This window comes from Gobio gobio (assembly GCF_949357685.1).
Source record: "Gobio gobio genome assembly, chromosome: 13".
NCBI lineage: Eukaryota > Metazoa > Chordata > Actinopteri > Cypriniformes > Gobionidae > Gobio > Gobio gobio.
The window spans coordinates 23513800-23657978 of NC_137106.1; the positions used below are offsets into that span (position 1 = coordinate 23513800).

Here is a 144179-nt window from a genome sequence, read left to right on the forward strand (position 1 = left end):
CGTTTAGAGGCTCAAGTTCAACGTATTGGTTGCATTTATGGTACCGTTTTATAAACCGAGAAGTGAAACCGATAGAAGCAAACGTTATTATAAATATAAGACTTTACCATGTGATATAATAAAGACATTATAATGTGATAATATACAAATATGTGGCTGCGTTGAAAACAAAACATGTTTAAGCGGCTGAAATCATTCGTTTCGGGTTGTGTGAGTAGCCTACATGACGACCGTACAATCCAATATTACGCAACATTCAAAACTCCCAAACATTAAAGGAAATTGCAGTGTTGTAGTCGATTGTAAAAGGCACAGCACTTGTGATTCATTCATGACATGGTTTGGTTCACATTGAAGCTGATTTAGGGGGCGGTTTGTTGTGAGTTTTCTTCTTCAGACCTGCTCTTTGTCAACAAGTTCCTCCTCCCTCTCTTCGGAGGGAACTTGACTGAACCTTGAGCAAACTTCACTCCAGCACAGTCCGGGCGAGAAAATGGCTGGACGTGTGGGCACAAGTTTACTAAATTATTTGACATGGGGAAATATTGTCTTTAGGAACAAGAAATGTGCGCGCAAAAGTGTATTGTTCTCTTCACGGTGTCACGCGAGGTCTCAGTCCAGCGGCATCGGCGCGGCTCTACCGGACCTCAGCTCGCATCTCGCGGGAAAGACTTACGCAGATCTATATGAGCTGTCAGTTAAAGATCCAGAAACTTTCTGGGGATCCATCGCCAAGGAAAGACTGACATGGACCAAACCTTTCTATCAAGTAACGGACTGTGATCTATCTAGAGGGAAAATCAACTGGTTTCTTGGAGGGCAATTGAATGTCTCTGGTGAGTGTTGCAACGTTTCTTTACTCTTTAGTCCACTTCCCAATAAACAACAATTTCTTTCTATCAGATCAAAAAGGTATGAGTTTGGTTTATCTTAACTGAGATGGCAATACTTGTATTTTCTCAGGCTTTATAATTGCACCAAGAATAACTTTCTTGTCAACAGTAAGCACAGTAGTAACATAATTTCCTCTTACTATGATTGACAGTGAATTGTTTGGATGTACACGTGGCAAAGGATCCAGATAGAGTGGCCTTGATTTGGGAGAAAGATGAGCCTGGCACAGAGGAAAGGATCACCTACAGGTACATGAAGCTCCTGGGAAATGCACATGTGGCCATATCTCCACCCACCCCCATCCACAGTTTTACATTCACTCATTTCTACCCACAGGGGTTATAGCAAGCAGTTTTAACATGTGTTTTTAAACTATCTTGTTAGTTTTCAAGTAGTCTAGTCACTAATACTTGATATATTCAAGACAAGTAGTGACTAGTAGTCTGTTAGTCACTAGTGCACATGCTGTATGCTTTCTTCTGGCTACTTTATCCCAGTATTATATACTATTATGGTTGTATTCATATTTTTAATTAGCTTTTATTTTTATATTTTCAGTTTTAATTTAAATTTTAAAGTTTACACTGGAATTGAGAACAAATTACACATTGTGTTTTCATACTGTTCTTTATAATGTTGTGACAGAATAGAAATCCTAGCTGTACTGAGATAGACATGGTTAACGTGGTATTAGAGCACATTAGAGTTTGGGGGGAATTCTTTCATATTCACTGTCTGATGGAGAACAAAGGCAGATTTTGAGAGTCCTGTGATGGAATGTGAGTTCCCCCGCTCTCTAGTGCCTGAAATAAAGATTGAATGTCCCTGGCTGTGTTTCAGATCACTGCTGTTAACAGTAGGCTAAATATTTACAGGATCTACTGTCCTCGCTGTTACCAAAACACGATGGTCAGCAGGCCAGTTTTCTCTATTCCAGTCTGCTCACTGAACCTTAAAAATGAGCCATTTCTCATCTTTTATTACGGAGATGTGAAGATTACTTTCAAAGTTTCTCTTTTTCTAGGTCAGATAGGAAACATTTCAGGGTGTTTTGTGAAGCAGCAGTTAGTTTGCAAAATCTGTCGTGTGTAAATGATGACACCGTTAGGACAGCGCATGTATGCGTCACTTTCCTGCTTCCGTGGGTAAACAAGAAGTTAGAAGACATTGATACGCTTTAGTATGAAAGTGAAAGTGTTTTGCTTCTGACCTCACAACCATATGGAGGAGATCATGCTTGAGGGCTGACGTATGTACAGTACAGGCTGTACTGCAGAGTTCTGTGCTTAGACACACACTTAGTGTCTCATTTATGATTCGTCGAATCAAGATTATCCGTTTCCTCAGAGGCAGTCTGTCGTAATAATATGTTCATCAGGCCAACAAAAGCTTGCCAGTACTTTATTATAGTATGAATAAAGGCATAATTAAACTACACCCTTTAAATGCCAGTTTGATATCAAAAGTGCATAATCACAATGATGTGACTACTATGTTCAGTCCACTTCAGTTCAGCACTTGAACCACTTGAAATTGAACCATTACAGATTTACTTAAAAAACGTTCCCACCCGCATGATTTCCTGTTACTCAGCTGTATGTTTATAACTGTAAAACATTCGAATCTCAGGGAGCTTCTGGAGATGACCTGTCGCCTTGCCAATACATTGAAAAGTCATGGAGTCCAGATGGGAGAGCGGGTGGCCATCTACATGCCTGTGTCTCCAATGGCAGTAGCAGCAATGCTGGCCTGTGCCCGCATCGGTGCCGTGCACACTGTGGTGTTTGCAGGGTTCAGCTCAGAGGCTTTGGCTGGCAGAATTCAGGATGGTAAGTAAAATAATGTGGTGGTGATGGGGGGGTTGTCATAAAAGAGTGCATCGCAGCAGTTCTAAAATCATTTTTGCTACAAAACAGAGCAAAAAATAATTAGTTTTTAAACTATCGTCAGAGACCTAAAGAGCGGGAAGACCTGAAAACAGACTTTGTTTCTGCTCCATAGTCCTAGAGCTGCACGATTAATCGAAACCGAACCGCATTCGCGATTTGGCTTATGTGCGATTATAAAAATATAACGGCTGCAATTTTTATTAAATAAATATATATGCCCAGTGTGTTAGTGGAGAGCCACTCTGTGATCAGTAAATCCATGAATGCTAATCTTTCATATTAAAGTCTAAAGACATAGACCTGTTCTTGATTTTGCATACCTCTGTTCAAAAATTAAGAAATTGATATCACAGATAAAAAGCACAGATTTTTATAATAACAATATATTTTATAATAAAGCCTTAGACTTTTCTAATGATTTTTTTTGTCATAGGCTGCCTACATGTTAAGCGGTAACCCTGCAGTTTTTTTGTAAGATAAGTTTTCTGCGAAATATAAATAGTATTATTATTATAATATTGTTATATATGATCTTAAATACTCGATTTTTTTATTTTTAATAATGAAAATGAAAATGTTATTGTAATGGTAATATTTCTTTTTTTGTTAAATATTTTTATTTAGCAATAATCATAATAATTATTATTAGTCATATTATATAAGCACAAAATGTTATTTACGCACAAACATATAACTGGAATAATCGCAATAGGATATTTAATGACAAAATGTATGATATATCAAACGTTAAATTATTAGTGAAAAAGTGGTTTACACAAAAATATATTGGTTTCTTTAGAAATAGTTTCTGAAGGATCATGTGAAACTGGACTAATGGCTACTGAATATTCAGCTTTTCCATCACAAGAATAAATACATTTTTAAATATATTAAAATATGATTTTAAATTGTAAACATTTTTGTAAACAAAATGTATTTTTGACTGACCAAATGAATGCAGCCTTGGTGAGCATTAGGGATCAAAAACAATATTTACAATAAAAATAAAATAAAATAAAATATAAAAAAAATGTCCGACCCCAAACTTTTAAATGGCAGCATAGGTTAATTATAATATAAATAGAAAATGGGCTTGGTGACGTCAGTCAAGTTACTTCAGAGGCAGAGCAAGTTATTAAATAAAAACTTTTTTTCCTTACATGCACTGATGAATTGTGCACAATAAGACCAATAACATGTTTAAAAAAAGTAAGCATAGTCCATTTTAGTTGAACATAACATGGTTTAATCTTTAAAGTCCTCTCCTAGGTATTCAATTCTAGCAAAAGCCCTGCATGGCTTCTACTAGAATTGAATAAAGATGAAAAAAGACTTTAAAGATCAGGGAATACTGAGCGTGTCTGAAAAGTCAGGTGTGTTTCCATGTTTAGAATGTTTTATACATGCAACATTAGAGCATTATAAACCCTATGTAGAGCATCCAGTGATACTTATGTGTACGTGATGGTCTGGGGACAGAGATAAGTTTCAGAGGGCGTTTGTTGTCAGACCAGCCTGTCTTTATCTTATTTATTAAAACAGACACTGAGCAGATGTTTTTTTCTGATCTTATTGGATGTAATATGAGCAAATAAAATCCAACTACAGTGCTGCAGTTGAGACAGGTTTCTTAAAATGTCGCAAACTTATCAATTGCTTTCTTAAAATTGACCTAAAATTAGGTATTTTTACACATGCAGTGCCATCTTATCTGAATTTAGCTAACAAGCACATCTGCTCAGTGGCTTTATCAGCAATTGTACACTGTCATAACTGCATGTTCCTTTGTCTGTTTCATTTGATCTTTCTCTCCAATACACACAGCCCAGTGCAAGTTTGTCATCACATGCAACCAAGGCGTTAGGGGCGGCCGTCTCTTCGATCTGAAGTCCACGGTGGACAAAGCAGTGAAGAGCTGTCCGTCTGTCCAGCATGTGTTTGTGGCCAGGAGAACTAACAGTAGCATGCCAATGGGCAAACTAGACATTCCATTAGATGAGGTAAATCGCACAACAATGGCCTCCTGCAGTGTACAGACATTAGAAAGCCAAACTAGAAACATTTTGTCATTATCTCTAGTTGCATTTTTATACATCTCTGCCAGAGCTCAACAATAAGGATGGTCAGCCATTGACTGAATCACTATACCTTACAATTTCCAACTATTATTGAAATATAATACAATAAAGAAAACTTAACTAAAAAATGACATTTATATGTGTGGAAAATATATTATACTAAATGCTACTTTTTAAACGATAAATACAACACATGAAAATAAATATATATTTATAAATATGAATTGTTAAATGACACTTAAAAACAGAAATTTAAAAAGATAAATATAAAAGCATCAATTAAAATAAAACAATAAATATAAATAAAAAGTATTGGAAATTTTTTTGGCAAACCAAGTAAAATCTTAACTTCTGGCTCGATCAGGAAAGAAAAATTAAGCTTTACTTGTTTTGAGCCCTGTCTGCTTTTTTTACCAATGTGCCAGACAAAGGGCCCTATTTTAACGGTCTGAAGTGCATGGCGTGTCCGAATCCACTTTTGCTAGTTTAACGACAGAAATAATGGTCAGCGCATGGTTCAAAAGGATTGTACCTAATCTCTTAATTAGTCATGGGTGTGTTTTGGGCGTAACGTGCAATAAACCAATCTCATCTCCCATTCCCTTTAAAAGCCAGTTGCACTTGCACCATGGCGGATTTGCTTTTTACATGGTACGTGGGGCTGGATGTGAAAAATAATAACTGTGTCGGGCCGAAACTAGTAAAAAACACCTGCGTTACACCTGGCGTCGTATTGCTCAGGGTGTATGATAGAGCCCAAAACAGGCCGTTGAAAGATAATTTGTTCAGCCATGAAAAATAAAAGTAACAGGACTGCAACAAGGGAGAATTTGTTTAGCTTAAGCAGGATATTAAACATTTTTACATTTGGCAAAACATCAAATCATGCATAAATGTTTCCAATTATTTTATATCTCTGCAGTGTGTAAGTCACTTTCGGCTAGGTTTACAGTTATTAAGGTTTCATCTAGAAGGTACAGAGCTTTTCAAAGCTTTCTAATGGTTTGTGAAGCGGGGAAGGAATGTGTCCATAATTTGTACCTAATTAGGACAGAAGACTAGGACTATAGTTCTTTTTTCACTTCATTTAAGTAGTTGTGTCTTTCTGTCAAGCTAGAATTGTGTCTCTATAGTGATGTTCACCCACTTTGTACAAGGGCACACATTTCTACTTGTCTAGAATTGGTCACATAGTGGACACATGCTCTGCCAGTTTGGCAGTATCTTTTTATATTTTAGGACAGTTCACGGAAATACTGAATTACACATGACAGGCTGATCTGGTTCTCTGTAAACTCTCCACATGCAGTTAAAATGGGCTTTAGAGTTATGCTTTAAGATTAATGTTTTAGATGCAGGGTAAATATCTCATTTAATCTTGTTATTTGCAGGAAAAGCATTAGCCTCCGACATTAACGGTGGCAACACAAGCGGAAAATCCATTTAGACTATACAAAGATTATTATTTAATTACACAACAGATAAAAGGCAACAACAAAGCACATAAAGTTAACACTTTTATGCCTGCATGAAACATGCATATTAGATATCCAGGTGATTGTTAAAATTTAACTTGCATTTGAGTGATTATTAATCACCAGAGACCATTCCTGAAGCTCTACAGTAGCCTACAGTCACAGCGGCATGTGGAGGTTCTTCCTGCTGTGTGGACTTCCATATCAAAGATGTCCTATTGTTTCAGCACCCCTCGATGATGAAGAACCTCACACCGCGTCCTCCCCCTTTTGAGCTTCTATTTACCGGATTAACATGTTATGTTAACATGTAAATTAAATATTAAAACAGCATAAAAAGTAGTTTAATCATAAAGCATTCAATTACTAATTAATACGTGATAATTAATGCCATGCATCTACATGGAATCAAAGTTATATGTCTCACCAAATAGTGTACTAAATTTGATGTTTCTATAATAAAACAATAAAAATCTCAGACCTTTTCAGCGATACATGTTTTGTATTTGATTGTAAAATATTTTTTTTAAATAATAATAATTCTCTCTGTGTCAGGTGATGGCGAGACAGTCTTCAGTGTGTGCCCCAGAGCCCATGGACAGTGAGGAGATGCTGTTCATGCTGTATACGTCAGGCAGTACGGGTAAACCCAAGGGCATCGTGCACACACAGGCTGGTTACCTGCTCTACGCTTCCCTCACACATCAGGTATGTCTCTGTGCTTCTCTGATCGCACTGATTCTGTCACACGGGCTGAAGATCACAACACTGGGCAAAGTTTGAAATGGAGGGCTTTTTTAAAGTACAAAAATATATATGAATATATGTATGTACGTATATACAGTGGCAAGAAAAAGGATGTGAACCATTTGCAGAATCTGTGAAAATGTGAATAATTGTAACTAAATAAAAGAGGTCAAACAAAATGCATGTTATTTTTTATTTAGTACTGTCCTGAATAAGATATTTTACATAAAATTTTTTTACATATAGTCCACAAGACAAAAAAAATTGCTGAATTTATTAAAATAACCCCGTTCAAAAGTTTATGAACCATTCATTCTCAATACTGTGTGTCGTTCCCTGGATGATCCACGGCTGTTTTTTTTGTTTTGTGATGGTTGTTCTTGAGTCCCTTGTTTGTCCTGAGCAGTTAAACTGCCCAATGTTCTGCAGAAAAATCCTCCAGGTCCTGCACATTCTTCAGTTTTCCAGCATCTTTTGCATATTTTAACCCTCTCCAGCAGGGACTGTATGATTTTGAGATCCATCTTTTCACACGGAGGATGATTGAGGGACTCAAACACAACTACTAAAAAAAGGTTTAAACATTCACTGATGCTCTGGAAGGAAACACGATGTATTAAGAGCTGGGGGTGAAAACTTTTGAGCAGGATGAAGGTGTCCAAATGTTTCTTATTTTGTTTAAATATCTTTTGTTTTTTTTTCATTTAGTAGTGCCCTTCAGAAGCATGTTTCCCAGAAGACAAATTGAGTAAACCCCCCAGCTCTTAATGCATCGTGTTTCCTTCTGGATCATCAGTGAATGTTTAAACCTTTTTTAGTAGTTGTGTTTGAGTGATGATATATATATAATAATGCTATAAAAGCTGTTTTTTTATTACATTTTTTTATTAAACCTATCTTTAACCTTGTCTTTAACCAAATTTAATATGTTGTAATAAAATATAATCTAACAATTATTTCCTTGCCCTACATTGTAGTATATGTGTATATAACCAACACCAAATGTTTTATATTACATCATTTACCTACCACATTTACAATAACATTCACAATGAATATACATTCAGCAATTAATTTTCTGAATTATTTTAGATGGTGTAATTTTTGTTCATTTGTGTAACTGTATACCTGTCTGTGTCTGTGTTTGCAGTATGTGTTTGACTACACACCAGGAGATGTGTTTGGCTGTGTTGCTGACATCGGTTGGATTACGGGTCACAGTTATGTGGTGTATGGACCCCTGTGTAATGGAGCCACTTCTGTTCTGTTTGAGAGTACACCCGTGTACCCCAATCCAGGTGAAATATCAGTATATATAAAAATAAGTCATGGCATGCAGTATATTAATGCACATAAACTCTATTTCTTTTTTAATTTCAGTTTTAGTTAATGTGGTTTATAGGCATGATAATTAATTTGCATTTGTTTTGCCAAAGCATTTGCAGACAATAAGTAAAGCACAATTGTTGCAACAAATGCATCACTACAAAGAGAATTAAAACAGATGTGAAGTGTTTGGGAGACACAACTCAGTCCTAAAGTTTAATAATCGTGTGAGTCGTGTTCCTGTTCTCATCCATTCTGAATGAGGTTGTGACCCCTCTAGATCATGTCAGATAGTGTTACTGTCCCTCCCAGCCCTTCAGAATGAAGGCACTTCTTTTGTTCAGTTCTCAGATAAAATCCTGTGACACATTAACCTGTATAATGTGTCTTATCTGCCTTTATGAGTGTATTTTAATGGAAATGAGTCTTCATGAGTGGCCAAAGAGTAGTGTGCTCTTTACAATGTGACCTCTACAGGAAACATTTCCATTGATGTTCTTCTAAAAAAAACTACTTAACCCTGCTTTTCAAAGGCCTCTGTTTCGGTGCTGGTATCAATTAGGCAATGTGCTTGTGTAATATCGGGTTTTAATTAGTCATTACTGTTGATGTTCATATACATGTGACATATACATATGTTTTCTTGAAGTGCTGTGTGGTTTTAAATCAGACACTCCATTATCTTTGTCTTGGCTGTTAGAATGTGTTTTGTGATTGTTTTAGGTCGTTACTGGGAGACGGTTCAGAGGTTAAGAATAAATCAGTTTTATGGAGCTCCTACTGCCATCAGATTACTGCTGAAATATGAGGAAAACTGGGTGAAGAAATATGACAGGTCATCACTGAAGACAGTTGCATCTGGTGAGACTTCAAAAGTTGAATGGCAAAAAAAAAAAAAAAAATATATATATATATATATATATATATATATATATATATATATATATATATATATATATATATATATATATATATATATATATATATATATATTTGGAGTTATAATATATTATATTTGTGTATTTCGGTGCACTACCATTCTGACCATTTTAATGCATTATATTGATCAAAAGTGATAGTAAAAATCTATTTAAAATAGATCCTGTTTTGAGCTTTCTATTCATCAAAGAATCCTGAAAAATAAGAAGAAATGTATCTTGATCAGCAAATCATCATATTAGGATGATTTCTGAAAGATCATGTGACTCTGAAGACTGAAGAAATGATGCTGAAAATTCAGCTTTTTCATCACAGGAATAAATTACATTAAAAAAAATATTAAAAAGAAAAGAGTTTATTTTAAATCGAAATATTTAACAATATAACTGTTTTTGATCAAATAAATGCAGCCTTGGTTAACGTAAGAGACTTACCAAATGTTTGAAGTTAAAATGGGTATTAATCACATCTATTTTCTCTAGAATTGCTTAATATATTTGTCGGTCCTTAGTTTTTTCCACACAAATAAAATCAAAATTGACCTGTATTGTAAAAAAAAATTTTTTTTAATTAAATAATTAGAAAGATATATATTTTTAAAATCGTATTACATTGAAAATGTGTGCTCTGTGTAAATACATCTCGAGACTCAACATTTAGTTTTAGCCGTGTAAAAGTAAGTGTGTTATTTATCATTTAACACACTTTTTAGCAACATATTACCACTTAACCCTGGGTTACTTCAGGTGGATTGCTTCTCTAGGAAGAGGGATAAGTGCATTGCAAGGGCTCAGTGGGGATGGGGAACTCATCAGCTCTCCAGTTCAAGCACAGATTTGATGTTTCGAGCACAGATATACTTCCACCAGGGAGAGCATTCAGCCACAGTTAAAGTTTAGCCTGCTTACTCTAGATTATTTTAATGAGTCTTGTCACACAGCCTTTGAGTTCAACAATGGAAAATCTGACCATGCGCCAAACATCAAGGACACTAGATTGTGTGCTCAGCCGGCCTGGCCCCTTTAGTACCTGTCAGTTCCACTAAGATAGAGCTAAGATTTTCTTGAATTGCAAAGTCATTCCATCATATTCAACTTAGAAAGCATGTTTTTGGTCGATTCATTTGTCTACATAATGATCATGTGAATGTGTGATCTGTTGGCAGTTGGAGAGCCTATTAATCACGAGGCGTGGGAATGGTTCCATAATGTGGTCGGGGATGGACGATGCCCTCTGGTGGACACATGGTGGCAGACAGGTAAAATGAAATCACTGCATCTGTTCTCGTCCGTGTATACCCTTGATCTTTGATCTGACAGCTCTGATCAAATTTACCATGCATGGCTTTATTCCGAAAAAATTGATTGTTCACAGGCTCTCTCTCTCTCTCTTCAGAAACTGGCGGTGTGTGTATCGCCCCACTACCAGCTGAACCGGGAGCAGAGATCCGGCCTGCCATGGCTATGAGACCTTTTTTTGGCATCCAGCCGGCACTGCTTGGGGAGAAGGTGATCTATACTTGTTTATTTGCGTCCTGACTCACTGCTGCTTAGTCACTTGTTTTTTAGGAACACAGGTTGCATTTATAGCAGGTTCAATTCCTCAACGACGCAATAGCATGTCCACCTCAAAGTTAATTTTTTTTTAAATTGTAATTCACAACAAAAAAAGTATTATGATATGAAGTGCCATTGAAATATAAAGTGGAAATAGCAAGAAATAAAGTTCCGATTGTGAGATAATAGAGAAATAAAAAAAACACAATTGTGAGATATTGTCAGGTCCGGCCTAAGCCTTCATGGGGCCCTAAGCAGAATTTTATTTGGGGGCCCCTTCAGTGCCACTGATACTATTGACTATTGTCGATGCTTAATTATTCGCACACAATAAATTTAACCCATTATCAATTTTATTAGTTTTGCTTACATCGTACCAATGTCTGCCTGGCATGATTTTACCCTTAAAAAGTAGCTAAATAAACCAGCTGACTATGCATTTACTGTAAACAAGTATATGTCTACTTTAATTGCTTTTGGTTAAAAAATTTGCAACATGCAAAACTGCAGAACAATTAATTAAAAAATAAAAAATACATGTAAATGTACAAAATAAAAATATATTCAATTAAATATTTAAACAATGACATAAAATGAAGAGATCAGATTGACCTGTAACAAAATAATAATAAATGTATTAACATTAAAGGGATAGTTCACCCAAAAATAAATATTCTGTCATCGTTTACTCACTTTCAAGTTGTTTTAAACTTGAATGAGTTTCTTTTGTCTGTCGAACATAAAAGTTATTTTGAAGAATGTGGGAGAATTGCTGGTCTCTAGTGACTTCGATAATATAGTCAATAGGGACCATTGTTATAGTCAATGTGCTCGCTTCCGGTGTATTTGCTAAGAAAAGCAGAACAGCACGCATAATCGGAAAAAAAAACATTACAATTGTGAAATAAGAAGTCATAATTGTGAGATATAAAGCCCTAATAGTAAGATATATTCATAATCTGAAGGGGGAAAAAATGTGATTGTCAAATAAAAAGTCATTATGTTGAGATATAAAACCCCAATGTAAGATATACTCTTATTTTTAGCTCTTTAGATCCTGGCAAGCTGAATTCTATAGTAGTTTGTTCTAGATAATTGTTAGCAGACTGTCCTTTTCAGACCTTAACAAGGGTTTTATTTATCCATTGCTCTGCCTGGTTCTGCCTGGATCCAATGCACTCAGCTTCTCATTTCTTCAAGGAAAGCTTTGTATTCCAGATCCTGATGGATGTCAAATTCTCTTCTGCAGTTGGAAAAAAAGAGTAATGCGTGCTGGAGCATGTCCAATTCCCTCTGAGGCACTCTTTTGTTACACTCTGGGGCTATTCACAGAGATTTTTACCCCCTGCCATGAAGATCAACTGAGAGACAGGCCCTCTCAATGCACGTGTTTTAGTCATGTGGAATAATCACCAACCTTTTGGTTTTTCAACAGGGACAGATAATAACAGGAAATGATGTCAGTGGAGCTCTGTGCATCAGCCAGCCGTGGCCTGGAATGGCCAGAACCATATTTGGAGACCACCAGAGATTCGTGGATGCATATTTTAAACCCTACCCAGGTGAGCAAGACCCCTGGGGCTCTTGAAGCTCCTTCTTTTTATAAAAGTTATGAAGAAAATGTAGAATTTAGAAAAGTTTGGATACTTGTTGAATTATGTTATTTCTGACTTTGACTTAAGGAATGTGATCACATCCTGGCTGGGAAAATGTCCAAATAATTTTCAGTTATTTCCTCATTTGCAAATAATGTTTAGTGGATTTTCAAATGTGCTTTTTACTTCATAAAAAGTTTAAAATCAAAGTTGACAGTTGATCAAAGGAATAAGTTGATCTTAAGTTGTTAATTGATACCATGCCATAGGTCATTATTTTACGGGTGATGGGGGGTACCGCACCAAAGACGGTTACTACCAGATCACAGGACGAATGGATGACGTCATCAATGTCAGTGGGCATCGGCTGGGAACCGCTGAGATAGAAGATGCACTGGTGAGACCCCAAGTTCCTTTATCATAATCATAAATCAGTATATAAACCACTACAATAATTGGTTAAATTGATCATGCCAAATACAAAAAAATTATAAATAAAAAAAACATTTAAAAAAAATAATATATATATATACAGTGAGTATATATGTGTGTTGGTTTTGTTCTATAGAGAGTCTGTTTTTACAGAGCTTCAGCAAATGTATACTATTGTTCTACTGTTCATAAGTTTGGGGTCAGAAAGATTTTTTTTTAAATAAATTAATACTTGTATTCAGCAATGATGCACTGTATTGGTCTAAAGTGACAGTAAAGATGTTTATAATGCTGCAAAAGATTTATATTTCAAATTGTTTTTTTAACTTTCTATTCATCAAAGGATCCTGAACAAAAAATGTATCACTGTGTCCATAAAAAATATTAAGCAGTACAGGTGTTTTCAATATTGAGAATAATAATAGTAAGAATTGTTTCTTGAACACCAAATCAGCATATTAAAAATTATTTCTGAAGAATCATGTGACACTGAAGACTGGAGTAATGATGCTGAAAATTCAGTTTTGCCAACACAGGAATAAATTATATTTTAAATTTAAATATATATATTCAAATTGAAAACTGTTCTTTTCATATAAAATTTCACAATATTACTGTTTTGGTTAATTAAATGACACAAAGACTTGTTTACTGATGGTAACTTAATGTCATTTCAACAAATTGGATAAATAAAAATGTCTAAAGTCAGAATTTTTGACAAGATTTTTGCAAATTAGGCATTTTATTCAAAGAAGCACAACATTTAAAATGAAAGAAATTATTGGAAAGAATTAGGAAATTATAGTAAGGGGAGTTGTTGGTTTTAATTGATGAGAATATTTGGGACAAAATTTGTGAAAATGCTAAAACAATATTGGTCTGTAATCAGCAATTCAACTGAAGATTTTACATAGATTACATATATCTCCTAATAGTAGACATGCTTTTAATAGTTCCTTTTCCCCTTTTTGTCTCAAATGCAAGACCGAAATTGGCCCACTGTTTATGGCCATGTTGTCTGATAAAGAAATATTGGAATAACATACTTCATGACAGTGTTTCCCAACCTTTTTTCGGTCATGACACCCTTTGAAAATGTTCTCCATTTTGTGGCACCCCCTTGCATACGTTACGCTAGGGGTGTAACGGTACATATTGCTCATGGTTCGGTTTGTATCACGGTTTTAGGTTCACGGTTTCGGTACGGTTCAGTATTTGCTATGTTCAGGGAAAAAAGGACTACTGTCAAATAAAAATAAAGAAAATAATAAGAACAAATAATTTAAATACAAGCACCAGCACAAATAAATACTATTGAGCAAAGATAGGCCTACTAATAAAATAAACTATGCTTTTCAGGTTTTTCAGGTAGGTCTAACATTAGTTTTCAAGTACAGAAATGTATCAAATGTAAAATAACATTGCATATTTGAGTGTATAAATTAAAGATTAATCATATTAAACTTACAAAAGCTATTCAATCAAGAGCAGTGAGTGATGTCCTTGTCTTTTGTTGTTTGACATTAAACAGACAGCAGTAAAGGCTACTGCCCCTTTAAGACCTAATGCACGGATATGCGTCGTCTTTCTCGACTATATTAAGTTTACTTAAGGCATATACAGACTATGTCTGCTAGAATACTCATCAAGATGGACATGTTGACATACTTTTTGTGTGAGTTTGTCCGTTCAAGAGCAAGACTTGAAAGAGAACTCAATATTTGCGCGCTGTGAGACTTTTGGATGAGTGCACAGAGACACATTTTCTCACAGCGCGTGCGACTTCTCATTCGCGTCTTCTGGCACTACTACACCCGAGTGATGACGGCGAAAATGACTGGTCATATTCTAACATACGGCAGCACTCGTATGCATTGAACAAAGTTTACAAAGAGAGAATTATTATTTTTTTTAAATAAATAAATATATATATATTTGAAGGACTTTTACACGGCACCCCTGCTCTCGTCACATGGCACCCCGGTTGGGAAACACTGCTTCATGATATGCAAATGATCCTAAGTATACATTTGGAACTGGACCCCTTGTCACTGTCACTGGGCTTGCCTACTGATGATTGAACTTCTGTGGCTAATAGAAGACTTGTAGCATGAATAAAACATTCTTTTGCAATGGATTATAGACAAACATCCCTCTGTAAAAGGATGGGGAAAAGTGTTAATGGTAATGATACCATTAGAATACCTCATATGTCTAATCCACACTAAGACAGACTTTTTTCATAAAATATGGGAACCATTTTTAAATAATCTGGACCCTAGAGTCGCAAACATTTTGTTGTTTGGATTTTACCAATGAGCGTTTTGTACAACCATAATGTGTGAGCTAAAATGTTGTAACGGAAGTTTGTATTCTCTGAGCTGTTTTTTATTTATTTTTATTAATGTATTATATATATATATATATATATATATATATATATATATATATATATATATATATATATATATATATATATATATAATATATATATATACTGTAAATATAGCTAATCTGTTCTCTCAATGAATGGATGTTGTTTTTGAGTTTTAATCTGTGAAAAAAGGCCATTAAAATATATTTTTAAAATAACTAAATAAATGCAGCATTGGTGAGCAAGTTCAAAACATTTTAAAACTCTTATTCCAAACTTTTGAGTGGAAGAACAGAATAAAATTTTTGGATGACTGTGTTTCTCTGGCATCAGGATGAACATCCGGACGTTCCTGAGACTGCAGTGATCGGAATTCCTCATGAGATCAAAGGAGAAGGTAAGGCCCCCAGCAATCTCATCTTTTCTCATACATGAGCCATCTGGAAGAAAAGCAGAGCCCTTTTGACCCAATTCAATGTGTGCTTTACAACAGCCTTGGTCATTTGTGAAAAGAACAGAAATAACAGAGATAATGAGCTGTCACAAAATATTCAGTGTTTAAAGTAAATATAATCAGATGCCTGTTTACATTTCTCTCACTTTCTCTTCCTCTCTTTCTCTTTCACCAGTTCCATTTGCATTTGTCGTTTTAAAAGAATCTGCTACTGAGAACCAGCAGGCTGTTGTGGAAGAACTGAGACGCTTAGTGGCTACTAAAATAGCTAAATATGCCATCCCTGATCATTTCCTGGTAAAATCAGTGACATTTTTTATTGAAACGTATTGTACAGTGTTAATTGTTAATTTATATTTATATATTCAAGAACATTTATATCAGTAGCATGATTATGACCAAAATATGTTGTCTATCCGTCTGCACAGATGGTTTGAAGATGTATTTGTTTTGTCAGCTGTGAAAGCATCTCTGCTCTCTTTTTTAAGGTTGTGAAGCGTCTTCCTAAAACACGCTCTGGAAAAATCATGAGGAGAATCTTGCGAAAGGTCGCCATGCAAGACACTAGCAACCTGGGGGACGTCTCCACGCTGGACGACCCCTCTGTCGTTTCAGAGATCGTTGAAGCCCAAAAACACTACAAAAATCATGCAACTAAGAAGTAGAAAAAGACTGTTGAGATGTTGCCACGTTTCATTTGAGGACCTATGAATATGATACTGTGATGATGACAAGGAAGTGCAAGTAATTCATGTGTAAATGTGAGAGTAGCAACACAGAATGCATAATTTGCAGGTTAAATGCTTGCACCTGAATCCTGAAGGTTTGTACAACTTGGTCAAACATCTTTTTAAACATGAAGCGTTTTGTACAGTGTGCTTCCTGCAGGCTGAGCCTGGATGAGATTTGCTGTGGAACATCAGTATTTTGTTCTTGAGAGAGGATTTTATTTTTAAGGTGCTCATCAGTTTGTCTTTAGACAAATCTCTCCTCTCTCATATTCTCCTTTTTTCTTTGAAGCCTCTTTGGAGTTTTATGCCTTCATTTCCTAATGTTTATGACAAAATAAACATGATATGACTAATATGATTAATATTCAATCAATACTAAAATGACATGATATGATACATGCTTCACATATTATAAGTGGAAGTATTTTTAGTATTTTCTTAGAATAAGAAATCTTTATTTTGAAGATTAAAAAAAAATGTTTGAATGTATTGTATGGCTGTGTGTTATTCCTTCATTTCTAATATAAAGCACTAATATATACAGTCACAATCAATTATTAGTCCCCCAGAGACTAATAATTTTCACACCAAAAAAAGCATCTTTAACAGTAAAGTGGCAAAGCGATAATGTCGATATATACTGATTTTGAGTTTTTGTAATACAGCTATGTCAAAAATTGTGTTAACACAATTACGCCTTTGAAAACTCTATAACATACATACACATACATACATTTAGCCTATGTGTGAACAAAATGTATTACATTAGAAGGTCTACAAGAAGATTTCCAAAACACTAAAAGTTCCTATTCTTAGCTGGCAGCCTTATTCATAAGTTTAACATTTGTTGTACCAAAAAACTTGATCAGAGCAACTTAGAAAAGATTACCTAATGAAAGGAGGGGGGGGGGGGGGAATTCAAAGCGGAGTATAAGAAGAACACTAGACAAGCATGGCCTTCATGTTGAGACATCTTGCCGCATGCCACTCTTGATCGAGAAGAACATAAAAGGCCGACTTGAACATGCTAAAATTCATTTGGATTGACCTGTGTAGTTCTGGAAGAATATTTAATGGAGTGATCAAACTGGAACTTTTTGGACTCATGGATCAGCGGCTATGTCTGGTGCAAAAAAAGGCAAAGCTTATGAGCAGAAGAACACCATCTCCATGGTCCAACATGAGGTGGTCCAGTCTAGTTATGGGGGTGCTTTGCTGTTGCAGGAAGTGGAAATCTTGACTGAAGGACATCATGAATTCTTTGAAGTATCAAGTCATTCAAGCAAAGATGGTGATGCCTTCAGTTCAGAGACTGAAGCTTGATGATCAATGGACTTCCCTGCAGGACAGCCATCCCCAAGTATACATCCAAATCTACTTAAGATTGGTTTAGGGATCAGTCGTAGAACGTTCTTGAGTGGCCTGTACAGTCTTAAGATTTAAATCTCATTGAAAATATATTTGGTGGAATTTGAAGAAAGCAGTGGTAAAGTGAAGACCAAAGATTATCAGTGATCTCCTTGTTGGGAAAAAAAACAGCATATGCTGGTTAGGTATATGTTTTGAAGCATGGCATCTGGTTTGAGCTGGTTTAAGCTGATCAAGTGCTGCTTAAACCAGCTCGTGACCAACTAAGGAGCATCATAAAGCAGTTCAAACCAGCTACAATGCTTCAAAACATACCTAACCAACAAGCTGTTTTTTTTTTTCAACAGGGCTGGAAGCTTTTTCAAGCGAGGAATTGGCCAAGACTTCAGTAGAGAGGTGACAGAAGCTTCTAAGCACTTACAGGCAGCGTTTACTGGAGATTATAAGGTAACACTTTACAATACGGGAGCACTAATTAACTAATTCACAGATATTTATAAGTTAGTATGACTCATGAAGAACTAAACCATTTATTAATGATTATCAGCAACAAATTAAGATTCTATATGATTAATAGATAATGAAATAAAATATTAATTGTTATTAGTTAAATGTGTCATAATGTGTTAATTCCCTAATAACATATTATAATAACTAATAGTGTAAATTAATATGTTAATTACCACAATGGGTCGAAGCCATGCATTTCAACTTCCAGTTGTCTGCTTTAATTAATCATAGCTAATGATTTGCAAAGGTATTATTATGTTATGACTTTACATGTTGAGGCACATGACAAAATTAATTCAAAACCCATAACCACATTGACATATTACTTAACAATAATTTAATAGTCATGTGCCTCAACAAGTAAAGTCATACCATAATGATACCTTTGCAAATCATTAGCTAATGATTAATTAAAGCGGACAACTGGAAGTTGAAGTACATAGCTTTGACCATTTTGGTAATTAATATATGAATTTATAATATCAGTTAATATAATATGTTATTAGGGAATTAAAACACGCTGACACATTTAATTAATAGCAATTCATATATTATTAAATCCATTAATCCTATAGAATGTTCATTAGTTGCTGATGCAATAATCATTAATAAATGGTTTAGCTCTTCATGAGTCATACATTAAATCTGTGCATTAGTTAAGCATGAATTAATGCATATTAGTGTACCCATATTGTAAAGTGTTGCAGATTATAAAGAATAAAAGTTTCTGCACAAAATGTTACTTTTTGGGGTTGAATAATTTTGTACATAAGTGTTTCGAGCCAATTGTTTTTTTTATTTTTTATTTCTCATCAAGTTTACGTTCAATCACTCAAATGTGTATTTATAACTTTCTAATATAAATTTTACTGTATTCTATTATAATAGTTTACTGATGCCTTTGTTGAATTGTTTTCACAAAATGTTGTTCTAGGCAGCAAAATGTCTTGCAGGTCATTTTGAATAATTTTGACCTTCCACTCAATCTATACAATCTTGGTACAATCTATACAAACATTCACACACAGGTCAAGAACGGTGGCTTCACAATAGCGCCATCTCCAGGTGAGATAGGGAATGTTGTACCATGAGTGTCTCGTGGCAAATAAATGCAGTTAAATGTAAAGTGAGCGAAATTAAAATATATTACAAACATCAATAAATCATTTGTACATTAGTTTTGCAGAAAATATCAGAAATGAAAGATTTCCTGTTTATACAGAGAAAGAAGTTGGTTACAAGACATAATGCCATGGTTCTTGGTTCACAGGTGACAGGTAGGCCTAATGCAGGTATGTTTGTTGTACGTTGTGTAAAATATGAGTGCAAATAATGAAATATACAAGTTACAAACCTCAGGTGTCAAAACCTGATGTTTGTGAAAGAGGGAAGAACAGGTGGCAGAATGTGAAACATTTGTGAACAAAATGTACTAGTTAAAAAGTTTTTTAAGAAGTGAAATTATTTGTTTTCCCCTCTGAAAGATGATTTATGTCTAAAACTCTATAAAAAAGGAAGCATAGAATAACATATATATTCTCGTTTGTTCAAGTGCTGTGGAAGTTTGTGAGGCAAACAGGCCTTGACATTGTCTGTTACCTACATGACAAGCTCTTAAGCACAGGCAGAAATTATAAGACAAGGTGAATACAATATAAATAGAATACAAAGAATATGATGGTCCTTTAGGTTAGGCATTTATTTTTTGAATGTCCCTGTTCATCTTTGGTATGAGATGTCATAATTTCTAAGAGTTTAAATAAATGACATCCTTAAATATGTAATTTGTTTAAATTAATTCAAACGAATATGACTTTTTCAAAAGAAAAATACATATCATGGATTTGTTTTTTTTATTAGGAAAATTGTTGGCTATATATCATCAAACTAATGGAGTAGTCTAACTCAAAAAACAAACAAAAAAAGCTTATTTTCAAGCCTAAAGAACTGTCTCTGTTAAATTAATTTAACATGTTTGTGATGCCCTTTAATTTTAATTTAAAACGTTTTATTTTTTTATGTGTCTACTTGCAAAATTACATTTATGCCCGATCTCACAACGAAGCCCCGCCTACCAGTCACAGTTGTCCACGAACTAGAACGGTCCGCCACGCTTTGTTTACATCTAACGTTAACTAACCACACAGTTCCTTGCGCTCAGGCAGTTTGGCGTGACTTTGCCTGGAACACTACAAAGTCGTGAGTCGTTGTTTGAAGTTGTAATTTACGGGCTCAAAAACCTGCCTGGAACGCAGCATTATTTTTCATTGAATCCAATCGGAACTACGTTTGCTGCACGGACGCTCGGTACCCGAACATCTGATTGGTCGAGCGGCGTTCTGGTTTGACGCTAGGCTTTACGCCGACGTTGGGGGCGGTGAGGGAGGGGCGACTCTAATGGTGCATCGCACTCCGACCGATCCAGCTCTCCACAAATAAACAACAGCAGTACTTCACTATCTGGCCTAATTTCTACTTTTTACAGTTCCACCGCGCTGCAGCCGCGCTTTGCGCCTTTCCTCATTGAGCAGATCGGCTGGGCTTCTTTTTAGCGGCTGCTCGGAGCACAAGAGGCCCAGAGGAAAGACGGAGGATCGGTGAGTGTGCAAACATGGTAAAGTTAACTTAAATGAACTATGTTTCTGCTCGTAACCTTACTCATTAACCCTGTATGACCCATATACAGAAAAAAAAAAACATTTCCACCTTATACATGTTGTTGTAGGAGGCCTCTAATGCAGAAATAAATGTTTTTTTTTTACATTTTTGACATTTTAGTAAGTTTTTAGGGGAATGTTGTAATATTGCAACGTTGGGTCTGTTGGGTAGCAGAATTTCACTCACTGTCTGGATAAATGTAGAGCACATCTAAGGGTTCATTTGCAGGGTGTAATGATTATATTAGTAGCATATGTATACACTAATAATCACACAATATTAATAAATGGACATGTCATATTTTTATGGAAAATAATTTATTATAAAAAAAAATATGTTTAGATAGTATTTACAAAACATGATGAACTGAATGAAAACTTTGGCATTTATGTAATTTAGCTATGTTCATAGCCATATTCAGTTACGATAATCCCAACGGCAGTTCTTGTCCTCTGAGAAGCAGAGGTGGACATTGCACTTGCTGCAAAGTGTGTTGGTGTAGCCTTTACCACAGTGTCTGCGGCATCCTCTATTTTCTTCATATCGTCCGACACAAACTTTCAGAAATACTCCAGTGGTGCATTAAGCTCGGCATCATTAGTGATATGACCTGAAAAATCAGTGTTTGGACTGATACAATCCTTTATCAGCCAGCGATACCTGTCACAGGGCATGGTTTGTGTTCTTGAGGGACTTGATTTTGTTGGCATGATGTCCACATAATCATCAGACGGGTGGTTACTGGGTTGTTTATTTTACTTTTCCAGTTCACAGGCATCTCCAAATTCATCTTCTTAACTTGTATCAGAATCCATTTCAAAACCACTGTTCCCATTTTGGATGCCATCAATGACATCATACGCTTTGTAGATAATACAGTCTTTCCTGGCTGGTGGCATTCTGAAATGGAAAAAAACACTGGTTATTTTCATAGACAGTAAAAGAAATGGACACAGCGACCCCATAGACTAGAAGCACTCACTTCCTGATGGCTGAGCGTACTGCGCAGCCTCAGACTGAGCTTGACGACGTAGATGTGACGTGATCAGCCTGTCCGACAGTGGCAAGTCTTCTAGTAGTTGTGCAACGTAAAATCTGAATCACTGAATCTTGCAGAGACCGAGAGGGTGAGCAGGAGCAACTTTTGATGAATGAAGGAGGATCTGCAACATCTCTATCTGCGTTTATGCCTCCATGTCCCCCCGATTGCCTCATAGACAGTAAAAGATTGCCTACGAGCGTCTCCTCAGGTCTATACGGTAATTTGCTCAACAGCGCGTCACAGTTGCGTGGTTATGACGCAATCGTTAGCCTATATTTTACAAAAACAGCTTCAACGGGGCGATAGTGTAAGATACAAGGTAATGGAGCCTTTATACATTGTCGTGTTTGTTTAGAAATAAACAATGGACGAATAGAGTCTTTAAACGCCTTGGTCAAAGTGAGGCCAAAATGAATGGGAGTCAATGGGATGCTAACAGCAGGTGATGGCTTGGTTAGCAATGGCCGCGCCTATGGGTGGTACGCTTTCCGGGGGCTGGGCTACCCCCTTGGTTATTTTCCATATCCCAATGATACTTACACATAAAGAATTCACACGTTCCACAGAATTCACACAATACCGTCTGGCTAGCTTATTGTGCCCTCTACTATCATGCTAATAGCACTATTACCCCCCACATTCCTGAACATTATCACCTGTCCCTCATGCATGAAGCAGATATTTGGGCAAACAAAGCCCATAAAAAAAAAAACTGTTAAGTGTGTTTTATAAATGATAAGAGACAGATAGTTTAAAATACTGCTAAACAAATACTTTCAAATTCTCAAAGAAATAATTAAACTTGAACTTATTTAATAGTAATTAAATGTGATTAAATTTAAATCGAAATTGTAACAAAGATGACATTTTAAAACTTGTAAATTAAAAACATTGTTTCTTTTAGTATTTACTTAACACAGAACAGGTGAGAAGTACATTTCATCCATGTAATATGAAAGGTGCACGGGTACATTTTGCTACCCCTTTCACCCAATGTTGTAAAATTACAAAATTGACATTACAAGCTCAAAATCTAATATGATTAAAGTATTCAACAGTACATTAATATCTGTTTGATCTAGACATATTACTAATCACATAAAACATTTTTGGGGGGATTTTTACTGACTTGAATGTTGATTTATCCAGTCCAGTAAAACTTCATGATCTGCTTCAAGTCAAATCCGCAGGTTGTGTGAGTTCATGGGCAGGCAAACAGGCCTACTCACAAAAATTTTCCATCCAATAGCATTGCAAGACTGAACAATAGGACCTATTAGTTGTGTAAATGTGGTCTTAGAGAGAAAAAAAATATCTACAGGTTTATTTTAGTAGAGCTAAACTTGATGTTGTAATATTACAACAGTGGGTCTTACAGGGTTAAAGGGATAGTTCACCCTAAAATAACAATTCTGTCATCATTTACTCACACTCGGGTTGCTTCAAACCTGCATTACTCAATTTCTTTGACAGAACACAAAAAAAGATGTTTGGCAGAATGTTAGGGATTGAAAGTGAATGGGGACTGCGACTGACATTTGTTTTCCTCTCAAAAAGTCACACGGTTTTGAAATAGCATGAGGGTGAGTAAATTATCTTAACATTTAGGTGAACTATCCATTTAATTCACAGAAGGTGCCTCATAAAACCTTGAAATTAAGAAGTTGTGTGCTAGAAATATTCTCCCTCAATTCGGTTTGTTTTCTTTTATCGTTTGAACCAGTCTTTTTACTACGTTAGCCATGTAAAGCCTGACCTATGCAATAATAATCAGAAGAAAACTCATTTGTAAATCCCTTTTTATAACTGTATAACAAAACTATTAGATAAAATGCAAATATCAGCTGTAACTCTACATCTACGTATCTCAATAATATGTTTTAGTAATATGACATTCAAATGCTTAGTTTTATGATCAAAGCTTTGTTTTCATTTTGCGGTGCAAAATGTAGGATGTAATGCAATACAATGATATTAGAGATCTAGCCTAATTAAACGTTCTTCAAAAGCCTGTTATATCATATTTGGTTCTTACATTTTAAACAGATTTTTCTTTAAAAAAATTATGTATGGATAATCAAGTAGGCTAAGCATTGCTTCGGTGCAGTAAATTGTTATCTTGAAAATAATGTTACTAAAATCATTAAAGACTTCACAGCACAAAGACGCGTGCACCACAACCTAGTTGCATTGTAGCATTTAAAACAAGGTGTAATACACACACATTTCTACATGCTGATGTTTTCTCCATGTCTTCTGTTTCCCTATAGAGAATATGCAACAAACGTCAACATGACGTCCAGATTTAGTAAAACATATACACAGAAGGGTGGAGAGGCCAGCTCAAAGTTTGACGAGGTGTCAACGCTCAGCACCAAATGGGGAGAGACCACCTATAAGGCACAGTTGGGGGTCAAACGGCCCTCGTTCAAGCCAGAGGTTCCTGAGCTGACTAAACGACCCCGCTTTGACGATGACGATAGCTCAGAGGACCCATTTGGCTTTGACAGATATGACGAGTCCAAAACGGTCTCGTCCAGAGATCCTCCTCAATCTGAGATGGGCTCAGATGCAGCAGGATCTGGGAATGAACTGTTAAAGACTCTAAAGACAGAAAATCCCAGTGGGGGCACAGCAGTGACCGGTATGGGAGCTTCCTCCTTGGGGAGCAGCTCAAATATCAGCAGTGGGGTGGTTGGTATGAATAGCCCAGGTAAGATATTAAACCCCCTAAGTTTTTGTGGAGCACATCATTCATGCAGAAATGCGTATGAGTGCATTATCTGAGACAGATCTTCAGAGAGTTCAGTTCAAAAATTACAAAAATTTAAATTCTGTCATTTACTTACCCTCATGTTGGTCAACCCATATGATTTTTTTTCTTCTATTGAACACAGTGAGAAACGATTCATTCACTGGTTTTATAAACTGGATCAACTAATTCATTGAAAAGATTGCTCATGTTCTCAAATCAGGAATGGCTACTCTAGTTAATCCGATTTTTATTGAATAATAACCACGTTTACATGCGCACTTTTTTGTCGTTCTGATTGAATGATTAACTGGACTGTTTACATGAAACTTTATCTAAACCGGTGTGCTGATGCTTTCAATCGGATTCATTTTGTGACATGCGCACAGTTTGTCTGCCGCATCAGATTCGTAACGTTGCCAGTTATAGTAACTGCGATGTTCGTGGATCAATTGTTCTGTGTTGGTAATTTTTATATTTATTGATTTTTCTACTGGCAGACATGCAGTAGTTTAAAGGGGTGGTAAAACACATTCTTTCGAAGGCTTGATTGTGTTTGTGGGGTGCACTGTAACATGTGTTCATGCTTCGTTTTTAAAAAATTTCATTATTTTTCATATATTTTACCTTTATTCTACACTGCTCTGTCCCTCCTTGTAAAAACTGGGATGGTTTCTGGGTTGTATGAAGCCAGTCCCTCAAAAATACGCAATGGGCTCAGATTGGTTAGCTGGCCCAGTGTGTTGTGATTCACTAACCACCTAGTGCACGTTTGTCAGAAACGTCACGCCCCTTACCTTTACCGGTAGACTGTGCTTTGGGTAGTATTAGAAACAATGGCGTCAATAAAACCATACCAATCTGAGCCCGAATCAGACCCAGACAATTTTAGTGAAGATGATCGAGCAGAACCTGTTCAGTCCTCAAGAGTAAAGACTGCGGATCTATAGTGATCGCTACTGAATGGCACTGTTACTTTTGTATTTTTAGAACGATTATAGCCAAATATCTGTTTCGCAAGAACTATTAACCCAAAACTAACACTAAACATTGGCTTTACTAGTAGCCAAATCAAACACAGAACCATGTTTAGCATGCCTGTAGATAAACAATACATAAAAGCTCTAATCAAAGAATAATTTCCACTAATGCCAAGTTCGCTGTCGAGATTTAAAAAAAAGTTTGTAACATTAGGTGTTTGTCGGATAACGTTAAGTATGAATGAGCATTTAACAAACTGGTTTGCAGAGCCAAACAGCGTTGTCATCTGTGTACTTCCTTGCTACAACATACAATTAACAATACAAACTATTACAGGAAAACACATCGACGAAAAATAAATCATACTTACAGGTTGTGGCCCTGTTTCTTAGCTTCTGTTTTTAAAGGGTAACTAAACCCTAAACCAACTTTTTTTAGTTAATGATCTGTAATACTGGGGCTTTATTAATGCTGTTCATTGATTCGAGTAAATGTTTTGACATTTGATAAAGTGTTTTAATTCTATAAAATATGGTGTAAAACCGCCAAAGTGCTGCCCTCTTAAGGTTGAACGCTGGCTACTGCAGTTGAATTTTCCTATTGGACGTTGTGGTACATCGTGACGTAGGATGGTACCTCCAACGGCTCACTATCCGCGCCCCTGGCACGAGCTCACCACGCCCTCAGAAATGTTTCCCCCAATCACACGATGAGAACGGCTTCACTCCAGTATGAACTGTCATGTTACATGAAGTAAATATTATGAATGAAACTCACTTGACACTTGCTTTAACATTGTATTGAAGAAAATACGGTTAAATAATGCAGTTGTCAGTACACGTCAGGCTTTTCTTGCGATATTATTGCCGCCCGTCATGTGTACAGATAATTTTCATACATGAGACGCGCTTTCAAACCCTGACACGCAAGTGGTTGCCGCGGACGCAGATAGATTAGGTCAGTTCTCTTGCGCGGCTGCTTCATCGTCTACATCGGGAGTTAACGCAGTTTGAGCAGCGGCTCGCATTGATAAGGCTCCGGGTTTGTGTCTGTTACAGACAATCCACCCTCCTCCACTTCAGGTGAAAGTAGGAGAATGACCGCTCTGTTGCAAAGCTGGCGTCACTCCAGTCATTCTCCATCTTTGCGACTCGCGAGTCTGACAGCTGTCAATCAATCCGTCACTGCGGGTCTCAGGTGCACACCCTCCGCTCAGCCCCGCCCTCGGTTTGTCCCCTCTGTGTCCGCCGGGCTCTGCCCACTTTTCCAGCATTTTTTGAAAATTGCCAGTGGGTGGAGTTAAGCTCTGAGCAGGGGTTTAGTTACCCTTTAAATCCATCTTTCAGGACAAGCCGTTGTGCGAATCCTTAATTGAACTCGCAAAGATTGTAGAAGCTTTCCTCCGTGAAATGTGCAGCGGGAGCCGCGCGCGCCCGTTGTGCATTCACACTGGCAGTGTTTGTCTCGCGCAGCTGAACCGCGGCTCGTGTATTGCAAATACAGACGAATATTGTCCATTATGTCACATTTTCCGGTCTTCTCCTCCGACCCCTGTCTGTCTTGTGCTTTGATTTATGATGGGCAGCATATATCTGCTGCAAATGCGACCTGTTCCCCTCTGTCTCATACACACAGCAGTGTTTCCCACACATAGACTAATTTGTGGCGGTGCGCCACAGAATCAACACCGTCTGCCACATATTGCGTGTCGTTCTTCTTTTTTTTTTTTTTTTTTTTTACCCTATTTAAAACACGCAGCTGCACTTTCTTTCCCTGCTCTCCCTCCGTCTCTCTGTCACTCACGCGCGTCTCTCGCTCTCAAACCTCAAATGCCAAACCTGCTTTTGTTATGAAGCAAAGTCTAAGCTTTTACATTTTTAAAAGTTTTAATACGGAATTTAAACGATAAATAGCGTTTTGGCGCTAATGTGGCATAACAGTTAAAGCCAGAGGCGACATGCTCTCATCTCCCCGCGGCGCGTGTGGTTCACGGAGCTCTCAATACTTCTAGCGCTGGGTCAATACATTTGAATGGATAGACGACAGTTTCACTTTACAGGTGTTTGCAGCAAGTTTTGGTAAACAGTACAGGATAGTGTGCATTGATTATTACGTCAACCACATTTACAGTATCATTTTATTATAGAGAGTGATGGAGATGCAACATCTTAACATTAATGTTAATGTTTTTCTTGTATTTAGCCCTCAGGTAGGCCTACTCCTCACTTATTGGTTACACTTGTACTCATTGGTGGTAATACGATAAACAGAGTTGCGTTACCTCAAACTCATGACTGGAAAAGAGGAAGTGGCGCCAGCAACCGTGTCATAATAAAAGTCCCGCCAGCGACTATGCCATAATAACAGTCCCGCTCTTCAATCGCTCCTGCGGCCTTGCTCCGCTCCACAACACTCGGTCCTGCTCTGCTTCATACTACAGTAATGTTAATAATCGCATCCATGAACATGATTTCTGCCCGAGTCCTATCCTGACTGTTTCCCACCGGCTGTGAGGTGAAGACCACATGTCCCGAGATTCTGCGCTCAAACGTGCCGTCATCAAACTACGCCTTTGTTTTGAACAGGCGACCTCTAGTGGACGGAAAAGTTACATAGTGTAGCTTTAAAGGGGTGGTAAAACACATTCTTTTGAAGGCTTGACTGTGTTTGTGGGGTGCACTGTAACATGTGTTCATGCTTCGTTTTAAAAAAAAATGCCTTATTTTTCATATATTTGACCTTTATTCTACACTGCTCTGTCCCTCCTTGTAAAACGGTCTGATGCTTTCCGGGTTGTATGAAGCCAGTCCCTCAAAAATACGCGATGGGCTCAGATTGGTTAGCTGGCCCAGTGTGTTGTGATTCGCTAAACGCCTAGTGCACGTATGTCGGAAACGTCACGCCCCTTACCGGAGGCTGTGCTTTGGTCAGTATTAGAAACAACGGCGTCAATAAAACCATACCAATCTGAGCCCGAATCAGACCCAGAACATTTGAGTGAAGATGATCGAGCAGAACCTGTTCAGTCCTCAAGAGTAAAGACTGCGGATCTATAATGATCGCTACTGAATGGCACTTTAACTTTTGTATTTTTAGAACGATTATAGCCAAATATCTGTCACAAGAACTAACCCAAAACAAACACTAAGCACTGGCTTAAACTAGTAAGTTAGCCAAATCACACACAGAACCATGTTTAGCATGCCTGTAGATAAACAATACATAAAAGCTCTAATCAAAGAATCATTTACACTAATGCCAGGTTCGCTGTTGAGATTTTAACGTTAGTGTTTGTAACGATAGGTGTTCGTCGGATAACGTTAAGTATGAATGAGCATTTAACAGACTGGTTTGCAGAACAGCGTTGTCATCTGTTTACTTCCTTGCTACAACCTATTACAGGAAAACTATATCAGAAAAATAAATCAGACTTACAGGTTGTGGCCCGTGAACAGCTTCTGTTTGTAAATCCAGCTTTCAGGACAAGCCGTTGTGCATATCCTGTATTGAACTCGCGAAGTTTGTGGAAGTTTGTGTTGTCCTCCGTGAAATGTGCAGCGCGCGCGTCATGCATCCACGCACCGGCAGTGTTTTTTTCACGCAGCTGACGTTGTGCAAATCTGGCATTGAAATCGCGAAGACGGTGGATGTTCTCCTCCGTGGATGTGCTGCAGGGAGCCCTGCGCGTGCCTGATTCCCCGCTGACTCAAACACACGTGCATATAACATGTTTTATTTTAAACGCTCTGCAACGCACCCCCGTCCCTATGAAGGCTGAACAGAGCAAGTACCCCAGACCTGCAATCAGGATGAAAATAACAGCGTTTCCTTGGCATCGCGGCAACAACACTCCAGCCTACTATACCACAACAGCGCCGCGATACAAAATGGCCTCACCCCCCCTTATTTCATATTCCCCGGAGGAGAGGTTTATGTAAATATTGGGCCTGGTGATGTCAGCAAAACCTGGGTGAATGTGTAGTAGTCCCTAGCGGCCGTTTGCTGTAGTCCTTAGAAACTGATTTCTTTAAAAGCAAATATCTCCCTTTGCTTTAAACTTTGAACGTTGTAACTTTGCAGATGTTGTTTATGCTCAAGCAGCAACATTACACGTTAGCTAAAGTTAGAATAGTGAAATCGTGGTTTACCACCCCTTTAAATAAATGTTCTATATTTTAGTTTAATAATATTTATTGAATATTTTGAGGAGATCTTTTGGTACTAAATAGGCCTATTATTTGTGCAATAATTATGGTTCATTAATGACCATTTAATGAATTAAATAAAAATAAATACTTCTAATATATTTTTTCTTATTTATATTACAATTAGTGTAGTAATTAATGTTAAAATGGAGAAATCCAATGCAAATTAGAGTCATTATGTGTCTGGAAAATTAATTAATTTCATTTGTAAAGCCATGGTTTACCCACTATAGGTGCCTATATGGCTCTTTAATCAATATACATGTATCTAGTCTAGTTGCTCAAAGAAAGTATTGCAGATCATAACTGCTTACTTATTTTTAGGTTTTGCATTTGAATACATTTAGACATGATCAAACACTAGATTTCTTTAAATGTGAAATTTTAAAACATTAATAACTTGCATCCTAATATTTTAATGATACTTATACAAGCACACACAAGTGAATATTAATGAATGTGAGCAAATATAATTTAAAATTGTTTGAAATTGTGCTAAAAAGGCAAACTTATTTTTCCTTATATGTACAGTAGGCTATATACATATGAATTGATACTGAATCAAGATCGAAATAAATCGATATTTGTGCCAATCACCAACCCCAAATACCCCGCCCGCCGCCGCCTGCCCACCTACACAAATTGGTTTCTAATCTGTGGGAAACACTGCACATGCATATAACATGTTGTATGTTAAACGCACTGCAACGCACCCCCGTCCCTAGGAAGGCTGAACAAAGTGGACCTGCAATCCGGATGAAAATAACAGCATTATTAACAAATTAACAATAAAATGCACCCAAATTATTAATAAAAACAGAATAGATGGTGATATAAATATAAACAAAAGTAATTCAAGTAGACTGTGGGTAATGTTACTTAACCAATTTGAAGTTGTTGAACTTTTTTTTTTTATAACATACGAAAAACGGAGAGAAATGTCAACACATGTCCTCTCCAGCAGTTTGAATGTTCCCCGTTGCCATGGCAAATCTCAACGGCCACCAGGACTTATACTGTTTTATAAAAGCTATTTATTATTTGTTGTAAATTGTAAGAATCACCTTAGAAAAATACATTCTTCTGTCAGTTGAAGCCTAGGACAAACGCTATCAAGATGAGATGGTGTAGCCAGGCAATGTCTGTGTCATTATTCAAACACTGTTATAGTAACTTGTATACGAAATAAAAAGTTTAACACCTCAGAAAAATTAACTTTCCTCTCTTGTCAACATTATAGCCTGGTGTGAGGGCGGCGCGCACTCTTCAGTGGTGGAGGCGCGCACTGTATATCACGTCACACAGAAAGACGTACACTCAAAGTAATCGGATCAGGTCGTTTACATGGTGGAATTTTTTTTTGATCGGTTCATGAAAAGGTTTATCCCACCCCTCTTAAACCGATTACAATTTCATTCGGTTTGGACATTTTTATTCCGATTGAGGTGTTTATATGGAGCATTTTCATTCGGATTGGACTTTTAAACCTATTACAATGCTCCATGTAAACGCATCTAAGTACTTTGTCTTAAACCAGTCAAGGCACAGACCAGGCTTAAGCCTAGTTAACTGTCAGTGCCATTGTTTTGTCTCAAGATGCACACCAGTAATGTTTTGTTCTAAGGCATGTTTGTAAAAGCTACTTAAATGTCTTATTTGAACTAAAGCCTAATCCTGGCTTAATCTAGTTCCTCTTTGAAACACATATTTAGGTTTTCGCCCATTCATGAGCACAAAAATTAGAGCAAATTAAATAGGGCTGCACGTTAAATTGCAATGAACCCGAAATCGCTCTTAAAGCGATTTGGCTTAGTGCGATTGTGATATCGCTATGGTTGTGATTTGTTAATAGTTTTTTTAATGAGCAGCTTGTCAGTGAAGCACGGCTCTGTGATCAGTAGTAAATGCTCCTACATCTGAAAGCACTGCGAGTTTGAGTCGCTTATAATGCGCATTTGAAAAAGCAACGCGAGCATTTATGAACCTCTTGTCCAACAAAAGACAACATTTAATAACATGTTTTTACTCCAAACTCACTTAAATTCATTTGAGTGTTTGAAAACATCATCCTGTGAGATGATGTGGCTTCTTACACAGAATAAGGCACACAACATATTATTTCATAGCCTTTATCACTGTATAGAATACTATGTCGATTAGCATTGAGGTATAAATATTCCTTATCATGAAAATACGCGAGGATTGAAGAACTCAGATAAACTATATTGTCGTAGTCGTGTGTTTATTAGTCATGTTTAATCAATTAAAGCGTTTCAATCTGTTTATTCAGCTACAGTGATAGTATGAAGCCCATAGGGATTTCCTGGAATGCGTTATTGTACTTCTGTAGGGCGTATTTGGAGTTTCTGCGTGAGAGCGCCCTCTGGCTTTCAGATTGAGCAGCATTTACAGATCACAGAGCCGTGCTTCTCTGACAAGCTGCGCAAAAAAAAAATCGCAGCCTTTGCCAAATTGAGTGCGGTTTCATTTAGATTAATCATTCATCCCTAATATGAAATATCTTAGTTTGTGTTCTGAAGATCTGAAAAAAGTCTTATGGGTTTGGAACGACATGAGGAGGAATAAACAATGGCAGAAATGACATTTTTGAGTAAACTATTCTTTTAAAACCTGGCGTAAAAAGGTGCCGTTGAGTGTGTCTATAATAATTCCATGGGAACTATTGGGTGACCACATTATGGTTTCAGTTTCTTTTAGCTCACGAGAATTGTCATGACATAATTATTATTGTGCTTCTGCTGTTGTAATGAGCCCAAGCACTTGGCTTTAGAGTAATTTAGGATGCTTAGTTGGTCTTATTACAGGTTACTTATAATGACCTTCTATATCATGTGAGTCACACCCTTATTATGATGTCTGAGTCTTTAAGATGACCTCACACCATTGTGTTATGTGGGGTGATGAAGTCACTGTGTCTTTCTGAAGAAGGTTATACTAGTTTTATTCAGTGTTGAGAATAACAGTAGCTCTGCTGAAGTCTTCGGTCTGTAGTTGAGGTGCTCGTGTAAGCACACCACACGCTGGCATGGACTCTGGGGCTCAGCAGGATATTTTCAGCCCTATGCAGTTCCACACTTTCCCATGGCTCTTTAGCAAGGCTAATTACGGCCATTAGAGGAGAAGTGAAACAAGGACTCAGGTTGTGATGACCCTCTAAGGATCATAACACTTCTAAAAGTAATAATAATTAGCTGACTGTGGAAACCTTTATTATGGGGTTTGAAAGAAATGTGCCCTTATTGATCCAAACCTGTATGACTTTATTTCTTATCTGAAACACAAAGGAAGATTTGCTGCTGGTTGCTCTGTTGCAACGGCTGGTTGAGTGTCATCAGCATAGCAGTGAAAAGAAATCCCATGCCGGCTGATGACACGGCCAAGGGGGAGCATGTAGAGGATGAACAGGATGGGGCCGAGCACTGAGCCTTGAGGGACACCGCAGGTGACGCTGTGTGACAGGGATGTAGCTTCTCCCAACACAACATATTCAGTTCTCCCAGTGAGATACGATAAGAACCAGTTGTGGACAGAGTCAGAGAGCCCGATGGTGGAATGTAAGCGGTGAAGGAGGATGTTATGATCAACCGTATCGAACGCTGCAGATAAGTCCAGGAGGATGAGAAGGGATGGGGAACCAGCATCTGCCACCATCAATAGGTTGTTTGTGACTCTGACCAAAGCTGTTTCTGTGCTGTGTCCTATGCGGAAACCAGACTGAAATTTCTCAAAGATTGTTTTGTTTTAAATGGACCTGAAGCTGTGCAGCAACAACTTTTTCCCGCACCTTAGAGAGGAATGGAAGGTTGGAGATGGGTCTGTAGTTGTCAGTAATATCTGGGTCTAAAGTGGGTTTTTTAAGAAGTGGTCTGATGATAGCAGTTTTGAGTGATGAAGGAACATGGCCAGCCTGGAGGGAATGATTAATGGTCTTGGTTATAAGGGGACTTAAGACACAGAGGTTAGATTTTACCAAGGCTGTGGGAAAAGGATCCAGTGCACAGGTGGATGGTTTCATCTTTCTGATGATGTCCTCAACCTCGCGCTGTGTGATGATGAAGCAGCAGAGATGTTGGAAAGTCCCAGGCTGTGGAATCGACAGTCGGGACAGGCAGAGCAGAGGTGCTAGAAAGGTGAAAGTGGATGTTGTCTACTTTGTTCCTAAAAAAAGGTCATGAACTTAATGCACCTCTCTTCTGTGGCTTCTGAAAAAGAGTGAGTTTGAGGATGTGGTTTATAGTGGAGAAAAGTTTCTTGGAGTTTCCAGGGTTATTGTTAATGATGCAAGAGTAGAACTGCGACTGAGCATCTCTCAAGGACCTTGCGTATGCCTTCTGATGTTCTCTATAAGCTAGCCTATGAACAGTGAGTCCTGAAAGCTTGAGACGCCTCTCAAGTACACGCCCCACCGTCTTCATCTTCCGGAGTTCGTCTGTGTACCAGGGGGCTGAGCACAAGAAGGTGACCATTCTAGTTCTGACAGGGGCGTGAACATCCAGAATGCTGCTCAGAGATTGGTTGTAGAAGTCAACCAAGTCCGTGACTGAGGAGAGATCAGCAGAGGAGAGTTGCTGGAGGTCTATAGCTAGAGTGTCTTGGTTAATCTTTTTCAGGTTCCTGAAGCAAATTTTACGAGCATCATTGGTATGGGAAGAGGGGCGTGGCAGCTCCATTGAGATGGCCTGGTGGTCAGATACACCAAGAGGTTTCTAATATGAGGAGAGTTGGAAATGACCACGTCCAGAGTGTGCCCCCTAGAATGAGTGGGGACATCCACATGCTGTTGGAGATTGAGGCAGTCCAATAATTGCAGAAACGTATCTGTCAGGTGGCAGGAGGGGGTATCAACATGAATATTAAAATCTCCTGATATTAAAATGTTGGCAGAAGTAGAGCAGAGAGTTGTAAGAAAGTCATGCATCTCAGTGATAAAAACAGAATTTGTTTTGGGAGGCCGATAAATAAGGAGTATTGTCAAAAAAAAGGGGGTTTACATATATATATATATATATATATTATATATATATTGCTATAGTTTATATTTAAACATCGCTTTATATAATATTGCACATTTTGTATAATGCTATAGTATGTTTATAAACAATACTGTTATGTATATTATTGGCTGTTGTGTTTTGATGTTTTTTTTTCATTATCCAACTCTTTTCTTCAACTTAATTGCAGCTCAAACGTATCCAGCCTCATCACATGTCACTGGCACTGTAGGAGCCTGGAGTAGATCCAGTGTCACAGTAAGCAAACCAGTCTCCCAGATCTCCAGCTTGAAAACCCACAGTAGAAACGTTTTCGGAGACTGGGACTCTTTCGGGGAGGACTCTCCTCCTGGGGCTGGCGAGGGGAGTTCTACCCAAGCTGGGAACTCTTCTGATGGACTCAAGAGCTCAGAGCAGTGCACCGCTGAACCTGAACCTCTAGTGGTACCGGTTGACTTTGAGCAGCTTCCGCTTCTTAAACCATCCAACGACAAAGTCTACCGACGACCACGGAATAAAGGGATGGATAGTTCTGGAGCCAGTGATGCGCCGGTTCCTGCTGTGAGTTCAGCACCAGCCTCTGCGCTGGTGAAGAGCACAAGTACCGGAGTTGCTGGGAGTTCTGAGGTCAAGCCTGCAGGTCAGGGTCGGGTGAGGGACTACACGGTTCTTCACCCATCCTGTGTGTCTGTATGTCATGTGACCATACAGGACTCTATTGAAAGGAGCGTGGATGATTTTGTCACCCCAGTGCAAGCTGACATGGGAGAGGCGGGAACCTTCAGGAGGAAAACGGACACACAACCTGCCAAGCCTGCCAGGTACAGTACAAACATACTCACCAAATAAAGCTGTTTTATTTGCATTTTTTTATTTGTTTGATTAGGCTGGTATTGGAAGCAGGTGATATTATAATTAGGGCTGTCAAATGATAAATCGCAATTAATCTCATCGAAAATAAAAATTTGTGTTTGCAAAATATATGTGTGTGTACTGTGTATAATCATTACGTTTATTTGAATACACACACATACATGTATATGTTCAAGAAATATTTGCATATCAATATTGTTTTATATAATATGTATTTTTAAATAATACTATTTATAATATATTATAATTTACTCCATTTAAACTTCAGTTATTGAAATTTGCATATATGTATCTTTATCTTTACTCTTTGTCTTTAAATAAAATGCAATTAAAAATCTCAAGGCTATCTTTTTTTTTTTTTATTGTAATATTACTTTTCGTTGAACTCCATTTACTTGTATCGCAATTCTGCTCATAACTATGAGCTCAATTACAAATTAGAAAAACTGCAGAACACAAAATTGGTTTGTTCGGACATCTGTATTTCTCCTTTTCCTCCTCTGTATCTTTTTTTTAGGTTCAGACCCACTCAGAGTAAAAGTAAAAAGGAGACGAAACTGAAGTTTGAGGCTCAGGCTCAGGGCGCAGATGGAGACGCCACTGCATCTGGCAGCACCAGCTACAAGAACAAATACTTTGGTTTTGACGAGCTGAGTGAGAGCGACAGTGAGGATGAGGACGACTCAGCAGCTAAAGAGAGAAGGAAGAATAAGAAGGCAGCAGCGGAAGCTTTGGAAACCACGGCGGGCAGTCCCCAGATCAACGACTCACAGGAGAGTCAACAGAGTCAAAGCAGCCTAAGTACAGGTACTCACAAACACGCGTCATAAATGCACAATTTCATCATTTCATTTGAGCGAGTTGGGAAATTTAAAGAGCAATTTTGGATAACTTTTATGTGTAGAGCAATCTCTGGATTCATGCTGGGGGTTTTTTTCTCTACCTATTGTCAGATTCTCAGGAGTCGCTGGATGAGACGGAGGCTTCAGGCTCACAGAAGGAACGGCATGGAAAGCAAACCGACAAGTCAAAGGAGATCGGACGCAAGATCTTGAGCGGGCCAAAAAATGTATGGCTAAAAAAGCTTTAACAGAAACCGATTAAATTTAGCAAAAAGCTACTGCTTTAATTTGATTGTTAATTGTTTTTTATGTGTGTGTGTTTAATGCAGTCTCCTGCTAAAGCCGTTTATAACGCTCGTCACTGGAATCAACCTGAGCCGGAGGAAGTGCCTCATCCTGCTTCCTCGCATACTGTGCCTGCACCTGTACGTAAAGTACACAATTCAGACCTCTGAACTTTATACCCTGAAATTTCCTCTGTATTTGTGCACCATAATTTGGTTGGTTTTATTTATTTATTTTTACAGAAGGCCAGTGTGTCCAGCAGCAGCAGCAGCAGCAGCAAAGACACAAATTCCCATAAAGATGATGGAGTGTTTAAAGCTCCGCCCCCTCCTCCTAAAGTCATTAAGTCTGTCACTATTCCCACTGAGCCATACCAAGACATCGTCACTGCACTAAAATGCAGGAAGGAGCACAAAAAGGTGAGCACTGCACTCTGCGAAATAATGTAAATAATGGGGCAGTCTTGGCCTAATGGTTATAGTAAGACTTGTAAGCCAAATGTTGCGGGTTTAATTCTCAATACAGACAGGAAATGACTGAGGTGTCCTTGAGCAAGGCACCTAACCCCTAACTGCCACAGTAAAAATGGCTTCCCACTGCTCCGGGTGTGTGTGTTCATGGTTTGCAGCGTGTATGTGTTACCCCTTTTCCACCAGAATGAACCAGGTGCTAGTTCAGAGCCTGTGCTAGTGCCAGTTCGGAGTTGGTTCGACTGACAAGCCTTCTAAGAACCGGTTTGCCTTTCCACAGGCTAGAGAGCCACCACATAGCCAGGTCTTGCATCACTGTATACGTCTCATCTCTCTCAGCAACGCTAGCGAGGCAGCGGGAAAAACAAACACACCTGGCTTGTTTGAGATGCATCGGCGCTGCGCAGACCGATCCGCACATGTTATCAAAGTACCACATGAGCGATTCAAAAGCATAAGGAGTCGTATGCTCTCGTTGTACTTTGATGTCATACAGCGATCGATCTGCACAGCGCCGATGCATCTCGAACAAGCCTTCCATCAACAATGGCGAACATTGCGTTACTATTAATGCACATGGCTTTACGATCCTGCATCGGTATCAAAACACCGCGAATCTAACACATTCGTGCAGCTCGCCGTAAGTTGTATAGACAGAGATTACAATCGAGCAGCTATTAGCTCGATTAGCTGCTATTTCAGAAATGGCGGTCACAAGTTTGTTTGTGTTCGTCTTGTTGGTCACAGTAACCCTGCCCCCAGCCCCTGACGCAACCGGTTCTTACTTCTAGACCAGCAATGTTTTGGTGCTACTTAAGAACCACTTTTCCTGGTTCAGAGCTGGTGCTTTGGGTGTGGAAAGACAAAGAACCGATTTGAAACTAGGCTCTGGCTCCGAACCAGCACCAGCACTGCCTTGGTGGAAAAGCCACCTGTGTGCACTAACTTGGATGGGTTAAATGCAGAGGAGAAATTCTGAGTGTTATGTTGTGTCACTTTCACTAAATGATTATTTCTGAAATGTGTCTACTTTAACCCTTGTTTTAGTATTATTTACACTCACCTAAAGGATTATTAGGAACACCTGTGCAATTTCTCATTAATGCAATTATCTAATCAACCAATCACATGGCAGTTGCTTCAATGCATTTAGGGGTGTGGTCCTGGTCAAGACAATCTCCTGAACTCCAAACTGAATGTCAGAATGGGAAAGAAAGGTGATTTAAGCAATTTTGAGCGTGGCATGGTTGTTGGTGCCAGACGGGCCGGTCTGAGTATTTCACAATCTGCTCAGTTACTGGGATTTTCACGCACAACCATTTCTAGGGTTTACAAAGAATGGTGTGAAAAGGGAGAAACATCCAGTATGCGGCAGTCCTGTGGGCGAAAATGCCTTGTTGATGCTAGAGGTCAGAGGAGAATGGGCAACTTAGACTGAAATAACCACTCGTTACAACCGAGGTATGCAGCAAAGCATTTGTGAAGCCACAACACGCACAACCTTGAGGCGGATGGGCTACAACAGCAGAAGACGCCACCGGGTACCACTCATCTCCACTACAAATAGGAAAAAGAGGCTACAATTTGCACAAGCTCACCAAAATTGGACAGTTGAAGACTGGAAAAATGTTGCCTGGTCTGATGAGTCTCGATTTCTGTTGAGACATTCAGATGGTAGAGTCAGAATTTGGCGTAAACAGAATGAGAACATGGATCGATCATGCCTTGTTACCACTGTACAGGCTGGTGGTGATGGTGTAATGGTGTGGGGGATGTTTTCTTGGCACACTTTAGGCCCCTTAGTGCCAATTGGGCATTGTTTAAATGCCACGGCCTACCTGAGCATTGTTTCTGACCATGTCCATCCCTTTATGACCACCATGTACCCATCCTCTGATGGCTACTTCCAGCAGGATAATGCACCATGTCACAAAGCTCGAATCATTTCAAATTGGTTTCTTGAACATGACAATGAGTTCACTGTACTAAAATGGCCCCCACAGTCACCAGATCTCAACCCAATAGAGCATCTTTGGGATGTGGTGGAACGGGAGCTTCGTGCCCTGGATGTGCATCCCACAAATCTCCATCAACTGCAAGATGCTATCCTATCAGTATGGGCCAACATTTCTAAAGAATGCTTTCAGCACCTTGTTGAATCAATGCCACGTAGAATTAAGGCAGTTCTGAAGGCGAGGGGGGGTCAAACACAGTATTAGTATGGTGTTCCTAATAATCCTTTAGGTGAGTGTATATGCTATAGAGCTGCACGATTTTGGATAAATTTAGAAACACTATTTTTTTGTTTAGAATAGAGATCACAATTCTCTCACTGTTCTGAATAGACAACTAAACCAGTCTATTTTAAAAAAGGATTTTATTAGTTTGAAATTATTTTTTAAAAAATCTGTTTGTTTCATTACTGGATGAATCCACATTTTTGAACGAATGTCTTGAATAAATGATTTAATGGCAGTCACCTACTGGTGTAACAATGTAATTGATACAAGTTTCAAATTTAAAAGGTTATATACTCTATTTTGAACGCTACCGAACTATACACTTTTATCCCAGCAATTCTGATATGAATTATTATAAGATAGTGTGTGTGGTAGAAAAGACTGTTTGTGAAGTTTTCATATCTATGACAACTGCTCTTTCTGGCTCAGCCACAGCAGATTTAAATGTTCCTGTGATCGTACTTTTCAAAGTTTTAATAGACATTTAGGATTGCATGGGTGTTTGAATCAAGACAATATTTTAACAATATATCATGTAGCTCTAATATACTATTATAGAATTTATTCATATTTTTAATGTTTTTTTGTTTTCAAAAGCAGCATTTCTAATTTTCATTCAAGATTTCCCATCTAATTGTATTTTATTTCAGCTTTATTTCTATTAACATTATTTAAAGGTGCCCTAGAATGAAAAATTGAATTAACCTTGCCATAGTTAAATAACAGGAGTTCAGTACATGTAACTGCGCAGCCATATCATCTCTGCAGGTAAACAAGCGTCATGCGAGGATAGCGAACATGGCAGATCATGGAAACAAATGCTGTGTTCCAGGCTGTGCAGGGGATGTGAAGACGTTTCATACTCTTCCCTCAGATAAAACATGTCAACAGGCATGGTTGATATTTATTTATAATTGGATACCGCAACAATTTAATTCAAAGTTGTTAGTTTGCTCGGCCCATTTCACCACGGACAGTTTTTCAAAACTGGGACAAAATCAAGGAGGCTTTGCTCAGCGTCCGACACTGAAGAAAGGGGCAATTCCAACCATATACCTGCATACAGTAAGTGATTTTATCCACTTCTTGACTGTCTAAACAATTTCCGATTAAATTGAAAGTTTCTTTGAGAGACAACATTAACAATAATATCCCCGTTGTTGTCTAGATCCAACGCAAGATGCTATACAGTAAAAATAGGATAATCCAAGTAGCTTACATAACTAAATAGTATGTCTAATGACAAAGGTTAATATTATTCATGCCAGTGTTGTCATAAATTACAAAATACAACCATAGATACGTGACGTACTACGTTAGTTTAGTTGCTTACACATAGCTCACTCTATCCTTCTAGCTAACGTCACCTTCTCCACCATTTAAATTGAAACAATAGTAATTTGATATTTATTTATTTATATTTTTGACAACTGAAGTATGATTTATTTTGCATCCTTGTATTTCAGAGTACATCACAGTCCCGGCATACAAATGATGTAGGCTGCCAAACAGATGGTCCCACCTTCTTGTGTAAGGGAACACAACCGTCTTTGAACACAATGAGGTCCCACTTTCGAAGCAAAGGTAATGTTACTTATCATAAAGTGTGTATATGCTGCATTATAAGGACATATTAATTGTGTACTGTTATTAAATGCAATCTTGTTTAGGTCAGTAAGTCAGCTGCTATTTGCAGTTCTATTCATAATCATCAAAATCCATCTGTGCTGATGGACATAAAATATGGCTAGTGTCCAGTTACTGAAATCTTGTAAGGGTTACCATTATTCCCCTTACTAATTATATATATTTTTTTACTGGTAGGTGGACAGGTGACAGTGTCGGCTCAAAGTGTGGCGGTGGGCACCACAACTACTGAAATGTCACGGGCCACAATACATCCATTAACATCAAGGCCAGCCAAAAGGCCCCGTGTTGAATTGGAGGAGGATAAGGAAATGGGGAATATTTCCTCTGCAGGGACTGATCCACAAGATTCCACATATGATCCTGTACCGTCTGTTACAGCTGAGACGGAATCATCACAAGATTTGTAAGTAAAGTTATATTTCTCTAACAATTCTGCAATTATGACACACAAACTGTTATTTTGTATTCAGTTTTTCACTAACAGACACAATGTTCTTTCTTTGTTTTTTTTCTTTCAGTGCCACGTCAATGCCATTCCATAAGGATGCAAAGTTCATAGTTTTTGAAAAATGTCTCCTTAGCCTGTTCGAGAGTTGTCCTGTTTGCACCAGGGCTTGTAATGTCCGCCCACACAGAAGAGGGACCTTCATAGCCATTGACCAACTGTGCCCTCACTGTAAGTTCTTCAGACAGTGGAGGAGTCAGCCTGTCATTGGCAGCACCCCTGTGGGCAACCTTCAGTTGTCTGCTGCCATCTATTTCAGTGGAGCTTCCTTTCTGAAGATGCAAAAGGTATTGTATCATTTGTACACACCAGATAAGTCAAAGCTAGACAGGACAACTATTATTATTATTTTTTTAATTTTTTTTAAAGGTGTTCAGGGCAATGTACCTGAAAACGCATACATATGATGCTTTTAGAAGACATGCCAGGACATACCTTGAACCTGCTATCATCCACAAGTGGAATGAGGAGCAAAATTTGCAACTGCACTGCCTGAGCCAGAACAAGAACAACATTCTCGTTGGTGACATGCGAGCTGACTCTTTAATTGCAGGACATTCTGCAAATTATGGGAGCTACACCATGATGAACTTGCAGACCAACAACATCGTAGACATACAGCTGGTGCAGGTACTTCAACAGCAGACTATGGATAACACACTCTTGTTATGTACAACTATGTAAAAATTGCTATATTATATTACGTTTTTAAATATCATGTTGGCATTTGACACCTTGGTCTGTATTATGAGTCTGTAACAAATCAATGCAAATTTCAGAGATAAAATACACCATACATACATGGATCAGAATAGACTTCTATTTTACATACATACTTTATACTAAATATGTAATTTATGGAGATATTACATATACATTTTTTTATGTTTGTGTGTTTCCTACACAGAGCAATGAGGTAGGGGGAAGCTACCATATGGAGAAGGAGGGCCTTAGAAGAAGCTTGGACCTCCTTGAGGAAAGCAAAATAAAATTGGACTGCCTTGTTACTGACCGTCATCCCCAGATACAAAAGTTTCTAAAGCATCGTAAAATCAACCACTATTATGATGTGTGGCACATGGCGAAAAGTATTGCCTTTCAAATATTCATTTCAAATATTCATGGTTTAAGTAGCTATCCATATTTTTTTTTTGCGTCTAATTTAAATTAATTCATCAGGATTGTCAAAGAAGGTGGATAAAATTTCCAGAGAGAAGGACTGTAGTTTGGTGAAGAAGTGGCGTAAGAGCATCACCAACCACCTGTACTGGTCTGCCACCAGCTCTGATTCAGCACCAGAGAAGGTTGCCAAATGGACCTCTATCATGAACCACATTCAAGACATTCACACACATTCTGACCCAGCGTTCCCTAGGTGTCAACATGAACAAAGAGTGTCAAAGGATCGTAGCAAGTGGTTTCATCCAGGTGTGTAACCTCAATGTGTTATTTGCCCAAAAAAAAAAAACGTCAAAAGCATTAATGTGGCATTTTATGTAAATCCTACAATATTCATGTTTTTTATCAATAACATAACACTGATCCCCCCTAGGTTCGACAGCACTGAATAGGCTTCACAAGGTCCTGATAAATAAGAGAGTCCTTACAGATGTGAAGAAGCTGAGCCCACATTACCAGACGTCAACTGTGGAGTCATTTCACAAAGTCACCTTGCACTTTGCACCCAAAAATGTCGTCTTCCCCTTCATTGGAATGCTATGCAGGTATGCCTTCTCCCTCACAATTTGAACATAGATCAAATTAATAGGGCTGTTCTAAATAAAAGGCCTGAAAAGAAGTGCATTTCAGTTAGTTTACATAATGGTATAGCTGTACTGGTTTAAAATAGTATTTTTAATATTTTCATAATTTTAATGTTAAATAAAGATGTTGACTTATTCACAATAGCAATATGTGTTTTTTTTCCTTGTCCTTTAGATTGTACCTTGCAGCAATGCACTTCAATGAGAATGCTGTCCGGCAACAAATGACAACATCTAAAGGGAAACTTGTGTACAAGCTTCTCTTTCCAAAGGCCAAAAAGGGAGGACATACCGTCAAACCAGTAAAAACAGATCCAACATTTTGTAAGAAAAATATTTATTTTAAACAATACTTACAAATGTGCAAATAAACATAGTACATTTTCCAATAAATAAAAATAACTTCTTATAATTCACAGGCTATGCCATCAATTTGATGAATACTGTATTTGAAGAGATTGTCCACGATCCCCTTCCATATCTTAATGCCATACAGCAGATTCCTGTGCCTCCAGACTTGTCTGCTCAGCACGACAGACCTTCCTTGAAAGTAGCCATTGCTCAGCATGTGTCGTGTTTCAGTCAAGGGGGGGTCTGAATCAAGCATATTGCCCTGCAGCATCAGGAAACTCCCTTCTTATGCGCAGCACTACACATGAAGGGATGACGACAGGTACACTTCGTCCAAGGAAACCCCAGCACCAGCTGACAAACCACCTGTAGGCAAAGTGTCTGCACTGCCTGCAGGGAGAGAGAAACACATATTGTTTGTGTTAGTATTCATTTTGTTTGTATGTTTATTTTGTTGACCAGTCATGGGTCGTCTTTGTATGATGAGACACAATAAAAGTCTCATATCAATAAGTGTCCGTCATTATCGCAAGTTTCTTCATTTCTAACATTTCTAGATAATCTAGTATGGCTGTGCAATGCACTAAACTCATAATGTAATATGGATCTAACAGAGCCAAATTCTATTAACACAAACTGTAACAAATGTGTGAAATTGGCATTACCTTTCCATCCCTCTGATTCTAACAGGCCCATGGTCAGCTCTATAAACATTCATTGCATTTTGTAAAGAATATATATTTAAGCACACAGGTTCAATGTCGGGATGGTCTATCATGCATGATATGTCATTAGGAGCATGGTTCATTCTTGTGACCTGCAAAAGAAAAAACATAATGGCACTGTTATTTACAGTAACATTTAATCATTTTTAATTAGCAGAAATGACACAAATAGAAAATTCTATACAGTGTAGTTTTGAAAAATAATTCTATCCAGTGTAGTTGTGAAATACCTGTGGTATTTCCATGCAACATATATTTTCTCTCGGGGGACATGCGTGCACAATTTCCACAAGTACACCTGTAAAAAGATATTTATAGAGATTGATGTAAGATTATGTTACTAATAGGCTAAGTTATAGTAATAACATTTGTTGCATAATAGCGCTTTTCTGAGTATTCAAAGTGCTTTTTTTTTTTTTTTTACATATGAAAGGGTGGCTTGTATACCATTACTTTGTTTGGCTAAATAAATCGACTTTTAAATCAGTACTCTACTGTCAAACTCAAACGTTACTGTACAAACAACATATTTATATATGGAGTTATAATATATTATATTTGTGTATTTCAGTACACTATTTAATGCATTATATTGATCAAAAGTGATAGAGTAAAAAAATCTATTTAAATTAAATGCTGTTTTGAACTTTCTATTCATCAAAGAATCCTGAAAAATAAGAAGAAATGTAGCCTGGGAAAACCCAGACAACTTCCGGCAAATTTAGAATGGTCTGGTTTTAACCAGGCTAGAAGAAATGTATCTTGAGCAGCAAATCATCATATTAGGATGATTTCTGAAAGATCATGTGACTCTGAAGACTGAAGAAATTATGCTGAAAATTCACAGGAATAAATTAAATTAAAAAAATATATTAAGTTTCTTTTAAATCGAAATATTTCACAATATAACTGTTTTTGATCAAATAAATGCAGCCTTGGTTAGCGTAAGAGACTTACCAAACGTTTGAAGTTAAAATGGGTATTAATCACATCTATTTTCTCTAGAATTGCTTAATATATTTGTCAGTCCTTAGTTTTTTTCACACAAACAAAATCAAAATTGACTTGTATTGTAAATAAAAATTCAATTAAAACTGTTCTAATAAATGTTTAATTAAATTATTTGAAAAATATATATTTTTAAAATCGTATTACATTGATCATTTGTGCTCTGTGTAAATACATCTCGAGACTCAACATTTAGTTTTAGCCGTGTAAAAGTAAGTGTGTTATTTATCATTTAACACACTTTTTAGCAACATATTACCACTTAACCCTGGGTTACTTCAGGTGGATTGCTTCTCTAGGAAGAGGGATAAGTGCATTGCAAGGGCTCAGTGGGGATGGGGAACTCATCAGCTCTCCAGTTCAAGCACAGATTTGATGTTTCGAGCACAGATATACTTCCACCAGGGAGAGCATTCAGCCACAGTTAAAGTTTAGCCTGCTTACTCTAGACTATTTTAATGAGTCTTTTCACACAGCCTTTGAGTTCAACAATGGAAAATCTGACCATGCGCCAAACATCAAGGACACTAGATTGTGTGCTCAGCCGGCCTGGCCCCTTTAGTACCTGTCAGTTCTAAGATTTTCTTGAATTGCAAAGTCATTCCATCATATTCAACTTAGAAAGCATGTTTTTGGTCGATTCATTTGTCAACATAATGATCATGTGAATGTGTGATCTGTTGGCAGTTGGAGAGCCTATTAATCGCGAGGCGTGGGAATGGTTCCATAATGTGGTCGGGGATGGACGATGCCCTCTGGTGGACACATGGTGGCAGACAGGTAAAATGAAATCACTGCATCTGTTCTCGTCCGTGTATACCCCTGATCTTTAATCTGGCAGCTCTGATCAAATTTACTATGCATGGCTTTATTCAGAAAAAATTGATTGTTCACAGGCTCGCTCTCTCTCTCTCTCTCTCTCTCTCTCTCTCTCTCTCTCAATTCAATTCAATTCAATTCAATTCGCTTTATTGGCATGACATACATGGGTACATATTGCCAAAGCATTTCATAAAGCAAAACAAATACATACATAAAACACATTCACATTTATATTTATATATACATATATTAATAATATTATTAATCTGGACGTGTTCACTCAGTACATCTTAATTTGTGGCATTTATAGATATGCTGTGCTATATAAGGGGAAGCAGGTCCTTCACCGAGTAAGATCTTTAGTTTTTCAGGATCATGGAGTGACTGGAACTCAGGGATAATGTGTTGGATTTGACTATAGAGTGAGTCTCTGAGGGGTGTGTATTTATCACAGTGGAGGAGGAAGTGTGTCTCCGTCTCCACTGCTCCTGATCTACACCAGAGAATGTCTAATATGGCGAGAAGTTTCACTCTCACTGAACTTCCGGCTTCTGAACTGGTTGCAGTTCCTCTCTGATTCCATATGAGGGCGCTCACAGGACGAGTGCAGAATGAATGGAGGTCTATGGCGCTATACCAATAAAAATCCACTTTTCTCAGGATATAATTTTTTATCTAGTAATTTGAATGTTGTATTCGAAAGGAAATGCAAATAAATTACACATTGCTGGGTGTTAGATTTTTTAGAGTCACTTATTTGCTTTAAAAAGTCTTTTAAAGTGTCAATGACGTCATACACATGTACGACCAGAGATACTGCTTAACGGCAATCCTTCAGTCGCTCTGGTGCTTTCGCGCTCTGCACTTTCTTTTCTCTCGAGGCATCGACAACACAACTGACACAGGTAAATACACGTGCTAGAAGAGTTTTTGTTTTGTTTGTTTCTGGTCCCGCTTCAGATGACACGATGCCATCAAGCGGGATCTCTGGTCGTAATCAGTCCTTCACTGACCAATCAGCGTTCATTAGCAGAATGCTAGCGTGTTATGGACAACAACAACTCAACCTGTAAGAAATCAAAAGGACATAAGTACTCGTTCATTCAACTTTCGACCTAAAACCCATGTTGAACTTGCAAAATCTACAATCATTTCTGAGATTTCTCAACGGCAATCGGGTGAAAGAGACAAATTTAGCCGTCAAGCCCCATTGACTTCCATTCATTTTGCACTCATGGCGATCGCCCCCAGTGGAACTCTGGTGGTACTACAACCAAAATTCTGTACAACAGGGCTTAATAGGGAGTGGGCAGGCTCTCTCTCTCTCTCTCTCTCTCTCTCTCTCTCTCTCTCTCTCTCTCTCTCTCTCTCTCTCTCTCTCTCTCTCTCTCTCTCTCTCTCTCTCTCTCTCTCTCTCTCTCTCTCTCTCTCTCTCTCTCTCTCTCTCTCTCTCTCTCTCTCTCTCTCTCTCTCTCTCTCTCTCTCTCTCTCTCTCTCTCTCTCTCTCTCTCTCTCTCTCTCTCTCTCTCTCTCTCTCTCTCTCTCTCTCTCTCTCTCAATTCAATTCAATTCAATTGTGCTTTATTGGCATGACAATTGTTGCAATGTATTGCCAAAGCATTTCTAATTCTTACAGAGAATCAACATATGTACATACATTAGATAAATATATAAATATAATAATACATATAAATAATATATATATATATATATATATATTTTTTTTAAAGTAAAAACAATCAACAATCAAACATTTAGAATTCTAGGAACAGTTTAGAATTCGGTGTGTGTGTTGGTGCGAGTGTGTGTGTGTGTGTGAGAGTGTGAGTGTGTGTGTGAGCGCATCACTGATTGGTCGACTCCTCCCTCTTTTTGTGGCAGGCATTAATATATCTTGCTGCTAGTGGGATACAATCTCTTTTTTCACCTAATAGATATTGAAGTTTTATTTTATAGTTTAATTTTACGAAGTCGGGGCAAAGTATTTGGAATTTGGGATAGAAAGTGTTTCTGATTTGTTGATAGTTTGGGCAGCTGGTGAGGAAGTGTGTCTCTGTCTCCACTTCTCCAGTGGTGCAGTACGGGCAGATGCGGCTCTCTCTGGGCAGCCAGTTCTGTCTGTATCTGCCCGTCTCTACGGTCAGTGTGTGGTTGCTCAGTCTGTACCTCGTCATTCTTCTTCTGAACTCACAGTTTTTCACTGCGCTCAGGTATTCGGCTGTTGTGTAGCTTCTGTTTAGGGCCAAATAACATTCCAGTTTACTTTGTTTTTGTGTTGTTTCAGTCCAATAGGTCAAGTAATTTTCTCTTTGTGCTTTAATAATTTGATTGGGCCAAATTGTGTGGATGAGTGTGTGTGTGTCCTGAGGCTGGCTGTTGTTAGTGGTGTTAGTGTGTGTTTGCAGCCTCAGGATCAGCTGGATCAGGGGACTCTTATCAGAGTTCACTTCATGGTTTTTAAGGGCTTTAAAATGATAAGAGTTGGGGTCACTCATTTTTAGATGTTTCCAAAATTTGATGGCTCGTTTCTCAATGTGTATTAGTAGAGGGTATTGGCCTAATTCTGCCCTGCATGCGTTGTTGGGCGTGTTCCTCTGGACTCTCAGGATACTCTTACAGAACTCAGCATGCAGGGTTTCAATCGGATTTTTGTCCCATTTGTCGAATTCATGATTTAAGAGAGGACCCCAAACTTCACTGCCATATAGTGCAATAGGTTCAATCACTGATTGGAATATTTTGAGCCAGATTCTGATTGGTATTTCAAATTTAATTGATTTTTTGATGGCATAGAAAGCCCTTCTTGCTTTCTCTTTCAGTTCATTCACGGCCAAGCTGAAGTTTCCGTTTGCACTGAATTTCAACCCGAGGTATGTGTAGTCGGTGGCATGATCTACTCTGGTCATACCAAGGGTGAAATTGTGCCTCTTTCCCTGACATCTGGGTCTTTTCTGGAACGTTATTATTTTAGTTTTAGTTGTGTTAATGGTCAGGGCCCAGGTCTGACAGAACTGATGCAGGACGTCCAGGTTCTGCTGTAGACCCTCTTCTGTTGGAGACAGCAGCACCAGATCGTCCGCATACAGGAGGAACTTTATAGAGGAGTCATGTAGTGTGAGGCCAGGAGCTGCTGATTGGTCTAGAAGATTTGCTAATTCATTTATATATATATTGAAGAGGGTCGGTGATAGTGGGCAGCCCTGTCTCACACCACGCCCTTGAGTGAAGAACGCCGTTTGTTTTTTTCCAATTTTAATTGAGCATTGATTGTTTGAGTACATTGTTTTAATTATGTTGTATGTTTTGCCCCCAATACCTGATTCTAGAAGTTTAGACAGAAGACCTTCATGCCAAATTGAATCAAAGGCCTTCTGGAAATCTACAAAGCAAGCAAAAATTTTAGTTTTGTTTTGATTAATTTGTTGGTCGATCAGGGTATGCAGGGTGAAGATGTGGTCTGATGTTCTGTAATTTGGTAAGAATCCAATCTGACTTTTGTTCAGGACATTGTGCTCTGTGAGGAAGTGAACGAGTCTTGTGTTGATGATGCTGCAGAACATCTTCCCCAGGTTACTGCTCACACAGATGCCTCTGTAATTGCTCGGATCTGATTTGTCTCCACTCTTGAATATGGGCGTTATGACTCCTCTATTCCAGGTGTCAGGGAAATGACCAACACTCAGAACCAAGTTAAACAGTTTTAGCAAAGCCAATCTGAAATTGTGTTCTGTGTTCTTCAGCATTTCATTGAGGATGCCGTCTGGTCCACTTGATTTTTTAATTTTTAGTGCCTGGATTTTATCAATCAGTTCATTTTCTGTGATGGGGTAGTCTAATGGGTTTTGGTATTTACCAATTGTATGTTCCATATTGATCATTTTTTCATAAATTTGGGTTTGTTCTGGGTTAATTTTTAGCTTGCTATAAAGTTGTTCAAAGTGATTTTTCCAGGTGTCTCCATTTTGTATGGCTGTTTGTTCATGCTGTTTTTTATTCAGAGAATTCCAGTGGTCCCAGAATTTGTTTGAATGTATAGATTCTTCAATGGTTTTGAGTTGGTTTTGCATGAACTGTTCTCTCTTCTTTCTGAGTGTATTTTTATACTGTTTAAGTTCCTCACAATATTGATGACGCAAATCTACATCGTTTGGTTGTCTGTGTTTTTGATTTGATAATTGTCTTAAATTTTTCCTCATTGTTTTACAATCTAAATCAAACCATTTTTCATTCTCTTCTATAGTTTTGTAGATTTTCCTAGAGGATTTGAGATTAGATAAAGTTGCCAAATAATCAAATATATAATTTATGTTCTCCACGGCCAGATTTACACCATCTCCATCGCGAGGATAAACTCTGCAGAGGAAGTTGTCAATGAGTGAGCACACTTTTGGATGGTCCATTGCTGCCACATATTTTTCTGTGCTGTTTTGTGCCCATCTGTATTTCTCTCTAATGTTGTACAGCTTACTGGGTTGTAGATGTATGTTTGTATTTTCTGTCCTTTTTAGATACACAGTAATTTGGCTGTGATCTGACAGGGGTGTTAGTGGTTTGACCGTGAATGCTCTGAAAGAGAATAGATCTAAATCTGTGATCATGTAGTCAACTGTTGAGCAACCATGAAATGAACTGTAGGTGTATCTCCCCAGAGAATCCCCTCTCACCCTGCCATTGACGAGGTACAGACCGAGGCTTCGACAGAGTTCAAGTAGAACTTTCCCGTTCTTATTTACTTGGGCATCAGAATTATATCTTGGGAAATTTACAATGTTTTGTGGGAAGTTCTGTCCAAAAATATAGTTATTCCCATTATCTGTAGTGTAGTCAGGGAGGGATCCCGTTCTGGCATTTAGATCCCCACAGATTAACACACTTCCCTGGGCCTGGAAGTGGTTAATTTGACTGTGGAGGGTTTCAAAGATGTCTTCATTATAGTATGGAGATTCAGAGGGAGGGATATAGAGAGCACATAAGAATACATCTTTTGTTGTTTGGATAAGGTGCTTGTTGATTTTGAGCCAGATGTGTGATTCTTCTTTTTTAACTGTTTGGACGTATTCATCAATTTCTTGTTTGTGCCAGATTATAATGCCCCCTGAATCTCTCCCCCGTGTGATGCTTTGGTGCTTTCTAGAGGATAGAGATGTTTCACAGTATCCTGAGGGACAAAGAGTGATGTTATCAGTTCTGCGCCAAGTTTCCTGTAGTATAATTATGTCCATGTTTGATATGCTTTTTTTGAAATCTAAAGTATGGGGTTTGTAACCAAAACTGGATGAATTAATACCCTGTATGTTCCACATTGTAATAATTAATGATCTCATTTTGTCAACAAGTTTAACAATTCTACAATCTTAATAGTGCTCTAGAGTAAAACAAACCTAAGTCTAACATAGTGTCAAAATATACATGTGTGAAGGTGTTTTTTTTTTTTTTTTTTTTTTTTTTTTTTTTTTTTTACTCACGACTACTGTTCCAGCCGTGTGCATATGAGTTTGAGAAGGTCCTTAATCTCTGCTAGGCTGGAGTGGCTCGGCCCTTTCAGGGCTGCAGCATAACTCCGCTGCTCTTGTTGCTCGGGCCGGTGGGGGTGTGGATGAGGACCAGGCCGCTGTCCCGCTGAGATGCTGTTGTTCCTCACTGGAGCTGCTCTGGATCTTCTGGGGTTGTGGGGCCTGGAGATAGGGTCCTGTGGCGCAGGGTGATGCTGCAGTGGTGTAAGCTGATGGTGGTAGAGAGCAGGGTGTGGAGGTCCAGGCCATGGGTGGTGGGGTCTAGGATGCAGGTGCGGAGGGGCAGGATGTGGGTGGTGAGGTCCAAGGCGGGGGTGTGGAGGTGCAGTGAGTTGGCGATAGGGTACAGGCCTCTGGGTAGGGGCTGTATTGTAGGGCTCAGCTGAGTGTGGAGAGATGATGTTTTGTGGTGCTGCGTGAAGAAAGCGTCTCGCTGGCTGAGGGGTAGATGCTGCTCTGGTGTTCTTTAGGAGGCTGCCAGGGGTTCGGCCCAGGGCCACGTCTTTAAGTGTTTTAGCAAACACATGAACACAGTCTTTATGGAGGTGGACGTGGTCATGTAGGTGGTGGACGTCCAGTGTGGGATGATGTGCCAGGTGAACATTTGGCATTCCAGCACATCTACGTGAGATGTCCATGTTTGCTTTTTGTATGGTAAAAGGATGGAAGTCTGATCTTGGTAGGATGGTGGAGATGATTACTTTTGAGGTTGGGAAGGTTTGTGTAGCTTTAATGGCCACCCGTGTCACTGATTCTGCCACTCGCTCTTGTTGTGCCCTTATGTCATTCGTGCCTACATGGATGATGATGTGGCTAGGTTCACCCAAATTTTCCCTGTTCAGTTGTTGTAGGGCATTATCTGTTTTTGGGCACCAGAGTTTTAATGTTTTGTGGCTTGGAAAGAGCTGTTTTTCGTTGATGAACTTGCCATTTGAGTCAATTAAGATGATGACTTCTGCATTCTGTTGGTCATTTTCTTGCTCTTGGGGGCCGTGTGGCATCAGTGATGCTGCTGGAGCGCTGGACTGTGGTGTCAGAGTGTGGGATTCTGCTGCTGCTGCTGGTGTCTGGGTGGAGGGAGATCTGGGCTGCTGCTGCGTGCAGGTGTGTGTGAGGCGTTCTGCCTGTTCTCTCAGGTTTTGTATCTCTTCTTCTCTGAGCAGCAGCTCCTCTTTGACTGTTTTTATTTCTTTACTCAGGGTCTCTCTGTCCTGCTGCAGTTTTCTTATCTCTCCTCTCATCTCCTTAACATTTGCTTCGAAATACATTTGCTTTGAAACATTTGCTCTCTCTCTCTCTCTCTCTCTCTCTCTCTCTCTCTCTCTCTCTCTCTCTCTCTCTCTCTCTCATTAAAACCACACATTGGTGGTGTTCGCCGAAGCGTCGGGATGGCGTCCCTTGTGACGGGGGGAGAGCCACCTGTTTCACGGCGTCATGGAGTCCGTTGTGTACCTGCTCAGGGTGTGTCGGTGGAGGACGTGCTGCTGGCTAGTTAGCAATGGGATTGTGGTAAGTGGCTTCACCGCTGGTGAAGTTTTTATATCGAATGTACCCCCGTTTATTGGCAATGAGAACTTTTCAGTCTGAAGAGGAGAGTATTGCTCAGAGTGATGAATCATGTGAAAGTGTTGAACTAAGACTTCATAAGGAAGATAAAGTGAATGTGGTAGAGGAACGTGAGGTCTTGGAACACAGTGCAGCAGAAATAGTGGTAGAGAAAGTAAGTGAAAGTGGTGTTTGTGAAGGGATCAGTAGGCCTATTGAAAATACTGAAAGCTCAAATGATATTGAAAAACGTGAGGACTATGGAATGAAGGATGATGATACATTTTCTGAGTTATCTGACATTTCTGAGTTTGGGTCACAGAATATAGATGAAACCTACTCTGTGCAAGAGATTAATGATTTTTTGGATTTGACGTTTGGAAAAACTGTTGAGGTGAGGGATTTTTTTCCGGATATAGACAAATTCATATGGTCAGTGGTGTCAATGCAGAAAGTTGTTAGTTATGAAGCCCTGTGTAAAAAGAAGAGATTCAGGTTGAAGAAAATAATAGCTAAATTAAGGAAAGAAAAAAGAGCTTTACAAAAATAGAATGCTCAAATGCACAGGGTGAATTTCATACTTTATTTCATGTATCTGTTTACATCATTTTTTCTCTTTTTCTATCTTTCTATGGAACTTCTAAAACTAGGTTCCTTAAATATAAATGGGGGCAGAGATAGGAATAAATTAGCTATGATTTCAGAGTTTGTTAAGCAATTTGATATAGTTTTTTTGCAAGAAACGCATACAAGTAATGATAATGAGACTCAGTGGGGTATGTGGTGGGAAGGGAAATATGCTCTTAGCCATGGAACAAATACAAGTGCTGGAGTAGCTATTCTTTTTTCCAAAAAATTGAATGTAAATATTCTATCAGTAGATGAACTTGTGAAAGGAAGAGCACTTTTAAGTAAAGTAGAGATTGAAGGAATAACATTTGTCTTAATTAATGTATATGCTCCTAATAATGGACATGAACGAGTGGTCTTTTTTATGGAATTGAGATCAGTTATTCAGAAGTTTGATGATACTGTGTGCATGATAATTGGGGGTGATTGGAACTGCACAACAAATTTCATAGTTGATCGGAATGGAGAGGAACCACACAATCAGTCAAGTATGCAATTGTTAAGAATTATAAATGAATTTGACTTAATAGATTTGTGGAGAAGTAGGAATGTAGGAGTTAGACAATATACTTGGTTGAAGGTATCAAGTAATCAAGTTAGTGGTGCTCGGTTAGATAGATTTTATTTGGGGAAGATTTGGAATAATAAGGTAATGAATGTTTCTATTTTGCCAAATGGTTTTTCAGATCACCATATGATTGCTTTTGATTTTAATTTAAAAAAAAGTGGTAAAACCTGGTTATTTTTGGCATTTTAATGTCAAATTGTTACAAGACATCAGTTTTTGTGAAAAGTTTAAGTTTTTTTGGGATGATTGGAAACTTAAGAAAGACACTTTTGAAAATCTTGGTCTATGGTGGGATGTAGGTAAAGCTAATATTAGAATTTTCTGTCAAAACTATACTTCACATACCACTGCATTAATGAAAACAACAGTTAAAAGTTTACAAAGAGACATTGCGTCCTTGGAGAAAGATGTTTTAATTAATAATGGATCTGTGAATAATGAAAGATTAAATAAGAAAAAAGAAGAACTGGGATCTTTTTTGCAAGAAAAAGTAAAAGGAGCACTTATAAGATCAAGAATTTGTTCAATCAAAGATATGGATGCTCCTAGTGCATATTTTTTTAATTTGGAAAAGAAAAGTTTTTTACAAAAACAGTTGTGCCATATAAGATGTCCTAATGGGAGTATAACCTCTGACCCTCTGGAAATGAGAAAAATTATAATAGATTTTTATTCTAAATTATATTGTGCTCAGAGTTGTGATTCTGAAAGTATTGTGGACTTGCTTTGTGACCTGCCTCAGTTGAGAGATGAACAAAGAGTATCACTGGATGAACAAATAACTTTGCAAGAGCTTACAGATGCAATGGGACAATTATCTACTGGAAAATCCCCAGGAGTGGATGGTTTACCTGTGGAGTTCTATCAGGCTTTTTGGGAATTATTTGGACAAGATTTTAATGAACTGATGACAGATTGCATCAAAAGAAAGACATTACCCATGAGCTGTTGCAGAGCAGTTCTATCATTAATTCCAAAAAAAGGAGACTTGGGACTATTAAAAAACTGGAGACCAGTGTCGTTGCTTTGCTCGGATTACAAAATATTTTCAAAGGTGCTAGCAAACAGACTTAAGAAATATCTACATGTGTTAGTTCATAGAGACCAGTCCTATTGTATACCTGATAGATCAATTATGGATAATTTATTTTTATTGCGTGATGTGATTGATTTTAATCAAAGTAATAGTTTTAATTTAGGAGTACTTTCGCTTGATCAAGAGAAAGCTTTCGATCAAGTTGATCATGAGTATCTTTTCACTGTTTTAAAAGAATTCGGTTTTGGTGAAAATTTTATATCTTATATAAAGTTGTTGTATTCTAATGCTTTTGTAATGGTCAAAGCTGGAGGTGGATTGAGTGCACCTATAAGGATGTCCAGGGGTATCAGACAAGGCTGTCCACTTTCTGGACAGTTATATAGTCTGGTAATTGAACCATTTTTGTGCCAGTTAAGAAAAGAACTAACTGGAATTTTAATTCCAGATTTAAAGAGTACATTTAAAGTATCCTTATCAGCGTATGCTGATGATGTCACTGTGTTTATAAAAGGTCAAGATGATGTGAAAGTTTTAACAAAAATTATCGGAAAATATGAAAGAGCATCCTCAGCCAGAGTTAATTGGGGAAAAAGTGAGGGGTATATTATTGGTAAATGGGAAGAAGTAGGACCTCCAAAACTACCAGGTGGTTTACATTGGGGTAGAGAGGGGATAAAAGCATTGGGTGTGTTTTTGGGAAATGAGCAATTTCAGACGAAAAACTGGGAGGGATTGCTGGAGAGGGTGTCAGCCCGATTGTCTAAATGGAAATGGCTATTACCACAATTGTCGTACAGAGGGCGAGTCTTGGTCATTAACAACTTGGTGGCTTCGACATTGTGGCATAAAATGACAGTTATGGAGCCTCCATTTGAGTTGGTTTGTAAAATACAAAGGACAATCGTGAATTTTTTTTGGAGTGGGGCACACTGGATCCATGCTGCAGCGCTTTATTTACCTGTCTACGAAGGAGGTCAAGGGCTGGTGGATGTGAGAAGTCGGTTGATGGCTTACAGGATACAAGCAGCACAAAGACTTTTATATCAAAAAGACTTAGCTTGGGCCCATACTGCTAGACTTATTTTGAAGAACGCAGGTGGGCTCGGGTTGGATAAGCATTTGTTCATAATGGACTTGGGCAAGGTGAGTCTGTCAGAGATCACTCCCTTCTATAAGTCAATGCTTCAGGCCTGGAAAAAAGTTTTTAAAGTGGATCGAAGTAGTGAAGATACAGGACACTGGACTATGGAAGAACCATTATTTTTTAATCCGACGATCCAAACAAGGCTTTTGTCTTCAGTAAGCGTATCTTCAGTTTTGAAGAGTCATGGGGTTGTGAAAATGAGACACCTCTTGGATGATGATGGATGGAAGTCGGTTGAAATCCTAAAGGAAATGACAGGACTGAAATCTGAACGTCTTGTCTCAAAACTGATAGAGGAGATCTGGAATGTTTTACCAAGTGTGAACAGAGCGTACATTGAAAGGAGTCGACCGATGGACTTAAGAGATACAGAAGAGGATTTTCCAAAAATCAGAGTGTCTCCAGTTATACTTGAAGAGAGAGTGGAAGAAAATATGGACTCAATTCTGTCTTTTGATACTCCTCAGCTGAATTGTTTTGAATCAACATCAAAGAAAGCCATTTACTATTCTTCAGTAAAAGTCACACATCAAGTTTCTCTTAAGAGAATAAAGGTTTCGAAGTGGCCAGGTTTGTTGGGACCAGACTTCCTTGTAGGGCTGTGCAATTAATCGAATTTCGATTTCGATTTCGATTTTGCCTCCCAACGATCACCAAAATAGTACAATCGAGAAAAATCGATTATTTTGCCTTGCGTTCTGAATGAAACGCGCACGCGCACATCCGCCCCTCCCGAACCCACAAATCTCTATGAGGTCGTGAGTCTCGTGTGCATATCATCCGCTGGAATTTAAAAACTCGGCGCGAGTAAAGATGGCAGAAGGAGGGCAGTTACAGCAGCGTTTGGTGAGCAAAAAAGGCAAAACCAACTCCGTTGTCTGGGAACATTTTGGCTTCGAGGAATCAGAGGATAGCAGAAATATGTTTCGTGCAAGATTTGCTACATGGTAGTGTCTGCAACGCAAGGCAACACCACGAATTTGTTTAACCACTTGAAAATTAAACAGAGTGACCTATGACAATCTAATAAAGAAACAAAAACTGACGAGAGCAGGGGAGCCGTGTAAACGTCCTTTTTTTCCTTCATATTTTTCAAATAATTCTCTCTTTGTAAACTTTGTTCAATGCATGCGAGATTGCGAGTGCTGCCATATTTTCGAATATGACCAGTCGTTTTCACCGTCATCACGCGGGTTTAGTGCTTTAGGGTTTAGGTTTAGAATGAGAAGCCGCGCGCGCTGTGAGAAAATGTGTCTCTGTGCGTTCTTCCGAGAGCGCGCACACGTCTCTCAGCGCGCAAATATTGAGTTCTCTTTCAAGTCTTGCTCTTAAACGGACAAACTCACACAAAACGTATGTCAACATGTCCATCTTGATGAGTATCTTTGCAGACATAGTCTGTATATGCCTTAAGTGAACTTTATACAGTCGATAAAGAAGACGCGAGGTCTTAAAGGGGCAGTATCCTTTACTGCTGTCTGTTTAATGTCAAACAACAAAAGACAAGGACATCACTCACTGCTCTTGATTGAATAGCTTTTGTAAATTTAATAGGATTAATCTTTAATTTATGCACTCAAATATGCAATGTTATTTTACATTTGATACATTTCTGTACCTGAAAACTAATGTTAGACGTACATGAAAGCATAGCCGAACCATATTGTTGATCTTATTTATTTGTGGTTATCATTTTTACGTGAATACTTTTATACTTTGATTCGAATATATGTTATATTATTTATTTTAATAGTTCAAAAAGTACAACAAATGTTACAATTTCAATTGAATTGTTGAAAGGTGTATTTTTAATAAATACAACACATTCCCAAAGTCATGTGAAATAATCGTGTTACATAATCGTGATTTCAATATTGACCAAAATAATCGTGATTATGATTTTTTCCATAATCGAGCAGCCCTACTTCCTTGTGAGGGACAGGTGGAGAGCCCTGTATAAGCCTCCCATAGAGAAGAGGACGGCAGATCTGCAGTGGAGGCTTATTCACGGGGCGATAGCTACAGACAGACATGTGGCGCACCTGAATCCAGCAGTGGGTGGTGAATGTAGATTCTGTGGGGAACAGGAAGACTTAGAGCATTTATTTTTAAAATGTGGAAGATTACAAGGGTTTTTTAATTTTCTTAAAGATTTATTTAAGGAATTTGATGAAGAATTTTCTGATAGATTATTTATTGGGGGTGTTAAGTATCGGTATTCAATGAGGAGGATGACATGTTTGTTAAATTATCTGTTGGGAACAGCAAAATTGTCAATCTGGAAAACAAGAAAGAATAAAGGGGCACAACTTGGGACTACTGAAGTGGAAATGATGTTTAGAAAATTAGTGGGTGGAAGAATCAGAATCGAATTTGCTTACTATAAACTTGTGAATAATGAAAATGATTTTTGTGATATTTGGGGTTTTAAAGATATATTATGTGTGGTGTTTGAGGGTCAGTTGGTTTTGAATATTTAATTGTTTAATTTGGGTTTGTTTTTTTGCTTTTTTTTATTTTTTTTATTTTTTTATTTTTTTATTATATGATTATTGTGAATATGTATGAGGCATAAGTTGTTATAAAATAAAAGTGTTTTTAATCCTCTCTCTCTCTCTCTCTCTCTCTCTCTCTCTCTCTCTCTCTCTCTCTCTCTCTCTCTCTTTTTTGCATTTATAGCAGGTTCAATTCCTCAACGACGCAATAGCATGTCCACCTCAAAAGTTAAATTTTTTTAAAATTGTAATTCACAACAAAAAAAGTAATATGATATGAAGCGCCATTGAGATATAAAGTGGAAATAGCTAGAAATAAAGTTGCGATTGTGAGATAATAGAGAAATTAAAAAAAACAATTGTGAGATATTGTCAGGTCCGGCCCAAGCCTTCATGGGGACCTAAGCAGAATTTTATTTGGGGGCCCCTTCAGTGCTACTATTACTTTATCAATTTTATTAGTTTTGCTTACATCATACCAATGTCTGCCTGCCTGGCATGATTTTACCCTTAAAAAGTAGCTAAATAAACCAGCTGACTATGCATTTACTGTAAATTCAAAATTTACTTTGACTTGTATTTCATTGCAGACAATATGAACACAAAATATTTCATGTTTTGTCTGGTCAACTTCATGTCATTTGTAAATATGCATCCTTTCCTGTCATTCAGACCTGCAACACATTTCAAAAAAAGTTGGGACGGTAAAGCATTTACCACTTTGTAATGTTGCCATTCCTTTTCACAACACTTAAAAGACGTTTAGGGACTGAAGACACCAAGTGATGAAGTGTTTCAGGTGTAATTTTGTCCCATTCTTCCTGCAAACAAGTCTTAAAGGTGAACTATGTAGGATTTTTGCAGTAAAATATCCAGAAACCACTAGGCCAGTGTTATATATTTTGTTCAGTTGAGTACTTAGAATATCCCAAATGTTTTAAACTATTTGTAAATCGTGAGAAATTTGCTATTTTAACCAAGGAACCGGGACGTGTGAGCTATGCGTGTGAGGGAGTCGCCTGTCGATTGCGTCATACCTGCGTCACCCTCGGTCTCCGGTTTTATTCAGTGAAACACTTTACTCTCACTGCAGTGTGAACAAGTGTCATAGCAGCCGCCGAGCGAACGTCATAACTTCCTTTTCAACACACTCAGATATATCTAATACGATAAACAGAGCTGCGTTACCTCAGACTCATGACTGGAAAAGAGGAAGTAGCGCCGGCAACCGTGTCATGATAAAAGTCCCGCCAGCGACTATGCCATAATAACAGTCCCGCTCTTCAATCGCTCCTGCGGCCTTGCTCAGCTCCACAACACTCGCTCCTGCTCTACTTCAGACTACAGTAATGTTAATAATCGCATCCATGAACATGATTTCTGCTCGAGTCCTATCCTGATTATTTTCCACCGGCTGTGAGGTGAAGACCACATGTCCCGAGATTCTGCGCTCAAACGTGCCGTCATCAAACTACGCCTTTGTTTTGAACAGGCGACCTCTAGTGGACGGAAAAGTTACATAGTGTAGCTTTAAGGTGGGCAACAGTACAGGGTCTTCGTTGTCGCATTTTGCGCTTCAAAATGTGCCACACATTCTCTATTGGAGACAGGTCGGGGCTGCAGGCAGGCCAGTCAAGTACTGTTCCTCCGCAGCCAGGACTTTGTAATGTGTGCAGAATGTGGTTTTGCATTGTCTTGTTGAAATATGCATGGACGTCCTTGGAAAAGATGTCTTCTTGAAGGCAGCATATTATGCTCCAAAATCTCTATGTAATTTTCAGCATTAATGGTGCCTTCACAGAAGTGCAAGTTACCTTTGCCAAGGGCACTGACACAACCCCATACCATGACAGACCCTGGCTTTTGGACTTGTTGCTGGTAACAGTCTGGATGATCCTTTTCTTCTTTTGTCCGGAGCACACGGCGTCCATTCCTCCCAAAAAATACCTGAAATACTGATTCATCTGACCACAGTACACGTTTCCACTGTGTGATGGTCCATCCCAGATGCCTCCGAGCCCAGAGAAGTCGACAGCGCTTCTGGACACTAGTAATATAGGGCTTCCTTTTGGCACAGTACAGTTTTAACTGGCATTTGTGGATGTAACTACGTATTGTGGTACTTGACAAAGGTTTGCCAAAGTAGTCCTGAGCCCATGTGGTGATATCGCTTATAGATGAATGACGATTCTTGATGCAGTGCCGCCTGAGGGATCAGAGATCACGGTTGTTCAGCTTAGGCTTGCGCCCTTGTCCTTTACGCACTGAAATTCCTCCAGATTCCTTGAATCTTTTAATTATGTTATGCACTGTTGAATGTGAAATATCCAAATCTCTTCCTATCTTTCTTTGAGGAACATTGTTTTTAAACATTTCAATAATTTTCTCACGTATTTGTTGGCAAACTGGCGATCCTCGGCCCATCTTTGCTCCTAAAGGATTAGACCTTTCTTGGATGCTGCTTTTGTACCAAATCATAATTACAATCACCTGTTGACATCACCTGTTTCAAATCACATCATTATTTAACCATTTTACCTCATTACTAGCCCTAAATTGCTCCTGTCCCAACTTTTTTTGAAATGTGTTGCAGGTCTGAATGACAGGAAAGGATGCATATTTACAAATGACATGAAGTTGACCAGATAAAACATGAAATATTTTGTGTTCATATTGTCTGCAATGAAATACAAGTCAAAGTAAATTTAGAAATCACTTTTTTTCTTTTTTTTTGCGTTTTCCATACTGTCCCAACTTTTTCTGATTTGGGGTTGTAATAATAAATGTATTAACATTAAAGGGATAGTTCACCCAAAAATAACTCACTTTCAAGTTGTTTTAAACTTGAATGAGTTTCTTTTGTCTGTCGAACATAAAAGTTATTTTGAAGAAAGTGGGAGAATTGCTGGTCTCCAGTGACTTCTATAATATAGTCAATAGGGACCATTGTTATAGTCAATGTGCCCACTTCCGGTGTATTCGCTAAGAAAAGCAGAACAGCACGCAAATGAGTCATAATCGGAAAAAAACATTACAATTGTGAAATAAGAAGTCATAATTGTGAGATATAAAGCCCTAATAGTAAGATATATTCATAATCTGAAGGGGAAAAAAATGTGATTGTCAAATAAAAAGTCCTTATTGTGAGATACAAAACCCCAATGTAAGATATACTCTTATTTTTAGCTCTTTACTTCCTGGCAAGCTGAATTCTATAGTAGTATGTTCTAGATAATTGTTAGCAGACTGTCCTTTTCAGACCTAAACAAGGGTTATATTTATCCTTTGCTCTGCCTGGTTCTGCCTGGATCCAATGCACTCAGCTTCTCATTTCTTCAAGGAAAGCTTTGTATTACGGACCTTGATGGATGTCAAATTCTCTTCTGCAGCTGGAAAAAAAAGAGTAATCCGTGCTGGAGCATGTCCAATTTCCTCTGAGGCACTCTTTTGTAGAGATTTTTACCCCCTGCCATGAAGATCAACTGAGAGACAGGCCCTCTAAATGCACGTGTTTTAGTCATGTGGAATAATCACCAACCTTTTGGTTTTTCAACAGGGACAGATAATAACAGGAAATGATGTCAGTGGAGCTCTGTGCATCAGCCAGTCGTGGCCTGGAATGGCCAGAACCATATTTGGAGACCACCAGAGATTCGTGGATGCATATTTTAAACCCTACCAAGGTGAGCAAGACCCCTGGGGCTCTTGAAGCTCCTTCTTTTTTATAAAAGTTATGAAAAAGAAAAGTTTGGATACTTGTTGAATAATGTTATTCCTGACTTTGACTTAAGGAATGTGAGCATGTCCTGGCTGGGAAAATGTCCAAATAATTTTCAGTTATTTCATTATTTGCAAATAATGTTTAGTGGATTTTCAAATGTGCTTTTTACTTCATAAAAAGTTTAAAATCAAAGTTGACAGTTGATCAAAGGAATAAGTTGATCTTAAGTTGTTAATTGATGCCATGCCATAGGTCAGTATTTTACGGGTGATGGGGGGTACCGCACCAAAGACGGTTACTACCAGATCACAGGACGAATGGATGACGGATGGATGCATCAATGGGCATCGACTGGGAACCGCTGAGATAGAAGATGCACTGGTGAGACCCCAAGTTCCTTTATCATAATCATAAATCAGTATATAAACATACAATAATTTTGGTTAAATTGATCAGGCCATATACAAAAACATAAAAAAAAAATATATATATATATATATATATATATATAATATATATATATATATATATATAAATTTAATTTTTATTTTTTTTAATATACAGTGAGTATATATATATATATATATATATGTATATGTGTTTGTGTGTGTGTGTTGTTCTAGAGAGTCTGTTTTTACAGAGCTGCAGCAAATGTATACTACTGTTCATAAGTTTGGGGTCAGAAACATAAAAAAAAAAAAAAAAATTAATACTTGTATTCAGCAATGATGCACTGTATTGGTCTAAAGTGACAGTAAAGATGTTTATAATGCTGCAAAAGATTTATATTTCAAATAAATACTGTTTTGTTTTTACTTTCTATTCATCAAAGGATCCTGAACAAAAATGTATCACTGTTTCCATAAAAATATTAAGCAGTACAGGTGTTTTCAATATTGATAATAAGAATTGTAAGAATTGTTTCTTGAGCACCAAATCAGCATATTAACATTATTTCTGAAGTATCATGTGACATGGAAGACTGGAGTAATGATGCTGAAAATAAATTTTTCCAACACAGGAATAAGTTATATTTTAAATTAAAATATATTCAAATGGAAAACTGTTATTTTATTATAAAATTTCACAATATTACTGTTTTGATTAAATAAATTACACAAAGACTTGTTTACTGATGGTAACTTAATGTCATTAAATGTAGAATTTTTCAGATTTTTGCAAATTAGGCATTTTATTCAATGAAGCACAACATTAAAAGAAATTATGGGAAGGAATTAGGAAATTATAGGAAGGGGAGTTGTTGGTTTCAATTGATGAGGATATTTGGGACAAAATTTGTGAAAATGCTCAAACAATATCGGTCTGTAATCATACAAAAGCATTTCAACTGAAGATTTTACATAGATTACATATATCTCCTAACAGTAGACATGCTTTTAATAGTCCCTTTTCCCCGTTTTGTCTCAAATGCAAGACCGAAATTGGCCCTCTGACCCACTGTTTATGGTCATGTTGTCTGATAAAGAAATATTGGAATAACATACTTTATGATATGCAAATGATCCTAAGTATAAATTTGGAACTGGACCCCTTGTCACTGTCACTGGGCTTGCCTACTGATGATTGAACTTCTGTGGCTAATAGAAGACTTTTGTAGCATGAAAAAAACATTATTTTGCAATGGATTATTGACAAACCTCCCTCTGTAAAAGGATGGGGAAAGTGTTAATGGAAATGATACCATTGGAATACCTCATATGTAAAATCCACACTAAGACTTTTTTCACAAAACATGGGAGCCATTTTTAAATGATCTGGACCCGGGAGTCGCAAAAAGAATTGGGGGGATTTTACCAATGAGCATTTTGTGAGCATCTGTGAAAAAAGGCAATACAATTTTAAAAATAAATATATAAATAAATGCAGCCTTGGTGAGCAAGTTCAAAAACTTTTCTGTTTCTCTGGCATCAGGATGAGCATCCAGACGTTCCTGAGACTGCAGTGATCGGAATTCCTCATGAGATCAAAGGAGAAGGTAAGGCCCCCAGCAATCTCATCTTTTCTCATACATGAGCCATCTGGAAGAAAAGCAGAGCCCTTTTGACCCAATTCAATGTGTGCTTTACAACAGCCTTGGTCATTTGTGAAAAGAACAGAAATAACCGAGATAATGAGCTGTCACAAAATATTCATTGTTTAAAGTAAATATAATCAGATGCCTGTTTACATTTCTCTCACTTTCTCTTCCTCTCTTTCTCTTTCACCAGTTCCATTTGCATTTGTAGTTTTAAAAGAATCTGCTACTGAGAACCAGCAGGCTGTTGTGGAAGAGCTGAGACGCTTAGTGGCTACTAAAATAGCTAAATATGCCATCCCTGATCATTTCCTGGTAAAATCAGTGACATCTTTTATTGAAACGTATTGTACAGTGTTAATTGTTAATCTATATTTATATATTCAAGAACATTTATATCAGTAGCATGATTATGACCAAAATATGTTGTCTATCCGTCTGCACAGATGGTTTGAAGATGTATTTGTTTTGTCAGCTGTGAAAGCATCTCTGCTCTCTTTTTTAAGGTTGTGAAGCGTCTTCCTAAAACACGCTCTGGAAAAATCATGAGGAGAATCTTGCGAAAGGTCGCCATGCAAGACACTAGCAACCTGGGGGACGTCTCCACGCTGGACGACCCCTCTGTCGTTTCAGAGATCGTTGAAGCCCAAAAACACTACAAAAATCATGCAACTAAGAAGTAGAAAAAGACTGTTGAGATGTTGCCACGTTTCATTTGAGGACCTATGAATATGATACTGTGATGATGACAAGGAAGTGCAAGTAATTCATGTGTAAATGTGAGAGTAGCAACACAGAATGCATAATTTGCAGGTTAAATGCTTGCACCTGAATCCTGAAGGTTTGTACAACTTGGTCAAACATCTTTTTAAACATGAAGCGTTTTGTACAGTGTGCTTCCTGCAGGCTGAGCCTGGATGAGATTTGCTGTGGAACATCAGTATTTTGTTCTTGAGAGAGGATTTTATTTTTAAGGTCCTCAATCAGTTTGTCTTTAGACAAATCTCTCCTCTCTCATATTCTCCTTTTTTCTTTGAAGCCTCTTTGGAGTTTTATGCCTTCATTTCCTAATGTTTATGACAAAATAAACATGATATGACTAATATGATTAATATTCAATCAATACTAAAATGACATGACATGATATGATACATGCTTCACATATTATAAGTGGAAGTATTTTTAATATTTTCTTAGGATAAGAAATCTTTATTTTGAAGATGGCTACAAGAAGATTTCGCAAAAACCATAAAAGTTCCTATACTCAGCTCTGGCAGCCTTATTCATAAGTTTAACATTTGTTGTACCAGAAAACCTTTGAGGGTGTTGACGAAAAAGCACAATATCATTAAGGGGAATATTATAGTTGATCAGAGCAACTTAGAAAAACCCTCAATTTACTGCCAAAGACTTGCAAGATGACCTAATGAAAGGAGGGGGGGGGGATTCAGAGCGGAGTATAAGAAGAACATTAGACAAGCATGGCCTTCATGTTGAGACATCTTGCCGCATGCCACTCGTGACCGAGAAGAACATAAAAGGCTGACTTGAAAATGCTAAAATTAATTACCTGTGTAGTTCTAGAAGAATATTTAATGGAGTGATCAAACTGGAACTTTTTGGACTCATGGATCAGCTGCTATGTCTGGTGCAAAAAAGGCAAAGCTTATGAGCAGAAGAACACCATCTCTATGGTCAAACATGAGGCGGTCCAGTCTAGTTATGGGGGAGCTTTGCTGTTGCAGGAAGTGGAAATCTTGACTGAAGGACTGTCACATGGTGTCTTGGTGTTGGTTCATGTTCATTGTTCTTGGTTCATGTTTTAGTTTATCATGTTCTTGCTTTGTTTTAGTGTCTTGTTCACAGTCTTGTCATGCACTTCCTGGTTTTGTCATGTTTCAGTGTCATGTGAATCCCATGCCCTCATGTGATCTTGTGTCTTGTCCTGTCATTGGTTCATTGTCTCATCACTGTTCACAGGTGTCACTTGTCTTGTCATTAGTCTGTGTGTGTATTTTAGCCCTCATGTTTGCCATGTGTCTTTGTCTGTTATTAACGTTGTACCCGTTGGTGGTGAGTGTTCTCAAGTCTGTTATGTTTAATCAAGCCAAGTTTATTGTCAAGCCAAGTTTTGTTTGTTGTTTTGCCAAGTTTTGAGTTAGTGTTTGTTTTATGTTTGGATAAATAAATGCTGCACATGGGTTCTGAACATTTGCCTCCAGTGGAATTATGTTACAGAATAACAGACCTACAAAATGGACCCAGCAGTTGTATCCTTGCTTCGTCTACGCCAGGGAAACCAAGCCATAGAGAACTATGTGGAGGAGTTTTGTGGACTTTGCTACCAGGTGAACTTTAATGATGTTGCCCTCAAGGGTATTTTCTTAAATGGACTTAATGACCTTTTAAGGTATTTGATGCCAGAGAGCAATTCTCCAGGAACTCTAGCTGGATATATTGACTATGCACTTCAGTTGAGTGGCTCATCTTTTACTGTGGGAACGGTGGATGAGGAGCTCCACGTTCCCACAGTACTCTCCACCCCAGTGAGCCCAGCCCACGTCCATGCTCCAGCCCACGTCCATGCTCCAGCCCACGTCCATGCTCCAGCCCACGTCCATGCTCCAGCCCACGTCCATGCTCCAGCCCACGTCCATGCTCCAGCCCACGTCCAGGCTCCAGCCCACGTCCAGGCTCCAGCCCACGTCCAGGCTCCAGCCCACGTCCAGGCTCCAGCCCACGTCCAGGCTCCAGCCCACGTCCAGGCTCCAGCCCACGTCCCCGTCCAGGCTCCAGCCCACGTCCCCGTCCAGGCTCCAGCCCACGGCCCCGTCCAGGCTCCAGCCCACGGCCCCGTCCAGGCTCCAGCCCACGGCCCCGTCCAGGCTCCAGCCCACGGCCCCGTCCAGGCTCCAGCCCACGGCCCCGTCCAGGCTCCAGCCCACGGCCCCGTCCAGGCTCCAGCCCACGGCCCCGTCCAGGCTCCAGCCCACGGCCCCGTCCAGGCTCCAGCCCACGGCCCCGTCCAGGCTCCAGCCCACGGCCCCGTCCAGGCTCCAGCTCACGGCCCCGTCCAGGCTCCAGCCCACGGCCCCGTCCAGGCTCCAGCCCACGGCCCCGCTGTCCCACCCAAGAAAATTTTGGGGGGGGGCAGGGGGTACATGGAGGCCATGAAGGCCACGCCTCTGTGGGCCCCTGAACCGCCATTACCGCCATGGCCTGATGAACTGCCGTTGCCGCCATGGCCTCCCACGCCACAGGGTCCAGGTCCGCCCACGCCACAGGGTCCAGGTCCGCCCACGCCACAGGGTCCAGGTCCGCCCACGCCACAGGGTCCAGGTCCGCCCACGCCACAGGGTCCAGGTCCGCCCACGCCACAGGGTCCAGGTCCGCCCACGCCACAGGGTCCAGGTCCGCCCACGCTCCCAGGCCCGGCCGTGTCATGTCTGGGTCCGGTGCCCCTGCACGGGCCTGGCCCCCCATCCCTCCCCCAAGACCGCCCCCCAAGACTTTTTGTTAAGACTCTTTGTTAGGTTATTGATGTGTTGGTGTTGTTTGGGCGTCAGGGGCCGCCCATAGAGGGGGGGATCTGTCACATGGTGTCTTGGTGTTGGTTCATGTTCATTGTTCTTGGTTCATGTTTTAGTTTATCATGTTCTTGCTTTGTTTTAGTGTCTTGTTCACAGTCTTGTCATGCACTTCCTGGTTTTGTCATGTTTCAGTGTCATGTGAATCCCATGCCCTCATGTGATCTTGTGTCTTGTCCTGTCATTGGTTCATTGTCTCATCACTGTTCACAGGTGTCACTTGTCTTGTCATTAGTCTGTGTGTGTATTTTAGCCCTCATGTTTGCCATGTGTCTTTGTCTGTTATTAACGTTGTACCCGTTGGTGGTGAGTGTTCTCAAGTCTGTTATGTTTAATCAAGCCAAGTTTATTGTCAAGCCAAGTTTTGTTTGTTGTTTTGCCAAGTTTTGAGTTAGTGTTTGTTTTATGTTTGGATAAATAAATGCTGCACATGGGTTCTGAACATTTGCCTCCAGTGGAATTATGTTACAAGGACATCATGAATTCTTTGAAGTATCAAGTCATTCAGGCAAAGATAGTGATGCCTTCAGTTCAGAGACTGAAGCTTGATGATCAATGGACTTCCCTGCAGGACAGCCATCCCAAAGTATACATCCAAATCTACTTAAGATTGGTTTAGGGATCAGTCGTAGAACGTTCTTGAGTGGCCTGTACAGTCTTAAGATTTAAATCTCATTGAAAATATATTTGGTGGAATTTGAAGAAAGCAAAGATCGTATGATAGATAGTAAAGTTAGTATGACTCATGAAGAACTAAACCATTTATTAATGATTATCAGCTACAAATTAAGATTCTATATGATTAATAGATTAAATAATATATTAATTGTCATTAGTTAAATGTGTCATAATGTGTTAATTCCCTAATAACATATTATAATAACTAATAGTGTAAATTAATATGTTAATTACCACAATGGGTCGCAGCCATGCATTTCAACTTCCAGTTGTCTGCTTTAATTAATCATTAGCAGATGATTTGCAAAGGTATTATTATGTTATGACTTTACTTGTTGGGGCACATGACTATTAACTGATTCAAAATTAATTAAAAACCCATAACCACATTGACATATTACTTACCAATAATTTAAGTAAAGTCATAACATAATGATACCTTTGCAAATCATTATCTAATGATTAATTAAAGCGGACAACTGGAAGTTGAAGTACATAGCTTTGACCATTTTGGTTATTAATATATGAATTTATATTACCAGTTAATATAATATGTTATTAGGGAATTAAAACACGATGACCCATTTAATTCATTTCTGTTCACCCAAAAATGAAAAAAAAATGAAAAAATTCTGTCATCATTTACTCACCCTCAAGTTGTTTTAAACCTGTATGAGTTTCTTTGTTCTGCTGAACACAAAAGAAGATAGAGTGAAGAATGTTCGTAACCAAGCAGAGAGAGCAACCATTGACTACCATAGTAGGGAAAAAAAATACTATGGTAGTCAATGGTTGCTCTATCTGAATATCTTCTTTTGTGTTCAGCAGAACAAAGAAACTCATACAGGTTTAAAACAACTTGAGGGTGAGTAAATGATGACAGAATTTTCCTTTTTGGGTGAACTATTCCTTTAATATCAATTCATATATTATTTAATCCATTAATCATAAAGAATGTTAATTTGTTGCTGATGCAGTAATCATTAATAAATGGTTTAGTTCTTCATGAGTCATACATTAACTCATGATTATCTGTGCATTAGTTAAGCATGAATTAATGCATATTAGTGCACAGTATTGTAAAGTGTTGCAGATTATGAAGAATAAAAGTTTCTGCACAAAATTTGACTTTTGGGGGTTGAATAATTTTGTAAATAAGTGTTTCGAGCCAATTAGATTTTTTTTTTTAGCATTTCTCATCAAGTTTACGTTCAATCACTCAAATGTGTTTTGATAACTTTCTAATAGAAATTTTATGAAAACAATTCAACAAAGGCATCTAGTAACAAACGAAGATTATATCAGAGAAAGTTTCTGTATTCTATTATAATAGTTTACTGATGCCTTTGTTGAATTGTTTTCACAAAATGTTGTTCTAGGCAGCAAAATGTCTTGCAGGTTATTTTGAATAATTTTGACTTTCCACTCAATCTATACAATCTTGGTACAATCTATACAAACATTCACACACAGGTCAAGAAGGGTTGCTTCACAATAGCGCCATCTCCAGGTGAGATAGGGAATGTTGTACAGAGTGTCTCGTGGCAAATAAATGCAGTTAAATGTAAAGTGAGCGAAATTCAAATATATTACAAAAATCAATTCGTACATTACTTTTGCAGAAAATATCAGAAATTAAAGATTTCCTGTTTATACAGGGAAAGAAGTTGGTTACATGACATAATGCCATGGTTCTTGGTTCACAGGTGACAGGTAGGCCTAATGCAGGTATTTTTGTTGTACGTTCTGTAAAATATGAGTGCAAATAATGAAATATACAAGTTACAAACCTCAGGTGTCAAAACCTGATGTTTGTGAAAGAGGGAAGAACAGGTGGCAGAATGTGAAACATTTGTGAACAAAATTTACTAGTTAAAAAGTTTTTAAAAAGTTAAATTATTTGTTTTCCCCTCTGAAAGATGATTTATGTCTAAAACTCTATAAAAAAGGAAGCATAGAATAACATGTATCTCCTCGTTTGTTCAAGGACTGTGGAAGTTTGTGAGGCAAACAGGCCTTGACATTGTCTGTTACCTACATGACATGAAACTCACTATAGTGATCTAAAAGCTCTTAAGCACATGCAGAAATTATAAGATAAGGTGAATACAATATAAATAGAATACAAAGAATATGATGGTCCTTTAGGTTAGGCATTTATTTTTTGAATGTCCCTGTTCATCTTTGGTATGAGATGTCATAATTTCTAAGAGTTTAAATAAATTACATCCTTAAAAATGTAATTTGTTTGAATTAATTCAAATGAATATGACTTTTCCAAGAGAAAAATACATATCATCGATTTGTTTTTGTTATTAGGAAAATTGTTGGCTATATATCATCAAACTAATGGAGTAGTCTAACTCAAAAACCAAACAAAAAAAAGCTTATTTTCAAACAGCGTTTAAAGTTTATTTAGAACCCAAAAAAGCCTAAAGAACTGTCTCTGTTAAATTAATTTAAAATGTCTGTGATGCCCTTTAATTTTAATTTAAAACTTTTTATTTTTTTATGTGTCTAACGTTACTTGCAAAATGACATTTATGCCCGATCTCACAACGAAGCCCCGCCTACCAGTCACAGTTGTCCACCAACTAGAACGCTCCTTCTTTTTCATTGAATCCAATCGGAACAACGTTTGCTACACGGACGCTCGGTACGCGAACATCTGATTGGTCGAGCGGCGTTCTGGTGTGACGCTAGGCTTTACGCCGACGTTGGGGGCGGTGAGGGAGGGGCGACTCTAATGGCGCATCGCACTCCGACCGATCCAGCTCTCCACAAATAAACAACAGCAGTACTTCACTATCTGGCCTAATTTCCACTTTTTACAGTTCCACCGCGCTGCAGCCGCGCTTTGCGCCTTTCCTCATTGAGCAGATCGGCTGGGCTTCTTTTTAGCGGCTGCTCGGAGCACAAGAGGCCCAGAGGAAAGACGGAGGATCGGATCGGTGAGTGTGCAAACATGGTAAATGAACAATGTTTCTGCTCGTAACCTTACTCATTAAAGGGATAGTTCACCCAAAAATAAAAATTCTGTCATCATTTACTCACACTTGGGTTGCTTCAAACCTGCATGACTCAATTTATTTGACAGAACACAAAAGATGTTAGGCAGAATGTTAGGGATTGAAAGTGAATGGGGACTGACTGCGACTGACATTCCTCCTGACATCTTTTGTGTTCCTCTCAAAAAGTCACACGGTTTTGAAATAGCATGAGGGTGAGTAAATTATCTTAACATTTATGTGGACTAAGTTATCCGTTTAATTTACAGAAGGTGCCTCATAACACCTTCTTCTTGAAATTAAGAAGCTGTTTGCTAGAAATATTCTCCCTCAATTCGGTTTGTTTTCTTTTATCGTTTGAACCAGTCTTTTTACTACGTTAGCCATTTAAAGCCTGACCTATGAAATAATAATCAAAGAACTCATTTGGAACAGTTTTTTTGAACGTTCAGACAAAATATTGTTTTAAATGTGCCTATGTGCTCCATATTTTAAATCATATTTGATACCTCAGGCTTTTATGGCCCATGTGGTATGATTGAATGAAAAATTAGAGTTCCAATTTGAGTGAAAATGTGCAATTTGGTGCAGATGTTATTTATTAAATTCGGATAGCTTGTAATGTAAATCACTTTTTATAACTGTATAACAAGACTATTAGATAAAATGCAAATATCAGCTGTAACTCTACATCTACATATCTCAATAATATGTTTTAGTAATATGACATTCAAATGCTTAGTTTTATGATCAAAGCTTTGTTTTCATTTTGGGGGGCAAAATGTATGATGTAATGCAATACAATGATATTAGAGATCTAGCCTAATTAAACGTTCTTCAAAAGCCTGTTATATCATATTTGGTTCTTACATTTTAAACAGATTTTTCTTAAAAAAAAATGATGTATGGATAATCAAGTAGGCTAAACATTGCACAGCACAAAGACGCGTGCACCACAACCTAGTTGCATTGTAGCATTTAAAACAAAGTGTAATACACACACATTTCTACATGCTGATGTTTTCTCCATGCGTTCTGTTTCCCTATAGAGAATATGCAACAAACGTCAACATGACGTCCAGATTTAGTAAAACATATACACGGAAGGGTGGAGAGGCCAGCTCAAAGTTTGACGAGGTGTTTTCTAATAAGAAGGCAACGCTCAGCACCAAATGGGGAGAGACCACCTATAAGGCACAGTTGGGGGTCAAACGGCCCTCGTTCAAGCCAGAGGTTCCTGAGCTGACTAAACGACCCCGCTTTGACGATGACGATAGCTCAGAGGACCCATTTGGCTTCGACAGTGACGACGAGTCCAAAACGGTCTCGTCCAGAGATCCTCCTCAATCTGAGATGGGTTCAGATGCAGCAGGATCTGGGAATGAACTGTTAAAGACTCTAAAGACAGAAAATCCCAGTGGGGGCACAGCAGTGACCGGTATGGGAGCTTCCTCCTTGGGGAGCAGCTCAAATATCAGCAGTGGGGTGGTTGGTATGAATAGCCCAGGTAAGATATTAAACCCCCTAAGTTTTTGTGGAGCACATCATTCATGCAGAAATGCGTATGCGTGCATTATCTGAGACAGATCTTCAGAAAGTTTAGTTCAAAAATTAAAAAAATTAATTTCTGTCATTTACTTTCCCTCATGTTGGTCAACCCATATGAATTTTTTTCTTCTATTGAACACAGCGAGAAACGATTCATTCACTGGTTTTGTAAACTGGATCAACTAATTCATTGAAAAGATTGCTCATGTTCTCAAATCAGGAATGGCTACTTCTCTAGTTAATCCGATTTTTAGTGAATAATAGCCACGTTTACATGCGCACTTTTTTGTCGTTACGATTGAAAGATTCAGGGGACTGTTTACATGAAACGTTATCTAAACCGATGTGCTGATGCTTTCAATCGGAATCATTTTGTGACATGCGCACAGTTTGTCTGCCGCATCAGATTTGTAATGTTGCCAGTTATAGTAACTGTGACGTTCGTGGATCAATAGTTCTGTGTTAGTAATTTTTATATTTATTGATTTTTCTACTGGCAGACATGCAGTAGTTTAACCTAATTTACGTCCTATACAAGGCTATTTCAACAGCTATGAATTAGGGCTGGGCGATATGGCCGAAAACTGTATCACGATATAATTGTTTCATATCGGTCGATATCGATAATTATTGATATGTTTTATGACCTATTTAAAATAAGGACCAGGAGAAATATTTTGCATTTAAACATTTTTATTTTAAAATGAACCTTCCTCTGATTATAATCCACTCAGTTATAAAGGCAGAAATGTCAACACAACCATGGAAAACACTCAAATAGTTAAAATAAAAAAGTAAAAGTAAATCACAATGAACACTTAACAGTTATCCCTTAACATTAAGGTGCAGTGCCTTCATTATTTCTTTGTAATGGTTACCGTTTAGATTCTTTGTCATAAGGCACTGATGCAGAGTAACATTACCTCTCCATGTAGTTTCAAAGGCTGAATCCGAAATCGCCCCCTATGCCCTTAAATAGGGCATTATTTGAAGGCACAGCCATTTGTAGAGGTGTCCGAAACCATAGTGGACGTTATTGAGTGCACTCATTCTATCCCACTTTGCACCGCAATATTGAGTATACAGCCGATGTACACACAGTGGCTGTAAAAATCGCTGTGGCACTCAAATTCCACTTATCACTCCACGCCGGTTCTGTTTACTGAAGAATGAATCCAACATGAGACAACGATATGGCGCAACCAAACCTGATACAGTTACCCGATTGGCTGTTAGCCTGTCACTCCCTTCGTTGCTTGGTTACCACAGAGTGAGTGCCTTTGTTCATGCAACCAAACTTGCTTCGCAACCTCTGGTTTCTTCCGACAAAGAAAAAGAAATGATCGAACACATTTTTTATTGATATTGATTACGTGTCTATCACGATACATATCGTTATCGTTTTATCGCCCAGCCCTACTATGAATGAAGAATGCGGACTCAAAATGAATTCAATTAATTTATTTTGAAAAACACAAATTAACAATAAAATGCACCCAAATTATTAATAAAAACAGGATATACGGTGATATAAATATAAACAAAGTAATTAAAGTAGACTGTGGGTAATGTTACTTAACCAATTTGAAGCCGTTGTTGAACTTTTTTTTTAATATAACAGCAAGAGAAATGTCAACACATGTCCTCTCCAGCAGTTTGAATGTTCCCCGTTGCCATGGCAACTCTCAACGACCACCAGGACTTATACAGTTTTATGAAAGCTATTTATTATTTGTTGTAAAGTGTAAGAATCACCTCAGAAAATACATTCTTCTGTCAGTTGAAGCCTAGGACAAACGCTATCAAGATGAGATGGTGTAGCCAGGCAATGTCCGTGTCATTATTCCAACACTATGTTATAGTAACTTGTATACGAAATAAAAAGTTTAACACCTCACCACCTAACTTTCCTCTCTTGTCAACATTATAGCCTGGTGTGAGGGCGGCGCGCACTCTTCAGTGGTGGAGGCGCGCGCTGTATATCACGTCACACAGAAAGACGTACACTCAAAGTAATCGGATCAGGTCGTTTACATGGTGGAATTTTTTGTTTGATCGGTTCATGAAAAGGTTTATACCACCCCTCTTAAACCGATTACAATTTAATTCGGTTTGGACATTTTTATTCCGATTGAGGTGTTTATATGGAGCATTTTCATTCGGATTGGACTTTTAAACCAATTACAGTGCTCCATGTAAACGCACCTAAGGAGCACTGTAATTGGACAAACCAGACAAGGCTTAAGCCTAGTTAACTGTCAGTGCCATTGTTTTGTCTCAAGATGCACACCAGTAATGTTTTGTTCTAAGGCATGTTTGTAAAAGCTACTTAAATGTCTTATTTGAACTAAAGCCTAATCCTGGCTTAATCTATGCCCTGTCTGTGAAACCAGGCCTAAGTCTTTTGTTCCTGTTTGAAACACAAATTAAGGTTTTTGCCCTTCCATGAGCACAAAAATGAGAGCAAATTAAATAGGGCTGCACGTTAAGTTGCAATGAACCCGAAATCGCTCTTGAAGCGATTTGGCTTAGTACGATTGTGAAATCGCTATGGTTGTGATTTGTTAATGAGCAGCTTGTCAGTGAAGCATGGCTCTGTGATCAGTTGTAAATGCTCCTGCATCTGAAAGCACTGCGAGTTTGAGTCGCTTATTATGCGCATTTGAAAAAGCAACGCAAGCATTTATGAACCACTTGTCCAACAACATTTAATAACATGTTTTTACTCCAAACTCACTTAAATTCATTTGAGTGTTTGAAAACATAATCCTGTGAGATGATGTGGCTTCTTACACAGAATAAGGCACACAACATATTATTTCATAGTATTCTATACAGTGATAAAGGCTATGTCGATTAGCATTGAAGTATAAATATACTTTATCATGAAAATACGCAAGGATTGAAGAACTCAGATAAACTATATTGTCGTAGTCGTGTGTTTATTAGTCATGTTTAATCAATCAAAGCGTTTCAATCTGTTTATTCAGCTACAGTGATAGTATGAAGCCCATAGGGATTTCCTGGAATGGGTTATTGTACTTCTGTAGGGCATATTTGGAGTTTCTGCGTGAGAGCGCCCTCTGGCTTTCAGATTGAGCAGCATTTACAGATCACAGAGCCGTGCTTCACTGACAAGCTGCGCAAAAAAAATCGCAGCCTTTGCCAAATTGAGTGCGGTTTCATTTAGATTAATCATTCATCCCTACTATGAAATATCTTAGTTTGTGTTCTGAAGATCTGAAAAAAGTCTTATGGGTTTGGAACGACATGAGGAGGAATAAACAATGGCAGAAATGACATTTTTGAGTAAACTATTACTTTAAAACCAGGCATGAAAAAGGTGTCGTTGAGTGTGTCTGTAATAATTCCATGGGAACTATTGGGTGACCACATTATGGTTTCAGTTTCTTTTAGCTCACGAGAAATTGTCATGACATAATTATTATTGTGCTTCTGCTGTTGTAATGAGCTCAAGCACTTGGCTTTAGAATAATTTAGGGTGCTTAGTTGGTCTTATTACAGGTTACTTATAATGACCTTCTATATCATGTGAGTCACACCCTTATTATGATGTCTGAGTCTTTAAGATGACCTCACACCATTGTGTTATGTGGGGTGATGAAGTCACTGGGTCTTTCTGAAGAAGGTTATACTAGTTTTATTCAGTGTTGAGAATAGCAGTAGCTCTGCTGAAGTCTTCGGTCTGTAGTTGAGGTGCTCGTGTAAGCACACCACACGCTGGCATGGACTCTGGGGCTCAGCAGGATATTTTCAGCCCTATGCAGTTCCACACTTTCCCATGGCTCTTTAGCAAGGCTAATTACGGCCATTAGAGGAGAAGTGAAACAAGGACTCAGGTTGTGATGACCCTCTAAGGATCATACCACTTCTAATAGTAATAATAATTAGCTGACTGTGGAAACCTTTATTATGGGGTTTGAAAGAAATGTGCCCTTATTGATCCAAACTAGGCTTGCTACGATAGTCGGTGTTGCCGGTGTTACCGGTGTCCAGACTCAACACCGGTTACATCACTTGCCCACCGTGGCACCGCCCACCGTCTTTTTGATTTTTTTATAGTAATAAAATAATTTAGTTCAGTTAGAGAACAGACAATACAAATAAAAACTGAACTGTATCTGCTTAATAAAGCAGGATCCGACCGTGAGTCTCAGCAGCGGCAGGAGTCATTCATCAGATTTAAGAGTGAGGAGCTGACGGAGATGATCGCGGAAGATCTGGTTTCAAAGCGAAACGTAAAAGCTCCTATTTAAGGGAGTTTGTCATTTGTTTTGTTGTTGTGTTTTTCATTAAAAATAATAGGCTAATGAACCCACAATTCAAGCAACCCGCAGCCGAATTGGCGCTAATTCAAACCGAAAGTAAAATGTGCACGGCCGCACAGAGCGCGCATTGTTTACTTTCGCCTGGCTCCACAGTGCGAGCCTCCGCGCTACGCTGACTGCGCGCATTTATTTTTGCCACACGCACCGAGTATAAACAAGGCTTTACGGTGGAACTGTTATTCATTCATGGCGTGCATCTCAATCATAGACTGATCAATGCTTGATCAGTGCCCTGACTACTGAACTAGGGAACTGATTGAGACGCACCCATGGCCTCACAGAGCGCGCATTTACAGACGAGCTGTCATTCACGGTGTGTGCGCACTGACGCGTTTTCAGTTCAGAGCGGTCGTGTGCATGTTACTTTCGGTTAGATAGAATTAGTGATTTAAAAGCCTCCGCCGGTGATACCGGTATTACCGGTGTTGTCACACATCAATTAACCGGTGGGGAAATTTCCTCACCGTCACATCCCTAATCCAAACCTGTATGACTTTATTTCTTATCTGAAACACAAAGAAAGATTTGTTGCTGGTAGGGCTGGGCGATATATCGCATGACATTAAGCGCATCTCGTCAGTAAAGCCGGTTCCTTGATTAGTAGTAAATCGCCATCACCTGTTTTCAGATGGAGCGGCATTTACTACACAGAGCCGTAGTTCACTGACAAGCTGAGCCATATCGCATTAATTATCGCGGACGTATCAACTCATTTTCAGTCAATCTCATGTAAATCATGAGTACCTATAGAGTAGTATTGCATCTTTCATATCTCCGAAAAGTCTTTAGTTTTATTATATTTATAAAAGAAAGATACGCTGATATACAGAGTCTTTCTGAAAAAAGCAGAGCGGCTGGGGGCGAATCGTTTGGGCGGAGCTAAAAGGTCCCATTTTTCCTGTGTTTTTGAAGCTTTGATTGTGTTTACAGTGTGCAATATAACATGTTTTCATGTTTCACGTGTAAAAAAACACAGTATTTTTCACACAATTTACTTTTTACTTTTCTGTATACCGCTTTTTTCACTGTCCTAAAAACAGCTTGAGGATTTCCCTGTTCTATGAAGTCCCTCCTTCAGAAATACGTAACGAGTTCTGATTGTGCGTGTTGTGATTCGACAGCAGCTTAGCACACGTTGCCCGGAAAGGTCACGCCTCTTACCATAACGAGGAGATGCATGTGCTCAAAGTACAGCGTCCCTGAAGGCCAAATAAAGGTGATTTGACACCGGGATGAAAATAACAGCGTCTGGATGACATGGCTACAAACACACTACAAACGCAATCGAACGCAACACTTCCTCTTCTCCATGTGGGAGAGCAACAAGACCACGCCCCCTTTTTTGCGTATTCTTGTGGGCGGAAGTTAGTCAACAAACTGTTCTACTGACGTCATTAAAGCAGGATGTACCAGAATGAAGTCCAAACCGGCCGTTCGCTGTAGGCTTTGAAAGGGAACTTCTGTTAAATAAAATATCTCGCTTGGCATTGAACTTTGAGCTTTATAATTTTACAGGTATTATTTATGCTCTAACAGCAACATTACACACTAACTAAAGTTTGAAAAATGGGATCACGAAGAACAGGACCTTAAAGAATGACGAGAGCGCGCAGCTATTGCGTTGAGCTATGCATGTTTACTTAGAAAAACAATGGAATCGCTAGCCAACAACACAGAAATTTGAAGCAGTTTTACTCACCGCCTGCTACCAACACACGACGTGAACCTTAATCGCTGGGATTGCTCCATCTTTCAGCATTACACGAGCTACAAATCCGGAGTTGAACTGTACCTTGTTTATAAACCATCGTCGCCGAAATTCAGGGAACAAACAAATACTTGCACAACTCCTGCTCTGGAAAAACAAACTCCATCCACTGTCCCATTAACGCTGGGTTCCTTGGGAAGCTGTGCAGGGTTGTCTTGCTTTGGTGACATTGTTGATTCCGTGAAGTCCTGTGACTGCAGCGCAGCTGGTATGGCCCGTACAAGGACATTCCGCCCCATCTGACGTCACATATACCCATACTTGAAAAAAACTTCCCGAAACTTATGAGAAACCGGAAGGAGTATTTTTGCCACCAATCGACTCCATCAAACGTTCTACTTTTTTTTTTTTTTTAAACTTTGTCAATGTTTAGGATGGGTATCCAAGTCTTTAACAGTGTAAAAAGCTCAGTGTGCATGAAACAGCATTTCACCCCCCCTTTAAGTACTGTCTCTTCAATGAATTTGTTGATTCAGTTCACAAAACCTAATGAATCATTCACAACCGAGTTCTCACTGTGTTCAAAAGAAGAAAGTAAGTCATTGTTTGGAATGAAATGATGGAATTTTCATCTTTGTGTGAAATATTTGAACACCCTGCTATTTTGCAAGTTCTCCCTCTTAGAAATCATGGAGGGGTCTGAAATTGTCATCGTAGGTGAATGTCCACTGTGAGAGACATAATCTAAAAAAAAAAATCCAGAAATCACAATGTGTGCTTTTTTAACTATTTATTTGTATGATGCAGCTGCAAATAAGTATTTGAACACCTGAGAAAATCAATGTTAATATTTGGTACAGTGTAGCCTTTGTTTGCAATTACTCAAACGTTTCCTGTAGTTTTTCACCAGGTTTGCACACACTGCAGGAGGGATTTTGGCCCACTCCTCCACACAGATCTTCTCTACATCAGTCCATCAGTCTCTACATGCACCGATCATGATTTTACATGGCCGATTCCAATACTGATTTTTTTGCAATAAAACTGGCCGATTCCGATATCGATTTTTTTAACATTTTTAAATTTAAATTTTTTTTACACAATAAAAGAACGAAAGTATACATGAACAAGATGTTTATTTGGTATTTAACAGGCTAAATTGGCTTTTGGCTAATGAAAACAAGTCTGTGAACGATCAGCCTTGTGGAGGTGTACAATTTTGTCTCTAGTGTCTTTGGACAGCTCTTTGGTCTTGGCCATGTTAGTAGTTGGAGTCTTACTGATTGTATAGGGTGGACAGGTGTCTTTATGCAGCTAACGACCTCAAACAGGTGCATCTAATTTAGGATAATAAATGGAGTGGAGGTGGACATTTTAAAGGCAGACTAACAGGGGTTTGAGAATCAGAATTCTAGCTGATAGACAGGTGTTCAAATACTTATTTGCAGCTGTATCATACAAATAAATAGTTAAAAAATCATACATTGTGATTTCTGGATTTTTTTTTAGATTATGTCTCTCACAGTGGACATGCACCTACGATGACAATTTCAGACCCCTCCATGATTTCTAAGTGGGAGAACTTGCAAAATAGCAGGGTGTTCAAATACTTATTTTCCTCACTGTATATATAATATGTATATATATTGCTATAGTTGTGTTTTGACGTTTTTTTTTTTTTTTTTTTTTTTTTTTTCTCCATTATCCAACTCTTTTCAACTTCATTGCAGCTCAAACGTATCCAGCCTCATCACATGTCACTGGCACTGTAGGAGCCTGGAGTAGATCCAGTGTCACAGTAAGCAAACCAGTCTCCCAGATCTCCAGCTTGAAAACCCACACTAGAAACGTTTCCAATGACTGGGACTCTTTCGGGGAGGACTCTCCTCCTGGGGCTGGCGAGGGGAGTTCTACCCAAGCTGGGAACTCTTCTGATGGACTCAAGAGCTCAGAGCAGTGCACCGCTGAACCTGAACCTCTAGTGGTACCGGTTGACTTTGAGCAGCTTCCGCTTCTTAAACCATCCAACGACAAAGTCTACCGACGACCACGAAATAAAGGGATGGATAGTTCTGGAGCCAGTGATGCACCGGTTCCTGCTGTGAGTTCAGCACCAGCCTCTGCACTGGTGAAGAGCACAAGTACCGGAGTTGCTGGGAGTTCTGAGGTCAAGCCTGCAGGTCGGGGTCGGGTGAGGGACTACACGGTTCTTCACCCATCCTGTGTGTCTGTATGTAATGTGACCATACAGGACTCTATTGAAAGGAGCGTGGATGATTTTGTCACCCCAGTGCAAGCTGACATGGGAGAGGCGGGAACGTTCAGGAGGAAAACGGACACACAACCTGCCAAGCCTGCCAGGTACAGTACAAACATACTCACCAAATAAAGCTGTTTTATTAGCATTTTTTAATTTGTTTGATTAGGCTGGTATTGTAATTATAATTATAATTACAATTTATAACTTATAATTAGGGCTGTCAATTATAATTAGGGCTGTCGATTAATCACAATTAATCTCATCCAAAATAAAAGTTTGTGTTTGCAAAATATGTGTGTACTGTGTATAATCATTGTTTATTTGAATACACACACATACATGTATATGTTCAAGAGATATTTGCATATCAACATTGTTTTATATAATATGTATTTTTAAATAATACTAATTAAAATATATTATAATTTACTCCATTTAAACTTCAGTTATTCAAATTTGCAAATATGTATCTTTATCTTTATTTACTCTTTGTCTTTAAATAAAATGTAATTAAAATTCTCAAAGCTATCTCAACATATAATCATGTCAGAGGCTTTTGACTTTCAAGCTATTTTTTAGATTGTAATATTACTTTACGTTGAACTCCATTGACTTGTATTGCAATTCTGCTTATAACTATGAGCTCAATTACAAATTAGAAAAACTGTAGAACACAAAAATGGTTTGTTTTGACATCTGTATTGCTCCTTTTCCTCCTATGTATCTTTTTTTATTTAAATTTTTTTTTTTTTTAAGGTTCAGACCCACTCAGAGTAAAAGTAAAAAGGAGACGAAACTGGAGTTTTTCGGCTTTGAGGCTCAGGGCGCAGATGGAGACGCCACTGCATCTGGCAGCACCAGCTACAAGATCAAATACTTTGGTTTTGACGAGCTGAGTGAGAGCGACAGTGAGGATGAGGACGACTCAGCAGCTAAAGAGAGAAGGAAGAATAAGAAGGCAGCGGCGGAAGCTTTGGAAACCAGGACGGGCAGTCCCCAGATCAACGACTCACAGGAGAGTCAACAGAGTCAAAGCAGCCTAAGTACAGGTACTCACAAACACACGTCATAAATGCACAATTTCATCATTTCATTTGAGCGAGTTGGGAAATTTAAAGAGCAATTTTGGATAACTTATTTGTAGAGCAATCTCTGGATTCATGCTGGGTTTTTTTTCTCTACCTATTGTCAGATTCTCAGGAGTCGCTGGATGAGACGGAGGCTTCAGGCTCACAGAAGGAACGGCATGGAAAGCAAACCGACAAGTCAAAGGAGATCGGACGCAAGATATTCAGCGGGCCAAAAAAAGTATGGCTAAAAAAGCTTTAACAGAAACAGATTAACTTTATCAAATACTGCTGCTGCTTTAATTTAATTGTTAATTGTGTTTTATGTGTGTGTGTTTAATGCAGTCTCCTGCTAAAGCCGTTTATAACGCTCGTCACTGGAATCAACCTGAGCCGGAGGAAGTGCCTCATCCTGCTTCCTCGCATACTGTGCCTGCACCTGTACGTAAAGTATACAATTCATGACCTCTGAACTTTATACCCTGAAATTTCCTCTGTATTTGTGCACCATAATTTGGTTGGTTTTATTTATTTATTTTTACAGAAGGCCAGTGTGTCCAGCAGCAGCAGCAGCAGCAGCAGCAAAGACACAAATTCCCATAAAGATGATGGAGTGTTTAAAGCGCCGCCCCCTCCTCCTAAAGTCACTAAGTCTGTCACTATTCCCACTGAGCCATACCAAGACATTGTCACTGCACTAAAATGCAGGAAAGAGCACAAAGAGGTGAGCACTGTACTCTGGGAAATAATGTAAATAATGGGGCAGTCTTGGCCTAATGGTTAGAGTCAGACTGGTAAGCCAAAGGTTGCAGGTTTGATTCTCAATGCCGACAGGAAATGACTGAGGTGTCCTTAATCAAGGCACCTAACTGCCACAGCAAAAAAGGCTTCCCACTGCTCCGGGTGTGTGTGTTCATCGTTTGCAGTGTGTATGTGTATGTGTTACCCCTTTTCCACCAGAATGAACCCGGTGCTAGTTCAGAGCCTGTGCTAGTGCCAGTTCGGAGTTGGTTAAACTGACAAGCCTTCTAAGAACCGGTTTGCCTTTCCACTGGCTAGAGAGCCACCACATAGCCAGGTCTTGTGTCACTGTATACGTCTCATCTCTCTTTTAGCAACGCTAGAGAGGCAGCGGGAAACACAAACACACCAGGCTTGTTCGTATCGAGATGTATCAGCGCTGCGCAGACCGATCCGCGCATGAAATCGAAATACCACATGAGCGATTCAAAAGGAGTCGTATGCTCTCGTTGTACTTTGATGTCATACAGCGATTGGTCTGCACAGCGCCGATGCATCTCTAATAAGCCTTCCATCAACAATGGCGAACTTTGCGTTACTATTGATGCACATGGCTTTACGATCCTACATCGGCATCAAAACACATCCAACACATTCGTGCAGCTCGCCGTAAGTTGTATAGACGGTGATTACAATCGAGCAGCTATTAGCTCGATTAGCTGCTATTTCAGAAATGGCGGTCACAAGTTTGTTTGTGTTCGTCTTGTTGGTCACAGTAACCCTGCCCCCAGCCCCTGACGCAACCGGTTCTTACTTCTAGACCAGCAATGTTTTGGTGCTACTTAAGAACCACTTTTCCTGGTTCAGAGCTGGTGCTTTGGGTGTGGAAAGACAAAGAACCGATTTGAAACTAGGCTCTGGCTCCGAACCAGAACCAGCACTGCCTTGGTGGAAAAGCCACCTGTGTGCACTAACTTGGATGGGTTAAATGCAGAGGAGAAATTCTGAGGCCTTCACATGTCACTTTCACTAAATGATTCTTTCTGAAATGTGTCTACTTAAACCAGTGTTTTAGTATTATTTATATGCTATAGAGCTGCACGATTTTGAATACATTTAGAAACACTATTTTTTTGTTTAGAATAGAGATCACAATTCTCTCACTGTTCTGAATAGACAGCTAAACCAGTCTATTTTAAAAAAGGATGTTATTAGTTTGTAATAATTATTTTTTTAAATCGGTTTGTTTCATTACTGGATGAATCCACATTTTTGAAGGAATGTCTTGAATAAATGCTTTAATGGCAGTCACCTACTGGTGTAACAATGTAATTGATACAAGTTTCAAATTTAAAAGGTTATATATACTCTATTTTGAACGCTACCGAACTATACACTTTTATCCCAGCAATTCTGTGATATGAATTATTATAAGATATTGTGTGGTAGAAAAGACTGTTTGTGAAGTTTTCATATCTATGACAACTGCTCCGTCTGGCTCAGCCACAGCAGATTTAAATGTTCCTGTGATTGTACTTTTCAAAGTTTTAATAGACATTTAGGATTGCATGGGTGTTTGAATCAAGACAATATTTTAACAATTCATCATGTAGCTCTAATATACTATTATAGAATTTATTCATATTTTTATGTTTTTTGTTTTCAAAAGCAGCATTTCTAATTTTCATTCAAGATTTCCCATCTAATTTTATTTCAGCTTTATTTCTATTAACATTTATTTAAAAAATTTTTTTTTTTTTTTTTTTTAGTTAACAATAACAACACTGACTTGAACAAAGGCTGTGCTTATATTTGAATGTTTCTTTCTTGTCCTGTGTGTGTGTGTTTGTGTGTGTGTGTGTGTGTGTGTGTGTGTGTGTAGTTGTACACGGTGGTCCAACATGTGAAGCACTTTAATGATGTGGTGGAGTTTGGGGAGAATCAGGAGTTCACTGATGACTTTGAGTATCTGGAGGCGGGCCTGAAGAGCATACAACCCCTCAACACACGCTGCCTTAGGTGAGACAAACGCTGAAAGGAGTATTTTGGGTCATTTGCGTTTCACAACCTCGTTTATGTGTGCCGCAGCTGTGATTTGCTGTTAAAGGGTTAGTTCACCCAAAAATCAAAAGTAATCAATTACTCACCCTTGTGTCGTTCCAAACCACGTAAGACTTTCGTTCATCTTCAAAACACAAATTAAGTTATTTTAGGTTTACAACGGATTTAATTTATTTAGGCTTTGGTTGACGCAAGGCCCTTTCACATCAGCCGCAATGCAAATTTACGATGTCTGTGACGTTTCAGTGATGTTTTGCGGCGACAGCAAAGAAAACATGGACACTTCCTCATCCAGCATCCATTTTTCTTTAAAAGACCGAAAAGAAGATTTTGGGTGCACCCAGTCTTAAAGAACAGAAAGAGCAGGCAATTCTTGAGGCGGCCCATCATTTTCCATTTCAGCTGTCTAGATGCATATTATTGATGAATGCGATGTTTATGTTTCGACCCTGCTTGAAGAATTCATCAGCAGGTCAACTGAGAGAAGGCCCACTTTTGGAAAAGTGTGAAAGCCCTTAGGAGCGTGTGTGGGAGCGCTCCGTTCAACGTGTTGGGAAATCGGGCGTTTTGTCCCGCGTCAGCATTTATTCAAAAGTTAATAACGCTCAACATTCAAAAGGTAAATAAGGATTTATTGACGACCCGACTGACCGCGACCCAAATATCATTAAAAATATTTTTGGATGGCTCGTAACCGCGGGTGACCGCAGGCACCTGCTCATTTTGGATCAACCCGCTCATCACTGACCCCCACATATATAAGAAGTACATTTTTACACACAAAGACGCATGTGTATAACACACAACCACTAATCTTTTTCTGTTGTTTTTTTTTTGACTGCAGTATAATCAGTCTGGCCACACGCTGTGCCATGCCAAGTTTCCGCATGCACCTGAGGGCCAGAGGGAAGGTGGCCCAAGTCTTTAAAATGCTCAGTGATGCCCAACAGCACCCGGTGAGTTTCTCATCTAGGACCTAACCAACAAACCAATCACCTAAACATCAAACCAATCCAATCACGCAAACTGTCTTTAATCTACCAACAAACTAACTAATCTGTATAACCAAACATCAATCACAGCTCTATCATTATGAACACAGCTACAGTGCTGTGTGGAACAACAGTTTGTTTACTTCATTAGTATACATTAATTGGAGATGTAATCATTTCTGCCGGCAGACAAGGGAGAAATGCAAACAGACGCTGAGCCGTTACTCTGTAAATCTCGTTAGTTCAGTTTACACAGATGGTGCATGAATGTTTGCCTTGACTCTTTCCGCTTGACTTGAATTTATTTGTTTATTAAAGGATGTTCATCAAAAAAATAAACTAAATCCACTTAATGAGTCAAGACAGATGTTTATAATCAAGTAATAAGTCACAAGAGGCCATGCCTTACAGTTAAGGGATGTTTTTTATAATGCACATTTTTTTAGAGTAGTGTAGCTTTTAGTTCATTTCGAGCTTTCGAAGCCATCTGTATTCTGGCGTACTCACAGCATAGCTTTTTCATTCTCTCTATCCCTGTTCCTCTGGATCTGGTAGAATATGGCTCTCTGCACAGCATCTCTGATGTACATACTGAGCCGAGACCGGCTGAATATGGATCTGGACCGTTCCTGTCTGGAGCTGATGATTAGGCTGCTTGAACTAGAGCAGGACGATTCTGTAGCGGACCAGTTAACAGCTAAAGAGATGAGCCGAGTTAAAGAGAAGATCCGCAAACTCTGCGAAACAGTCCACAACAAGCATCTGGACCTGGAGAACATCACAGTGAGTGACTCCTGTTTTTCGCACCTTACATGTCAGAACCAAACCAGAAAAAACACTGTGGATTTGTACTTCCAGTCAACTTCGCTTTTTGTTCATACAGGCAAAAATCAGTTTGTGTTTTTTTTGTTTGTTTGTAATCTGAACAGTGAAGAAAGCATAGGAACTCAAATGCAGTCTTTGGTACTTGGGCTTTTCCTTTATAAACATTGCATATTTTACATGCATTCTTTTTTAAATTTTGGGGTCTGTAATCTAAAGGTCTATAATTAAAAAAAAAAGTTTTTGAAAGAAGTCTCTTATGCTCACCGGGGCTGCATTTATTTGAAGAAAAATACAGTGAAGACAGTAATATTGTTAAAGGGATAGTTCACCCAAAAATGAAAATTAGCTCATGATTTACTCACCCTCAAACCATCCTAGGTGTGACAAATATGACATTCTTCTTTCAGACGAATACAATCTGAGTTATATTAAAGGTCCCATGGCATGACATTTTCTTTTTTTGAGGTTTTTTAACTTTAATATGTGTTCCCCTAGCCTGTATATGGTCCCCAAGTGGCTAGAAATTTCGATAGGTGTAAACCGAGTTCTGGCTGTCCTGCTCTGCCTTTGAGAAAATGAATCTGGAACGATCTGGAATCTCCCCTGTATGTCGTCATACGGGGAACGGTTACCTCCCCTTCCTCTGCTTTGCCCGCCCAGAGAATTTGGAGAAAATGGATTCAGTTTATTTTAGTCGCAATGTCAGCACAGGCTTTACAAACAGACTTTTACCATATGGATTTGACAGCACCGTCACAAACAGTGAGTAACAGTGTTCATTAATGCCTGATCTGTGATCAGTGATTTCTGATGTGTAGCTAATCATTCAAGTTTGCACAGACTTTATTTCTAAATCGTTTAATACTGTTTATGCATCAGTGAATCAAGCCAGTGACTAAACAATCAACTTTGCATCGTTTCTGTTAGTAGCATGAAACAAATGTTATTTAAAGTGTGTTAAACTACAGAGAGCGATCAAAGAACTCTCTCTTTATAATGTTCGAAGCTGTCAATCACACGTCGCGAGTATATCTGCAGTGCACACTTGTCCAAACTGCCGTTATAATGAATGATGCTGTTATGCTGCACAACGAAGCTCTTACTGTATTCATATCGATGTTGTGTTTGCTGTTAGTTGTGGTGAAAGCATTTTGTGAGAGAAAACGTGCTGCATGACGAGATCACTGCATTCACACGATCAACAGACTGCCTGTGTACTCAATGCTCATCACTGCTGCCTTTCATGTGATGGGAAAAGATCTAAAAATAATGCTATAATCAACACTTTCACCATTCATTCATCTCGACAGCTGTAATGGTTAAAAAAAACGTAGTAAAAGTATTTGAGGGGGGTTCCACATGTTACAAAATTCGTAGAATAACGAGGATGAAGACCGGGTCGGTGTGACTGGGACTCATGTTTATTCAGAACTCTAAGATACAAACAAAATAAGCTCGCGCTCTCAACAACTCAATACAATATAACTTTCTCAGCAATCTTTCTCCAGCTCTCCGTCTCTCTGGTCCAATGCAGTCCATCTCTCTCTGGCAGTGCTTGCATGCAGACCTCGCTAAACCACGCCCCCTCCGCCACATAATCTAAATCTCATTTCAAATGCAAAGATGTCAGCCAATCACAACAGTGGCCGTTTACACTGAAGTCTCACAAGACAAGCCCCTTGAAACAGAGCATTCAAGCCAGAGGGCTAATATCAAGATAGAAAAAATGCCTATCATTTCTAAATTATGACATTTTGTGATTGTAAAAATCATACTTACAATATAAGTACATCTCAGGAAACATTATAAAATAATAATAAAAAAATCCACGCCATGGGACCTTTAAAAAATGTCCTGGCTCTTCCAAGCTTTATAACGGCAGTGAATGGCAGCCCAAAAAAAGTGCATCCATCCATCCATTATAAAAGTAAGCCACACGGCTCCAGGGGGTTAACTATCCCCCTTTAAATATTATTACAGTTTAAAAGAACTGTTGAATAGATTTTTAAATATTTTTGTGGAAGAAACAGTTCTTTGATTCTTTGATGAACCAAAAGTGTAAAAGAACACATTTTGTGTGTAAAATGCTTTTATTGTATGCGTGTCATTTTTTTTTATTTTTATTACAGAACTGTCAGGCCTTTCAGAAAGAAGTTTCTATTTATTTCATAAGTGCTGCTTCGGTTTTAAAAATGAAACTTTTGGAAAAGTCTTTTATTTTAAAGAAAAATACCCAACACCTTTTTTGGCCTTTTTACTTTGTATGCATTCAGCTTGAATGCATTTTCCCTAACTGTTTCTTTCTGCATCTCAGACAGGTCACTTAGCGATGGAAACGCTACTGTCTCTGACGTCAAAGCGAGCCGGAGACTGGTTTAAGGAGGAGCTGCGTTTACTTGGGGGACTGGACCACATCGTAGATAAAGGTACCCTACTTGAGTATCTGTATTTGATTTGTATGTTTGTTGAAGGAAATGCCTAGAAATATGTTTTTCTTGCCTTCAGTAAAAGAGTGTGTGGAGAACTTGAGTAAAGAAGAAGACAAAGAGAGTCTGGTGGCATCACTCTGGGGAGCGGAGCGCTGCTTACGAGTTCTGGAGAGTGTGAGTGGATACCAGATTAATAATAAAATATGCTTAATTGATTTCCGTAAAAAAAAAAAAAAAAAAAGACCTGCAATAGTTAAATAACCTGCAGTAATAAAATTATAGCATAGACTTTATTGCTATAATTTTACAGTCTACAGTCTTCTGGTGTTGGTGAGATGCACTGTGGATCTGATCAGATTTTAAAAATCACACCAAACAGGATTAAACGATGTAAAAGTTAATAAATGCAGAAATAAGCTAATTAACAGCTTTAAAAGGTTTTCTGCAAGTTCACGTTATATTTGACAGCCCTTGAGGAAAATGCATGCTATTTCTGTGTGTAATTTATTTAAAACATATTTCTCATTCCAGGTTACAGTCCACAACCCTGAGAATCAGGCTTATCTAATCGCCTACAAGGAGTCCCAGCTCATAGTGTCCTCAGCAAGGTGTGTGATCATATGGAAAGTGTAGTCCCAGTGTTGCTTTGTGTGACAGGACGTTTGTCATTTGTCACTCTGTGGTTGTGCTTTGTGTGCGTGTAGGGCCCTGCAGCATTGTGAGCATATGATACAGCGTTACAGCCGAGAGGTCCCTTCATCAAGCTCCGCCCTCCCGCAGAGTAGTCATAGCAACGTGGGCAAGGCCGTGGAGGATTGTATGAGAGCCGTTATCGGAGTTCTGCTCAACCTCACACATGATAACGGTGAGACGCCGTTAGACGTGTAACAGAAAGAATTTATACCTTGCTGACCACATACTACATGCAGAAGGAAGCAACATAAACTGAAATTGTATAAATGTAATAAAAAGAATGTAAGAGAACCCTCACAATCTCTCTCTCTCTCTCTGTGACCCCTCAGAATGGGGCAGCACTAAAACAGGTGAGCAGGATGCCCTCTTACTGACGGCCCTGGACTGTGTCCTTAAGGTCCCGCGTTATTTGCCTCAGGAGCAGAGATTCGACATCCGTGTCCTGGTGAGATGGCACTTTGATTTTTCTAAAAAAAGAAGTTGTTTAGGCTGTTAGATGTTTTTAAAACATTTTGTAATTAGTCACAATTAATCACGCCTGACAATTAAAAATTTGTGGTCATAAATATATTTTCATAATTACATCTTTTTGTAATCCTAAATATATTGAATCTCCTAATTAATGTGGAAGCAGTACAAATATATAAAATACATATACAATACTGTCTTTAATCAATATTAAGTATTTGTTAAATTTGTTAATGGCTCGATACATGCGGGCCATCCTTAGTCGGCCGCTCTCGCGTCACGTGACAATAGATGCTGCCTTAGTTATTTTAATGTGTTAAAACAGCAAATATTAATCACAGAAATTAACACATTATTTTCCCAGTCCTAATATACACTATATTGCCAAAAGTATTGGGACACCCCTCCAAATCATTGAATTCAAGCGTTCCAATCACTTCCATGGCCACAAGTGTATAAAATCAAGCACTTAGGCATGCAGACTGCTTCTACAAACATTTGTGTGGGTTGCTCTCAGGTGCTCAGTGAATTCAATTATGTTTTGAACTCAAGAATGGTCAAAAATTCCCATCAACACACTCCTAAACCTTGTGGAAAGCCTTCCCAGAAGAGTTGAAGCTGTTATAGCTGCAAAGGTTGGGCCAACTCCATATTAAACCCTACGGATTAAGAATGGGATGTCATTTAATACATACATTTGCATGTAAAGGCAGGCGTCCCAAAACTTTTGTACATAAACTGAAAAATCTAATAAAACAGCACAAAACAGTATAACAAAAATGCAAAACAGCATGTCTAAATGTCTAACAACAGTATGAAGTTAAGATTGAAAAAAATTACTATTCATTTATTTTTTGTTCAGTTGACATGTATGTTCATATATCATCATTTATGTTCACTTAAGCCAACTGTCAGAGTTTCGTTATTTATAGGTATTATTTAGTGTAGTGTTTGCTTAGTACCGAAGTGCTCAGGTGTTTTATCTGTGCGCAGGGTCTGGGTCTGCTGATAAATCTGGTGGAGTACAGTGCCAGAAACAGACACTGTCTGGAGGAGATGGAACTTGACTTGAGCTACCTGATGGTGGCAGAGGTACGCGTGAAGACGGAGAACGACGTGAAGACAGAAGGAGAGAAGGAGAGTAAGACTGAGGATGATAAAACGGAGGGCGAGAAGGGACCTACGACATTAAAGTCGTCAAACGCCCTGGCTGCTCTGGTTCAGGTGACTGTAGCATGTTTGACCTGAGAGATTGTTTCATGTGGCCCTTCAAGTGTTTTTCCTTAAATCTGATAGATATTAGCCACTTAATGCAAGTGTTTCTGTGTGGGCAGTTCTTCCTTGAACGGGAGCAAGCAGCTGTGCTAGCTGAGGCACAGACTGATGATCTCATAAGCGAGGCGCCCAAATCTCAGGCAGACCAGAGTGGAGAGTGGCAGGAAACATCCGGAGAGATCCAGTGGGTCGCCTCAGAAACCAACGACACAAATGAAAATGACAAGAAAGAGGAGGAGGAAGAGGAGCTCGACCTCAATAAAGGTAACAATTATTCACTGGTTTATTGATGATATAAAACAAACACTTGTCATGACGTGTTTGGATTTAACTTGGTGCGGTCACATTTACAGTTGCTTAGCAAATTTTACAGGCGAAATCAGTTTTTTTTTTAAAGGGTTGGTTCACCCAAAAATGAAAATTAGCCCATGATTTACCCACCCTCAACTCATCCAAGGTGTATATGACATTCTTCTCAGACAAACACAATCTGAGTTATATTGAAAAATGTCCCGGCTCTTACAAGCTTTATAATGACAGAAATGGTCGTGTGTCTTTTTTTTGAAGTCCATAAAAGTGCATCTGTCCGTCATAAAAGTAATCCACGCGGCTCCGGGGGGTTAATAAATGCCTTCTGAAGTGAATTGATGCTTTTGTATGAGAAAAATATCCACATTTAAAGTGTTATTAAGTAAAATAACTAGCTTCTTGTAGACAGCGAAAGAATAACAACTGAACTGACGCATACGCAGAGGATAGAGCAAAACCTCTGCGCATGCGTCAGTTCAGTTGTTATTCTTTAGCTGCACCTTAACTGACATTTAAATTGTTTTATGAAATTATTCATGAGGTCTCCATAAACAATAGTTTTTTCCTATTATTTTGTAATTTGCGTTTGCTGTGTGTTATAATACGGTGTTTTCAACTGGTGGGTCACACACAAAAAACACAACCTTATTCTATCTAAATGTTTTTTGATGCAAGATTTATTTTGAAAGACGTGCTTGAAAGCTGTTTACTTCTGTCAGATGCAGTTAAGTAAAGCGTTAAGTAAAGCGTTAAGTAAACCGCTCACCCCTCCCTTTCAAAGCATATAGAGAAGCTACAGTGGCCTACACAGGACAAAGATGTCGTCATCTGAGACAGCAGAGAGTAGCTAGCGCTCTGTAGAGCAGTTTGTCCGTTTAGGGCTACTGTAGAAACATGAGGGCGCAAAATGGTGACTTCACTGTAAGGTGTATGTAGATTGAAATGTCTCATTCTAAGTAATAAAAACATAACGGTTCATTATGTAAGGTCTTTATACACCACTGAAAACATAGTTATGTATATTATATTGCATTTCTGTCAATAGATCCTCATAAATATTACACACTGCACCTTTAAAGGGTTAGTTCACCCAAAAATTAAAATTACCCCATGATTTACTCACCCTCAAGCCATCCTAGGTGTATATGATATTCTTCTTTCAGACGAATTCAATCTGAGTTATATAAAAAAAAATCCTGGCTCTTCCAAGCTTTATATAATGGCAGTGAATGGCAGCCCAAAAAGTGCATCCATCTATTATAAAAGTAATCCACACGGCTCCGGGGGGTTAATAAAGGCGTTCTGAAGTGAATCGATGGGTTTTTGTAAGAAAAATATCCACTTTTTAAATTTTTGGGTGAACTACTTTGTACTGATTCAGTATCTGCTGTCAGATAAGAGAGTCATTATTCTAACATTATTTTCTTAGCTAAAAAGTAAAGGTAGATGAGATAGATCTTTAGATAAAGGTAGATTATTAGATAAAAAGTCTGTCGTCTTAGAAAAATTAACCAACCATTTAAAAAAATTAACTTGCTTGGTTCAAATTCCTAAAAACGTGGGTTGCAGCTTAGTGACCATGTGAAAATGTGGGTCCCATGGCCAAGCCAGTTGAGAACCAGTTGTTTAATAAAGGGCAAGCTTTTATGTTCATTTCCTTTTTTTCAGCCCTACAGCATGCTGGGAAACACATGGAGGACAGCATTGTGGCATCATACACAGCTCTTCTGCTTGGGTGTCTATGTCAGGGGAGTCCGGTGAGCATCACTTCCTGTCACTCTTTATGGGCTCTAGAGAGCAGTTGGTTAGTTTTAAACGAAAATAATATAATTTTGATAAATTATTAAACAATTTTAAATAAACCACATTTCTACAAATCGGTAATTTTATTGCAGTTATTCAACACAAAATAATCATTTGCATAAGTATTCAAGTATTTTGTAGATCTCTGACAGTTTTGCACAATTGGCCACTGCAAATTTTCTCCCTTTTCATTGTAAATCTGCTCCAGCTCGGTCAGGTTGCATGGATATTGTGAGTAGAAAACACACTTTTTCAGGTCCATTCACAAATTCTCAATTGAAAATCTGGACTCTGACTTGGCTGCTTCAGGGTATTAATGTTGTTGTTGTTGTTGTTGTTGTTGTTATTAAGCCATTCCACTAGCTTTGACTTTATGCTTGGGTTCATTGTGTTGCTGGGAAACAAATCTTCTACCAGGTTGCTGGTGTCTTGCAAGTTTTCCTTCAGAATTTTCCTCTTTTTTGCTTCATTTATCTGACCCTCTTAAAAGCCCAAAGTATACTTTAATTTTCGCGATGGAAAAAATTGTTGAGCAAATCCTTTGGGAGTCTTAAATGCATATTATAAGACAATGAAAGTGTTTTTTGACCTTGCATGCATGTAAACCTGTTGTTGGACAACAATAGGAACCTTTCAAATGCCATAATAGGGGAACTGTAATTCTTTAAATGATTCCTAGAATTGGCCACTCTTAGTCTATTAAAAGAAAAGGTTGCACTTGTCCTTCGGAAGCAAAGCACTTGCGTCGGATGTTTCAGTTTTTACGAAAAGACCATGCATGCAGGAATGAGAAAAAAAAAGTGTGGGATGTACTTGTTGTTAAAAACAATATGCCACGTAAAAGATCCAATGCGTTACTCGCACTGACTGACTCACTCACTCACTCACTCACTCACTCACTCACGACTGAATAGTGTTTGTAGCCTTAATAATAATCAGTTTATTTGTAATTAATATACTAAAGACTATGCAGTGATTATTTTTAGATTTGATCATTCAATTTCTGTATTATTTCTTACTTAAATGCTTCTGCTAGATATAAAATGAAAAAAAGCATAGTTAATTTTTTTAAATATTGTATTTGTTCTACTGTTTGCATCTTTTTTTCTCATTTTTAATAAAGATAAAACAACAAAAAATAACTACACTACCAGTCAAAAGTTTAGAATCATTAAGATTTTGATTTCTGCTCACCAAGGCTGCATTTATTTGATCAAAAATACAGCAAAACAGGATTATTGTGAAGTATTTTTACAATTTAAAATAACTTTTTTCCTATTTGAAAATAATTTAAAATGCAATTTTATTTCTGTGATTCAAAGCTGAATTTTCAGCATCATTGCTTGAGCATCAAATCAGCATATTAGAATGATTTCTGAAGGATCATGTGACACTGTAGACTGGAGTAATAATGCTCAAAATTCAGCTTTGTATCACAGGAATACATGACATTTTAAAATATATTCAAATATTACTTTTTTTGTATTTTTAATAACAAATGCAGCCTTGTTGAGCAGAAAAGACTTCTTTAAAAACATAAAAAAATCTTAATGATTCCAAGCTTTTGACTGGTAGTGTATATTGTGATTTTAGTAATATAGTAATTAGTATTAATATAAAGAATTAGAGGAAATGATGCATTCTAATGCACCGAGAATCGTTTTATCAAATCGTTACCCTCTGAATCGTTATTGAATCATGAGACAAGTGAGATTCATACCTCCTAGAATTTAGTATTAACTGTCTTACCTACACACACACACACACACACACTCTCTCTCTCTCTCTCTCTCTCTCTGCGCTACTTCTCAGCTGTTTTGCATATAATTTGTATCTAATTATTCTCTGAACCCTTGATTATTCACCTGTATCCACCCGTAAAAATCTGTATGAACCCAGTCCACTAGATAGCGCCAAACGTGTCTTTCCACACTAACGGCCAAAGAAGTATGCTTTGAAAAGGCGCGCTCAACTGTGCGTGAGACGGAGCAGAACGCGGAAAATGAAGTATGCCAGGGCCTTGAGCCTTCATCGGTCTGATGCAGAAAAGCCTCTCTACAGCATGATGCCATCACCACCATGATCCGCAGTGGTGATGGTGTGTTTCTGATGATGCTCAGTGTGTAGCTTGCACACAACATTGTTTTGTCTGATGGCCAAAAACTTGGTTTTGATCTCATCAGTCTACAAAACCATCTCCAGCTGGATTCAGGGTCTCGCACATGCTTTCTGGAACGCTCTAGCCGAGATGTCATATGACATCTTTGAACAGTGTGTTTCTCTTTACCACTGCTCAAGCTGAGCAGTGGTGAAGCACCTGGGTAACAGTTCTGCAGTCCCTCGCATTTCTTTCACTGAAGCTTGTAGCTCCCTCAGGGTTGTCATGGGTGGATTTACAGCTGTGTCAATACTCTTTCCATCTCTTACCTGATCTAACAGTACTCCCAGGGATGTTCAGTGATTTTCGAAATCTTCTTGTATTCATCACCTGCCTTTTGCTTTTCAATTACTTTTTTCGTAGCTTGGAGTGTTCTTTTTATCTTCATGGTCTATGTTCTGCCACTATAAAGACTCACCAGAAGCTTTGCCGATAGAGATTTATTTGTACTATAATCAAATTAAACCCTGGGACTACTCACGGATGATCATACCACTGATAATGTAGGTTGTATATTCATCAAAGAATCTTGAAAGTACTAAAGTATCAACAAACGTATTAAAGGGTTAGTTCACCCAAAAATGAAAATAATGCCATTTATTACTCACCCTCATGCCGTTCCACACCCATAAGACCGCCGTTCATCTTCGGAACACAAATGAAGATATTTTTGTTGAAATCTGAAGGCTCAGTGAGGCCTCCATAGGGAGCAAAGCAATTTACACTCTCAAGATCCAGGAATGTACTAAAAACATATTTAAATCAGTTCATGTGAGTACAGTGGTTCAATATTAATATTATAAAGCGACGATAATATTTTTGGTGCGACAAAAAAAAAAGAAATAACGACTTGTATAGTGATAACCGATTTCAAAACACTGCTGCATGAAGCTTCGGAGTGTATCGAATCACCGAGTCGATTCAGTGGTTCGCAGCGCCAAAGTCATGTGATTTCAGCAGTTTGGCGGTTTGACACGCGATCCAAATCATGATTTGACTCGTTGATTTGATACACTCCGAAGCTTCATGAAGCTGTGTTTTGAAATTGGGTTATCACTATATAAGTCGTTATTTACTTTTTTAACAATATTTTAGAAAAATTCCCATCCCTTAGTCTTAATTTTCCTATGTCCATGTAACGCTACCTCTAATTAGGGCTGTCACTTTACGTTCGAAAATCGATTGCACAATCAATCGGACCAACCAACACAAGTTTCGAAAACGAAAATAGCTATGTATGGGTGCCCAGGCAGTCTGCTTAATCAGTCAGTCAATCAATTATTTTTTTTATTTATTTATTTATTTTTTTATTCCACTTATTTTTATCCTATGTAATGAAAATAACTAGGTTTTTTTTTTTTTTTTTTTTTCCTCCTCCTCTGTAACCATCCTATGTGATCCAGCTTCCATCACCCCGGCCCAACAATAAGCCAGCATTACTCCTTATATACACACTCACACACACACACACACACACACACACACACACACACACACACACACACACACACACACACACACACTAACACACAGACATTCCCAAATACTCATTAAACCCCCCCCCCCCCCCAACCCCGCAAGGCCACGACTTCTACATTGCCAGATCCACCATCCGTACTCAACTCCCAACCCCCCACAATCCCGCCCCCCCTTCTGTTTCTTCACTCCTGTCACTTATTTTATTCTCGTCATTTAATTTCTGTCATTTCATATCTATAGTCAACCTGTATGCAATAACACTCAGCCTCTATACCTGTTGTTAATGTTATTTCATGTCAAGATAATATTCTAATATTATGTCTAGTACTCGTGTCTATTGTATTGTTGTAGTTTGTTTGTAACTTCATTCTTGTTTACAATAAAAAATAAAAAAAAAATAAAAAAAAAAAGAAAACGAAAATAGGGAATCGATTTTAACCAAATACGTACACTATTAATTTTAAACGAATTAAACAAATAAAAGAGATAGATGTAACAACTCCCAAACAAGCAGAAAAAGAAAATAAAGAATCCCGAAAGTGCAGTAGGCGTTGCAAAAGCTAAAAAGAAAATTCACTAAAATTCACTCAAATTCCTACACAAACTTGACGTTCAATGTAGGCTAGTCCTTCAGTGAATTTTACGTTTTATTTTCAACCTTTTCATGGGCTACAACCGCCTACGTAGGCGAAATTTGTTTGACATTTCTAATCGTAAACACAGCCATGTTGAAGCCTGCTGTAATGTTTTTCATTGATGTTATGGCAGTCAACTCTGCGTATTGTTTTTCGAGAATGTTGCACTCCTGTTTGTCATTGTGCACAAAACTTCACACCAATAAATCATCAGAAATATTGCTGACTTGTGCGTCTCAAGCGCCGTCCTTACGTTCGTCCTAATGCCTGTTTGTTGTCCGTGGACTGGCCTATATTTAGCGTTGAAAATGGAAATGTCTTACAGCCAATCTCTTTCTGATTGTAGCCTACCACAGACACATAAAACTGATTTTATTCTTCAGCTAATAGTTCTCCAGTTCTTCCAGTTCCGTGATTGTGGGAGCGAAGGCGAATCATTAAATTTTTCACCTGCCGTCTCGCATAAGCACCAAGGGCCGGGCAAAGCTATGACGCAAGGTGGATGAACGACCAAATAAAAAGTATGATAGCACTAAAAAAAGAGTTAGTAAAAGCGATGTAAACCAGAAACTCAATTCCGTACCGACACATGGATTGATGTCAGATACTGATTATTCCATTTAGGCTTATTGCCCTTGAACGATCAAATACACACATCATTATGCCTATGTCCATATTGGTGGTTATGTCTTGAGTGAACAAGATTGGGAGACGTGTGTCAGTGTTGAATCTGCTCATTGCTGTACACTCTAAAAAAAAAAAGGCTCGTAATCATAGGGGAACCTTTTTTAGTGCTATATAGCACCAATTTTGGTGCTTCAGTGGTTCTTCAGCGGTTCTTCAGAGGTGCTATATAGCACCTTAGTCAAAGAACCGGTGAAGAACCTCTGAAGAACCACTGAAGCACCAAAATTGGTGCTATATAGCACTAAAAAAGGTTCCCCTATGATTACGAGCCAAGAACCATTTTTGGTGCAATATAGAACCTTTTTTTTTTTAGAGTGTAGGTCTTAAAGTGTAAGCAATCTAATATACAGTGGTGAGAACAAGTATTTGATACACTGCCGACAAAAATCCAGAAAATCACATTGTATGATTTTTAAATAATTAATTTGTCATTTTATTGCATGATATAAGTTTTTGATCACCTACCAACCAGTCTCCAGACCTGAACCCAATAGAAAATCTTTGGAGGGTGCTGAAAGTCCGTATTGCCCAGCGACAGTGCCGGAACCTGAAGGATCTGGAGAAAGTCTGTATGGAAGAGTGGGCCAAAATCCCTGCTGCAGTGTGTGCAGACCTGGTCAAGAACTACAGGAAACGTTTGATCTCTGTAATTGCAAACAAATGTTTTTGTAGCAAATATTAAGTTCTGCTTTTCTGATGTATCAAATACTTGTCATGCAATAAAATGCAAATTCATTACTTAAAAATCATTCAATGTCTGTCTCTCGCAGTTGAAGAGTACCTATGATAAAAATTACAGACTTCTACATGCTTTGTAAGTTGGCAAACCTGCAAAATCGGCAGTGTATCAAATACTTGTTCTCCCCACTGTAGCATATACCCGCTCGTGTCATTCATGTTAATCAAACAACAACAACGGGGAACAATACTTAAACTTAAAGCACTGTTTTTATCTGTATCTTTGTTGTATTTATTTGTCCTATTCTGCCCTACAAAGGCAAAAGACTTTAATTCGCTAGAGTGTGGAACTGAGAAACTCGCTAGAGTGTGGAAATGATTTTTAGTTGTCCAGCCAAATTATTATAGGTAGGACACTCTAAATCTGGCAAATAGGAAATTTACAAAATATCTTCATGGAACATGATCTTTACTTAATATCTTAATGATTTTTGTCATAAAAACACCCATACAATGTATTGTTGGCTATTGCCACAAATATACCCATGTGACTTATAACTGGTTTTGTGGTCCAGGGTCACAAATGTTCTTTAAATATCTTTTCTGTCTCTTTCTTAGATGAATGTGAAAACCGTACGGGAAAATCTTCCTAAGGGAGATTTCTCTATCATGACTGAAATGCTGAAGAAATTCCTTAATTTCATGAACCTGACGGTAAGTGCAACAATATCAAACAGTTTTCACCATTCAAAATGGCAAGTGTTACAATATTTTACTGACCTATGAAAATGACAGCATGACAAATGTACAACCCAGTTTTACTCTTTTAATTTAATTGTAGTGCAAATTCTGTTGTAAATATGGGCATAATGAAAAGGCGTCCAAATAAGGTTTCAGTGGACCAATCACAGTGTGTCTTGTCTGTATTTGCACCTGGCTTTTAATGTGTTATGGTGCCAGGTGTAGGAGGCCGTTGATGATACAAAATGTGTGGCTGTGCTCTGATACCTGGCCAATGACATTTAATGACACTCCTCTCTTTTCTTTCCTATCATCAGTGTTCTGTTGGAACCACAGGACAGAAATCTATCTCACGGGTGATTGATTATTTGGAGCATTGTTAGCAGAGGTGTCACAGTTCCCCCTCTTCCGTGGGATAATCTGGACCTGGCAACGTGCCTTAGGCCCTTCAGGACAAGAGGCAGCAGTTCCGGTGGTAAAGGTGGTTAAGCGTCGCAACGGTCACGTCGCCTGAGTGACTCACTGCAGAGACTTTTTGTTGTCGCCCCCCCCCCCCCCTCTTTCTTTTTGCTTGTTTTTACATTGTGTGTTTTTCAAATGCTGTCTTTCGCTCTCTCACACACTCGCTCAGCTGTGTGTTTGCATAATATTTGGTTTTTGAAGCACTGATCCCCATGTTAAACAAAAACTAAGCTGTGTTTTGAAACGAATTATTTTAAGCTAGTAGTCCCTGTTTGTAGTGTAAAGATTTACACTAAACCTAGTAACTTATTGATATTTCAAACACTGAGGTCTGAGGCATTGTTTACAGTTTTAGGACTGATTGTCTGAACAAAGATCATGTGCAAACAGTGCTGTCAGTATCCGCTGTATTTACATCAGTAATGATGTAAGCATCAGAACAATCCCGAAAGACTTTTTCATACAGTAAATGATAGTTGTAGAAACGGGAAACGTTGCCTCTTCTCAGGACATCTTGCATAATCCATAGTAATAGCTTTAAGCTTTCGCGAAAATACTGCACCCTAAGCTGGTTACAAACACTACCATTTAAACATCTCTTATGCTCACCAAGGCTGCATTTGTTTGATCAAAAATACAGTAAAACTGTTATTTATTGTGAAAATATTTGTAAAAAAATAAGTTCTCTGGAAAAAATGGCATTTGGGGGGTAAAATATGTGTTTCTTTGGCAGGGTTGCCAGCTAAAATTCGCATTCCTGGGAATAGTACATAATCGCTTCAACCCACGGACATGGAAAAACAGCCCGCGCGAAAACCGCAGACTTGGCAACACTGTGTGTTGTTGACATTTGACAACTAACGTTATGCGTCGCTCTGTTGCTCTGATTGGTTGTAGGTCTATCCAATTGAGGTCTTTCCTGGTTTGGTTGAAACACGCCCCATAATCACAGCCCAATGGAGCAGTATCAGTATCTGACTAGAATTGAGTATGACAGCGTCAGGCTACTGATTTGGTGCTCCAAGAAACATTTCTTATTATTATCAATGTTGAACAGTTGCGCTACTTAACATTTTTTTTTTTTTTTTTTTTTTCTTCAGGATTCTTTGATCAGCATTGAACATTTATAAAATAATAAATGTCTTTACGGTCCTTTTTTTGATCAGTTTAATGCATCCTTGAAAAATGAAAGTATTAATTTCTTACAAACCCCAAACTTTTGAATGGTACATGTCTTGTCCCAAATGACAAATCCGATCTTACAGACGCGTGCCACATGGATGTGGTGTGGATCAGGTTTTTGACTGCTAAAAATGTAATCTGATCTGCAAAAAAAGGAAAAGGAAAAAATGTGTTGCCAGTCTGAAGAAAGCCTAAGACGCCTGATGAACCAAAGACAAACACTTGCAAACATGAAAACAAGCATGCAGTCATCAAATCAAGTTGAATTTTCCTGTCATGCTTAAAGGTAGGACAGGCAATTTCGGAGAGGCTAGCAATAGAAAGCAAGCTTTGAAAGCATAAGCACCCTCCCTTCAGAGCGTCTCTAAAGCCACGCTTCCTTCAAAACACATGAATGCACACAGCAGAGTCTGCAAAGCGTCACAAGAAGAGAGACCGCGTCTCTCCTGTACCACCTGACCACTGCAGATTAATTTTGCCGTTGATAGTGTTGCTAGAGAAACGCATAAGTCCGAGGACGCGAACAGCTCCGGGTAGAACGTCACGAGTTGCCATCTCATAATCGCGGTTACAACATGGCGTGAACGCAGCATACGCTTGTTGTAAAAGGCGGGGGTTTGTTTGTGGTGCTTTGTGGCTGTCTGTCTACAATGCTGCATAGCCTCATGAAACGCGCTGATGACGTGTGGAGGTGTGGAAATGCATGTTGACAGGCAGGTAGGACATTATGGCAAACTTTTTTTGGTTCTGAGACTTCCACAGAAAATATATATGTACGTTGTAATATTTAGACCACTTCTATTATTGATTGCTATCAGGATGTGAAAAGAATTTCAACCAGTATAGCAAAAAGTGTTCAAATAAAAAAATCGCCTACCCTACCTTTAAACAAATCACGTCTATTTTGCCACAATGCCATTGTTTCCTTCACACACCGTATACTAAAACCAAGCTATTATGATTGATTTCTTTTAAAACCACACTGTGATAACAGTAAGTAGGAGGTTTTAATGATTTTACCTGGATATGTGGAGGATTGTAGAGGTTTCTGGTTTCTTTTTCATGGCTTTGATCATCCACTGACTTCTGTAGTTTTAGTTTTTCTCTGTGTAAAGAGTCATCACCTGACATTACCCATGATTAAACAATTTTTTTTTTTTTAAACATTTAAGTTTTAATTAGTTTTGTAGTCTGTTATGTGAGCCCCAGTTTAAAGTTGGAAACAAAGACAGCACTTGAAAATTGTTATGTTTAAGTGGGTTCATTAATGATTCATCCCCTGTTTAATTTAATTATACTCTGATTTTAATATAATAGAACAATTAAGCTTTATTGTTTTATAGCTTTTAATTGTTTTTCTTTACCTTTTTGATGTTATCAGGAAAATGTTTCTCTTTTTTTATTTCATCCTGTGTGTGTCTGCAGAATGGATGGAATCTGCTGAAAGGTCTTAGATAAACAGAAAAAAAGTGCATCCTTTTTCAAACTGAACTAAGCAAAAGTGTCCTCTATTCTTTCAGATCTTTACTGAAGCAGAGCCATATGGAGTAAAGCTTGTTCTATTTTGTAAAACTGAAGCAAGTTTTACGTTAAGTTAATTTGACAGATCTGAAGTTTTTTTTTATTTTTTATTTTAACTGTAAATATTTCTGTACATAACTGATGTTAGACTGCTAGAATATTTCCAAATCACCAAACCTGATTTTTTTTTTACCCCCCTTTATTGCATTATTTTAGATAAAGGTAAAAGTACAATTACAAGAAATATATAAATATTATATAAATATATATATATTAAAGGACAAACAATTTGTACCGTTTTCCAGGATGTTGTCTTTGGTTACAATGTAAATAATTTTACCTTGAATAAATACTTGCTACTTTCAGTACTTGTTGACTGTTTTGTAACGTCCTCTGTGATTCCAACCTATATGGTTGAAAGTTGTTCATGTGAAAATACACTTACATCAGTGTACTGACAAATTCACTGCTATACAGTATATACACATTTTAAATGTGTGTTGGGTAATCAGGCCAAAAATATTGATGATGAAATCCTGCGCAACAACACTTTTTGTCCAATCAAATGCTCTCTATAATGTGAATACCACCTACAACCTCCAAGGCTATGTAAATACAGTGGGGCAAAAAAGTATTTAGTCAGCCACCAATTGTGCAAGTTCTCCCACTTAAAAAGATGAGAGAGGCCTGTAATTTTCATCATAGGTACACTTCAACTATGAGAGACAGAATGAGAAAAAAAAATCCAGAAAATCACATTGTCTGATGTTTTAAAGAATTGATTTGCTAATGATGGTGGAAAATAAGTATTTGGTCAATAACAAAAGTTCATCTCAATACTTTGTTATATACCCTTTGTTGGCAATGACAGAGGTCAAACGTTTTCTGTAAGTCTCCACAAGCTTTTTACACACCGTTGCTGGTAGTTTGGCCCATTCCTCCATGCACATCTCCTCTAGAGCAGTGATGTTTTGGGGCTGTTGCTGGGCAACACGGATTTTCAACTCCCTCCAAAGATTTTCTGTGGGGTTCAGATCTGGAGACTGGCTAGGCCACTCCAAGACCTTGAAATGCTTCTTACGAAGCCACTCCCTTGTTGCCCGGGCGGTGTGTTTGGGATCATTGTCATGCTGAAAGACCCAGCCACGTTTCATCTTTAATGCCCTTGCGGATGGAAGGAGGTTTTTACTCAAAATCTCACGATACATGGCCCCATTCATTCTTTCCTTTACACGGATCAGTCGTCCTGGTCCCTCTGCAGAAAAACAGCCCCAAAGCATGATTTTCCACCCCCATGCTTCACAGTAGGTATTAGGGCTGGGCGATATGGAGCAAAAAAATATATCTCGATATATTTTGCTATATCTCGATATACGATATCGTTAGCCTCATAGCATAATTGCCTAAGTCATTTGTTGGCCCAATTGAGATATCTGCCTAACTTTACTGTGAAAAAATACCTAAAAATGTTTTTTTTTCTTGTTTACCAAAAACATTGAAATATGACTTAGGCAATTATGCTATGAGGCTAACGATATATATCTATCTTTACAGGGAAAATAACCCCCCAAAAACTACTGCAAAAACAAATATGCCAAATACCACAAAGTCTTTTTTTTTATTGAAGTGCAAAGAGGTAGGCAGTTCATGTAGGAACAAAGTAGGGATGCAACAATACAGTAAGTCCACAGTTCAATACATACCTCGGTTTTTTTTACCACGGATTTCGGTTCGGTTCGGTTCTGATGGCTAGTTGCATCAGATTTTTGCTATTCTATTCTTAGCCGAACAGCAAGAGCTTAAGGAGGAAAAAATACTATTTTTTTATTGCAATACTCTTTCTTTATTTTACTTAAAAGACTTGAGAAACCTTACTTTAACTTAAAACTTTACTTTTAAAAAACCTTGTACACATTCCTAGTGTACTGTATAATATAAAATAAATATATATTTATAAAGATTTACACTGGCAGCTCAGAGCTGAACAGCAGCATTTAAGTATGAAATTGAATTAATAAATGTAAAAATAAAACACTACATAGACTTCACTATAAAATATACATTGATTCTTATTAAAGCTACTGTATTAGTTTTTCAGTCAAGAGCCGTGAGTGATTTTGTATTTTGTTATTTTATTAACCACTACAATAGTTTACTCAAAAATGAAAATTCTGTCATTGATTACTCGTGCTCAAGTTGTTTTAAACCTGAATAAAGTTCTTTCTTCTGTTGGACATATATATTTGGAAGAATATTGGAAACCAAACAGTTGCTGGTCCCCATTGTAGGAAATAATAATATGAATGTAAATCGCTACCATCAGCTGTCTGTGTTCAACAGAAGAAATGAATACAGGTTTGGAACAACATTAGAGTGAGTAAATAATGACATCATTTTAGAGTGAACTGTCCCTTTAAGGACAAGCGGCAGCATGTTCACTCGGCTGCCCTGCTGTCAATTTAAGACTTTCACGCATCTAATATACAGACACACGCCGATTTTACTTTCAATTTAGACCGTTCCGACGTGTTTATGTTAACCTTGTGTGTATTTGACAGTATTAGTGCAGTAAGATTTAGTCCAGTAATCACTTGTTTGACAGGCTTTTAGTGCGCGCGCTCGGGAAAGTGCATGGTGCCCTACGCGCAAGGCTTTAAAACTCATGCAAATAATGAATTTTCATTCAAAAATAAAACAACTCAAATCAAGGGCATAGTAAGTAACCTTCTCCAGCAAGCAAGCCGCTCTCTCTCCGTAGTGTACAGTCGCGGTAGTTCTTGTCTCGCAAAGTAATGCTGCCTAGGTAAACTGTATCTTGGATCAAGTGTTTGAGAACCAACTGTCGGCATTCATGGCAGTAGACATCTGTCTGCTGTTCGTCCGACGCCTTAAAACCGAAGTATCTCATATAATGGAGCCAGTTGTTTTTAAGACGAGTTCTGTAGCCTCCTAGCTGGTTGCGGACGCCGCCATGACAACACGCGAGGGGAGGGGGAACAAAAGCAAGGAGGCGGGGGCGAGCACAGCTCAGAGAAGGCAAACAAGCAAAGTGGCGGAATCAGAATTAAATATAAACAATATATCGATATATACGATATGTCAAAATCCATATCGTGTTTAAAAAATATCTCGATATATTTTAAATATCGAGATATCGCCCACCCCTAGTAGGTATGGTGTTCTTTGGCTGCAACTCAGCATTCTTTCTCCTACAAACACGACAAGTTTTTACCAAAAAGTTCTATTTTGGTTTCATCTGACCATATGACATTCTCCCAATCCTCTTCTGGATCATCCAAATGCTCTCTAGCAAACTTCAGACGGGCCCGGACATGTACTGGCTTAAGCAGGGGGACACATTTGAGTCCCAGGCGGCGTAGTGTGTTACTGATGGTAGCCTTTGTTACTTTGGTCCCAGCTCTCTGCAGGTCATTCACTAGGCCCCCCGTGTGGTTCTGGGATTTTTGCTCACCGTTCTTGTGATCATTTTGACCCCACGGGGTGAGATCTTGCGTGGAGCCCCAGATCGAGGGAGATTATCAGTGGTCTTGTATGTCTTCCATTTTCTAATAATTGCTCCCACAGTTGATTTCTTCACACCAAGCTGCTTACCTATTGCAGATTCAGTCTTCCCAACCTGGTGCAGGTCTACAATTTTGTTTCTGGTGTCCTTTGACAGTTTTTTGGTCTTGGCCATTGTGGAGTATGGAGTCTGACTGTTTGAGGTTGTGGACAGGTGTCTTTTATACTGATAACGAGTTCAAACAGGTGCCAATAATACAGGTAACAAGTGGAGGACAGAGGTGCCTCTTAAAGAATAAGTTACAGGTCTGTGAGAGCCAGAAATCTTGCTTTTTTTTTGTAGGTGACCAAATACTTATTTTTTTATTATTTGCAAATACATTTCTTTAAAAATCAGACAATGTGATTGAATTCTCATTCTGTCTTTCATAGTTGAAGTGTACCTATGATAAAATTACAGGCCTCTCATCTTTTTAAGTGGGAGAACTTGCACAATTGGTGGCTGACAAAATACTTTTTTGACCCACTGTATATTTATTTGTAATATATTTGATCCCTGTTATAAAACATTTTTTGTTCAATTTTTTTTATACGAGCTGTCAACAAAAGATTTTGGTTTTCAATTGTGAATGACATTTCTTTTTTGTGGTCAATCACTGTTGTCATGCATAAAGTCCCAGCATGACACTTAAATTAGGCCTATTTTTAAAAGACAGAAAATATCAAAAAGTTAATGTTTTATATGCATTTAAAAAAAATAATCTGTACATTTTAAACAAATAGCTATGAAAGTGAAAGTGTTTTTATAACGGGGATAAAATATATTACGAATAAATATATTTATATAGCCTTGGAGGTTGTAGGTGGTATTCACATTATAGAGCTGATATATAGGGCTGAGATGCTCACCTTCTACACTTTCTCACATTATCACCGTTTCTTCACTATAGTTTAGAAAATTGTAATACAAATTAATCTTGATAATGTCAGATAACTTTGGTAGATTTGATTTGGTATGTAATGGATTACAATTAACCAATCAGCTGTCAGCAGTTAAATTTAAGTACACAATTAGATAATACCAATTTAGGTCAACTAATTACCAAGCAATGCTTCATTTTGTCTGGTGTAAGAGGTCGTATTAGCAATTCAAGAAAAAACACTTAAGCAAAACATGGTCAGGTCAAAGTGTCTGAATAGTTTTGGTCCCAAATTGTGATAAATTTTACTGGTAGTTCACTGTGTGAAGAGTTTTTGGGGATAAAATGTCACAGTTTACTTTACTTTGCTATCCTCACTTACATAAATGAACTATAGTGTCCTGCACCCACTAGTAAAAAATATCTGGTGTCTGAAAATGTTTTGGTTTGACTAAAATGGGTGTTCTGACAGCTTAGCTTAAAGGTCAGAATTGTATTGACACCCTTTAAAAACGGTTATTTGTTTTTTTTGTTGTCCTAAAGCACATCTGCGAGAAACAGATTTCTGCTGATTCTGTCACGAATCACAATGCAAGTTTTCCAAACAATCTGTTTCACCTTGTGACATTCTCAGTTTAAGTTATGTTTTTGACAGTTGCCACAGCTGGTTTCCAGAAGAGGGCACTATGGCCTTCCGAAATGTGTGTTTTTTTTTCTTCTGCTGGCTCTTTGCTAAACTGCTGAATGATGGCTGATACGCTCACCATGAAGAACAGTGCTGTCCTGCTGACAACAATGGCGCTGATGATTTATGCTATTCCACCTCTCCAGATGAGTTTTTTCGATAAACAAACCCCATACAAGTAGTTTGCTTAAGACTCCACCATCCAAACAGACATTGTACGATGTTAAAAATTAGGAGCTGTCTGTACCTGTCAGTCCTGTGGAGTCCGGGGCTGTTGGTGATGATACTGATGTTCGTTTTCTGAAAGCATTAAGTCCTGATAAGACTTTCTCCTGAATTCACGAATACCTTCCACATCACTGTGCAGAACGGAGAGCTTGGGGTTACAGTGTGACACTCAGCAGCAGCAGGACCGGTTTTGATCAGATGTGCTGGTGCTGCAGGCAAGAGGTTTGTTCTGCCCTGGTTCTCACTGGAGGGTCACTTCCTCCAGGGTTCAACAGTAGAAATTCTCCCCGGCGCTGTTTGTTCTCTGTGAATTTAAACAGGTCTGCGGGGACTAGCGGCTGCACAGTTTTCGTGTCATAGCAACGTGTATGGATTTTTAGAGCTCTGTTAGGCGCATTCTTATGAAATATATTATTGTGTGAAATCATTTTATGTTGGGTGATGTCAGGTAAAACGGGGAGAGAAGGCTGAAATCTAAGTTTTTATTATTATTATTATTATTCAATTCAATACTCAATCACTTCCTACTTGACATTCAACAGTGCTTTTTTAGGCTATTACACATACAGTCAGCCGGTTGTTATTAGCTATTAAGGTGATCAGTGGAACGACCTCCAAAATAAATATATAGACGTGATAGTGGTTTAATTTGAGTTTATAATTGCTATACAATTATACCTTTATTTAATATTCCAAAAAGAAAAACCGCACACTACAACATAACATAAAAACTGGCCAAGCATCAAGGTGAACATTGCAACAATAATGAACATTAAAGTCACCATGAAATTAAAACTGTCACTTATTATTTTTCATGGAATATTGTGGTTTTTATTATAAATTATTTATCCATGCACATTATTGTTTTTTTATTGTTTTATTTATGTTTTTATTACCTTAAAATTAGCCATTTCTATCTACATACACCGCAGGTCCCCTTATAGTGTCACTGTGTTTCTACAGTAGCCCTAAATGGACAAACTTCTCTACAGAGCGCCAGCTACTCTCTGCTGTCTCAGACGATGACATATTGTCCTGTGTCGGCCACCGTAGCTTCTCTATATGTTCTCCGAAAGGGAGGGGTGAGCGGTGGGCAGTTGCAATTTGTAACCTCACCAGTAGATGACGCTAAAATGTACACAGTGCACCTTTAAAATAACTCCCCCTTCCTCTTGCAAATGACATCTCTTATGTTCTCTGATGACGTGTTACTGGCGTGAGGGCGGGACAATCTGTCACTCATGCTGCGTTCACGCCATGTTGTAATTACCGTAAAATAAAGCTATGCTTTCGAATTGCTCTTGCAGTACTTTGATGTCATACACCGATTGGTCTGCACCGTGCCACTTCAAATCGAACACACTTTAAATCTGCAGTGGTCAGGTGGTACAGACGTAGCTCTTTTTTCAAATTATGACTTTACACGTTGTAATTACAAGTTCAACGAGCAAGTGTTGTGAAGGCTTTTTACAGTTTAGAATCATTACGTAATTACGACATGGCATGAATGCACCTTCATGAGATCACAGCAAAAGCAAACCACAACCATCAAACAATCAATTCCTGACCACCATTGACAAGTCCTCCTGAATAATTAGAAATGACCAAATTGCTCAGGCCAGAGGTTGGTCTGCCTCAGCGCTCGTCACTGTCACTGTTTTACGATAAAAACGTTCAGCAACCAACAGTAACATCGAGTGATGCAAAGTACTTGACATTTTTTATGAAATTTCAGTTTGGAATTGAAAATGACATTATTTATGTAAATCATAACCGAATTTGACGTGACAAGAAACTGCATTTTTGTTAGCCAGATGAAAATAAGAGTTAATGTGTGCATATTTAAAGGGTAACTAAACCCTAAACCAACTTTTTTTAGTTAATGATCTGTAATACTGGGGCTTTATTAATGCTGTTCATTGATTCGAGTAAATGTTTTGACATTTGAGTAATTTGAGTATAAAGTGTTTTAATTCTATAAAATATGGTGTAAAACCGCCAAAGTGCTGCCCTCTTAAGGTTGAACGGTGGCTACTGCAGTTGAATTTTCCTATTGGACGTTGTGGTACATCGTGACGTAGGATGGTACCTCCAACGGCTCACTATCCGCGCCCCTGGCACGAGCTCACCACGCCCTCAGAAATGTTTCCCCCAATCACACGACGAGAACGGCTTCACTCCAGTATGAACTGTCATGTTACATGAAGTAAACATTATGAATGAAACTCACTTGACACTTGCTTTAACATTGTATTGAAGAAAAAACGGTTAAATAATGCAGTTGTCAGTACACGTCAGGCTTTTCTTGCGATATTGCCGCCCGTCATGTGTACAGATAATTTTCATACATGAGACGCGGTTTCAAACCCTGACACGCAAGTGGTTGCCACGGACGCAGATAGATTAGGTCGGTTCTCTTGCGCGGCTGCTTCACTAGCATCGTCGGCATCGGGAGTTAACGCAGTTTGAGCAGCGGCTCGCATTGATAAGGCTCTGGGTCTGTGTCTGTTACAGACAATCCACCCTCCTCCACTTCAGGTGAAGGTAGGTGAAATGACCGCTCTGTTGCAAAGCTACTGGCGTCACTCCAGTCATTCTCCATCTTTGCGACTCGCGAGTCAGACAGCTGTCAATCAATCCGTCACTGCGGGTCTCAGGTGCACGCCCTCCGCTCAGCCCCGCCCTCGGTTCATCCCCTCTGTGCCCGCCGGGCTCTGCCCACTTTTCCAGCATTTTTTGAAAATTGCCAGTGGGTGGAGTTAAGCTCTGAGCAGGGGTTTAGTTACCCTTTAAAAGAATATATTATTTGCAAAATACACTGAACAAAATTATAAACGCAACACTTTTCATGAGCTGAACTCAACGATCTAAGACTTTTTCTATGTACACAAAAGGCCTATTGTTCACAAATCTGTCTAAATCTGTGGGTGCGTCTCAATCAGCTCCCTAGTTCAGTCGTCAGGGCACTGATCAGGGAGTCAGCCCATTGACTTATGTCCTGATTAGTGCCCTGACTACTGAACTAGGGAGCTGATTGAGACGCACGCTGTGTTAGTCAGCACTTCTCCTGTGCAGAGATAATTTATCTGCCTCACAGGTCAGGTGTGACATATCAAGATGCTGATTAGACAACATGAATATTGCACAGGTGTGCCTTAGGCTGGCCACAATAAAAGGTCACTCTAAAATGGGCAGTTTTATCACACAGCACAATGCCACAGATGTTGTTTTTTGCCATGTCTACCACGTACAGCCATGTAATTACCACGTAATTACCATTACTGTACTTTAGCTCTGGAGGCTTCCTCAGTCCTCAGCTAATGTACACACTATAAAGACACACTATATTCATTATTTTGAACACAACTTTTGCCAAAAGTTTTGGGACGCCTGCCTTTACATGCACATGAACTTTAATGACATCCCATTCTTAATCCATAGGGTTAAATATGGAGTTGGCCCACCCTACTATAACAGCTTCAACTCTTCTGGGAAGGCTTTCCACAAGGTTTAGGAGTGTGTTTATGACAATGTTTGACCATTCTTCTAGAAGTGCATTTGTGAGGTCAGGCACTGATGTCGGACGAGAAGGCATTCTCCTGGCAACCGGCAAACCCTGACTCGTCCATCGGATTGCCAGACAGAGAAGCGTGATTCGTCACTCCAGAGAACACGTCTTCATTGCTCTAGAGTCCAGTGGCAGCGTGCTTTACACCACTGCATCGGACTCTTTGCATTGCATTTGGTGTAGGGGTGTGAACCTACACTGGTCTCACGGTTCGGTTCGATTACGATTATCATGCCATCGGTTCGGTTCAATTCGATATCACGATGCATCGCAATGCATTGACGATGCACTGCATCCTCATACAATTTTGTCAGTCAGTTATATGAACTGAACCTTTCATTTGACCTGCTCAAAGAAAACACGCTTCTTGAATGTATCAAAGAACAAATTAGAACAAATAGAAAATACTAAAAAGCCACTTCAGGAGGTGGTCTGCGCTCAATACAGTCAAAACTAAAGTCTAAATGCATCTGGTTGTTGAAACCACATATGTAAATTTGACTCCTCGCAACAATGCTAAAAAAGATTAACGTGTGAGCGTGTTATGGGCTATATGACTGCTGCGTATCTCTTCATCAAGCAAACGCACAAACTACGTTTCAGGTGCTCAACATACAATCATATTCATTAAAAGTAAAGAAACTGAATGATCTGACCAGTGTGGTTGCCACGTGCTCTCCCATTGCGGTCTTTGATATCAAAGACCGCAATAGGAGAGCGCGCGGCTCAATGATGATCAATAAAATGCAACTCATATCTGTTGTTTTCGGTGACGTGAACTCCAATAAATCTGCATATAGTGCGGGAATTGAGGATCGGATTTATATCTGTTTTGCGGAGATACATTTATGTGACCAAATGTAAATGAAATAGTTTTGGTTAATCCGATAGCTTTGATTTACACACATTGATTTACGCGTGTGTTCTCCAGGTCGTGCTTACCAGGTTGTTCATAAAAGTCGAAATGTGCCAAGATGTCGTCTTTTAAAGTAGTTGGAGCATTTTAATTACTCTCACTCGCGTCTTGCCTCCCTCTGCCATGCTACCGCGACAACGCACGTGACAAATGACGGCAGAAAAGAATCAATACATTAGAATCAGTTATGGTCTATTACTGAACCAATACCGAATCGTCCTTGTCTGCATTGCGATGCATCGAAGAAACGATTAATTTCGACACCCCTAATTTGGTGATTTAAAGCTTGGATGCAGCTGCTCTGCCATGGAAACCTATTCCATGAAGCTCTCTACACACTGTTCTTGAGCTAATCTGAAGGCCACACAAAGTTTGGAGGTCCGTAGCTATTGACTCTGCAGAAAGTTGCCGACTTCTGCGCACTGTGCGCCTCAGCATGCGTTGAACCTGCTCTGTGATTTTTCGTGGCTGAGTTGCTGTTATTCCCAGTTGCTTCCATTTTATTATAATACAACCAACAGTTTCACGAATTTCAGAAATTTCACGAATGGACTTATTGCACAGGTGGCAACTTATCACGGTACCAAGCTTGGAGCTCCTGAGAGCGACCCATTCTTTCACAAATGTTTGTAGAAGCAGTCTGCATGCCCAGGTTCTTGATTTTATACATCTGTTGCCATTGAAGTGATTGGAATACCTGAATTCAATTATTTGGAGGAGTGTCCCAATACATTTGGCAATATAGTGTATATACATCAATAATTATTCATACTTACAGGTTGTGATTCTGAGGAGAATGCTGGTCCAAATAAACGGGGTACTGACCCATATTTCAAGAGCAAGCATTTTGCTAATCTTTTTGAGGGCTAATCGAGTTGTTTGCAGGGGGATAACGTACAACATAGGCGGGCATTATGCAAATATCTTTTCTAGTGACTTAGAACCGTCACGCAGTGAGATTCGATTGACTGAAGACTCGTTTAGGCGGTTCAGAGTAACTTTATTTATCGTGCACTTTCGACTTTGCAATTTTGCAAAATGTTTACATTCACAAGCTATATTACACACTGCATGAAAGGGAATATTTAAAAAAAAAACATAATAGGGGCACTTAATAATAGGCATATAATATTTTCTCATAGCTTTTCTCAGGGATTCGGCAAAACAGTGACGACTGAAAAAGTGGCCCTGCAGCTATAATATCCTGCATAAACAGATAAAATACTATTTGATGAAGTCAGTGTCTTTTCTGTCTTTGTATTTGAGATTTATTTTCTGAAACTTAAATATCAATATGTTAATATCAAAATATCTTAAAGCATGTCTGGGCTTGGTTTGATCTGATGTAACATTTACGGATTCTAAAATCCTTAAGAGATAAATACAGACTAAAATGTCACAGTTTTGAAATTATTGTCTGGGTGGGACGACGAGGGGAATTTAGACTCTCAGTAAATTCAGTCTCACAAAGGCAGAATGTTTAGCCGGCTCGCTCCACAGAAATGGATTTGTAGGTTTTCAAATAATTCATTAATGAACAACAAATATTTGCAAATGGATTTTCTTCTTAGGATTTAGGTGTTAAACAGGTGTTTATCTCCATAGAGAAAAGGGAATGAAAGATGTTTTCAAAGCACATCTAATAAAGAGTATGTGGAAGATGTGCCTTAGATCTTTTGGATCTTTATATATATATATACAAGTTTGAAACCCAACCAAAGAGCAACTTCTGGTTGACAAACGTCCTTAACAAAGGTCCTTCCTACAAGCAGCGGTCCAAGATGTTTTCCTTGATCAGTGTGTGGTCCCAATTAGAAATGTAGATAAATCAGAGGTAACAGTGTCATTTAGATGTGAGTGGATACACAGACAGATCAATGAGACACAAGCTCTTCTAACAGTTGTCAATCACAGTACAACACTTTTGTCTCTTGTGAGTTTGTTGTGGAAGTCTATTGATTTTTTATTCTAAAACTGAATCCTATAGACAACATTTTTGATCACTTTGTGATATTATGATATACAGTTAAAAAATATAAAAAAATCTGCATAATGTCTAGTTAAAGGATTAGCTCACTTCAAAATGAAAAATTCCTGATATTTTACTCACCCTCATCTCATCCAAGATGTTCATGTCTTTCTTTCTTCAGTCGAAAAGAAATGAAGTTTTTTGAGGAAAACATTTCAGGATTTTTCTCCACATCATGGACTTCCATGGCAACCAAAATGTTGAAGGTCCAAATCAATGCTGTTTCAAAGCGCTTCGAAGGGCTTCAGAGGCTCTGCGCGATCCCAGACGAGGAATAGGGTCTTATCTAGCTAAACGATCGGTCATTTGATTATGAAATCCGTGGCATGTCGCAGAGCTGCACATTTAGGTTAAAATGTATATAAGACCCTATTTCTCATCTGGGATCGTGCAGAGCCTCTGAAGCCCTTCGAAGCGCTTTGAAATGGCATTGATTTGGACCTTCAACATTTTGGTTGCCATGGAAGTCGATGATGTGGAAAATATTTTCCTCAAAAAACTTAAAGGATTAGTTCACCCTAATATTAAAATGATGTAATTAATGACTCACCCTCATGTCGTCCCACACCCGTAAGATCTCCGTTCATCTTCAGACCACTGTTTAAGATATTTTAGATTTAGTCCGAGAGCTTTCTGTACCTCCATTGAAAATGCATGTACGGTATACTGTCCATGTCCAGAAAGGTAATAAAAACATCATCAAAGTAGTCCACGTGACATCAGTGGGTTAGTTAGAATTTTTTGAAGCATCGAAAATACATTTTTGTCCAAAAATAACAAAAACTACAACTTTATTCAGCATTGTCTTCTCTTGTCTGTTGTCAATCCGCGTTCACGACTCCACAGTGACGCTGCTGACGTGTTATCTGGTGCGACTAAATCTAAAATATATTAAATTGTGTTCCGAAGATGAACGGAGATCTTACGGGTGTGGGACGACATGAGGGTGAGTCATTAATGACATAATTTTTGGGTAAACTAACCCTTTAATTTCTTTTCGAATGAAGAAAGAAAGACATGAACATCTTGTATGAGATAGGGGTGAGTAAAATATCAGGACATTTTCATTTTGAAGTGTACGAACCCTTTAAGCTAATGAAGGTATGCTTTTTGCACATAATGGTCAGATGCTCTTGCTTTGACATTTTTATTTTTTTTATTTAAATTGTTATACTGATAATGTCATTTGTAATGAAAAGTATTCCATTTGAAAAATGCAAGAAAAATAATAATAATCTTCAAATGTTGGACCCTACAAGTTGAATAAGGGGAATGAAATGAAACCAAGCAGCAAATTGCAACCTCTAAGAGCTGAATGAACACTGATCCGTGGGCAGCTCTGATATTTCTCAAGTAATAATTAGAGTTTGCATTGAAACGAGTAAAGCAGATCTTGTGTCAGCAACAGGAGCACAGAGTCATATTAATTGTCCGGCCTTTCTGTGCGTGTCTAATGAAGACTATACAGAGCCTCTCCAAGGACGGCAGAGGGAATGAAACATGAATGCAGCTGCTTAACAGGTGAAGCTTGTGTGTTTGTGTGTGTGTGTGTGTGAGAGAGAGATGGAGCTGTCTGGAGTTTGTCCTGCAGGAGGGAATAAATCAGAGCAGCCTGGCGATGAAACTTTAATGAAGAAACAGAAACAGACTCACTCAGTCCAGCCTTATCATAGCCATCTTTCTTTCAGCCTAATTTAATCAGTCCTTTTGACCGTCCTTTCCTTTTTCTTTCTTTGAACACGAGTAAAATGTGTTAAAATATGAGACTAATCCTACAGTACTCAAAAAGTAGATTTTTTGTTTCACTTGAAAATTCAGGAAAATTCAGCTATTGGTATGCTGGAGCATGTTTTGAAGTAGCTGGTTCTAGTTTGTTCTCATTAGCTGCAATTAATTAGGAGCCCTCCAGAAACAGGTCATTGGAAAAACATCTGATATAATATAATGAAATATTTGTGGGCTTTAGTTACAGATGTGTACGGATACTTTCAGGTGCATCCGTTCAGCATGGGGCTGCCTAAAGCCCGGGGCCCAAAGGGTGGGTGCATCTCAATCAGCTTCCTAGGTTGTGAATCCATATATCATGTACACAAATTCGAGAACTGGTAAGGACCCTGGCTCATACGCACTGGGTCACATGGCAACATCCTCATTGTCCAACACAATGGTATTTAGGAACAACAGCAGCTATGATACGTCCACACATGTAAACACAACACTGACATCTTCACTTTAAGGTAAAGAAGCTGTCAATCAAAATCTCAGTAGCCAATGAGAACACACCACTGCCAGTCCCACCCCCATTAGAGATTTGTGCCAGAATGGCGAACGAAAACGTTAGAAGCGTAAATGAAAGCGCATTTGTAAGTACAGATCAGCGAACGAAAGAGGAGAAAACAGTTAGCAAAACATGCAGTGTATTAAAAAGAAAGTCATTAATTTTGCCTGCGGTTTATTTATTATTTTCAGTTTCAAAGACATTTGATTCAGTTTCAATTTATATTTTCATTAGTTTCTTGAAAAAAGATACGTTTTTATTGGCACAAAAGTAATTCCATACAGTATAAACTGGGTCTTTACCTGCAGAATCACCTGTAAGCACCATAGACAGTAAAAGAAATGGACACAGCGACCCCATAGACTTCAACAGGAGAAAGTGAAGTCATTAGAAGCACTCACTTCCTGATGGCTGAGCGTACTGTGCAGCCTCAGACTGAGCTTGACGACGTAGATGTGACTTGAGCAACCTGTCTGACAGTTGTAAGTCTTCTAGTAGTTGTGCAAAGTGAAATCTGAATCACATTTTTGAAATATTTTGTCCTGTTGCTTTTGGCTCTCTATGGGCTTCTCCCTTGACTTTATCGGACTTTATGCCTCCACGTCCCCCCGACTGCCTCATAGACAGTAAAAGATTGATTGCGAGCTTCTCCTGTCTATACGGTAATTTCTCTACTTGCGTGGTTCAGAGTTGCGTGGTTATGACACAATCGTAAGCCTATTTTTTACAAAAACGGCTTCTACGGGGCGATACGCGATAGTGTAAGATACAAGGTAATGGAGCCTTTTATACATTGTCGTGTTTCTTTAGAAATAAACAATGGACAAATGGAGTCTTTAAACGCCTCAGATGTAAAGTTATTTGCTGTCAAAGTGACGCCAAAATGTATGGGAGTCAATGGAATGCTAACAGCAGGTGATGGCTTGGTTAGCAATGGCTACCCCTATGGAAGGTACACTTTCCGGGTGCTGGATTACCCCATTGGTAAGCACAACACTGACAATTTCACTTCCAGGTAAAGACGCTTTCAATCAAAAACTCAGTAGCCAATGAGAACACACCCCTGCTTGTCACATGTTTAGTCTGTTTTGGTTGTGTTTTGATTCTACCACATGTTCTTTTGTCTTAGTTTCTCGCCACTTGTCTGTTTCCTTGGGTTCTGTTCAGCTGTGTTTAGTTAGTCATCACCTGTATCACCTGTGGCTGTGCTTTATTTACATTTACATTTATGCATTTGGCAGACGCTTTTATCCAAAGCGACTTACAGTGCCCTTATTACAGGGACAATCCCCCTGGAGCAACATGGAGTAAAGTGCCTTGCTCAAGGACACAGCTGGGATCGAACCAGCAACCTTCTGCATATCAGTTCCATGGTTTAACCCACTGGACCACCATCTCACATATGGTGTTTATTCATTTATTCAGACATCTGTGTTTGCTTTTAAGTTCCTCGTGTTCACTCACTCTTTGTCTGGTCACCGTTATGTTAGGGTTGTTTTGTAGTTGTTCCGTGTTATTCCTGAGAGTTCACATTAAAGGTTGTTATATTTGGATCTCCTGAGTCTACTGCCTGTTCCTGAGCACCACCACACCCCGTAACACTACGAGGGATTTGTGCCAGAATGGCGAACGAAAACTCGGGAATCGTAAACGAAGACTTCAAAACCGCCAATGAAAACGAATTCCATACAGTATAAAGGATCTAGTGACATGGATTTTGCCATTTGGGATTTACTTGCAGAATCGCCTGTTGGGTGGCAATTTAACAAGCCAATTTCAGTATGTGTCGTTCAAATTGTGCCTTGTGGCCCAGTGTGATTTTACTCACAAATCAATATCTGGCGAGGGACACACCAGAAAAACATTTTCCCTGACCATATTTATTGTCGTGTGTCAGCATTTTCTGTCGACTGTTAAAAATCACAACCACCCCTTAGTTGAACTGATTGACATTATAGATGTTATCATGTTGTATAAATACAAATACAATTTTAAATGGTTTTTATTTGTATGAATTGTCAAGGTTATGTGTTTTTATTGGTACATTTGATGGAGTGAATTATAATTATTGTCAACATTTATTGTCGGCCACGTTGGATTATTTTTGCTCCAGCTGCCATGTTGGATAATTTTCACTCAGCTTGTTAGAACACTCTTGGATTGCTGTTTTATTAAAGGATGCATGCAATTTTGATTCATATGTTTTGGCACAAACTTCATGTCATGTTAAAATGCCTTCTAGGCAGCTCAATAGGTTTTGGAACAGAGATACAATATCCTGTGGGCCATAGGGCTCACTGGATAACTATTTGCCTGACAGCTCACTGCTGTAATACTACATTCCAGATTAAGTCACTGAACATCTAAGGATTCAATACATAACCATATAGTGAAATATTAATGCAAATGAGTGGAATGAAGCAGAGGTTGTGAAAAATGAGCACGCTTGTTCCGGCAGATATCACTGATTCTTACACACAATCAGTCCTACACACAAAAGCCCTCAATGAATAAAAATAAAAATGAAAAAGTTACATCTAAAGGAAATCTGAATTTATTTTTAAATCATTTCTGTAATATTATTTTAAATAAATGCTCCATACTTGGAAAATACAAGCATGTAATTTAACCTTTCCCCAGCATGAGGTCACAATGTAAAACTGCCAAAGAAAGTTAAAAAATGCAACAAATTCAAAAATATACATTTAAATTGAAAGGCAGAGAGCTCTACAAACAATACAAAGAGTATGAAAGTCTAAAAGTTCTAAAAGGTGACACAAATCCCGAACCTTTACAGAACATTATAGGGACGTTCCTAAAACGTCCTCTTTTTGTTTGTGAAAGTGCCGCAGTTCAAGGTTCCTTATATGACTTTAGGGGGACGTTCCATTTTGGTTATTCTATGGTCACATAGCAATATTACAAAGAGGATATTTGAGATGTTAACAGAACATTCCCACATGGTCCTCTGTTGGTCGGTCCCGATGACTTTAGTGGGACATTCCATATTTGTTATTCTATGATCACATGGCAACGTTACAAAGAGGATATTTGGGACGTTAACTGGACGTTCCCACGTGGTCCTCTGTTGGTCATATATAAATATTCCTGATATGACTTTAGGGGGGCGTTTCATTTTGGTTATTCTATGGTCACATAGCAATGTTACAAAGAGAATATTTGGGATGTTAGCAGAATGTTCCCACATGGCCCTCTGTTGGTCATATAACATTCCCGATATGACTTTAGGGGGACGTTCCATTTGGGTTATTCTATGTTCACATATCAACTTTAAAAAGAGGACATTTGGGACATTAACAGAACGTTCCGATATGATTCCGTGTTAGTCAGATGGGGACATTTAATTCGGGACTGCACTGCAACATATCTTGTTCAGTGCAGTGGTCTCTACACTACATTCCCATAACGTTTGCAGGACCAACCTAGACTGTTATTTGGTCCTATTTAGGTCCTTCCATCACGTTTACTGAATGTTTTCAGAACATGTTTGAGTGAATCAATGTCTACTGGGCTGCTTTGCAAATGAGGGCCAGGAAAATGCAGGATTTGCACAGTTGCTTCTTAAAGATGGATCAATACCAACTGTTTGTTTTGACTTCATATTCAGAACATGTAAGTACGCAAATCGCCTTTTTGAATGTGCTTGTTAGCACGCTGACATTAGAAATGTTTGGCAAGAATATTTACAGAAAGCTGTGACAGAAAAATAAACGTTTAGTATGAAACTGAACTGTTGAATTAACATATGAGTTTGCATTATAAATCATAAATATTGTTTATCACGTATTGTTTATCAGAATGTGGTACAAATAATGTTTATTGTATGTTTTTGAGAATAAATTGTTTTTAAATGGTTTAAAATGTTGTAAAAGGCATTGCCAAACAAGAATTCTGTTTTCAGTGAATTTATACCCCCAAAGTGGCGACGTATCCTGGAGGACACAAACATTAAAATCAAAATTAAATGTCATGTTTTGAAAAAAAAAAAAAAAATCAAGTTGCATTATTTGTGTCCTAATAAGATTATAAAAATAGCAAAACATACATTTTCTGATGTCTCTTTATGGTCTTGCCATTTTACGGGTTAAATAATAAAAACCGACTTCTAAAACATGTTTTGTCCCTTATCTCAAGAATCAGCGATATGCCATGTCCTGTATTGTCTCTCCAGAAATCACAGCTTCCTCACACAAACCTTATTCATTTGAAGCTCTGAAGCAGATAAATATCTTCATATTAATGTCTCACAGGCTTAATCATAAAGGAGTGAGCTCTACCATGACTTGCTCTGCTTGTAATATCCCGCTCTCTATCAGAGATGTCCATCACGATACCTTTCACGCCATGCGTGTGTGTGTGCATGGCTCTACATGAAATGAAAGCCATTGTGTGTGTGTCTTTGAGAATAACTAAGTTTGTATGGATATGTGCATGTGTTTCAGTGCATACAGGTATTTAATAGCGTTAGGCGTGACTGATAACTCAACCTTATTATGACCCTCTGTTCAGCTTTTGTTGCTTGGCAGCAGAAGATCCTCTGGGATCTATTGAAGTAAACCATAACGGAGCAGGGATGCGAACACACGCACACATTGGTGGGGACTTTCCACTTACTTCTGTTGATTTAATATCCAGCTAATTATGTTTTCTATTGCCTAACCCTCTCACAAACCTTTCTGCATTTTTAGATTTTCATTAAGACATTATTTACTACATTTATTAAGCTGCTTTTCTTGTGGGCACCGTTGGCTGCTCCCCACAATGGTAATTTCAGGTTTTATTGTCCTTGTGGGAACATTTGGTCCGGAATAGCAGAAATGAAACTCTTTAGGTCTTTATCTTCAAATGAAGGGGGTGTCAAAAGAAAGAAAGAAAGAAAGAAAGAAAGAAAGAAAGAAAGAAAGAAAGAAAGAGAAAGGGGATAATACACCCTTAAAAATAAAGGTGCCAGGAAGAACCAAAAAGGGGTTTTCGCGGGCGATGCCATAGAAGAACAATTTTCGGTTCCCTGAAGAACCATTTTGTGAAAGGTTCTTTAAAGAACCATTATTTTCTAACCATTTTATAGTCTAAAGAACCTTTCTGCATTACAAAGAACCCTTTGTGCAATGGAAAGGTTCTTTGGATAAAGGTTCTTCATGGAACCATTCAACCCGCCAAAGAACCTTTATTTTTAAGAGGTTAGGTTGTATTGATCTTTGCAATTTGCAACCAGACTTGCTTTAGTGTGTGTATTATTGATGGAAACTCAATTGGTAAAAGAATATTTATGACCTTACTCTTTTACTTTTATTTCATATGGTAGTCACTAGTCACACTGTGCTTACTATCTCTTATTCTTTGTATCTCTTTCTACCTGTATGTTTATAGGGGAGACTGGGACTATAGCTGTCACAGTTTTAATTCTCAGAGTTCAAGAGTTTATTTTTGAGCCTATTATAGGCTGCATGCTACACAAGTAATTTAATATTTCCTCCACTGTTTCCAAGGAAAATTACAGCTTGATGGACATTCAAACACTACCTTTCAGAAGAAATCAGAAAGATTTTACTGGTTTAAAATAAATGGCTTTTATTCAGCAAGGACACATTAAATAGTGAAAAGTGAAGGCCTTTACAATGTTACAAAAGATTTCGGTTTCAAATAATGCAGTTTTTTAACCTTCTATTTATCAAAGAATCCTGACAAAACACACAGTTTCCACAAAACATATTAAGCAGCACAGCTGTTTTCAACATTAATAATAATAATAATAATTAAAGCTGCAAGCAGCATTTAGCGGGGTTCAAGCCTTTAAGGCCTTTAAGCACACAAGCATCAAAAGACATTACCTTTTTTACCATTTAGCAAGATTTTAAACACTGAAATAACAGATGGAAAAGTCCATTTACAGGCAATATTGGCAATTTACCATAGAAAACATATGGTTTTAAAAGGTTTTTAATAGTTATAGCGCCACCTATGGTCCGATCTCTATAAAACTTTGCATGCTTGTTAATGATGTTATGACACACATGCCCACCAATTTTCGTGAAGTTTTGAGTTTTCCCTTAGAATATATCAAATGATATGCATATTTCGTGGATGTGTGCAACACCACGTGATTACAGAGCCATACAACTCATTAGCGCCAACTAGTGGCCGATTTTTTTCAAAATTCTTACCGACCTCTAGGGCCATGAGACTTGTCTAATAGGTGCTCAAATTTAATTGGCTGTGGCAGCCATGTTTTTTGAGATATGCCAATGTCCTCACAGACATACTTGGTACCTTGGACCAAGACACTGCATACCAATTTTCAAGTCAATCGGACTAGCGGTCGGGTGGTTAAAGCCATTTTCATGTTTTTTTATGTTATTGCGCCACCAAGAGTTAAATCGTCGCGATTTTTTTTATTGTGACCAAAGACTCAGCCTATACACATGTCTACCAAGTTTGGTAAAGATATCTCATTTTGTTCTTGAGTTATAGCTTTTTTAGTAAATAGGCTCCGCCCTGAACGACTATTTTTACGCTCCTTAACGACCGTGAATATAAATTTCGACTTTTTTTTGATAATTATTCATAACCTGACTCCAGAGAACATTTTGTCACTGGTTTGGTTCCGATCGGGCAAAAAACCTAGGACTAGTTTGCAAAAGTAGTTTTTTGACAAAATTCAAAATGGCGGAAAATCTATCATGGCGGAAATTAAATCGGAGATATACGTTTTGTTCGTCATGGACTCACCTTTCCAATGATATAAGACACTTGAGTCTACGTCATACGGTTTAGGAGTTATAAGCCATTTCGCGCTTTTGATTGCTGTAGCGCCACCTATTGTCCAATCGGGTTCATACTCTGACAACATTAGCCTCGATTTTTGTACTATCATCTGATGAAGTTTCAAGTCTCTAGCATTTACGCTTTGGTCTGCACGATCACAGTTTAAATATGATTGAACAATATTAGTTTAGAGGATAAGCCAATGAGTGGTCTTCTGCTGCCATCTGGTGGCAATTTTAGGTAATACGCCATAATATATTTGAGATAAATTAATTTGACAAAATGTGATTGTAAATATTGTAATAATGACTTTATAATGTCTAAATAGGAATTATAGAACATGATAAGTAAATAGTATGAAAAAATGACTATTTATGCCCAGCAGGTGGCAGCAGAGAACCACTCATTGGCTCATTTTCATTTTAAATGTCTGTTTTTCATTTAATGGGCACATTTTCCAAGTTAATGTCTTCAAACGTGCTTAACTCACATGCACATTTTGTTGGTGATATAAATATTTGAAATAAATGATGGGTAACAAATAGCTTATTCCAGGTCTTCCCCTTTAAAACATATTTTCAGGCATTATTTTAATTGTAATTTAATAATTATTGTAAAAACATTAATCAAATGAACAAATTAATTGATAAACATTGACAAAATGTCATTTTCAATGCTATTATAATGTTTTTTTAGAGTTTATATATATGCTTATTGGACAGAATGAACCAATGAGTGGTCTTCTGCTGCCCTCTGCTGGACATTCTACTTATTAATAAAGTCTTGTCACAGTTGCTTTGCAATAAACACTATAAAATCAGTTATATATCAAATTGGTCTTCCATGTTAATTCCATTATGCATGCTTATACACACACACACACACACACACACACACACACACACACACACACACACACACACACACACACACACACACACACACACACACACACACACACACACACACACACACACACACACACACACACACACACACACACACACACTTTTTTAATGCTATGGTCTATAATCATTTCACATAGCTCTTTGTAACTATTAATCAGATTATTAAAAATGTATTCAGAAACATAGGACTACACACACACAATTTGTTGTAGATACAGACATTTGAACTATATTATGTTGCAGTAAACAAAATGTTTCCTGCAAGTCTCCTTCAAGATTCACATTTCTCAATGTGACAATTATTGTCAATGGTAATAGCTAATAGATTAATTTTGACTAAATGTGATTGTAAATGTTAAAATTGTGATTTTTTTTAAAGTCTGAATATGACTTATAGATCAATATTAGAGTGTAGTACAATAAAAAGAACAGCGGGGGGCAGCAAACGACCACTTATTGGCTTAATATACCATTAGTTTCATAATTTTCAGCTTTTTAACTGTTATAGAGGCAAATATTGTCCTATCTGTCTGAAATTTTTCATGCTTGTTTAGAGGCATAGTACACATGTTCTGACTTGTTTTTAAGAATATCTGAGCATTCATTGAATAGATATAGGCATTTTGGGACACTTGGTCAAGGCCAGACACACACACACACACACACACTTTTTTAATGCTATGGTCTATAATCATTTAACATAGCTCTTTGTAACTATTAATCAGATTTTTAAAAATGTATTCAGAAACATAGGACTACACACACACATTTTGTTGTAGATACAGACATTTGAACTTTATGATGTTGCAGTAAACAAAATGTTTCCTGCCAGTCTCCTTCAAGATTCACATTTCTCAATGTGAAAATTGTCAATAGTAATACTTAATAGATTCATTTTAACTAAATGTGATTGCAAATGTTAAAATAGTGATTTATTTTAAGCTGAATATGACTTGTAGATCAATATTAGAGTGTAGTACACTAAAATGAACAGCGGGGGGCAGCAAACGACCACTTATTGGCTTAATATACCATTATTTTCATAATTTTCAGCTTTTTAACTGTTATAGAGGCAAATATTGTCCTATCTGTCTGAAATTTTTCATGCTGGTTTAGAGGCATAGTACACATGTTCTGACTTGTTTTTAAGAATATCTGAGCATTCATTGAATAGATATAGGCATTTGGGGACACTTGGTCAAGGCCACATCATGAAATAACCCTGTTATAGCCATTCAGATGCAAAAGTTTAACTTTTTTTTAAAATAATTATTGCTCTAAAGAGTCCAGAGAATTGTACTGCACTGGTTTGGTTCTGATCAGGTTGAAAAATCTATGACTAGTTTGCAAAAGTAGGTTATTAACATAATTGTGAATGTTTAAATAACGATTTGATTGACAGTATTGGTTCTTGAGGCAAAGTTGTTCAGTATGAGGAGATCTATCATAATTTATGCATATTATGTGGATGTTTATAACCCCACCTGATTACAGAGATGGAAAATACCATTTACAGCCAATACAGGCATTTCACCATAGGATTACATGGTTTTCAAAGCTTTTTAACAGTTATAGCGCCACCTATGGTCCGATCTCCATGAAACTTTGCATGTTTTTTCAGCATGTTATGTTACATATACATAACAATTTTCGTGAAGTTTTGAGTTTTCCTTTAGGATTTATAGGCTTTTGAGTGTATTTTGCTACGCCCCTCTTCTAAATGACCCTGTTATAGCCATCCAAAGGCAAAAGTTCAACTTTTTTTTGATAATTATTGATCTAGAGAGTCCAGAGAATTGTCCTATACTGGTTTGGTTCCGATCAGGCAAAAATCCAGGGACTAGTTCGCAAAAGTAGGTTTTAAACATAATCGCAAATATTTAATGAACGATTTGATTGACAGCAATGCTTCTGGAGGAAAAGTTGTTCAGTATGAGGAGCCCTATCATATGATGTGTATATTTGGTTGATGTGTGCCACACCACGTGATTACAGAGCCAAAAAACTCGTTAGCGCCAACTAGTGGCCGATTTCTTTCAAAATTCTTACAGTCCTCTAAGTCCATGAGTAAAACATGCCCACCGAGTTTCATTCCCATCGGCCTCCGTTAACCTTGTCTTAGAGGTGCTCAAATTTTATTGGCCAATAGCAGCCATGTTTTTTAAGATACGCCAATCTCCTCATAGACATACATGGTACCTTGGACCAAGACACTGCATACCAATTTTCAAGTCAATCGGACTAGCGGTTGGGTGGTTATAGCCATTTTCATGTTTTTTTCGTGTTATAGCGCCACCAAGTGTTCAATCGTCGCAATTGTTTTATCTTGACCCAAGACTCAGCCCGTGCATATGTGTACAAAGTTTGGTAAAGATATCTCATTTTGTTCTTGAGTTATAACCATTTTAGTAAAATAGGCTCCTCCCACAACGTTCGTTTTCCGCCCCTTAGCAACAGTGAATAGAAATTTCTACATTTTTTCAATAATTATTGATATTCATACTCCAGAGAACATTTCTGCACTGGTTTGGTTCCGATCGAGCTAAAATCCAGGGACTAGTTCGCAAAAGTAGTTTTTTGACATAATTCAAAATGGCGGAAAATCTATAATGGCGGAAATGAAATCGGAGATATACATTTTTCACGTCAGGTATTCAGCTTTCCAATGATATAAGACACTTGAGTCTACGACATACGGTTTAGGAGTTATGAGCAGTTTCGCGCAATTGATTGCTATAGCGCCACCTATAGGCCAATCTGGCTCATAATTTGATAACCTCTCCTCGATTTTTGTACTACTATCCGACAAAGTTTCAAAGCTCCAGCTTCTACGGTTTGGGCTGCACGATGCGTTTTAGCGGAGAATAATAATAATAATTAAAGCTGCAAGCAGCATTTAGCGGGGTTCAAGCCTTTAAGGCCTTTAAGCACACAAGCATCAAAAGACATTAAGTTTTATTTAGCAAGATTTTAAACACTGAAATAATAGATGGAAAAGTAAATTTTCAGGCAATATAGGCAATTTACCATAGGAAACATATGGTTTTAAAAGGTTTTTAACAGTTATAGCGCCACCTATGGTCCGAGCTCTATAAAACTTTGCAAGCTTGTTAAGGATCTAATGTCACATATGCCCACCAATTTTCGTGAAGTTTTGAGTTTTTCCTTAGAATATATTAAATGATATGTATATTTCGTGGATGTGTGCAACACCACGTGATTACAGAGCCATAAAACTCATTAGCGCCAACTAGTGGCCGATTTATTTCAAAATTCTTACAGACCTCTAGGGCCATGAGACTTGTCTAATAGGTGCTCAAATTTAATTGGCTGTGGCAGCCATGTTTTTTAAGATACGCCAATGTCCTCATAGACATACTTGGTACCTTGGACCAAGACACTGCATACCAATTTTCAAGTCAATCGGACTAGCGGTCAGGTGGTTAAAGCCATTTTGATGTTTTTTCAAGTTATTGTGCCACCAAGTGTTAAATCGTTCTGATTTTTTTTATCGTGACCAAACACTCAGCCTATACACATGTGTACCAAGTTTGGTGAAGATATCTCATTTTGTTCCTGAGTTATATCCCTTTTAGTAAATAGGCTCCCCCCTGAACGATTATTTTTACGCTCCTTAACAACCGTGAATATAAATTTCGACGTTTTATTGATAATTATTGATAATCTGACTCCAGAGAACATTTTGACACTGGTTTGGTTCCGATCCGGCAAAAAACCTAGGACTAGTTTGCAAAAGTTTTTGTCAAATTTTTTTTTTGACAAAATGCAAAATGGCGGAAAATCTATCATGGCGGAAATGAAATCGGAGATATACGTTTTGTTCGCCATGAACTCACCTTTCCAATGATATAAGACACTTGAGTCTACGACATAGGGTTTAGGAGTTATGAGCCATTTCGCGCTTTTGATTGCTGTAGCGCCACCTATTGGCCAATCGGGTTCATACTCTGACAACATTAGCCTCGATTTTTGTACTACCATCTGATAAAGTTTCAAGTCTCTAGCATTTACGCTTTGGTCTGCACGATCACAGTTTAAATATGATTGAACAATATTAGTTTAGAGGATTAGCCAATGAGTGGTCTTCTGCTGCCATCTGGTGGCAATTTTAGGTAATACGCCATCATATATTTGAAATAAATTAATTTGACAAAATGTAATTGTAAATATTGTAATAGTGACTTTATAATATCTAAATAGGAATTATAGAACATGATAAGTAAATAGTATGACAAAATGACAATTTAAGCCCAGCAGGTGGCAGCAGAGAACCACTCATTGGCTCATTTTCATTTTAAATGTGTTTTTCATTTAATGGGCACATTTTCCAAGTTAATGTCTTCAAACGTGCTTAACTCACATGCACATTTTGTTGGAGATATAGATATTTGAAATAAATGATGGGTAACAAATAGCTTATTCCAGGTTTTCCCCTTTAAAACATATTTTCAGGCATTATTTTAATTGTAATTTAATAATTATTGTAAAAACATTAATCAAATGAACAAATTAATTGATAAACATTGACAAAATGTCATTTGCAACATTTATTATAATGATTTTATAAAGTTTAAATATGCTTAGTAAGCAGAATGAACCAATGAGTGGTCTTCTGCTGCCATCTGGTGGCAATTTTAGGTAATACGTTTTTAACATAATTGTGAATAAATAAATAAATAACAATTTGATTGACAGTATTGGTTCTTGAGGCAAAGTTGTTCAGTATGAGGAGATCTACCATAATTTCTGCATATTATGTGGATGTTTTTTACCACACCTGATTACAGAGATGGAAAATACTATTTACAGCCAATACAGGCAATTCACCATAGGGAATACATGGTTTTCAAAGCTTTTTAACAGTTATAGCGCCACCTATGGTCCGATCTCCATGAAACTGTGCATGCTTCTTCAGCATGTTATGTCACATATACATAACAATTTTCGTGAAGTTTTGAGTTTTCCTTTAGGATTTATAGGCTTTTGAGTGTATTTTGCTATGCCCCTCTTCTAAATGACCCTGTTATAGCCATCCAAATGCAAAAGTTCAACTTTTTTTCAATAATTATTGATCTAGAGAGTCCAGAGAATTGTCCTAGACTGGTTTGATTCTGATCGGGCAAAAATCCAGGGACTAGTTCGCAAAAGTAGGTTTTAAACATAATCACAAATATTTAATGAACTATTTGATTGACAGCAATAGTTCAAGAGGCAAAGTTGTTCAGTATGAGGAGATCTATCAAATGATATGCATATTTCGGGGATGTGTACAACACCACGTGATTACAGAACCTCAAAACTCGTTAGCGCCAACTAGTGGCCGATTTCTTTCAAAATTCTTACAGACCTCTAAGACCATGAGTCAAACATGCCCATCGAGTTTCGTTATGATCGGCCTCTGTTAACCTTGTCTAATAGGTGCTCAAATTTAATTGGCTGTGGCGGCCATGTTTTTTGAGATACGCCAATTTCCTCATAGACATATATGCTACCTTGGACCAAGACACTGCATACCAATTTTCAAGTCAATTGGACTAATGGTCAGGTGGTCATAGCCTTTTTCATGTTATTTTCATGTTATAGCGCCACCAAGTGGCCAATCGTCGCGATTGTCTTATCGTGACCAAAGACCACGCCCATACATATGTGTACCAAATTTGGTGAAGATATCTTATTTTGATCTAGAGTTATAGCCTTTTTAGTAAAATAGGCTCCGCCCTGAACATCAATTTTAAGCCCCCTAACAACCGTGAATCCAAATTATGACTTTTTTTCAATGATTATTAATAGTCAGACGCCAGAGAACATTTTGGCACTAGTTCGGTTCTGATCGGACAAAAAACCTAGGACTAGTTCGCAAAAGTAGTTTTTTGACAAAATTCAAAATGGCGGAAAAATTTGCATACCGGAAATGAAATCGGAGATGTACGTTTTTTATGTCAGGTATTCAGCTTTCCAATGATATAAGACACTTGAGTCTACAACATACAGTTTAGGAGTTATGAGCAGTTTTGCGCAATTGATTGCTATAGCGCCACCTATAGGCCAATCGGGGTCATAATTTGATAACCTCTCCTCGATTTTTGTACTACCTATTGGCCAAGTTTCAAGTCTCTAGCCCTTACAGTTTGGTCTGCACGATGCGTTTTAGGTCTGAATAATAATAATAATAATAATAATAATAATAAAAATCAGCACAAATACAATAGGTGTTCAGCACTTCGTGCTTGAACCCCTAATAATAAAAATCAATACAATTACAATAGGGTTTCAGCACTTCGTGCTTGAACCCCTAACAAGCAGCATTTATCGGGGTTCAAGCAGTTAAGGCCTTTAAGGCCTTGAAGCACACAAGCATCAAAAGACATTAAGTTTTTTTTAGCAAGGATTTAACAACTGCCGTAATAGATGAAAAAGTCAATTTACAGCCAATACAGGCAGTTTACCATAGGAAATATATGGTTTTAAAGCGTTTTTACAGTTATAGCACGTTTTGCCTGAGTCTTCTTATAGTCTTGCCTGATCTCCACCACTTTTATTAGTAGTACTCAAAGTGTGCCCATATATATGTGTCAAATTTGTTGTAAATATGTAATTTTGATTAGGAGTTTTGACAATTATATTCAGTGGCGTAACGAGCCAACACCGGGCCCTTAAGTAGGATTATCAAGGCGGGCCCCTTGATGAAGCAATGTCCGCGAGTAGTCTGCCATGAATAGGACAGGATATGATCATACACAGCATATAAGAGATGAGATGACTAACAAAATCAGGAGGAGCCTACGCTCACCAAAAAACAACAACAAAAAAAACCCCACTGGTGACAGCGCACCATAACACATTGTTAGACCTAGGTCCAAATACATGAAAAAGATGCTCTCTTAAATTATAGCGGGATTTTCCGGGCTTTACTATGTGCAACTGCAAAGTTGTCGATTAGATCAGGATTGTGCGCACGGGCATTCTCAATTGACCCTTCGCAGGGAGTTTGATTGACAGGTGATCTGACTAATCATAATCCGCCATTTTGTCCAACAAAGCAGTCAGGAGAGTTAGTAGATTAATATAGGAGGATTTAAATTTGTAAAACAAAGTGTACTGACGTCTTAGAACTTTAAAACAACATTTCTTTTATGTTCCTTCATGTTTATTTTAATTATATAAATTAACTAGAAGGAAGAGATGATCGGTTCACAAGCAGCTTTAACTGAGCCTCGAGTCTACAACGATCTCTCAGACACATTAAAGAGACACAAAATGGTATTTATTGTTTAAATGTCTCTAAAAAATGACTACATTTGAAAGGTGAGACTTTGTTTCATATCAAAAGTACTTGTCTGTCAGCGCGCAGTCTTTTCTCTGATCCGCAATGTATTTTTCACTGCGTGAGAACTTGTGGTGTGGTGTGAGAGTGGCGTCGCCTGTCAGACATAGCAACAGTAACTAAAGTTGGCGGGTCTTTGAAAACGGTTATTGACAGTATGGACGGGGATTCGCCAGTCCCAATTCAAAACAAATTTCATCACAATCCATCATTGTTCGTTTCAAACATGTGAGAGCATCAAAATGATCCATGGGTGAAATTGATTGGATTTAATTTATTTTTTTGTCAGTTCCGATCATAATTTTAACATTTTGGCATTATTGTTTAGCCATTTACCTATGTTTTCAAATTTCCTTAGTTTTTTTGTTGTTGTCTCGATCAGACTAACGGCTTTGAAGATAACCACAATTTTTTAAAGCTCTAAATGACACTTAAAACCATAAGGCGAAACCTGGTATGTTTGGTATTGTTGAACTTGGCAAAGATTCTTAGGAGGTCACTCCTGTGAAAAAAACACGGGCTTGAAACTTCTAAGGCTCCTTCAAGGCATTGTGCCAATGACGTATACTGAGTTTTTTTTAGATACACCAATGTTCTCATAGACTATCATGGCACCCTGGACAAAGACACTGCATGCCAATTTTCAGTAGACTAACGGTTGGGTGCGCTTATAGATATTTTCATGATTTTTTCCACTGTTATAGTGCCACCAAGTTGCCAATTGTCACGATTTTTTTCATGTCAACTCAGATTGAGTTTATGAACATGTGTCCCAAGTTTAGCGAAAATATCTCTTTCCGTTCACAAGTTATAACCATTTTATAGCGCCACCAAGTGGCCAATTGTCATGATTTATTTTCACGTGACCTCAGAATGAGCCCATGAACATGTGTCCCAAGTTTTGCGAAAATATCTCTTTCCGTTCACAAGTTATAACCATTTTATAGTGCCACCTAGTGGCCAATTGTTGCGATTTTTTTCAAGTGATCTCAGATTGAGCTCACGAAGATGTATCCCAAGTTTAGCAAAAAAATCACTTTCCGTTGACAATTTATAACCATTTTAGTAAAAATGGCCCTGGTGCCATCAAAGATTTTGGTTCCCCTTATCGACCGTTAATTGAAATTTTGAATTTTTTGGGTGATTATTGATTGTCAGACTCCAGAGAATAGTCTTGCAGTGGTTTGGTTCCGATCAGGCCAAGAACCTAGGAGAAGTTTGCAAAAATAGGTTTTTCAAAAAAATGCAATTTACTCAAAATTGGCGCCTGAAGGGCGAGCAAATCGGAGATAGCCATATTGTCTGCCTTGAGCCAAGGATTCCAACGATATAAGACACTTGATCCTGGGACACACGGTCTAAGAGTTATGAGCAATTTTGAACTTTTGGTTGCTGTAGCGCCACCTATGGGCCATTCGGGGTCATACTCTGATAGGTTGTCCCCAAACTGAGGCCTACCATCTGGCCAGGTTTCAAGTCTCTAGGCCTTACGGTTTGGCCTGCTCGATGCGTTTTACGAATCCTTACAATTACAATAGGGTTTCAGCATTTCATGCTTGAACCCCTAATAAGAAGGAAGGCTTTTTGCCAGTTATAGCGCCACCTATGGTCCGATCTCCATGAAACTCTGCATGCTTCCTCGCCATGTTCTGACACATATGGTCATCAATTTTGGTGAAGTTCTGAGTTTTCATTTGGGATTAATAGGCTTTTTAGTGTATTTTGCCACGCCCCTTTTGTAAATGACCCTGTTACAGCCACCCAAATGCCAAAGTTCAACTTTTTTTTTGATAATTATTGATCTAGAGAGTCCAGAGAATTGTCCTAGACTGGTTCGGTTCCGATCGGGCAAAAAACCAGGGACTAGTTCGCAAAAGTAGGTTTTGGACAAAATTCGACATAGCAGAAAACTTTCCCTGCCTACATCAAAATCGGAGATAGCCATATTGTCTGCCTTGAGCCAAGGATTCCAACGATATAAGACACTTGATCCTGGGACACACGGTCTAAGAGTTATGAGCAATTTTGAACTCTTGGTTGCTGTAGCGCCACCTATGGGCCATTCGGGGTCATACTCTGATAGGTTGTCCCCAAACTGAGGCCTACCATCTGGCCAGGTTTCAAGTCTCTAGGCCTTACGGTTTGGCCTGCTCGATGCGTTTTACGAATCCTTACAATTACAATAGGGTTTCAGCATTTCATGCTTGAACCCCTAATAAGAAGGAAGGCTTTTTGCCAGTTATAGCGCCACCTATGGTCCGATCTCCATGAAACTCTGCATGCTTCCTCGCCATGTTCTGACACATATGGTCATCAATTTTGGTGAAGTTCTGAGTTTTCATTTGGGATTAATAGGCTTTTTAGTGTATTTTGCCACGCCCCTTTTGTAAATGACCCTGTTACAGCCACCCAAATGCCAAAGTTCAACTTTTTTTTTGATAATTATTGATCTAGAGAGTCCAGAGAATTGTCCTAGACTGGTTCGGTTCCGATCGGGCAAAAAACCAGGGACTAGTTCGCAAAAGTAGGTTTTGGACAAAATTCGACATAGCAGAAAACTTTCCCTGCCTACATCAAAATCGGAGATAGCCATATTGTCTGCCTTGAGCCAAGGATTCCAACGATATAAGACACTTGATCCTGGGACACACGGTCTAAGAGTTATGAGCAATTTTGAACTTTTGGTTGCTGTAGCGCCACCTATGGGCCATTCGGGGTCATACTCTGATAGGTTGTCCCCAAACTGAGGCCTACCATCTGGCCAGGTTTCAAGTCTCTAGGCCTTACGGTTTGGCCTGCTCGATGCGTTTTACGAATCCTTACAATTACAATAGGGTTTCAGCATTTCATGCTTGAACCCCTAATAAGAAGGAAGGCTTTTTGCCAGTTATAGCGCCACCTATGGTCCGATCTCCATGAAACTCTGCATGCTTCCTCGCCATGTTCTGACACATATGGTCATCAATTTTGGTGAAGTTCTGAGTTTTCATTTGGGATTAATAGGCTTTTTAGTGTATTTTGCCACGCCCCTTTTGTAAATGACCCTGTTACAGCCACCCAAATGCCAAAGTTCAACTTTTTTTTTGATAATTATTGATCTAGAGAGTCCAGAGAATTGTCCTAGACTGGTTCGGTTCCGATCGGGCAAAAAACCAGGGACTAGTTCGCAAAAGTAGGTTTTGGACAAAATTCGACATAGCAGAAAACTTTCCCTGCCTACATCAAAATCGGAGATAGCCATATTGTCTGCCTTGAGCCAAGGATTCCAACGATATAAGACACTTGATCCTGGGACACACGGTCTAAGAGTTATGAGCAATTTTGAACTTTTGGTTGCTGTAGCGCCACCTATGGGCCATTCGGGGTCATACTCTGATAGGTTGTCCCCAAACTGAGGCCTACCATCTGGCCAGGTTTCAAGTCTCTAGGCCTTACGGTTTGGCCTGCTCGATGCGTTTTACGAATCCTTACAATTACAATAGGGTTTCAGCATTTCATGCTTGAACCCCTAATAAGAAGGAAGGCTTTTTGCCAGTTATAGCGCCACCTATGGTCCGATCTCCATGAAACTCTGCATGCTTCCTCGCCATGTTCTGACACATATGGTCATCAATTTTGGTGAAGTTCTGAGTTTTCATTTGGGATTAATAGGCTTTTTAGTGTATTTTGCCACGCCCCTTTTGTAAATGACCCTGTTACAGCCACCCAAATGCCAAAGTTCAACTTTTTTTTTGATAATTATTGATCTAGAGAGTCCAGAGAATTGTCCTAGACTGGTTCGGTTCCGATCGGGCAAAAAACCAGGGACTAGTTCGCAAAAGTAGGTTTTGGACAAAATTCGACATAGCAGAAAACTTTCCCTGCCTACATCAAAATCGGAGATAGCCATATTGTCTGCCTTGAGCCAAGGATTCCAACGATATAAGACACTTGATCCTGGGACACACGGTCTAAGAGTTATGAGCAATTTTGAACTCTTGGTTGCTGTAGCGCCACCTATGGGCCATTCGGGGTCATACTCTGATAGGTTGTCCCCAAACTGAGGCCTACCATCTGGCCAGGTTTCAAGTCTCTAGGCCTTACGGTTTGGCCTGCTCGATGCGTTTTACGAATCCTTACAATTACAATAGGGTTTCAGCATTTCATGCTTGAACCCCTAATAAGAAGGAAGGCTTTTTGCCAGTTATAGCGCCACCTATGGTCCGATCTCCATGAAACTCTGCATGCTTCCTCGCCATGTTCTGACACATATGGTCATCAATTTTGGTGAAGTTCTGAGTTTTCATTTGGGATTAATAGGCTTTTTAGTGTATTTTGCCACGCCCCTTTTGTAAATGACCCTGTTACAGCCACCCAAATGCCAAAGTTCAACTTTTTTTTGATAATTATTGATCTAGAGAGTCCAGAGAATTGTCCTAGACTGGTTCGGTTCCGATCGGGCAAAAAACCAGGGACTAGTTCGCAAAAGTAGGTTTTGGACAAAATTCGACATAGCAGAAAACTTTCCCTGCCTACATCAAAATCGGAGATAGCCATATTGTCTGCCTTGAGCCAAGGATTCCAACGATATAAGACACTTGATCCTGGGACACACGGTCTAAGAGTTATGAGCAATTTTGAACTTTTGGTTGCTGTAGCGCCACCTATGGGCCATTCGGGGTCATACTCTGATAGGTTGTCCCCAAACTGAGGCCTACCATCTGGCCAGGTTTCAAGTCTCTAGGCCTTACGGTTTGGCCTGCTCGATGCGTTTTACGAATCCTTACAATTACAATAGGGTTTCAGCATTTCATGCTTGAACCCCTAATAAGAAGGAAGGCTTTTTGCCAGTTATAGCGCCACCTATGGTCCGATCTCCATGAAACTCTGCATGCTTCCTCGCCATGTTCTGACACATATGGTCATCAATTTTGGTGAAGTTCTGAGTTTTCATTTGGGATTAATAGGCTTTTTAGTGTATTTTGCCACGCCCCTTTTGTAAATGACCCTGTTACAGCCACCCAAATGCCAAAGTTCAACTTTTTTTTTGATAATTATTGATCTAGAGAGTCCAGAGAATTGTCCTAGACTGGTTTGGTTCCGATCGGGCAAAAAACCAGGGACTAGTTCGCAAAAGTAGGTTTTGGACAAAATTCGACATAGCAGAAAACTTTCCCTGCCTACATCAAAATCGGAGATAGCCATATTGTCTGCCTTGAGCCAAGGATTCCAACGATATAAGACACTTGATCCTGGGACACACGGTCTAAGAGTTATGAGCAATTTTGAACTCTTGGTTGCTGTAGCGCCACCTATGGGCCATTCGGGGTCATACTCTGATAGGTTGTCCCCAAACTGAGGCCTACCATCTGGCCAGGTTTCAAGTCTCTAGGCCTTACGGTTTGGCCTGCTCGATGCGTTTTACGAATCCTTACAATTACAATAGGGTTTCAGCATTTCATGCTTGAACCCCTAATAAGAAGGAAGGCTTTTTGCCAGTTATAGCGCCACCTATGGTCCGATCTCCATGAAACTCTGCATGCTTCCTCGCCATGTTCTGACACATATGGTCATCAATTTTGGTGAAGTTCTGAGTTTTCATTTGGGATAAATAGGCTTTTTAGTGTATTTTGCCACGCCCCTTTTGTAAATGACCCTGTTACAGCCACCCAAATGCCAAAGTTCAACTTTTTTTTGATAATTATTGATCTAGAGAGTCCAGAGAATTGTCCTAGACTGGTTCGGTTCCGATCGGGCAAAAAACCAGGGACTAGTTCGCAAAAGTAGGTTTTGGACAAAATTCGACATAGCAGAAAACTTTCCCTGCCTACATCAAAATCGGAGATAGCCATATTGTCTGCCTTGAGCCAAGGATTCCAACGATATAAGACACTTGATCCTGGGACACACGGTCTAAGAGTTATGAGCAATTTTGAACTTTTGGTTGCTGTAGCGCCACCTATGGGCCATTCGGGGTCATACTCTGATAGGTTGTCCCCAAACTGAGGCCTACCATCTGGCCAGGTTTCAAGTCTCTAGGCCTTACGGTTTGGCCTGCTCGATGCGTTTTACGAATCCTTACAATTACAATAGGGTTTCAGCATTTCATGCTTGAACCCCTAATAAGAAGGAAGGCTTTTTGCCAGTTATAGCGCCACCTATGGTCCGATCTCCATGAAACTCTGCATGCTTCCTCGCCATGTTCTGACACATATGGTCATCAATTTTGGTGAAGTTCTGAGTTTTCATTTGGGATTAATAGGCTTTTTAGTGTATTTTGCCACGCCCCTTTTGTAAATGACCCTGTTACAGCCACCCAAATGCCAAAGTTCAACTTTTTTTTTGATAATTATTGATCTAGAGAGTCCAGAGAATTGTCCTAGACTGGTTTGGTTCCGATCGGGCAAAAAACCAGGGACTAGTTCGCAAAAGTAGGTTTTGGACAAAATTCGACATAGCAGAAAACTTTCCCTGCCTACATCAAAATCGGAGATAGCCATATTGTCTGCCTTGAGCCAAGGATTCCAACGATATAAGACACTTGATCCTGGGACACACGGTCTAAGAGTTATGAGCAATTTTGAACTCTTGGTTGCTGTAGCGCCACCTATGGGCCATTCGGGGTCATACTCTGATAGGTTGTCCCCAAACTGAGGCCTACCATCTGGCCAGGTTTCAAGTCTCTAGGCCTTACGGTTTGGCCTGCTCGATGCGTTTTACGAATCCTTACAATTACAATAGGGTTTCAGCATTTCATGCTTGAACCCCTAATAAGAAGGAAGGCTTTTTGCCAGTTATAGCGCCACCTATGGTCCGATCTCCATGAAACTCTGCATGCTTCCTCGCCATGTTCTGACACATATGGTCATCAATTTTGGTGAAGTTCTGAGTTTTCATTTGGGATTAATAGGCTTTTTAGTGTATTTTGCCACGCCCCTTTTGTAAATGACCCTGTTACAGCCACCCAAATGCCAAAGTTCAACTTTTTTTTGATAATTATTGATCTAGAGAGTCCAGAGAATTGTCCTAGACTGGTTCGGTTCCGATCGGGCAAAAAACCAGGGACTAGTTCGCAAAAGTAGGTTTTGGACAAAATTCGACATAGCAGAAAACTTTCCCTGCCTACATCAAAATCGGAGATAGCCATATTGTCTGCCTTGAGCCAAGGATTCCAACGATATAAGACACTTGATCCTGGGACACACGGTCTAAGAGTTATGAGCAATTTTGAACTTTTGGTTGCTGTAGCGCCACCTATGGGCCATTCGGGGTCATACTCTGATAGGTTGTCCCCAAACTGAGGCCTACCATCTGGCCAGGTTTCAAGTCTCTAGGCCTTACGGTTTGGCCTGCTCGATGCGTTTTACGAATCCTTACAATTACAATAGGGTTTCAGCATTTCATGCTTGAACCCCTAATAAGAAGGAAGGCTTTTTGCCAGTTATAGCGCCACCTATGGTCCGATCTCCATGAAACTCTGCATGCTTCCTCGCCATGTTCTGACACATATGGTCATCAATTTTGGTGAAGTTCTGAGTTTTCATTTGGGATTAATAGGCTTTTTAGTGTATTTTGCCACGCCCCTTTTGTAAATGACCCTGTTACAGCCACCCAAATGCCAAAGTTCAACTTTTTTTTTGATAATTATTGATCTAGAGAGTCCAGAGAATTGTCCTAGACTGGTTCGGTTCCGATCGGGCAAAAAACCAGGGACTAGTTCGCAAAAGTAGGTTTTGGACAAAATTCGACATAGCAGAAAACTTTCCCTGCCTACATCAAAATCGGAGATAGCCATATTGTCTGCCTTGAGCCAAGGATTCCAACGATATAAGACACTTGATCCTGGGACACACGGTCTAAGAGTTATGAGCAATTTTGAACTCTTGGTTGCTGTAGCGCCACCTATGGGCCATTCGGGGTCATACTCTGATAGGTTGTCCCCAAACTGAGGCCTACCATCTGGCCAGGTTTCAAGTCTCTAGGCCTTACGGTTTGGCCTGCTCGATGCGTTTTACGAATCCTTACAATTACAATAGGGTTTCAGCATTTCATGCTTGAACCCCTAATAAGAAGGAAGGCTTTTTGCCAGTTATAGCGCCACCTATGGTCCGATCTCCATGAAACTCTGCATGCTTCCTCGCCATGTTCTGACACATATGGTCATCAATTTTGGTGAAGTTCTGAGTTTTCATTTGGGATTAATAGGCTTTTTAGTGTATTTTGCCACGCCCCTTTTGTAAATGACCCTGTTACAGCCACCCAAATGCCAAAGTTCAACTTTTTTTTTGATAATTATTGATCTAGAGAGTCCAGAGAATTGTCCTAGACTGGTTCGGTTCCGATCGGGCAAAAAACCAGGGACTAGTTCGCAAAAGTAGGTTTTGGACAAAATTCGACATAGCAGAAAACTTTCCCTGCCTACATCAAAATCGGAGATAGCCATATTGTCTGCCTTGAGCCAAGGATTCCAACGATATAAGACACTTGATCCTGGGACACACGGTCTAAGAGTTATGAGCAATTTTGAACTCTTGGTTGCTGTAGCGCCACCTATGGGCCATTCGGGGTCATACTCTGATAGGTTGTCCCCAAACTGAGGCCTACCATCTGGCCAGGTTTCAAGTCTCTAGGCCTTACGGTTTGGCCTGCTCGATGCGTTTTACGAATCCTTACAATTACAATAGGGTTTCAGCATTTCATGCTTGAACCCCTAATAAGAAGGAAGGCTTTTTGCCAGTTATAGCGCCACCTATGGTCCGATCTCCATGAAACTCTGCATGCTTCCTCGCCATGTTCTGACACATATGGTCATCAATTTTGGTGAAGTTCTGAGTTTTCATTTGGGATTAATAGGCTTTTTAGTGTATTTTGCCACGCCCCTTTTGTAAATGACCCTGTTACAGCCACCCAAATGCCAAAGTTCAACTTTTTTTTTGATAATTATTGATCTAGAGAGTCCAGAGAATTGTCCTAGACTGGTTCGGTTCCGATCGGGCAAAAAACCAGGGACTAGTTCGCAAAAGTAGGTTTTGGACAAAATTCGACATAGCAGAAAACTTTCCCTGCCTACATCAAAATCGGAGATAGCCATATTGTCTGCCTTGAGCCAAGGATTCCAACGATATAAGACACTTGATCCTGGGACACACGGTCTAAGAGTTATGAGCAATTTTGAACTCTTGGTTGCTGTAGCGCCACCTATGGGCCATTCGGGGTCATACTCTGATAGGTTGTCCCCAAACTGAGGCCTACCATCTGGCCAGGTTTCAAGTCTCTAGGCCTTACGGTTTGGCCTGCTCGATGCGTTTTACGAATCCTTACAATTACAATAGGGTTTCAGCATTTCATGCTTGAACCCCTAATAAGAAGGAAGGCTTTTTGCCAGTTATAGCGCCACCTATGGTCCGATCTCCATGAAACTCTGCATGCTTCCTCGCCATGTTCTGACACATATGGTCATCAATTTTGGTGAAGTTCTGAGTTTTCATTTGGGATTAATAGGCTTTTTAGTGTATTTTGCCACGCCCCTTTTGTAAATGACCCTGTTACAGCCACCCAAATGCCAAAGTTCAACTTTTTTTTTGATAATTATTGATCTAGAGAGTCCAGAGAATTGTCCTAGACTGGTTCGGTTCCGATCGGGCAAAAAACCAGGGACTAGTTCGCAAAAGTAGGTTTTGGACAAAATTCGACATAGCAGAAAACTTTCCCTGCCTACATCAAAATCGGAGATAGCCATATTGTCTGCCTTGAGCCAAGGATTCCAACGATATAAGACACTTGATCCTGGGACACACGGTCTAAGAGTTATGAGCAATTTTGAACTCTTGGTTGCTGTAGCGCCACCTATGGGCCATTCGGGGTCATACTCTGACAGGTTGTCCCCAAACTGAGGCCTACCATCTGGCCAGGTTTCAAGTCTCTAGGCCTTACGGTTTGGCCTGCTCGATGCGTTTTACGAATCCTTACAATTACAATAGGGTTTCAGCATTTCATGCTTGAACCCCTAATAAAAACCCTTACAATTACAATAGGGTTTCAGCACTTCGTGCTTGAACCCCTAATTAAAGCTGCAAGCAGCATTTAGCGGGGTTCAAGCCTTTAAGGCCTTTAAGCACACAAACATCAAAAGACATTAATTTTTATTTAGCAAGATTTTAAACACTGAAATAATAGATGGAAAATACCATTTACAGTCAATACAGGCAATTTACAATAGGAAATACGTGGTTTTAAAAGGCTTTTAACAGTTATAGCGTCACCTATGGTCCGATTTCCATAAAACTTTGCATGCTTGTTAAAGATGTTATCTTACATATGCAAAAACAATTTTCGTGAAGTTTTGAGTTTTCCCTTAGAATTTATAGGCTTTTGAGTGTATGTTGCCACACCTCTTTTCTAAATGACCCTGTAATAGCCATTCAAATGC

At 38.6% G+C, this 144179-nt stretch overlaps 4 protein-coding genes across 7 annotated transcripts; all 4 read left to right on the forward strand.

Moving 5' to 3' along the window:
* The first annotated feature begins 271 nt into the window (after positions 1-271).
* acss1 (acyl-CoA synthetase short chain family member 1) lies at positions 272-17125 on the forward strand. The gene is made up of 14 exons (XM_079832443.1): positions 272-836; positions 1046-1142; positions 2524-2723; positions 4608-4783; positions 6892-7044; positions 8234-8381; positions 9133-9270; positions 10514-10606; positions 10744-10856; positions 12340-12466; positions 12769-12896; positions 15639-15702; positions 15935-16056; positions 16248-17125. Exons 1-14 carry the CDS (start codon positions 494-496, stop codon positions 16422-16424), a joined length of 2079 nt encoding a protein of 692 aa, XP_079688569.1. The 5' UTR covers positions 272-493; the 3' UTR covers positions 16425-17125.
* A 3604-nt stretch (positions 17126-20729) lies between these two features.
* On the forward strand, positions 20730-45381 carry LOC307135847 (uncharacterized protein). Of its 2 annotated transcripts, XM_079832536.1 has the most exons (18): positions 20748-20965; positions 24339-24781; positions 35209-35658; positions 35770-35839; positions 36409-36698; positions 36845-36960; positions 37063-37158; positions 37261-37437; positions 40497-40793; positions 41195-41312; positions 41553-41781; positions 41897-42170; positions 42253-42513; positions 42791-42971; positions 43063-43311; positions 43436-43607; positions 43822-43970; positions 44066-44818. In XM_079832536.1, exons 2-18 carry the CDS (start codon positions 24361-24363, stop codon positions 44242-44244), a joined length of 3729 nt encoding a protein of 1242 aa, XP_079688662.1. In that variant the 5' UTR covers positions 20748-20965; positions 24339-24360; the 3' UTR covers positions 44245-44818. The 2 variants fall into 2 exon arrangements, with proteins under 2 accessions (XP_079688661.1, XP_079688662.1); XM_079832535.1 differs by having other exon boundaries at positions 20730-20965; positions 35209-35839; positions 44066-45381.
* On the forward strand, positions 44082-67449 carry LOC307135848 (acetyl-coenzyme A synthetase 2-like, mitochondrial). Of its 2 annotated transcripts, XM_079832537.1 has the most exons (7): positions 44082-44418; positions 46418-46510; positions 63043-63169; positions 63460-63588; positions 65140-65203; positions 65436-65557; positions 65749-67449. In XM_079832537.1, the coding sequence occupies exons 3-7, from the start codon at positions 63062-63064 to the stop codon at positions 65923-65925; spliced, it is 600 nt and encodes a 199-aa protein (XP_079688663.1). In that variant the 5' UTR covers positions 44082-44418; positions 46418-46510; positions 63043-63061; the 3' UTR covers positions 65926-67449. The 2 variants fall into 2 exon arrangements, with proteins under 2 accessions (XP_079688663.1, XP_079688664.1); XM_079832538.1 differs by lacking the exons at positions 44082-44418; positions 46418-46510 and adding an exon at positions 53447-53574.
* A 4768-nt stretch (positions 67450-72217) lies between these two features.
* On the forward strand, positions 72218-103212 carry wapla (WAPL cohesin release factor a). 2 transcript variants are annotated; one of them, XM_079832539.1, is made up of 20 exons: positions 72218-72458; positions 73565-74022; positions 81851-82481; positions 83137-83429; positions 83573-83688; positions 83793-83888; positions 83992-84171; positions 86071-86207; positions 87094-87205; positions 87797-88024; positions 90381-90492; positions 90572-90669; positions 91027-91103; positions 91200-91360; positions 91518-91633; positions 92650-92880; positions 92991-93195; positions 94909-94997; positions 101299-101394; positions 101739-103212. In XM_079832539.1, the coding sequence occupies exons 2-20, from the start codon at positions 73587-73589 to the stop codon at positions 101802-101804; spliced, it is 3480 nt and encodes a 1159-aa protein (XP_079688665.1). In that variant the 5' UTR covers positions 72218-72458; positions 73565-73586; the 3' UTR covers positions 101805-103212. The 2 variants fall into 2 exon arrangements, with proteins under 2 accessions (XP_079688665.1, XP_079688666.1); XM_079832540.1 differs by having other exon boundaries at positions 72221-72475.
* Positions 103213-144179: the final 40967 nt, after the last annotated feature.

Bases quoted from the DNA above. Each gene is read 5' to 3' on its own strand.
- LOC307135848 (XM_079832537.1), top strand. From the start codon at position 63,062: ATGATGTCAGTGGAGCTCTGTGCATCAGCCAGTCGTGGCCTGGAATGG. The intron at 63,589-65,139 runs GTGAGACCCCAA...CTCTGGCATCAG, and splicing joins CTGAGATAGAAGATGCACTG to GATGAGCATCCAGACGTTCC. The intron at 65,204-65,435 runs GTAAGGCCCCCA...CTCTTTCACCAG, and splicing joins TCATGAGATCAAAGGAGAAG to TTCCATTTGCATTTGTAGTT.
- acss1 (XM_079832443.1), top strand. From the start codon at position 494: ATGGCTGGACGTGTGGGCACAAGTTTACTAAATTATTTGACATGGGGA. The intron at 1,143-2,523 runs GTACATGAAGCT...TTCGAATCTCAG, and splicing joins GAGGAAAGGATCACCTACAG to GGAGCTTCTGGAGATGACCT. The intron at 12,467-12,768 runs GTGAGCAAGACC...ACCATGCCATAG, and splicing joins ATATTTTAAACCCTACCCAG to GTCATTATTTTACGGGTGAT.
- LOC307135847 (XM_079832535.1), top strand. From the start codon at position 24,361: ATGACGTCCAGATTTAGTAAAACATATACACAGAAGGGTGGAGAGGCC. The intron at 36,699-36,844 runs GTACTCACAAAC...ACCTATTGTCAG, and splicing joins TCAAAGCAGCCTAAGTACAG to ATTCTCAGGAGTCGCTGGAT. The intron at 37,438-40,496 runs GTGAGCACTGCA...TCATCTCTGCAG, and splicing joins GCAGGAAGGAGCACAAAAAG to GTAAACAAGCGTCATGCGAG.
- wapla (XM_079832539.1), top strand. From the start codon at position 73,587: ATGACGTCCAGATTTAGTAAAACATATACACGGAAGGGTGGAGAGGCC. The intron at 91,361-91,517 runs GTGAGACGCCGT...GTGACCCCTCAG, and splicing joins CAACCTCACACATGATAACG to AATGGGGCAGCACTAAAACA. The intron at 93,196-94,908 runs GTAACAATTATT...CCTTTTTTTCAG, and splicing joins GGAGCTCGACCTCAATAAAG to CCCTACAGCATGCTGGGAAA.